Consider the following 144,179-nt stretch of genomic DNA (forward strand, 5'->3'; position numbering starts at 1 on the left):
TCGGGAGGGGACGGGGGCGCGGGTGCCTTGAGGTGCGGCCTCTCCTTTCTCCACTCCATCCTCCTTCCCCTGGGTGCGAGGAGATTGTTCTGGGACCTGGACGCTTTGCTTCAGGTTAAAACAGGTGAAGCTGGGAGAGGAGAAGGAGCACCCGCCTAAGAAGTCAGGGACCGCCGCAGCTCCAGCTCCGGGCTGAGCCTCGAGGGCAGGGTAGTCGCTGCCGGTGGCCTGGACCAGCAGCCTTCCTGGGCTAAGCATACGGGGGGCGGGCTGCCCACATCCAAGTCGCTTTTGGCCCGCACCTGCCGCCTCTGGGTTGCTCTGCCCGGGGTGGGGCCAATCCAGACAGCAGCAAGGCGTGAGCTGGGTATTGGAGAAATTAGGAAAGCCTTCCGGTGTCCACTGTGAAAAGTCACAAGCCCTGGGATAGAATTTGCCCGGAGCTACCTGTGGACTACTTGCCTCAGGGAAGAAGCGGTCGTGGACCCGCTCTCAGCCACAGAAACAGGTGTCTCCTGGGCTCAGGACAGGAAACGTCCATCCAACCTCCATCCAGGATTTTGTCTGTGTCCACCCCCAGCAATTCTGAAGATTGTTCAAAAGGCAGAACTGCTGGTCTCACGTATGCAACATAGTTAATATAAACCTCAATCTGAGAAAGAGATCATTAGCTTTCTAAGTAGATGTGTTCGCTCCTCCATAATTTGGTCATATTTAATGTTCAGTTTGCTATTCCCTACCAAGCCATTGTTCAGGTGCTGTGACAGCTACCCTTCTTCCAGCCCTCTAGCCCCCAGTGTCCCTACCCCCTCCCAAGGACCCTGCAGCCCAAGGATACCTTCTATCCCTTAAGCCCCTAAGAAACGTTTTGCCTGCCTTCAGACATGAGAAGTTCCCTTCCTTTGCCCACCCTCCTTCACTCCCCGAAAACCTCCCCATCCTCCTATTCCCGGTGCCCTGTGAGGGCTGCATCTGGAGCACACAGTAAAGAGGGGGGCTGCGCAGAGGCCAAGTCTAGCAAACAACTTAGGGCCAGGGCTGGTCTTCCTTGCTGGGAGCAAGCAGGAACCCTAATGAGCTCTATGTCATCCTGGAAAAATGCACTCACAGAGCCGCAGTGCAGTAGGCGGGCGGTCTGTGGGGTGGGGGTAACGGGTGCAGGTGTCTGGATAAACTTGCAGCACGTCCTCAAAAGGGCGATAAGGTGGCATGGAGGGAAAGGCAGTGTTAACTTGGCTCCCTTTCCTTCCATTGCTTAGGACTTTGCAGTCCCCTTTTGTTCCTCTTCCAAGGTAATGGGACTCCCACTCCGGCCTCAGAGCCCTCCCAGAGGCTCCCAAAAATGGTTGGAAAATATTGGAGGAGCTCATTCCTGATATACAAAAGCAAAATCATTAAATGATGGGCGGGGGGGGGGCAGCAGAGGTGGAGAAACGAGGAAGCTTGGCTCCCAGCAGCTACAAGTGGTTTGTCTGACTCTGTGCCTAAGCTGAGCCCAATAACCTACAAGGTCAGCATAAATCAGTAATAGGCTCTTGGGATAAGTGGTCTTTAATTACCTCCCTAAGGACACATCTCAATTTCTTTTCATCTCTCGGGCCTGCTAAGGGTGTTAAGTTTAAGGAGAAACCAAAGGAAATAAAACTGGCAGGAAGAAGGGATGTTTTCACTGCTGCTTAACTGACTGCTTCATTTTGGGTTTTGCCTTTAAAAAAAAAAAAACTGCCCGAGACCACCTCTGCATCACCTTTTCCCTTTCCTCTTTCCTGGGCTTCCCGGCACTTCCGTGTGTTTCCTGTAAAGATGATAACCGGTCAAAGCTGTCTTTTTGTAACATCCCCTGCCAACTTTCAAACACACACTTTTACTCTTTCTCAGCCTAGCTTTTGGCAAAGAAAGAGGTGGCGTTTGCGTTTGCTAACTCCTCCCTCCACATTTGAGTTAATCAGCCAGGGTATTCAATAAATCGAAACTTTAACATTCCATAAGTGCTTTAGCAGTCAACATTCCAGCAGGGTAAAGTAGGCCAGACTTAAGATATAAAATATTATAGATTTCTGCTTGGGGGGAGGAGGTAGTCTCCAAAGGCCATGTAAAGTAAATAGCTATTTGTTGTAATTGGAGAGCAGGGCCCCCAAGGATTACCCTGGAATCCATGTGTTCAGAACGAGTCGGGCTGAGCCCAAGAGCAGCCCCGACTCCAAATAATAACCTGTTGGCACAGCCTATCCTCCTCCTCCCCGCCCCCAACACCCCCATTCTGCAATCAGTAGCCAGGAGTGTTCCAAGCTCCGCCTGGCTGGTGGCATTTACAGGAGGTTCACAGGGATCCTGACATTCTTGAGGGGCACCTGTGGCCTGGCATAGTAGGGCCTGGGAGCCAGACCGGAGGAGAGGCCTCCCGCCAGGTGGGATGGAGCAAGCTCCTGCAGCTGCTTTGGGTTTTGAGCGATCTGGTTCTTATTTGGCAGGACGCCAGGGCAGCACTGTCTTGGCCATGAAGGTCTGAAAGGATGGCTGAGGGAGCTCAGGCAAGTTATGGAGCCAGATTAAATGACACGTTAGCCAGTCTTCTGGCTAGGTTCTGAGGCAGTGGGCCCCGGGAATTGTCAAGCAAAGTCCAGAGCTGAGGTGGGCAGGTCAAGATATGACAGAGCAGAGGGGGAGGTCCTGGGCTCTGGGGGTGGGGGTGGGGGGCAGGCGGTAAGAGGACTGAAGACAAACTCTGTCTACTTAATACGTTGCCTCCACACTTTGCTGTTAACACCCCTCTCCAGCTGTAGCTGGGAAAATGAGAAAATGGCTTGTTTTCTCTCTCCCTTCGCGCTGGCTGGAATTCAGGAGAAGGGTTAGGAATATCTGTTCCATCATCATGTGCCCCTGGGTTCCCACAGTTTGAATCCAGCTAATAGGAAAGTTGGCAGAGGAAGATGATGCCCAAAGACAGCTGGGCAGGGATGATCCCAGCTGTTGGAGACCCCTGTTACTGGACACAACCCAAGTGACTTCCGGTATGATCTGTCCTTTGGCATCATGTTAAGAGAGAATTGGAGAAAAACTGTGGTGACTCAAATGGCCACACCTCTTGGGTTTCATGATTTGTTCTCACACCAGGTCTTGGATGGTGAGATCACAAGCTGACCTCGGCTATTTAATGAGCTCAGGGTGCTTAGAGACATGAGGTTCTCAGGGAATGAGGGAGCTACAACTTGAAGCTCAGAAGTAATCTGCCTGAGCAGAGCAAAGACTGAAGGCCCCAGTGGGTTGGTATATCCCGCAAAGCTTAGTGCCCAGAACTGAATCCTGAGAAGCTGCTGGCTCCTCATTTCCTTGCCGCACTGGCTGTTCTTCTTTCAATCTATTCCTTTTTCTGTAGCCTTCTTCAAACGCAGTAGAACTGAAAACATGCCTATCAGTGTGGCCCAACTAAGGCGGAGCAGAGTGCGACAGTCCCCTCCCTTATGCCAGCTACGAGACTGGGATCGGTACAGCCCCAAATCACATGCGCTTTTTTCCTATGTTTTTTTTTTTTTTTGGAAGGATTTTTATTTATTTATTTTTTAATATAATTTTTATTTAATTCTTGTTCACGTACAGGTTTCTGTCTTATATTCCCAACCCTGCCCGCCCCCTACCCCATGCTCCCCGCCTCCCTCCCCTTTCCACCCCCCACCCCTAGTTATTGTCCATGTGTCCTTTATACTTGTTCATGTTTACACTAGCTTTTAAATCGTGTTTTGATTTGATGTGACTAGTGTTACCTCAGCTCCTTAATGACCTCCTGAATCACCTGTGCTAAGCTTACCATGTTCGGTCCAGTCCCCTAAGCCACTGTTCCAGTCCCCTAAGCCACTGTTCGTGTGTTTTTTTTGCTAAGCCACATCTCCCCTTTGCAAAGATGGGCAGACTGGCATTTGAAAAAAATGCATGAAAACGGAAAAGAACAGTGCATGTCTCTAAGGAAATACACAGGGCTGCCTGAAATGGGGAGCAGGATGGGAGCAGAGTATGGACATAAAAAGAAAGAAATGGATAAGTAAAAAGCCCCTGCACAGACCAATGATAATAGGCACAAAAGAGAGCAGTGTGATTTACTCAAGTGTCTGCACTTGAGGCTTACCCTCCCCCCACAAAACCCAGACACAAAACATCTCGGGTAATTGGTCTGGGGACCAAAGTGCAGGACTTTACATTTTATTCTAATTAAAGCTTATTTTGTTGGAGTCAGCCCATTTTTCCATTCTCTTGAAACCTCTTTGGATTTTGTTTGTGTCACCCTCTCAGCCGTATGTCTTCTGGAACCACGGGTAAGCATTCCCTCTATGTCCTCATACAAGTCATTTATTAAAATGTTAAACAGGGTGCCACCCAAATCAGAATGTCACACAGTACATCTAAAGGGTTTGGCCCTTTAAAATCGGTATCTGCTTAACCGCCACTTGGCACCCGAGTATTTTCCCTTCCCCTCCTACCATCTTCTGTCAACCTCTTTTCTCAGAACCCCTTTGTACTATAACAACCAGACTGAATAAAGGTTGGAGGGCTTCAATGCTGGGGGCCAAAGGCTACATTATGAGTGTTCTGCACAGTGGCAGCCAAAGAACTTGACATTCTCCAAATGGGCCATGGAAACGTGCCCTAGAGCTGCCACACCAGAACTCTCACCCGCCCGCCCACATCACTGAGGCTCTTCGGACTTCCCACTGGAGTTTTGAACCTGATTTCAAAGTTGACCGCTTGCACGTTAAAGTGATCCTGAAGAAATCAGTCTATTTCTATGTAGATTACGTAGACTATTGTTACCCTTAAAAATTGCATTTTGGGGTAAGAAAGACAGCCAGGTACCAGCTTACTTCATATCTTTGGGTACATATCTTTCAATGTACAGATAGGTCTGTACAGTGAAAAGCACCAGAGGAAACTAGTTGCCCACTATATTTGCATCCATATCACAGACGTGGTACCTTAGGAAGAAGAATAAAGTCTTCAGTGTCACCAGCATCTCAGGTTTTGGTCCTTTTTCCCTCAGCGGTTGATTTCTTTTTTTCCTCTTACTGCTTTTCAGTAAATGAAGGTCTGAAATTCTCACCTCTAACATTAGCAGCCAGAGGGACATTCTGAAGGTCTTCCCTTTTCCCTGAAAACGGCAACGTCTAAAATCAGTACCAAGTCTGATACTACCTGCCAACTCTTTGCCATGGATAAACTTGAACCGCTTAAGAGAGAAGGGGACAATGACAGGCTTGTCAGCCTGGGGCTGCAGTGGCTGAGCACTTTTCTGAGAAAGCCCTTACCAGGCCAAGTTTTGTGTCCTGCCTATAGCAGGAGAAACAAACTTCATGAGTGGCCTGTGTGGCCTTTGTTAGAGGCAGCTACAGGCAGTTGACAGCCTCATGTGGCTTTAAGGACATGGGAGCTAAGAGGGTACAAAACAAGTTCAGCCTAGAGGACAGCGAGGTAATGCTGTGTGCTTGGGGGAGGAGGGAAAGGGCTTTGGGAAGAGAGAGAAACCTGGCTCCATTCTCCCATTTACAGAGTTGCCCTTCCATTTCTTGAAATGGTGGTATTTAACAGTCATAGTGGCTTGGCATTAGAATCTTTTGTAGCCAAAGCCTTCTTCTGGATTGGCCTCTTCCTCATACTACGCCTAAGGGTGTCGAGCAGAGGCAGATGGGTTTCCCCCATTCCGCTTATGGAACACAGGTCCAGAGAGACTCAGTGTCTTCTCTGCAATTCCATTCCTGCTGCAAAAGATGGCTTACTCAGGTCATTCACGAAAGGCGCCCAAGGCCGGCCTCCAGTTGTGGGTGAATGACTGGTAGCTCATATTACATGCGCAGCTTCTTCTTGGCCTGATGATAGTGATGGAAACGGCACTCACTTTTTTGGCTCTAGGCATCCTGGAGTTTATCAGCCTGGCTGTGGGGCTGATCAGCATCCGTGGAGTGGACTCTGGCCTATACTTAGGAATGAACGAGCGAGGAGAGCTCTATGGGTCGGTAAGTTGAATGTTTTCTTTTCATTGGAGGCTATTAGCACCAGTATTTGGACAATGTAAGGCAAAAGTATAAGCCTTTTATCTGGCATTTGAAGGTACTTTTGTCTATGGTAAAAAGTAAGTGTCTTCTAGTCACGTGTGGCTTCCCGGGAAGTTGCTGCATAACACTTTCACTCATTCAGCCCCCATCAAAACATAAGCTTTAGCCTGGCTGGTGTAGCTCAGTGGACTGGGCACAGGCCTGTGAACCAAGGGGTCACTGGTTCGATTCCCAGTCAGGGCACACGCCTGGGTTGCAGGCCAGGTCCCCAGAGGGGGTCGCATAAGAGGTAACCACACATTGGTGTTTCTCTCCCTCTTTCTTTCTCCCTTCCTCTCTCTCTAAAAAATAAACAAAATCTTAAAAAAAAAAAAACAAGGTTTACTGTGGCATACTGTTTTCTCCTTTTCCATTCAAGGCCCAGCTGGTGCGATGATAATAGTAAGCTGTGCTGGTTTGTTAGTAGGTGGTAAGGGTTTGGGGCATTCACCCTCCTGAGGAGCACATCTGAATTTTACTGCATGCCCAGAGGAATGGCAGACTGGCCAGCACAAAACCAGGTGATGGAGTAGCTGGCCTTCAGGTTGGGGCTTCTGAGATAAATAACGCAGTCCCTGATTTCCAGATTGCTTCTTCTGAGTCCCAAAGGCCAAGTGACACAAATAAATGTGAGGGTTCCAGGGTGACAGCCCTCAGTCTCCAGCTAGGCCTGGGTTGGCTGCAGTGCATGTTCTCTATTCGGGAAGCTAGCCAAGAGCTGGGGACTGGGCGGTGACTTTGCTGACCTTAACCCCTTCAGGGGATCCCAACTCGTGGTGTTGGCTTTTGAGTCACAGAGCATGCTTTCTGGCTGCCTGCACCCCTTGAAATCAGAGCGCATTTTTCCCTGACACCTAAGCGATAGGCCTGTCCCCAGCACTCAGTATCGGCAACCTCAGCAAGTACCATGGCGGCTGGATCAAGTGTGAGAAGGGACAGAGGCAAGAGACTCGGGAGCTGCTAGCTTGAAGTAGCCAGATTGGAGGAACTGTGCAAGGAGATCTTTTCTAAGCTTGCCAACTGACAGGCCTGAGACCCTTCATTAGGAGCGATCACAGCTCACCTCTTGTGGGACTTTATATAGATCCAAGGCCTTTGCCTATCAGTTGGTGTGCTTGACTGGAATCTCTATGGATTTGAACATCCTCAGCCCTAAGTAGGGAGAAAACTCGGGTGCCAGCGGGGCTCTGGGCAGCCATAGCAGAAATTCTCAGGCTCAGAAAAATCTCAGGCTCTGTTGTGGAATTGTACCCCTAAAACCTATATAATTTTACTCACCACTGTCACCCCAATAGAGTCAAAAAAATGTTTAAAAAAGAAAAATCTCAGGCTAATCTCCCTGGCCCAGGAGATAGCCAGGTGAGGCTATCTCCTCCAGTGTCCTGCCTTCAGGAAAGATCTCACATAAAACATTTTTGTGTGGCTCATGAAAGAGGCTGAAGGTGATACAGATAGGACTATTTGGTGTTATTTGGAGAGAAGATACTTCAGTAATACCAGTAGACGGGACTGAAATTTTCGGATATCAATGTGCTATTGCTATTTCAGGGTTCTCCACCAGCGAGCTGGGATGGGAGAAATAGTCATATAATGGGCTCTGCTTTGTTTTCTCACCCTCACAGAAGAAACTCACGCGTGAATGTGTCTTCCGGGAACAGTTTGAAGAAAACTGGTACAACACCTATGCCTCCACCTTGTATAAACACTTGGACTCGGAGAGACAGTATTACGTGGCCCTGAATAAAGACGGCTCACCCCGGGAAGGATACAGGACTAAACGACACCAGAAATTCACTCACTTTTTACCCAGACCAGTAGATCCTTCTAAGTTACCCTCCATGTCCAGAGACCTCTTCCGCTATAGGTAACGGACTCTAGTGTGACCTCTGTAATCCGTGTACTCTGGGGCCACAGTTGTGTCTGCAAGCACTATATTCATAGCTTCTCAGTCCTGTTTCCTATCAATTTAGATAGCAGAGAAACACTTGCTGTTCAACTAGACCCAGCTATTCCCTTGTTGTTCAAAGTGTATATCAAGGTTGGGTTATTTTGGGGAGGGATATGGGGGGAGGGGCGGGCTAGAGGGAATCTTGTATATACTCTTTTTCTTTACTCACGTTCTTTCCCCTGAGGTGGCAAGAGAAAGAATGGGAGCCCCTGCCAGGGGCCAGGGGTATCCTGCCCCACAATCTACCCCAATGCCTTGACAAGAGGTAAACAAAAGACCAAACTATCTGCCACAGACGCTGCCTACAGAGCTTTGGAAAACTCTCATTCAGAAAATCCCCAGGGCTACAGCCCTGCTGCAAGCCCTGGCTGCATGGGCTCTGCGGGTTTCTCATCTGTCCTGACATGCAGTTTTCCTGCCATTGGAAGTGGGAGATGGGGTAGGTTGCAAGAAAATGCTATTAAAATGTCAGCATGGATACTGTGCGTAAGGACAAACTATTTATGAAATGTATATGCTATTTATTTTATATATTTATTTATTTCAGAATAATTTTATTTTTAATGAGAGATGCTATGACTGGATTTTCATCAGAAAGAATAAGGTCCTACTGAAATGGGATAAATGAGTTATTAAAGGCTTTTATTGGCAATAAAGTTGTCTTTATATTGTAACCACTGTCAAATTGTATTGATTTGTACTTTTAATAGGATTAGTTGGTTAGCTTCTTTTTCTCCAACTCCTTAGAATCTGATGTTAGCATCATACTGCCTAGGCTCTCGATGACCTATCATTCACAGTATTAGCATGAACTAGGGGACCTATCAGAAGTCCTTGCTCATCCCATGACATTAAACGCAGTGGTGAACCAAAGCTTCAGGAAAGCTTGGATCAACAGCTCTTTGGGAAGCTCCCACTTGAGCTTAGGACTGGGTGTAGGGAAACCCTCCTTTGGCATTTGTTTAGGGCAGAAAGCCCAGAGGTCAGAAACCCTAATGGGTGGCTTTGCACTTTATTTATTTTTACAAAAGAAAGTTGATTTCCAAAGTTATAGAGGTAGTAGAAGTTGCCATCTGGGCTATGTGGGCTCAGGAAACCAGTTACAGAAGCAAAAGAAGGGTCCTTGGGGCTTTGCAAAGAGAAAGGCAATGCTAGCATGCCTTGGGGAGGGGAAGGTGGCAACCTGGAGTTTGCTCCCATGCTCTCATGGCTTTAGATTCGAAGATGAAGGGATTCAAAATAAGCACAATCAACAGGGAGACTGATTTTTTTTTGAATCAGTCAACTTACCTTCCAGAGGTGTTGTCTTACTCCCTCTGCAACCCCAATGCCCACCCCTTGCCAGCGCTTTTCCTACAGAATTCTTGGAAGCTGTTAACACATTTGCCTAAAGCAATAGTTCTCCGAGTATATAATCTATTGACCAGCAGCATCTGGGAACTTGTTTGAAATGGAAGTTATCAGGCCCTACCCTAGACCTGCCAAATGGAAAACTCAGGGTGGCATGGGGGAAGTCCAGCAATTTGTATGTTAACCAGCCTCCCAGATGATTCCTGTGCACGTTAGAGTTTGAAGCCTACCAGCTATAAAGGGATAGTTTTCAAAAACAACTCTGTGTGCAGCCGGATGGCTTATAAATAAAAGTTTTGGGATAATTTCTGTCCATAAAAAAGTAAAGTGGCTCTAGGTAAATGGGGAGGGTGGTTTAAAATCCTTGGCATCTTTACTGATATTTACTGAAGCAGGAGCATATAGCTAGTAGCATTTCCAAAGTGAATACTGTCAGGAAATAACCAAAGCAATCAAAGTCTCACCGAGTACTCAGGCACCAAGAAGGGCTATGGGAAACAGTTTGCGCCTTAAGATAGTTCCTCCTGCCCTGGCTGGTGTGGCATGGTGGTTGAATGCTGACCTGTAAACCAAAGAGTCACTGGTTCAATCCCAAGAAGGGGAACAGGCTTGGGTTGTGGGCCAGGTCCCCAGTGAGGGCGTGTGAGAGGCAACCAGACATTGGTATTTGTCTCCCTCTCTTCCTCCCTTCTCCACTCTAAAAAATAAAATCTTTAAAAAAAAGTTCCTTCTGGTGTTCCTCCATCACATCATACAGGCATCTGCTATTTTTCCAACTGATTGAACGGGGGAAGCAAATAGCTTAGGTAGCAGCTCACTTAAAAATCCACACCAAAAAGTCTATAAAAAGCTCATCCAAATCTAAATACCCAACAGGAAAGCCACACACATGAGACTCTATACATGAGATAGCAAACAAGACTGCAGAATGAAGAATGCTAACTTGCATTGCATGTGTGATCGTACAGCACTCACCAATGGACTCAGCCAGGCAGTGAGTGCCCAGAGCTAGGGTGGGCAGGGAAAGTTTCCTGGGAGTGGTCATACCTGCCATGAAGAACTGACAGGATTTGGAGAGGCAGCGTGGCTGATGGACATGCATATGTTGGACTACAAGGAAGAGACATCGCCTCCAAAGATCTCTGGGGAAAGGACGAAAATCAGCTGTGTCACAGTTTAAGTCACATTTTAATGCACATCACACCCTTATTTGAAAACCAATTCCCTGGCTGGTGTAGCTCAGTGGATTGAGCGCGGGCCTGCGAACCAGATGATCGCGGTTCAATTCCCAGTCAGGGCACATGCCTGGGTTGCAGGCTGGTTCCTTGCAGGCTAACTACCAGCAGGGGATGCACAAAAGGCAACCATACATTACTGTTTCTCTCCCTCTCTCCTTCCCCTCTAAAGATAAATAAATAAATAATTAAAAAAAAGAAGCTACCTATTAACATTATGAGAATTAAAGGAAATAATAGAAGTAAGGTAATTCGTTAAAAAAAAAAAAAAGAAAACCAAAACTTTACATTATCTATGCTCAGCTATCTGCAAGTCTGATAAACAGCCACAACTTCCTTGTTTTTCTTTTTCAATAACGGTTGACATTCAGTATTATTTTATATCATCTTCACGTGTACATCAAAGTGGTTACACATTTACAGAAAAATGTATGAAGTGATGCCCCTGATAAGTCTAGTATCCATCTGGTACCATTGTATAGTTATTACAGTTTTAGTGACTGTATTTCCTATGCTGTATTTGCAGCCACAACTCCTGGGGGCTTGCGAGATAAATGAGAACTCTTTCAACCAATAGGAAGCTGGCACTTCCCCATGAGTAGGGTCAGTGTTACTCTAGGGAGGCACTCGACACGGGCATGACATGGCCTGACAAGGCCATAAGCACCACACTACGGGGCGGGATTTACAAAGAAAACACCACTGTAATGAAAAAGGGAAAGACTCCCAATCAGGCCATACATTTTTCCTCTGTGTGGAAGTAGAGGGAAAAGAATAGAAAAGGTGTGTAGGCTCCAAGGAGGCAGGAGGAGTTCACTAGGAGCGAGGGAGGCACTCTTTGGTATTGAATTATAGGAATAACAACGAAGGGGCATACAACCAGAAAATATCAATAGGCAGCTGTTTTCATTTTGGAAAAGAGGGGAAAGATAAGTTGTGGGGAAGGAAATGGAAAAGAGATGACCTAGTATTCCTACCTCAGTCGACACCTGATTGCCAACCTAAAGGGGATTTTAGAGCACAGGGGTCAAACAAGGCCCACAGGCCAAATCCAGCCCAGCGCCTTGTTTCTACCTGTGGCAGGGCTGAGCTCCTTGCCCCTAGTTAAGGAGTAGTTACATTTATACAGTCCTAAAATTACAGTTGACCCTTTGAAGGCAACCGCGAGGTTGATGTGGCCCCCTGGTGAAAATGAGGTTGACACCCTTGATCTAGAGCAATAAGTCTGGTTTTGAATGAAAACACACACAGACCATTTTTTACTCATTATTGCTTCCCTTCCAGTGTTTAGAGTGTTTCTGGAATGAAATGAACATGTAACAAATGTTTGTTAAATAAAGGATGGTTGGTTGAAAGAATGAGTGAGGAAGTGAATGAATGGAGAGAGACAGAGACACCTTTAGCAATTGTGTGTGATACAAATGCTGGTGAAAGAGAGTAACCGCATCATCTAACTGAATCATCTGAACTGTTATGCTAAGTCCTGAGTATTCTTTTAAAAACGTTTTATTGTCATTCAGTTATCGTTGTCCCACCTTTTCCCCCTTGCTCTCTCCTGCCCTGTCTGTGCCCCACTCCCACAGTCATCCCCCCCCATTGTCTGTGCCCATGAATCCTCTATTCATGTTCCTTGATGACCCTTCCCCTTCTTTTCCCCATTATCCCCTTCTCCCTCCCCTCTGGTCACTGTCAGTTTGTTCTTTATTTCAATATCTCTGGTTCTATTTTGTTTGTTTGTTTATTTTGTTCATTAGGTTCTGAGAATTCCTACATAGGCAAAACTGACAAACTAGACAGACAAGAGTGTGTCTCAGGAGACATAGTGAGTCCATGTCACTGGAAGTTTTTAAGCAGAGGCTAGACATCCTCTTGACAAGGATGTTGAATCATTGAGAGGGGACAGGGTGAATACTAGATAAGAATGGCACAATGTCACTTCTGGCAAAGATGGAGACATAGATGGAAATACTGTACCTCCACGCACAACCAAATTTAAGAACAACAAAGATTTAGAAACAAAAACACAACCAGAACAGACAGAACACTGAACTGTACCAAAGTCCGACAACAAGAAACCATTCATCCAGACCTGTAAGAGGGGTAGAGGCACTGGCTGGAAGAGAGGGGTCTCAGCAGGAAGAGGCAGTGGTAGGCAGAACCAGGTGTGGGGAGGACACGAGCAAACCCAGTGGGGCAAGCGAGGCAGTTGGCTGACCACGGACATATATTCACGTGCAGATAAACCAAGCAAAAAACGGGCAGTGAGACAGACCACACAACCCAGGGCTCTAGTGACAGGAAATAAAGCCTAAAAGCACTGATTGGAAAAGCTTTCAGGGGTTGAGGGGCAGGGAGAGGTTCCCAGCCTCTCAGGAGAGTTTGTTGGAGAGACCCACAGGGTCCTTGAACATACACAAGCCCACCCACCTGGGAACCAGCACTAGAAGGGCCCAATTTGCTTGCAGGAAGTGGCAGAGGGGAACAAAATTTGAGAGAGAGGAACAAGTGCCCCTGCTCCCTCTCTGACCCCACCCCTACATACAGCGTCACAACACAGCAACATGGGTTGCCTGCCCTGGTGAACACCTAAGGCTCCTCCTCTCATACATAACAGGTGTGAACAGACCAAAACATATGGCTCAAACAGAACAGCTCAAAGCCCCAGAGCCAATACTTCTAAGCAACCAAGAGATAGCCAACCTATCAGATACACAGTTCAAAATACTGATGATCAGGATGCTCACAGAACTGCTTGATTTTGGTCACAAATTAGATGAAAAAATGAAGGATACACTAAGTGAAATGAAGGAAAATGCAGAGGGAGCCAAAAGTGATGGAAACAAAACTGGGACTCAAATCAAGGGAGTGGACCAGAAGGAAGAAAGAAACACCCAACCAGAAAAAAATGAAGAAACAAGAATTCAAAAAAATGAGGAGAGGCTTAGGAACCTCCCGGACATCTTTAAACATTCCAACATCCAAATTATAGGGGTACCAGAAAGGGAAGAGGAAGAGAAGCAAGTGGAAAACTTACTTGAACAAATAATAAAAGAGAACTTCCCCAATCTGGCAAAGGAAATAGGCTTCCAGGAAGTCCAGGAAGCTCAGAGAGTCCCAAAGAAGTTGGACCCAAGAAGGAACACACCAAGGCACATCATAATACACTAGCCAAGATTAAAATGAAGGAGAGAATCCTAGAAGCAGCAAGAGATAAGGGGACAGTCACCTACAAAGGAGTGCCCATCAGCTGATTTCTCAAAAGAGACCTTACAGGCAAGAAGGGGCTGGAAAGAAGTATTCCAAGTCATGAAAGGCAAGGACCTACATCCAAGATTGCTCTATCCAACAAAGCTTTCATTTAGAATGGAAGGGCCGATAGGGTGCTTCTCAGATAAGGTCAACTTCAAGGAGTTCATCATCACCAAGCTCTTATTATATGAAATGTTAAAGGGACTTACCTAAGAAAAAGAAGATAAAAAATATGAACAGTAAAATGACAGCAAACTCACAATTACTAACACCCACACCTAAAATAAAAACAAAAGAAACAGCTAGAACAGGAATAGAACCACAGAGATGGAGATCACATGGAGGGTTAGCAACAGGGAAGTGGCGGGAGGAGAAGGGGGGAGAAGGTACAGAGAATAAGTAGTATAGATGGTAGGTAGAAAATAGACAGGGGGAGGGCAAGAATAGTATGGGAAATGTAGAAGCTAAAGAACTTAAGACACATGGACATGAACTAAAGGGGGGGAATGTGGGTGGGAGAGGGTGTGCAGGGTGGAGGGGAATGAAGGGGGAAAATGGGACAACTGTAATGGCATAATCAATAAAATATATTAAAAAATAAAAGAGAAAGAAAGAAAAATTTGAAAGTACTGTTTGATATACTAAAAAAAAGAATGGCAGAATGTGGCATTAATTTGAGGTTTACTCTGTGGGACCCCCACATTTCTTCTCAGTACCAATAGTGGTCTGAGAAGGCATATATAAGACCTAAGAGTGCTACTCAACTGCTATTCGAGGCTGTGGAAAACACCACAGGTTCCAAACTTGGGGTTCCTGAGGTCCATGGATAGCCCCCTGGGCCTGAACTCCCAAAATAGTATGTATATTTTTATGTGTATGTACATCTCACCTTTCATTGGTTCTCAAAATATCCCCTAAAATGGTAGGAACAACTAAGTACCTTATGACTTTCCACGACCTAAAAGCATCTGCTATAAGAACTGCTGGCCACAGTGATCCTCTGCGAAAAACTCGACAGAGTCTTTACTTTGGGATTTTTCCCTCAAAGATGTAGATTTTACATGTGAAACCTTTGAGTCCTGTCTTCTAGGACATAGCTTCAAGTGTGGCAACAGGGAGGAGGGAGGAGCTGGGACGGCTTCACTGCTCGGTGGTTCTGAACAAAGCTCAGCCCAGAGCCAACCCCAGTCACAGACCTGGTACAGCAACAAGACCCTGTCCCTCCATACACACTGCTCTCTTCACTCCCACTGCCACAGGCAAATGTCACTCCTATTCAAAGCACAATCGGAGACTGAACCCACCAGGGACAGACACAAGGAGCTTATCAGAGCCATCAAAGTCGAGTCCTTCCCAAAAGGAATTTCATCAGAGGCCTGAAATAATAAAAGAACCTGACTTTATCTTACCTTTCCTGTCACTGCAGCGCTCAGCCACTGACTCCCTGACTGAATAGTCAGAAATCCCCCAGTCTTTGGGCTCTAGTTGGGCCACAATTCATACAGCTTTGGTCCAAGTTGCCTGGAGAGCAGGTCTAGCTATTGTCCTCCTGAAAATGCTGGCCCTGGGGACTGCTTTTCCTTCCCTCCGGAGTAGTGGTACCTATATTGCCTTCACGAAAGGGATCTGTTGAGGATGTGACAGGTTAGGGAGAAAGGGACCAGAAAGGAAAAAACCTCTCTGGAAAAGACACATTGACTGTCAGGCATCTAACCACCTTGCCCAGTAAAAGGAACCAAACAGAATTTAGTTTGTCATTCCTAGACCTCCCTCTATTCTCAACAGAAAATGGAAGGCCTTTATAATAGGCCCACCCTACAGCGTGGTGGGGGTGATTGCAGAGATAGCTAGCTGTCTCCTTGACCTTGATAGTCTCCACTCCTGCACCCCAGCGTAGGCTGTTTTCCCTCTGCATCTCTTTCCAATTCCCAGACAAGGTCTGGAATCAGCCTTCTTCTTTATTGTTGGCAATGGAGCAAAAGACATGCACGTGACATGTTCTTCAGGTCCTGGAGTCAAACCAACCTCATTTACATTCAGATTCAGTGCATTGGGCATCAGTCTGCAAAGTGAAAGGTTGTGGGTTCAATTCCTGGTCACAGCACATGCCTGGTCTAGGAGAGAGGCAACCGATCAATGTTTCTCTCTCACATTGATGATTCTCTGCCTCTCTTTCTTCCCTCCTTCCCTCATAGTGGTGAATAGAACAGATGTAGTTCCTCTCCTCATGACATGGTGTAGGCAGACAGACATAAACAATCAAACTTACCCATTGTAATAAGCGCTGTAAAGAGTACAGGTGCTAGTGCTGTGAGAGTGTTTATCAGGGAGATATAACCTATTAAGGAGGTAAGACTTCCTTAAAAAGTGATGCTTAGGATGAGCCCTGGAGGATGAATTAGGCATTAGCTTTGTTGGGGGTAGAAATAGCTTCCATGCAGAGAACAGGAATACATAAAAGTCCAGAGGCAGGAAGGAATTGGGCATGATTTAAAAAAATTATAGGAAAGTAGTATGGCTGAATTGTAGTAAGCCACAGTATCTTTACCTATTAGATGGGGATGATCATACTACCTACCTCAATAGCTGTTGCTGTAAAGATTAAATAAGATAATATACAGAAAGTGTAAAATGCTTAACGCAGTACGTGGTGCATTGTAAGCACTCAATAAATGTTAGCTATTGCTATTACCTTGACTTCATTATTTATTATTAGTAGTATTAATTTGAAGACGTATCTCTGAATGAACATATGCATTGTTCCACCCCCCTCTTTTGCATGTATGCTTCTTCTGGGGTTTTACAAAGGACAGGTACCAGAAAGCAAGATGGCACATACCATACAATTGCTTATCTCTTACTAAGAACATATGAGAGCACCAACTTGGAAACTCCATCTACTAATGTACCTGGTGTGAAGCAAAGCAACAGAATCTCTCAGCCCTCACTGAACTTCTATTTTAGTTACATTTTAGCAGTGCATGCCAGTCCCAGAATCCTCCCTTGTCCAGGCTCCCATCACCCTATCAAGAACTGACAGTGTTGGCTTCCAGCCAAGATGGCAACATAGGCAGACATGACTCATCTCTTTGCAGAAACCATCAAAATTACAACTAAATTATAGAACAACCATCACTCAGGAACATCAAATGGAATAGAAGTCTGATAACTATGAAATCAAATTGAATGGAAGTCTGACCACTATGCATTTGAAGAAACCACATCCAGACTGGTAAGAGGGGCATGGACACAGAATAGGCTGGCCCCACACCCATGTGTGGTGGATAAAAATTTGGGAGGGATATCTAAGGAGCGAGGAGTCCCAGACCCACACCAGCCACCCCCAGCCCAGAGTTCCAGTGCCGGGAAGGTGAGTCCCCACAACTTCTGACTCCCAAAACCAGTGGGGATTGAGTCAGAGGAGGAGGCAGCTGGAGCCCTAAGCAGCTCCTCTTGGGGAACCCACACATGGACTCACTCCCTCTGAGCTCCAGCACCAGGTGGCAGGTTGGAGGGCATCAGTGGTGCACAGGGAGAGACTGAAGTGTCTGGCTAAGGGTGAACAGAGGCCATTGTCCCTTTGTTGACTGCTCCAAGCACGAAGCCAATAGGCTGCTGCCATATCTGAGACTCCATCAACCTGGCTAACACTGCATGACCCACAGTGAAGATCCACAGAGGCTCTTCCCCACCCAACTTACAGGCCCACCCAAGCTGATTTCCCACAAGAATCGCTGACCTTCAACTCCTAAATCCTATCAAACAAGCAACAGCTGGTTTCAGTGAGCCCCCGCAGTGGCAGCCAGATTAGAGTCACAGCTTGGCTTCACCTGGGAATCTCCAAGATCAGCACAAGTAGCATCCATCTCAGATTGCTTTACAGCTCAGGCAGGGTGCCCCAGGCAAAACACAGACGGGGGCTGACCTTGGCCCGCACCACCCAGGAAACCCCAGGACCAGAGCACCCAGTGGACAACTACAGACCATGTGAGAGCACCACCACTCTGCCCCTGCACAAATTCTCCTCCACAGAAGGTGGAGGTTGGCAGTCAGTGATCACAGCCAGTCCTTGCAGCTGATGGGTCTAGGTGACTCTTTCCCATTAATATGCCAACAGCAACTAAGACTGAACTACACGAGAAGAGTGTACTCAGTCCACAGAAAGGGTGCACCTTGAGCACCCAACTTGGGTGATACGGGAGGCTGTGCCACTGGACCCTACAGGACACCGACTACATTAGGCCACACTAGCAAGACACAGAGTCAAAGGAGCTCTACGTAGTACATAGAAACCAACACAGGGAGGCTGCCAAAATGAGGAGACAAAGAAACATGGCCCAGATGAAAAAGCAGATCAAAACTCCAGAAAAAGAGCTAAACAAAATGGATATAAGCAATCTGTCAAGTGCAGAATTCAAAACACTATTCATAAGGAAGCTCAAGGAACTTAGTGAGGACCTCAACGGCATAAAAATGATCCAGTCAGAAACAAAGGATACACTAACTGAAATAAAGAACAATCTATAGGGAAAAGAACAGTACAATAGGTGAAGATGAGAATCAAATCAATAATTTGGAACATAAAGAAGCAAAAAACAACCAATCAGAACAACAAGAAGAAAAGAGAATCCAAAAAATGAGGGTAGTATAAACAGCCTCGGACCACTTTAAGAGATCCAATATTTGCCTCATGGGGTGCCAGAAGGAGAAGAAAGAAAAGCAAGAAATTGGAAATCTATCTGAAAAAATAATGAAAGAAAACTTCCCTGATTTGGTGAAGGAAATAGAGATGCAAGTCCAGGAAGCAGAGAGTTGCAGTTATGATGAATGCAAAGAGGCCCATTCCAAGACACATTATAATTAAAATGCCAAAGGTTAAAGATAAAGAGAGAATCTTAAAAGCAAGAGAAGTTAGTTACTGGAATGTTGCTAGATGGAAGAGAGGAAGGGGAGAATGAGTGAAGAGGTGAAGGGATTAAGAAGTACCAATAGGTAGTTACAGAATAGCCCTGGGGGTGTAAAGTACAGTATAAGAAACGGAGTACCCTGGCTGGTGTAGTTCAGTGGATTGAGCTTGGGCCTGCGAACCACATGATCTTGGTTCGATTCCCAGTCAGGGCACATGCCTGGGTTGCAGGCCAGTTCCCAGCAGGGGACTCACGAGAGGCAACCATACATTGATATTTCTCTCCTTCTCTCCTTCCCTTCCTCTCTAAAGATAAATAAATAAAATCTTTAAAAAAAAGAAACGGAGTAGCCAAAGAACTTATACACAGGACCCATGGACATGAACAATGGTGGGGGAATTGCCTGAGGGAGTAGGGGGCGCTGGGTGGAGTGGGACAAAGAGGAAAAAATCAGGACAACTGTGATAGCATAATCAATATAATATAATTAAAAACTTTTTAAATAAATGCACAATAAAAAAGAGAATATATTGTCACGTGGGTGCCACATATCCAAAACGCTCCATTTTCATTTATCTTTCTTATAGTTGTGCCCTGTGGGCCCTATCCCAGTCCCCTTTAACATGCCACACACTAGACTCTTAGTAAACCCCTGCTGATGGATATACACTTATGCTGTCAGTTTCCGATTTCCCTGTGTCCCACCAGTTGTAAATATTTCAAGTTCCCAAGCCCATCTCACCTTGCCTATCACTGTATCCTATAGGTCTCCCCAGGCTTCACTATTGGGCTACTATACTTACACACAATAGGTCTTAAAACTTTCCTCCAGTAGAAATCCAGGACATTGCCTCCTTAACACACAATCTGAATGTCATGTATATATCTAGCACAGAGTAACTTAGAGAGACCCCACCCAAAGTTCCATCCAACTGTAAAGTACCCACATTCTCTGCTTCTGATGTTGATTGTCAACATTACCAGGTAAAGCTATGAAAAGTGGGTCATCAAATGGCTGCACTGCAAACAGTCTCATCAACCTCAAACGGACCAGCCCTTTTCCGCTTGACAGCCCTTTCATTCATTTGGTTTTGATTCTGTCTGGGACCCACCATAGCTCATCATAACAATGCCTAACATCTAAACAACTTCTCTCTGGTAGGCACCTTGTGTAATTGTCTAAAAATACAGACTCATCAGCTCTGTTGGGACTTCCTAAATCAGATTTTCCAATGGAGAGGTGTGGTTATCAATGGTTCTCACAATTTTTGACCTGAGGAACTCTTATGTAAAAATTACTGAGGACTCAAAGAGCTTTGGTTTATGTGAGTTATAGTTATTGGTTTTTACTACATTAGAAATTAAAAATCAGAATTTTTATTATCTAATCATTCACTTAAAATCACAATAAACCCATCAACATGACTATAAATCACATTTTTATGAAAAATAACTGTATTGCCAAATACTTAGTGAGTGGTATTCTTTTCTATTTTCCAAACCTCTTTGATATCTGCTTTAATAGAAGACAGCTGGATGCTTATTTTGGCTTCTGCATTCAATCTGTTGCTGTATGTTCTCTTGGTTGAGGGGTAGGAAGAAAAACTGGCCACTCCTAGATCCGTGATAGAAAAGGAAGGACCTCATGAACCCCACAAGTTTTGAAATGACACTTTGAGAATCGCTGATCTATTTCACAAGTCTCCAAGTAATTCTTGTCACGGGAATAGGCGGTAAGCACTGCGATCATTCATGTGAGATGTCACAAGTCTCCATGTTTCTGGCTCATACCTTCAGCCTGATCTAGATCAGGCACTCTCTGATCTCTCTCTGTAGATGAAACCTTACTTGCATTTCACTAAGACACAAGTCATCTAGTAGTGGCTTCCTATCAATCCTTTTTTGGCACTATTTAGTTTTGCTTTTTTCTCTTTTAAGAAAAATATTTTTACAAATTTCTATTATGGTACAATACATATGACAAGATTTGCCATTTTAATCATTTCTTTTTTAAAATATATTTTATTGATTATGCCATTACAGTTGTTCTATTCCCCCCTTTATTCCCCCCACCCTGCACACCCCCTCCCCCACCATTCCCCCCTTTAGTTTATGACCACGTGTCTCAAGTTCTTTAGATTCTATGTTTCCCATACTATTCTCGCCCTCCCCCCTATCTATTTTCTACCTACTGTCTATGCTACTTATTCTCTGTACCTTCTCCCCCCTTCTCCTCCTCCCACTCCCCTGTTGCTAACCCTCCATGTGATCTTCATTTCTTTTTTTTTTTAAGATTTTATTTATCTATCTTTTTAGAGAGGAAGGGAAGGAGAGAAGGAGAGAAATATCAATGTATGGTTGCTTCTTGTGAGTCCCCTGCTGGGAACTGGCCTGCAACCCAGGCATGTGCCCTGACTGGGAATCGAACCGTGATCATGTGGTTCACAGGCCCGAGCTCAATCCACTGAGCTACACCAGCCAGGGCTGATCTTCATTTCTATGGTTCCACTCCTGATCTAGCTGTCCTCTTGGTTTGCTTTTGTTTTAGGTATAGTTGTTAATAACTGTGAGTTTGCTGTCCTTTCACTGTTTATATTTTTTATCTTCTTTTTCTTAGATAAGTCTCTTTAACACTTCATATAATAAGGGCTTGGTGATGATGAACTCCTTGAACTTGACCTTATCTGAGAAGCACTTTATCTGCCCTTCCATTCTAAATGAAAGCTTTGCTGGATAGAGCAATCTTGAATGGAGGTCCTTGGATTTCATGACTTGGAATACTTCTTTCCAGCCCCTTCTTGCCTGTAAGGTCTCTTTTGAGAAATCCACTGGCAGTCTGATGGGCACTCCTTTGTAGGTGACTGTCGCCTTATCTCTTGCTGCTTCTAGGATTCTCTCCTTCATTTTAATCTTGGTGAATGTAATTATGATGTGCCTTGGTGTGTTCCTTCTTGGGTCCAACTTCTTTGGCACTCTCTGAGCTTCCTGGATTTCCTGGAAGTCTATTTCCTTTGCCAGAATGGGGAAGTTCTCCTTTATTATCTGTTCAAATAAGTTTTCCACTTGTGGCTGTTCCTCTTCCCCTTCTGGTACCCCTATAATTGGGATGTTGGAACGTTTAAAGATGTCCTGGAGGTTCCTAAGCCTCTCCTTATCTTTTTGAATTCTTGTTTCTTCAGATTTTTCTTTTTGGTCATTTTTTCTTCCTTCTGGTCCATTCCATTGATATGAGTCCCAGTTTCCTTTCCATCACTATTGGTTTCCTGTGCATTTCCCTTCATTTCATTTAGTTTAGCCTTCATTTGTTGCTCTAATTTGTGACTATAATCAACCAGTTCTGTGAGCATCCTGATCACTAGTATTTTGAACTGTGCATCTGATGGGTTGGCTATCTCTTGGTTGCTTAGGGTTATTGGCTCTGGGGCTTTGAGTTCTTGAGCCTTATTTTGGTCTGTTTGTGCCTGTTCTGTATGAGGAGCAAAGCCCTAGGTGTTCACCAGGGCGGAGCAACTGAGTCGCTGGATTGTGACGCTGTATATGGGGGCGGGGTCCAAGATGGGCAATGGCGGTCCCCTCTGCTACTTCCAGCTGCTGGAGCCTCTGTGGTCTGTCTCACTGCTCACTCCTTTGCTGGTTTATCTGCGTGCAAATGTGTGACCGTGGTCAGCCTGCCGCCCTGCGCCCTCACTGGATCCGCCCGATGCTACCCCACACCTGGGCTCCGTCCAGGGCTGCCTGGGCGCCTGGGGTCGGGGGGATCTTTCCTGCCTGACCCTGCTCTGCTGCTGGCTCCGCCCCTCTTACGGGTCTGGCTGAATGGTTCGTTGTTCTTGGACTTCTGTATAGTTCAATTTTCTGTGTTTTGGCTGCGTTTTTGTTTACTAAAACTTTGTTGTCTTTAAACTTGTTTGTGGGAGAAGGCACAGTGTTTCCACCTACACGTTCATCTTGGCGGAAGTAGCCATTTTAATCATTTCTAAGTGTACGACTCGGGCATTATAGTCACAATGTTATACAACCATTGCCACTATCTACTTCCAAAACTCTGTCATCACTCCAAAGAAAATTTCTAAAGCTATTTAACCGTAACTCCCCATTCCCTCCTCTTCCCAGTCTATAAGTGACCCATGATCTACTTTGTTTCTGCGGATTTCCTGTCCTGGACATTCTCTGTAATGGAATCATACAAGGTGGGGTCTTTTGTAACTGGCTTCTTTCTTGTAGCATCGCCTTTTGAAGGTTCACCTATATCATACCATGTGAAAGTACTGCATTTATTTTTATAGCCAAATAGTATTACATCGTATGGATATATCACATTTATTTATCCATTCATCAGTTGATGAGTATTCGAGTTGTTTCTAGTTTGGAGGTATTAAGAATAATGCTGCTATGTACATTTGTGTACAAATCTTTGTATGAACATGTTTTCATTTCTCTTGGGTATACACCTAGGAGTAGAACAGCTGGGGTGTATAGTATTTCTTTTTTTAAAATTTTATCTTATTTATTTATTTTTAGAGAGAGGGGATGGGAAGGAGATAGAGAGGGAGAGAAACATCAATGTGTGGTTGCCTTTCATGTGTCCCCCACTGGGGACCTGGCCTGCAACCCAGGCATGTGCCCTGACTGGTAATCGAACCAGCGACCCTTTGCTTCACAGGCCTGCGCTCAATCCACTGAGCTACACCAGCCAGGGCTGGGGTGTATAGTATTTCTGTTTGAGACACTGCCAAACACTTTTTTTCTTTTTCTCATAAATAGGTAGTATTTTATTATAGACTAGTGTTTGTTATATTTTCTTCATATTATTGAAGCATTATATATATTTTTTAATTTTTAATGTATTTGGCTTTAAATTGAGTTTATTGGGGTGACATTGGTTTGCAAAACTGTACAGGTTTCAAGTGTACAAATAAGTAAAACATCATCTGCACACTGCATCATGTGCCCATCACTGCCTTTTTGACCCATCAATCCCACCTCTGGAAATATAGCCTATGAATCCTGAAAAACGAATTGGAAAGAATATATACACCCCTATGTTCATTGCACCATTATTTACAAGAGCCAAGATTCGGAAACAGACCAAACACTGTTTCAAAGAGGCCGCAGCATTTTACATTCCCATCAACAATATGTGAGGGTTCTGATTTCTGCACACCCTCACTAACATTTGTTACTTCCCACTTTTTAAAATTCTAGCCCTCCAGGTGGGTGGGTGTGAAGGGGTATCTCACTGTAGTTTTGATTTAAATTTTCCAGGTGACTAATGGTGTTGACCATCTTTTCCAGTACTTCTTGGCCATTGTATACCTTCCTTGGAGAAATGTCTGTTTGGATTCTTTGTTCATTTTCCTTTTTAAAAAATTTTATTTTTAGACAGAGGATAAGGGAAGGAGAAAGACAAACATCAATGTGTGGTTGTCTCTCACAGGCCCCTCATTGGGGACCTGGCCTGCGACCCAGACATATGCCCTGACTGGGAATTGAACCGGCAACCCTTAGGTTTGCAGGATGGTGCCCAATCCACTGAGCCACAGCAGCCAGGGCTCTTTGTTCATTTTCAAATTGGATTATATATCTTTTTATTATTGAGTTAAGAGATTCGTTTATTATGGATACAAGAATAGAGTGTGAGTTAGAGATTCAACTTCATTTTTTGTATGTGTATGCTCAAGTATCTTGGCACCACTTGTGGAAAACTATTCTTTCCCCATCGAATAGTCTTGGCATTCTTATTGATAATTAATTGACCACTGCTATATGAGTTTACTTCTGCATTCTCAGTTCTACTTATTGGTCTATATGTCTATCCTTATGCTAGTACCACACAGTCATGATTACTGTAGACCGATTTGTAGTGAGTTTGGAAATCAGGATGTGAGAATCCTCCAGCTTTGTTCTTCCTTTTCAAGACTGTTTTAGCTATTCTGGGTTCATTGAAATTCCATATGAATTTTAGGACTAGTTTGTTAATTTATACAAACAACCAATCTTGGATTTTGATGGAGATTGTGTTGAATCTGTAGATCAATTTGTGGAGTATTTGCCATCTTAAGAGTATCAAGCCTTACAGTCCCTGAACATGGGATGGCTTTCCATTTATTTAGATCTCCTTTAATTACTTTCAAGCAAGCTTTGGACTCATTTTTCCTCACCTCCTCTCTCCAAGAGTGTTCCTCCCTCTCTGAAAGCTGTGTCCTTTCTCTGAACAGTTAATCCAAAAGTCTTCTACACAGCCTTATCCTTTCAACATTTTCAAATTTCTCTCATTCTTGAAGAACTTCCTAAACATACAAGTGAAGGATGAAGCCATTAAGAAAAATATCAAGAATTTTGTAAACTCTTTAAGAAAAAAAATAGCCCTGGCTGGGTTGCTCATTGGTTAGAGCATCATTCAGTTGCAATTGTCATGGGTTTGATTTCTGGTCAGGGCACATACCTAAGGTTGCAGGTTTAATCCTTGGTTGGGGCATGTCCTGGAGGCAACCAATCAACGTTTCTCTCTCACATCAATATCAATGTTTTTCTCTCTCTCAAATCAATAAACATATCCTCAAGTGAGGATTAAATATATATAAATTAGGAGGTAAAAAACTTGTGGAAACATCTGCTACAAAATTTAAAATGTTATCCTTAATATAGTGAATATAGTACCCACACAAATACACAATACCACCAAGCTTCCAAAAGAATATGGGCAAAGAACATAGACAATTCAATTCATAAAAGATATACAAAAGATAAAAAAAATGAGCAACCCACTTCAACCTCAAAAGTAATTAATGAAGTGCAAAACAATGAAATCTATTCTTCTTATTAAATTAACAAAATTTTAAAAATTTAATAACACTAAAAATGTAATAACACTCAATAATACTCAATAATTTGAGTATTGCTAATAATACTCAAATTGGTAATCCAATTTGAAAATGGTGCAGAGAACTAGGCTGAATCACACTGCTACTAGGAGAATACTGATGATGTAACTCGATAATATAAATTAACTAATTTAAAAATGTTTGCACTGCCTTGGCTGGTGCGGCTCAGTGGATTGAGCACCAGCCTGCAAACCAAAGGATCGTGTGTTCGATTCCCAGTCAAGGCACATGCCTAGGTTATGGGCCAAGTCCCCAATAGGGGGTGTGTGAGAGGCAACCACACACTGTTTCTGTCCTTCTTCTCCCTCCCTTCCCTTCTGTCTATAAATAAATAAATAAAATCTTCTAAAAAATAACATAAAATGTTTATGCTTTTTGACCCACTAAATCCACTTCTAATAATGCAAAGACTTGTAAACAAAAATGCAACATTATATATAAAATGAAAGGAAGGAAGGAAGGGAAGGGAAGGGAGGGAGCGAGGGAGGAAAAAATTAAGAAAGAAAGAAAGAAAGAAAGAAACGAAAGGGCTATTCAACAGAAGAATGGCTATAAAAGTTATGGTACATCACTATGATCAGTTGTTACGCAGTCCATTTAAAATGAGGTTGTTCAATATTTTAAATGGCATAGAGACATTCAGAATAATTTAAAAGGAAAAGCTGAACATAGAATTGTATTACATTGTGTTGTGATCTCAAATATGTAAATATACCATACATATGAATAGAAAAAAAACAATAGAGGTAAATGAGCCAAAATGTTGAGTGCTTTTTTCTGAGCAGTAGGTTTTTATCTTTAACTGCTATGTTTTTCTGTATTTTTCTACCTTTTCTACAGTGAGCATGTATACTTATCTATATAGTTGACTGCATTTATGCCATTACAATATTTAATCAATCTCCTGTCAATGGGCATTTAGGATGTTTCTAGTCTTCTGCTACTACAACCGACATTCATGTGAATATCCTTGTACATATGTTTTTGTGGATACATGTGAGTATATCTGCAGGATGAATTCCTAGAAGTGAAATGTTCTGGGACAAATGGAATGAGCATTTTCAATTTCAATATACAGTGCCAAGTTATGCCAATTTATTGTACTGCCAATAATTTATGAGGATGCCTGTTTCTCCATACTGTTGCCAACCAAAAAAAAGTTTTTATCTTTGCTAATGATAAAGATGTATTTATGCTAGCCTCATTTTCATTTTATGACTGAGATTAATCATCTTTCCATCTGTTTAAAAGTCATTTGCCTTGCTCCAACTTCCTTATTTTAACAATGGGGAGACTGACACCCAAAGGGGGTAAATATATTTAAGGATACATACCTAATTAGTGGCAGAATCAAAATCAGCTGCACCCTGGCCAGTGTGGCTCAATTGTTTGGAATGTTGTCTCATAAACCAAACAGTCGATGCGTTGATTCCCGGTCAGGGGATGATGGATATTTAAGGAAAGAGGACTTTGGCTCCATAGCACCGGTGGGGGAATTCACCTATTGCCAGGAGGGAAACTCTGATCCTGAAACACTAGAAAAGGAGAGGTAAGTTTGTGCAGTGGACTGGGTGGAAAGTAGATTGAGAGGTTCTGACTGGATGAGGCTCTCATCCTTCTCCGTGAATTAGGAGGTGGGGCATCTCCCGGATATAAAGAGGAGGGTAGTAGGCAGCTGACCGGGGACCCTGAGAAGGGTTTAAAGGCAGCAGGCTTTAGAGAGCGTGACTTGGCCGTGACTCCAGTTCACAGAGTTGTGAGATTTTCTTTCAGAAAAAAACGTTTTCATGATTAGGATATCATGGGTTCCTGTCAAAAAAGGATCTTCTGTGGAGAAGTAGGAGCAGAAGGCATATTGCTGAGCCTAAGGGGTGAAGAGCCAAGGTGAAGGAAACTGAAGACAGCAAGGATAGACCATAATTCTGAGGTTTAGCAGAAAAGAACAAGGGGAAGATAGGACCATGGCTTGAGGGAGAAGCAGAGAAAGGACAGTTTGCATTTGCTTTTAGGGTAGGAGAGACTTTGAAACCTAAAAAACATGCTCTCTACATAAGATTTCATTGGTATGTGGAATCTAAAACTGAAAGCAACAAATGAGCAAGCAAGACAAACAAAAGCTCACAGACACAGACAACAGTAGGGTGGTTGCCATAGGAAAAAGGGTGGGGGCAGTAAAGGGTAAAGGGGTCAAATATAAGGTGATGGAAGGAGATTTGACTCTGAGCGGTGGGCACACAACGCAATATACAGATGATGTACTGTAGAATTGTACACTTGAAACCTATATAACCAGGGAAGAGGGTGTGCAGGGTGGAAGGGAATGAAGAGGGGGAAATGGGACAACTGTAATGGCATGATCAATAAAATATATTAAAAAGAAAAAAAAAGAAACCTATATAACCTTATTAACCAGTCACGCCAATAAATATAATTTAAGAAACGACATAGGTACGGAAATCAGGAAAAGACAAGACAGAGTAAAGAAGGGGAGGGAGAAAGACAGAGATCCAAAGAAAAAGAGAAAGGCATCCATATACATTCAGAGAACAGATTTTGATGGTACTGACATCATCATAATGTTTTCTGGTAAAATATGATGGCCAAGACATTTACACATAAGTTCACCAAACATGTGTCACATTTTTTCTGTCACGTACTGAGGATACTAAAGTGAGCAGGACAGACAGGCTTCCACCCCTCAGGAGCTCACATATCTAGCAGGGGAGCAAGACATTAATCAAGTAATCACACAGCCAGTTGTATTAGTTTCCTATTGCCCGCTGAACAAATTACCGCTAATTAAGTGGCTTACAACAACACCCATTTATTATCTTACCATTCTATGTGTAGGACAGAAGTCTGACATGGGTCTCGCAGGGTTAAAATCAAGGAGTCGGCAGAGCTGTGTTCCTGTTTGGAGGCTCCAGGGGAGAATTATTCTCCTCAGCCTTTCCACCTTCCACAGGGACCCACATTCCCTGCCTCAGCACCCTCTGCCTCCACCTCTAAACCCAGCAGCTTGTGGCATCTCTCCGAGCCTTTCATTCCCAGTCACGTCCACCTGTGCCTCCCCCTGGGCCTCCCTCTGCCACATTTAAGCGCCCTGGGATTGCACCGGGCCCACCCTGTAAGGCAGGTGCCTCTCCCCATCTCTAGACTATCCATCCAGCCACCTTAACTCCTTTCATTCCTTCAGCCTTAATTCTTCACTGCCCTGAAACTGAACATATTCACAGGTACCGGGGTTATGATGTTGGGGGCCACTATTCTGCCTACCACAATTACAAATTACACATTGCAGACACTATGGCTTACAGAGGGCTCTGAGTTCTGTTCTTTGCCACCTCCATGTGTTGTGCTTGCAGTTTCCTCTGACATGCCCTCTTCCTTAGTCTCTGCCTGGCCACATTCTAGCTGTTTTAGGCATCGCCTACATGATACATAGACTTTATCAGGTGGAAAAAAAAAACTTAGTTCAGAATACTTCTTTTACCTTTAGGATTCTTAATTGGTGCCTAGCTGAACTAGCGAGGAAACCACTACATTAAAAAATGAGTGAGTTGTGCCCTGGCTGGTGTGGCTCAGTGGATTGAGTGCCAGCCTGTGAACAAAAGGGTTGCAGGTTCGATTCCCAATCTAGGACACAGGCTAGGATTGCAGGCCAGGTCCCCAGTAGGGGGCACAGGAGAGGCAACCGCACATTGATGTTTCTCTCCCTCTCTTTCTCCCTCCCTTCCCCTCTGTCTAAAAATAAATAAATTTTAAAAATATCTTTAAAATGAGTGGGTTTTGATGTCTTTAATTCTATTTGAAAGTATTCACACTGTATTTTTCAGACACTGCCATTTGGATCACAAAAGGAAATGAAAGGAGATAGCCAAGTACTCTCAGCCAGAAGGAGGTGCCTTGAAAACACCAAAGGGGAGGATTATGTTTCTTTCAGGCCTTAAAGTAAAAGCAGACAGGTGAGAGCTGATAAGCAGAAGAACAAAATAACAAGATACTGTAAATGATTTGTAAAGGGCTTGAATTAAGTCATGGTTCTAGGCACAGTGGCGAGCTTGTGGCAAAACATAGAATCAGATACATGCTTTTGAATCCTGCCTCTTCCAGCGAATCATGTGGCACTGGCAAATAATGTAATGATTTTAAACTTAGTTCCTCATCTGTAAAACAGGAATTAATAAAAGTGACTATTCATACTGCCCGACACATAACAGGTGTTCAATAAACATTGTGGGATGAGAGAAGATTCAGAGGTGAAGTAACTTGTCTGAGACTATATAGATAGGACCAGGCCCCAAAATTCTAAGAAATTAAAATTATTTTGCTGTTTTCTAGTTCTTTGGAAACATATTAACTATTCGTGGTCCTTGTGGCGTATCTCTGTAACTCAAGAATACTCGCCCCTATCTTGATGGAGGTCACTGCACTAATACAACTTGGTTTCCTTGTGAATATAGCAGCATTTCTAATTGGAAATAGAGGGTGTTGAAGTACTGGCTACAGCAGTCTGCCTTCTCCTAGGAAAGCTGAATGATTCTAATCTTGGCATTGAGAGACAGTGACATCCGGAAGGAGAAACATTGCTTCTAGATGTTGGTCTAAACTGGGCTGTGTGTGACGAAAGGAGAACCTTCTAAACAAACTAAATACCCCTCTGAAACAAAATCCTGAAGCTAATTCCCTGGATAGCAAATTAAAGTCTTACGGAATGTCAGAGGTCTTCCCATTTTAGTTGTCCCACAGAAATGTCCTCCCCTTCATTTTACTTCACACACTCCTCTAATTCCCACAGACAGTTCTCATTTTAAAGCTTAGTTCAGTTCCAATTCTGAGAATTTGCTTAATGTGGTCTGGCGGATTGAAATAATGAATTGGAATTAAGAGTAATAGGAGGAATCTTAATGGAGTGGAATGAGTAACCAGAAGACATGGGTGCTCTTGAGCGTCTCAGGGCATTTTTTTTCCTTGATTGTAAAGAGGGCTCTGCTACAGCGTGTCTAAGACCTCTCGCATCTCTAACGTTCTGTGATCCACCCCCCCCCCTCCCCGCACTGAGCTATTAGAATATAAAACTGGGGTATAGTTTGGATAGTAAAGGGAAAAAAATAAAAGTTGCAGGCAGGCACTTCATTTGAGCTTAGCACATCCGGTAGAGTATGCGAGATGCGGGAAGAGGGGGCAGGAAACCTTGCTAAAAGAATAAAATGTTTACTTTGCCAAGGCTAGGGTCCAAACAAGCCCGCATCATTAATACCTTTGAAGCCCAACCTCCATGCTGTATTGTTGAAAACCTACCAAGAGCTGGGAATGAACTAACAAGACCTCAGATGATTATATTAACCACGATTCCTTTAAGTTTGGTTTTGTTTTCATTGAAATGTATTCAGCAGGCTAGACACAGGCTCCTACCTGCTTTGCTACTGGCATGTGGGGACAAGAAGCTACAGACAAAAAAATTAGTATTTCAATCTTCTGTTCTGTTAGTTTTCATAGTTTTTGTCACAAGATTTGACTCTTTATAAAATCTGCAGTTCCAAAAAAAAAAATACGCCATATGTTGTTACATGAGTCAGTATAAACAAATGTAAACTCCTGCTTCATCCAGGAGCAGGAATTTTCACTAGAAACTTCATCCAGACCAGACAATTTAAATAGTGGCCTCAACAATGGAATGGGAAGTTAATCATATACTTAAAAGTTGACTTTACAAAAGGTGATTTATATCTACCCTGATGTTTTGTCATGTACATAACCCAGTCAGGCAACCAAGATATGAGTCAGATCCTTAAATATGTTTTTAACTTTCTGCAGAGCTCCAGAGGCAGTAAGGAACCAGCTCTGGGAGTGCCGCCGGGAAAAGATAAAGGAGGTTAGTTTGTGGAAGTGGTAATTAGAGCCAATTACAAGTTGACTTATCTGCATTGTCATTAAAATGCCTGTCAGACCTCTCATTTTCTAAACACTGGAAAAGAAAGGTATAGCTTAGGGGAGGGAGAGGGTTAGCCAAAGGGAAAGGATTCCTAATTGTTCACAAACTTCCCATGTAACATTAGAAAACACATTGCCTTTTGGCTTCTAACTGTGCTTTGCTCACGGTTAAGCCTAAGGCTTGGAGCTGTAAGAGACCTCAGGAAATCACCTGGTTCAATGTCTTGCCTTCAAGAAATTAAGGCGTTATTATAGTCCCATTTTCCAAATGAGACATGAAAGACCTAGATAGTTGACGTAACTACAATGTCTTGAGCCTCCTAAGCGCAATGGATTTGATTTTGGTCTTTTAGCTTAACTGTCATGAGGAGAATGTAATTATTCACCTCACTTTCCTCACAGATGTTGTACACACGTTAATACATAACCGCAAAGCACTTTGAAAATACCAAGGGAAGCTTATAAATATAACATTACCAAACATAGATACTAGCACTTGGAACAGATGGGTCTTGAGGGGATGGAACGGGAATGGATTTGGCCCTTTGAAGAACTACCTTGAGGAAAGAAATAGAATTATACTCAGCTTAGTTAAAAGGACCAAGCTCACTTTGTGCAAATGCGTAAGAGTGTAATTAGCAGTAATGAAAAATTAAGAACAGGAATGCCATTGATAGATTTATCATTAGGTTTGAGAGAGTAACCAAAAGAAGTGAAATTGTCCTTGTAAAATAAAAAATCCTGAACAAAGTGGGCTCCTTGGGCAAAGGGGAAAAGGAAATAACAGGTTTTTCTTACAATGTAAGAATCCTATATAACCTCTAATGGTTTGGGGCCTTTTGTCCTTAAAATGATCAGTAGTTTGGTCACTGAATGCCTGGACTTGTCATCTATCCTCCTGTCTCCAATCTTTCTTCACCTTGCGTTCTGAACCATTCAAATTACCCCTGCCCAAATCACCACCTTTACCAGCTACTTTGAACACATCAGCCACCTCACCTCACCAGCCCTCGTTATCCTCCCTACTGAATGACTCATTCATGATTTCAAGGCCCTCCATCAATCCACTCCAGTCTTGTCTCATTCCTGATCCTTTTCTGTGTTCCTTTTCTTTCAATACACTTTCTCCTCATATATGTGAAATAAATCCCATTCTTGCATCTGGCAAGTCATCGCTCTTCACTTTTCTTGAAAACCAACTCGTATTTGATATAAAGATTATACAGGGAGCCCTGGCTGGTGTAGCTCAGTGGATTGAGCACGGGCCTGTGAAGCAAGTGGTTGCCAGTTCGATTCCCAGTCAGGGCACATGCCTGGGTTTCAAGTCAGGTCCCCAGTAGGGGAAACAGAGAGGCAACCACATGTTGATGTTTCTTTCCCTCTCTTTCTCCTTTCCCATCCCCTCTGTCTAAAAATAAATAAAATATATTTTAAAAAAGGATTTATACAGGGAGAGGAGGCACAGGGGGGTGTCTTTTTAATAAGTAGAAGACTCTTGTTAGTGATTGGATATGATTAGCTAAAGGAGAATGGAGCCAAGCTTCCTCTTCCTTGTGTTTCACAGGGAGAAACCAGGACAGAATGGTCCGGAGCAGAGTGTGGAATAGTGCTGCTGACTAGACACTGCTGGGAATATGTGCTAGTTCAAAGTATTAAAGACGGTCTTCAGCCGTTTAGGGTTTGTCTAACGTTTTCATTCAATTAACACTTTAATAACAGAGTTGATTCCTATACTGTCTTCCTGTGTAAAGGTGTGCAGTGGTCACTACCAGAAAGATCCCTAGGTGGGGAAGAAGAGAAATTCCCTTAGTTAGCTCAACAGGCACCAATGGTGTCAGGAAAGTTATTGCAAAATGAGGCTGGCAGTGTCACACTGAACAGTATTTCTATGGCAGTTTACACTCTGGGGAGTAAAACTCCTACACGGGGGCCAGAGGGGCCATGGTGTTATTAGTCCAACATGAGTGATGTGGGCAGTCTGGTCACTTGGCAGATACTGAGCTTACGAACAGTATATATTTCGGATTTTTAAATTTTATTCACCTCAATATAACAGCATATAGAAAATGTTGCACAGACAAAAAGTATTTCTGAAACTCGGTCACTCCTTTGGGATTGGCACAGAATACAGAGATTGGGGGGGGGGAGTCAACGGTGGAAGAGTTTTCAATTTCTAAGGGCNGGATTGGGGGGGGGAGTCAACGGTGGAAGAGTTTTCAATTTCTAAGGGCAGATTTGATTTGGACATAGGCAAGTCACTTGAGGATCATTCTGGTCAAATAAAGTGGATAATAATCTGAACAGGAATTTTAGTGAAATAAGGATGTAAAAGGATGACCTATTTTACTGTCAGAGTAAGTATCTAGAAGCCTCACAGCATGCCACCCTCGAAAGAAACAATGGTTAACTGAGACAATTGTTTTTAAAGTTTTGCTTGGGGCCCAGAATATGTACCCGATTTTATGATACTAGAGGGAGAAGAGACATAGCTAAGGGATGACTACGAAATAGTCAGCTTCTAGGGAGGCCAAGGTAATAAGGTTTCCCATCAACCTCCTCCAGCCGCATTCGGGATGGTAAGCAGCTTCTGTACCCAGTGTGGCCCGGTGGCCCGGCTGGACTGCAATGAGTGCCACGGCTCCTGGGAAGCAGAGGGTGGAGCTGGATTACACAGAGACAACCAAAACTAACACAAACACACGTAGGTTTCCTGGTATGTAAATTATTTTTGAGGTTAAAGATCTCCTTTTACAGAATTTAGTATATAACAAATTAAAAAACCAAACTCCTTCACCTCCCAACATTAAATAACTAAATGTGCAAAAGAACCACCATTAAATAGGGCATCAAAAGCTATACATTTTTCTATGAAACAATATATGCACAGATTTTCAAAGCTGTGAAAATGCAATAAAGAGCACAACACATTTTGGTCACTTTATTAAATGACATTAAATAGTTTAAGTTTCAACTACTAAACAGCACTTTGAATGGTGAAAACACAGATAGTATTATTGTCATACTTGAATGCTTTTCTTTAAAAACACAATTCCAGTCCTTATATATATTACAAAACAGCCTTAAAGGAAGAAGTGACATCTTTTCTACAGTACTGAAGATACTCAATACAGAACTGAAAAGCAGTCTAACAGAAACCAAGGCAAGTCTTCACAGCTGTATGATTTCAGCAGCCAAAGCTGGATGACGGACTGAAACATTACTATACAACCGGGACAGAACATATACAGTATCACAATACTAAGCAAAAACGCTTTACACCCAAAGAAATAAAACAGGTTACAAAATGTGGAGAATTTAGCAGGCAAAACTGTATTACAAGCAACATTTTAAATCGTCATTTTTTAAGCCATTGCAACTATTTAAAACATCTAAAACAAATATAAAAATGAGCCTTTTAGTATCTTATTGACGTGATTTTTGTCTTTAAATATTTGTTAAAGCTTGATGTTATACTCAAAGTACATATTATGTAGCTAAAATGTCAAGTGAGAAGAGTGTATGCAAAGTGGTCCAAGTTTTATTTCAAACTCTCTTGTTTCCAAATAATCCTTCTACGTATTATGCTTTAAGTCATAGTTTCATCTATGGTAAAACAGTTTAGAAGGTTGCTAAAATTTTCATATCTATGTCTTTGAGCAAGTAATTAGACCCTGTCAAAAGTTCTCAGGTCTAATAAATCAGGTTTAAAGTATTCTGGACTTGTAGAAATACCAACTGATAACAGTTGGCCAGAGTGTACTGTCTTCAAATATTTATCACATAAATCTCGTCTTTTTCATTTCTCCTAAACACACATCTCCCCCACCCCCACTGATTAAACAGATTATATGGCTGGCATAATATTCAAATATATGGCATTTGTTAGTGATAACTCAGCGTGTGGAAGTGGGGGGTGAATCCACCAAAGCTCATGAATTTGGTTATCCCCAACTTAGTGCTCTTAGATGTTTTACCACTAGTTCTTTCAAGTGAAAAATGGAAATCTCTGAATCATCTAAACATCTCAAAACAGTTTTGGCTAATGTTAAACTTACTCTAATCCAGTGATATCTGGAGCAAATCAATCCTCCACCCAGCTTTCTTTTTTCTGGAATTCCTTAGCTGTTGCCACTACCTGTTACATCATCATCTCAGAAATGTTTTTGCCATGTTGAGTTGATTCCATAGTCTGAAGATGTTTTCCTTTAAGAAACTCAAGCAACCCAACTGTACATGAATAAACTTTATAGGTGATTTTTACAGGTCTGGATTAAGGAAAAAAAAACAAAATAAGGATTTTCTAGTAAAACCTCTTGAAAGGGTATTAGATGAGGTCATTTGGATCAGAAAATTGCCTCAGACACCTACTTTTTTAAACAATATCAAACTTTGAGACATAATTTAAGAAAACATAGTGGAGTTGGGGGGCAAGAACAAGATGAGAGAAAAGAAGGAGCATCAAAGCCAGTGATTCTTATCTTTAAAAAGAATTAACTCACAATACTGACAATCCTGGGAGTTGTTACAGCACAGTCGTGTGAACTTAAAGTCAGCAATGGTTCTGCCATCTTGATGCTGTTTATAAAATAGGGTGTGAACTTAACAACCACAGTGCCGTCCTTAACCTCCTAAAATACTAGAACCTGATTGTGTTAGTCCACATCCCACTGCCAGCAACAGGATGAGGCGCTAGCACTGGCACTGGCACCCAGCAGTTAGAGAGATGTGCTCTCTATTAGTGCCAGGAGGGAGGGAACCATGTGTGGAAGATAATCCACCATGCTGAAATTTTACTAGTGATTATTTCAGCACATAGAACTGAAAATAAAAAATGGCAGAAAGACTAAAGAAGAAAAAGGAATTCTCTTCTTAGGCTGTACTTAAGGCTGTTTATACAATGCCAAGATCACTGCGAGACTCCTCCAAGTTTCAGAGCAGTAGTATTTAAGAATATTGCACACAATTCTGTGTCAGAGATAACCCTTAGTTTTGAGCTTTCAGTCACAGGCATGACATAGCAGGAGCCCGGTTTCAGACTTCAGTCAAAAGAACATTAAAACCATTTCAATCACTTTAATCAAGAAATGGATTAAGTACAAAAGTATCTTATAACTTGAGGAATCAACTCTAAGAACTCAGCTGTGTTTTTCAATGTAAAGAATGAATATATAAATCTGTATTCTTTCCTAAATTCGTTAATTTTATGACAATTGTATGGTCGCTAAAAGCAGGCATAAAAATTTAGAGAGGAAATCTGTGGAGTTGTTACTATTATGGAACAACTTGTTTTCACTGAAAACAATTTGAAATATCTTCTGTACTCAATGTGTGTAAGAAGATTCTAGGCAACATCACTGACAAACGTCAGGAAGAAATGGTATGCCCTATTTAAAAAAATTTAAAACTAATATGGAAGATTGGCATTTAAGGGGACCAAACTATTTATACAGTTGAGTTCTGTTAAGTCATTGATTCCTAAAAAAATAAAAGATCTTTCTATGATTTTAACAATCCTTTAAGCTTTTAGTGCAAAATCACATTGATTTCCCTTGGGAAGGTCCTGGATTTTTGCTTCTCATTGGGGGTGGGGCTCGCTGTAACGGTGGTGGCTGCATACCGCCAGCCACGGACTGATACATTCCTCTCATATCAATCTGCTGGTAGTTAGAAGGATTCATGATTAAATTGGGAGGCTTTGGCATCATGAGGTGACTGAGTGCTGCTTGTTGATAAGTCATTTGTTGCTGCTGCTGTTGATTGTACTGCTGCTGGAGCCTTCGGTTCATAAGTATTCGCTGAACACAGCTGATTAACTAAGGAGAGAAAAGGGAGCTGTTACAAGTGCATGACCTGTCTCAAAGAGGCAAGTATCAAGTTTTTAGTTAAAATCAATTTGTTAGGGGGGTACCATACCAAAAGGAAAACACATTATTGTTGTCACCATTACTAATTTGATGGCATTCACAGGACCATTACTGTAGAAACCAGTTAGTAACACCATTTAGGGCTAAATTCTCCTAATGACTTGACTATTGTATTGCAAGGAGCATTTAGGTTAGTTGCCATAGTAACCTATCCTGCACTGTGATTAGTCGCAAGTATTAGTTACAGCACTTTCTGTCAGCTCTCCTTTCTTTGTCATTCTTCTGAATATTTCACATTATGACAGACAAATAAACATTTTTAGTGACAAACACCACAGGGAAAAGGCACTCACAAGTGGGAATAACTCCTACCTGGAATGCCTGAAATTTCCTACAATAATCGAAAACCACACAATTCTACAGCGCTTTCTAGGCAAAATTTACGCCACAGAAATTTGCTCCCTGATGTCAGGAGCTGAAATTTCCCAGCACAAGGCAGATGACTGGCAAAAGACTGCTGGGAAAGATGATCACAAATCCTGGGATATGCTGGCCTTCTTTCTTTCTTTGAATAAAGCAACATTGTACTTGTGCTGTGTAGTTGGGACCTGTGTCATGCCATCTAGAGTTCCACCCTCATATTAAATCCATTTAAAAAAGTATACTTATTTTCAGGAATTGTTTCAAAATGGTGTATATGGTTAAAAGAAAGGAGTTTCATAGGAATTCCTTTTTAAGAATGTTTTATCAGCATTTGTTTAAGTCAGATGTGTACATATATATGCATGTCCATTATATGGACAATGGATAGCTATGTCTAGCTATCAATTTTAATTTTAAAATTGTAATGGAAACAACTTGCAAAAAAAGAATGTCCCTTTTAGATGTCCAGGATGTATAAAAAATAAAATTATACGGGAGACAGCCTATATAAACTTCAAGAGAATCCATTTGGAAAGATATCGCTCCTTTGTAACAAAAGATACTGCCTTTTTTTGACATTATTAGGTTTTTGGACAAAATTTCTTTGAAAAATAACCAATGACCATCCATCCATCCATATAAGGGGTGGTTATCGACACAGACGTCATTATAACCCCATTATTATAAATTCAAGAAAAGTAAACAAAACCGAGAGATAGAATCCTTACCATCTGCTGTTTTGTCAATACGTCATTGTAGATGGCTTCTCTTCGTTTGACATCAAGCTCCTGGCTGGCTTGTCTACTCAATGCTAATGCCTGGACTTGGGCCTCTGAGAGATTCATGTTTTCCTTCCACTAAAAGAAAAAGTTTCTAGTTACTCCTATTGCAGTAGTCTTGAGGAAAAAGAATTAAACTACTTGAAGATATTTGGGATTTTTAAAATTTGTCTCCCTTTCCCTTTATTCTTTTTAAAAGAAAACAACCATGTAAAAGCAGGGCACTAAGTTTTCTACTGTGTGTACAAGGGTTGGCTACCTTTGGAATACAACTATTTGTACTTACTTTGTGCAGCTAGTCATTTAAATATGTTTATGTAAACAATTCACATATGTCTGATTGGTTTCCCAATTCTTAGATTTCACCCATTTCTTTCGTGTGCCAACAATCTGGGTGAAACTGTTGAATTACAGCTTGCCACCACTATACAGTTTACTAGTATTTTACTATTACAAATCAAGTTATAAGAATTATGCTTCCCCCTGCCCCCCAAAATAGTGAAGCAAATAATAATAAAAAATTAAAAATAGCCCTGGCTGATGTGGCTCAGTAGATTGAGCATGGACCTGCAAACCGAAGGGTTGCCAGTTCAATTCCCAGTCAGGGCACATGCCTGGGTTGCAGGCCAGGTCCCCAGAATGGGGCCCTTGAGAGGCAACCACAAATTGATGTTTTTCTTCCTCTTTCTCCCCCTCCCTTCTCCTCTCTGAAAATAAATACATCAAATCTTTTTTTTTAAAGATTTTATTTATTTATCTTTAGAGGGGAAGGGAAGGAGAGAAGGAGAGAAATATCAATGTATGGTTGCCTCTGCTGGGGACACACAATGTATCGTGTGTCCCCTGCTGGGAACTGGCCTGCAACCCAGGCATGTGCCCTCACTGGGAATCAAACTGCGATCCTCTGGTTCACAGGCCTGTGCTCAATCCACTGAGCTACACCAGCCAGGGCACATCAAATCTTTTTAAAAAATTTAAAACAGCCCTGGCTGGTGTGGCTCAGTTGGTTGGAGCGTCGTCCCATAACCAAAATGTTGCAGGTTTGATCCCTGGTCTGGGAGTGTATGTATGGCAGGCAACCAACTGATACTTCTCTCTCACATCACTATTTCTCTCTATCCCACTTCTTTCCCTTTCCCTCTTGCTTAAAAAAAATAGCAATGAAAAAGATGTCCTTGGCTGAGGATAAAAAAAGAATGAAAACAAATGGTGGGGAGAAGAACAAAAATTTCAAGTGGGAGTAAGACAATTGCCAATTAACTTACTACAGCTGAAATTATATCTTCAAGGGGCTGAATCCTCACTGCTGCCACACTGTTTGTTGCTTCCACAACTTTTTCTCTTCCTTGATTTATGAGGTCCTAGAAGAAATGTAAGAAATGAGCTATGTAGGATATATAACAGACAGTATAGTTTTAATATATAGGGGCTCTTCCCCTTGCTATTTTATAGAAGTAATTGAAAAGAAGCACAAACTTCAGCATCAATAAAGTGGAGTAAAACTCATCAGTGAAGGTCTTGTTAGGAAGATGAAAGTTTGGGTTTCATTGAATCAATAATTTAATAATTTCAATGACTCCATAAGCACAGTTTAAAAAGGAGACCACAGATTCAATTAAGTTATTAAATTATTGGAACAATAAAACCTAATCTTTCTCATTTACTTCATAATTGATCCTTGTTTGAAATCAATTATTTCATAATACTGGGCATTAACATATACTTAGTGCTGCATCTACATGGAATTAGAATGTAAATCGAGGTGTGCATTTATTCTGCTTTCAAACATTAAGCAAGTAATCTGTTTATTCAAAATATCTTATAACTGGACAAAGTGCTATTTCCCTACCCAGTCAGCTGCCCTACTGTTCCTTAACTAAAAGAATTTAAACTACATTAATTGAAGGCCTGATTCCCTTGTGCTGTGAACAAACCACATTGTACTACAGTGTGCTGGTTCAAAAAGGTCAACAAATAAAAGAAAATTTTCTTGGTCTATTCACAGGTAATCTTTTCGAGAATGTGATATTCCTGCATAGGGAACCCTGAACAACAGGGCACTTGAAATTGCCTTTAATTCAAGTTAAACTACTTTTGTACTTCACAACTTACCTCCAGCTGTTGATTACTCATTGCTGACAGGGCTCCCAAATTGAAAGGAATATAAGGAGTTTGAGAGTTGAAACTGACAGGGGGTAAATTGGTCCCAGTTGGTATGTTGAAACGCATGGTCAGTCCCTAAAAACAAAAAATTATGCACTTTCCACATTGTGATTTAAAACTTGAAATTCTACATCACCTACTGGTTTAGAAAAGAATCCATATTCTCAGATCTAGGAAATTATTAACACTCTTCCACACACAAACAAAACACCCTTTTTACCTGAAACCAAGATCTTATTACACAGAAAGCTTTAACCCCTAAAGGTATACTCTTTTTTGATAATTCCCACAGAATGGGGCAACTCATAATTCTGATGAGACTCCTAACATCACATTAACGTTAAAGAACTTTGGTACAATGAGGTAGGAGTTTAAAAAGGATTCATGTATTAGGATAAGGTTTCCCAAGCTCAGGCACAGTTTTGCTAAAGTGAGTTGGTGTCTGAAATAGACATGGAACTATTTTAAATGAAGTTTCTGCTGGAGATGGACATTAATGTCCAACAGTGAAATACTTCTGTGTTCTGATAGAGTCAGTCAAAATTTAGATTTCATGGCACACATGCTAAAACAAGATTCACTCTCCTACCTCCGAACTCTAAGCTCCTGTGTGTCTGTTACTACAGTGAGGGTGTTGATGGGAGTTAAGTGATGCTAAATATATACCTTTCCACTAATCTCTCAGTTCAACAAGTGCTAAGCAGAAGTGGGGTTGCTACTCTTTACGTGGAGAATATTTTCTACCCCCCCTCTCTTCCCACTCTGCCGCCAAAGGAGGCCAAAGCCTATAAACAGACTCTCACACCTTGGGACTCTGTTCGGGAAGATTCGCCTGTTCTAAAGGTAATCATTTTCTTCCTCACTCGCCTTTCAAATGATTAACATCCAAACCAAACCAAAAAACATTGCAAATAAACTACCTTCTTCTCTGCTTCATACTCTGCCCAGGCTGCTTTTCTTTCTTCTTCAGTCAACTCTTCTTCTTCTTTGTGGTCCAAAAGAGAATCATGTTCATGATATCCTACAATGTGTTCTTTATGTATTTGAAGAAGTTCTGCAAGTATGGTGTCCTGTTCAGAAGGGTTGAAATAACAAAGAATGATTTCCTCCCTCTGGATCATATTCAGCCTCCTGTTAAGACTAGAAACTGGCTGTTACACCTACTTCTGACATATATGATGAATTACCTAGAAAACAGTTGCTAAACATGCAACACCAGCCTCTTATGTAAGAAGCACACGTTTACATAGCATATTTTATGGATTAACTTTTTGATTACTACTTTTCAGCTTTCAAAGTATTTTCTCCAACTTCTATTTTTATAGATATTTTTGTTTTGTTCTACGTTGATAATAAATGTTAACGTAAGTCTTCTTACATCAGAAACTACATTGGATGCTTATGCTAAAAATCATGGCTACTCCTGTTTATAAAGGCTTAACCTGTTTATTTTCACAATCACTTTAGCTACCAACCACTATACTAACAAAAACCAAATGTAAATTAAACAGTCACAAGACAGTTTAACTGAAACATTTAGTGCTTATATTTCAATTGTAGGGAAGTCAAATATTAATTACATTTGTAAGGACCCATGGTCCAATTTAAACCGATGTTGTTTATCAATTTATTATCGTAATGCTTTTTTTAAAAGTCACAGTGTCTTACGTGAGTCTTTTAAAGTTAAAAAAAATAAAAGCTCAAAAACATTATGCTGAGTGAAATAAGCCAGGTGGTGAAAGACAAATACCATATGATCTCATCTTTAACAGGAATCTAAACAACAAAACAAGCAAGCAAAATATGACCAAAGACACTGAAATACAGAACAGGCTGACAAGGACCAGAGGGGAGAGTGGAGAGAATCACAGGGGAAAAGGGGAAGGATTCACATGAACAAGTATAAAGGACACATGGACAATAACTAAGGTGGGGGGTGGAAATGGGAGGGAGGTGGGGAGCACTGGGGGTGGGTGGGCAGGGCTGGGAATATAAGACAGAAAACTGTACTTGAACAAGAATTAAATAAAAAAATTGGGATTATTTATATATTCAGTTAAGAACACCAAACTCCTGCTCTGTGTAATTAAGACAGAGAGACACACACAAAGAGAGATTGGGAAAGGGGGATTAAAATGAATGGCAGACACGTTACTTGTTCATAAAAATTAAAATGTTTGCAAGTTTTTTTGATTAAGAATCACGGATGAAAACCTGAATATATAAAAGGCAAATTAATTCACTTCACAAAATGATTTTCCACAGCTTCGAACAGCAAGTCCCCTTAGAACGTGCTTTCTAAATTAAGTGTGAACTCAGTGAAGGAACATAAATAATTACTGGACAAAAGAAAGTACAGGGAGGAATACAGCACATGAAATTTAAATTCAATTTATATCCAGTAATTCTTTTTTTGGGGGGGTTGCCAACTTTTCATTTTGCAAGTTTATATATCTGTATATACACACACACATATATATAATCACATATATGTGTGTATATATACACATTTAGCATCCATTGTTACCATCATCTTTACATTTGAAGGCCAATAATTCCCAGGAAGTGTTTTGTCAGGAATTCTTAATGCCCCCATAAGTTTTGGCATAGAAAAAGCCCACACTTATAAAGAACTTTTGCTGATATCTTTAACCATACTTAAGAGTACAGGGTCCAACTCGTGGTAGGAACTCAAATGTCTGTTAAATAACTGCAGATGAAAAATTTAAATCATATGCAATAGCAAATGCTGACACTAACTCCAAATATTCTGATATATATCATGTAAATAACTTTTTATCTTGCTATCCCAATAAAAAACACCTGAAGTAATCACTTCATAATGTCATGAAAGAAAATGACTGATTTTCTTAATGAATACTGCTGTTGAGATTGTACAGTTCATTTTGACATGCATGTGTTATTTCTTTTGTTGAAAACAGAAAACATTCCAAGACCATACAAACGAGGGTGTTGCGTTCAAGAAAGTCTACTGGTGGAGCACACAGACGCTAATAGGTTCAGTTCTTTTGAAATGTTAAACTTTTCTCTCCTGTACCAGTGTAGAAATCTGCCATCAAAGCTGACTTCTCTGGCCCACAGCATACAGAGCAGGTTTATGATCACTAGATAGATCTCCAAAGTTCAGAGTTACTGACCAAGCAGGTGTGGAGACAGGCCAGTCTGAATTAAATTCTGTTCAAAATAATGCTTTTGTAGACATGTGTCTCTTGTGCGCACTCCCCAAGCATAACCCCAGAAAGAGGTATATGATAAAACCAGATAACACTGATTAATACTTTTAGCAAGTGATCATGCCGAATACAATTAGAAAATTCAGCTGTTCTACAAAATGTCAAATAAATTCAAGGTACAAATGCTCTATGGATATAGTCCCTAATTTTACTTCTGTCTGGCAATGTGATGTTCTTAAATATAGTTAAAAATCACTTCATTTCTCTAAGACAGCAACCTGAAGGAAAGACCAAGAGAACTGTAGGCTAGGAACTGAATTTAGTTTTGGCTATGCTACTGATTCTCTCCGTAATACTGGAAAATAACTTAGTCTACCTATGACTGTAAGTGAAACATGAAATACTCTCTGATCACCTGTATAACAGAATAACTGAGAGTAGCAAAAATAACTCATATATACTCTTTTAAAAAATATCTGAGAGCCCTGGCCAGGTGGCTCAGTTGGCTGGAGCACTGTCCTGTACACCAAAAGGTTGCGGGTTTGATTCCCGGTCGGGGCACATACCTAGGTTGCGGGTTGATCCCTGGTGAGGGTGCATACAGGAGACAACTGATCAATGTTTCTTTTTCTCTCCCCCTTCCTCTCTTTCTAAAAATTAATCAATATATCCTTGAGTGAGGATTTAAAAAAAGGAAAAGTAAAAAAAATGTCTGAGATGTTAGGGACCTTTATTAAGTCAGTCATTAGCATCCTATCATTTTAAAGTCCAAAATTATCATCTTGGAAATGGTAGAAACTGATTCAGTTTCAGAAAGGCAAAGTAACTTTTTTCTAATTACACAGCTAAGGAGTAGCTGAGACTAGAAGCTAAACTGCCTGACTCCTATTCCGTGATCATTCTATCACACTATATAGAATGACAGTTTTCTTGAGGTTCTTCCATTTCCTAAACCTATTCTCTTAGATAGAAAAGAATGCCCTGGAGGACTCTGGGTGAGGGAGAAACCAAAGTAGGTCTTTTTTCCTCCACTTTTAACACTTCTGTACTTTTTGAATTCTTATTTTTTAAAAGATTTTATTTATTTATCTTTAGAGGGGAAGGGAAGGAAAGAAGGAGAGAAATATCAATGTATGGTTGCCTCTCATGGGTCCCCTGCTGGGAACTGACCTGCAACCCAGGCGTGTGCCCTGACTGGGAATCAAACCATGATCCTTTGGTTCGCAGGCTCGTGCTCAATCCACTGAGCTACTTTTTGAATTTTTTAAAAAGAAGCATATGCTAACTTTTAAAGAAAATATAAAAACTGAAATTAACACAATTCTCAGATACAAACTTCTGAACATGCCAGTTCAGGCATAGCCTAAATCTGACATGAACTATTTCATCATTTTCATCTTTGGGACATTTTTTATCTTAGGAAATCCCATTTTTAAAAGCTTTTAATGACTTCTCCCAACCAATTCCAGTTTTAAGATGTATCTTGTCTTAAGGTCAGATTATAGTAGAGATTCAGCTTCTTCCCATGTAAACTTTCATTTTGACCAACATCACCTAAAATGTCAAAAGGTCAGAAGAAAAGTACACATGACTTCCCTCCTAACATGAAATTAAAAAAAAAAATTCATACTGCTTCTACTGGCTATGACACACTTCTTTTCAAAGAAATTTTAAAAAAATTAATGAAAACAATGCTACTATTCTATTACTATAAAGAGATAACTACTGGCAACATCTGTATATTCCTCTACACATTTATACTTAAAACACTTTTACATAAAAATGGGATTGTACTTTACAGTTCTGAAATCTTTTCTGCCTTAGTATCTTTCTATTGACATCATTTTACCTCAAATACAACCAGCATTTTTAAAAGCCGCAAGGCATATTACATAGATATACTTTATCATCTATTTATTTTTCTCCTAAGGGTTTACTAAGACATTTAAGTCACTTTTATAAATTACCAAATCTGCAATGAAACAGGTAATGGATGAATTTTAATATATTTCAGCCATTTGTTCGTACAATAATTATGCCGATAAAACTCAAGGACTTTAACAAGTATGTTTTCCCACAATCTTCATTTTAACAAAGGCAAGACATTACATGTAAGGTAACGAACTTTTACAAAAACACAATTCATTTACACAGTTCAGAGCAGAAGAGAAGAAAGTGTTCTTTCCTCCAGAGTACTGCATGAAGCACAAATAAGAAAGAGAAGATACAGGATTTCTGAAACAAACTCTTTCTACATCTTTTCCCTTTTAAATTAATTGCTGCATGCTGTCAATACAAGAAACAGATGATGTGATTAAGAGGGCAAAAACGTATTTGTAACAGGATCCTCTGAATATTTCTTTGGGAAAAACAGCTTTGCAAAGTCTAGGGCAAGTTACAAAAGTTAATAAAGAAAAATTTCATCCCAATATACAACACAATCGGTGGAGAGGGTTTTTTTTTTTTTTTTTCCCCTTGAAGCATGCATTTATATTAGTTGCTATAGTAACACTATTATTGAAAACAATACTGGAACAGAATCTATAATCACTAGGCCAACAGTCATCAAAATGAGGTTTAAATTACATCCAAATGTGTACCTTTACTTTTCTTTGTCTAAACTTTATTTTTCCCTTAAATAAGTGAGAAGGCTTACAAGCTGGGAAAAGCATGGGCTATATTCTAGCTAACAATGTAAATTAGTTTAAGCTTTAAAAATGACTAGTTCAATTAATAAAACAAAGTTAATGATAAATTAAAAGTTGAAGTTAATTTATGTAGAAGTTTAAAGTATTTGGCAAGCTGACAAAAATTCCCATCTAATTAATTCTGAAATTCAACCTTGAAAATAAAATTTTTAAAAAACAATCAAGGCTTTGCCTGGGGGTGGGGGTGGGGGTTTGCCATGTTTCAAAATATTTTGCTTGCCATCACTTTGAATTTCAGTTTTATAATATCTGGAAATAAAATGTCACTAGAATACTTAAGTGCCATAAGACCCACTCAAAAAGCTATGAAGAATTCCTTTTATTACCTAAATAAGTCTAGATTCTTAGTAAAAAAAAAAAAAAAACCAACTGAATATTACTGGTGAAAAAAGTTTCTACTTTCAAATTTGAAGCCTGTTTCTGCCCAGACTGCACTGGAAAAAACTTCAACATATTTGATAAGTAACCGGAGAGCTATTGAATGAAGTTCACATAGCAGCTCGCATCAGATTTTTCAGGTCAAGAGCACATAACCTTTGCCAAAGAACATTTATAAATATATCCAGATTCCCAAACTGTAGATATGAATAAGATAGTGACAACTATAGAACTTGTCACTTCCAAGGAAAGAAAAGGCAGGAATAACTTTGGTGAAGGGTAAAAGTCAGAGTCTCCTTTGATAGGAATGTTTTGTATTCAATTTAACATTTAAAGAAGTAGATACTATATTTAGCATTTAACCTTTAAAAATTAATTATCCATTATTACAACACATGCCACATACCAATCATTGTGAAGTAGAGTGTTGGTCTAGATTTTAAAGGAGTGTAACTTTCGAGAGGTTACAGCTTTTCAAGCAGAGCCTGAACTGGAATTCAACTCTCGGTTCATGTTATCTCTACATTTCCATAAACACTGTTATATCCTCTAACTCAACTATAAGTATGCTATAAACAGGAAATGGAAGATATACAAAATAGGCATGAATGCGGCTATGTGGCAGTCCAAATTACATCTTAAAGAAAACACAAAAAGATAAAGTGGTAAAAAATAACAAATAAGGCCATCTAGTGATTTGTACATTAACCAAATTTCTCTCACACTTTATTTTCCCTTAGGGCCAAACTATTAAACTTGATATAAAAAGCATGGGCATGGAAACATCAGTAAATGAAGAGACAAAAGTGAGACATTCTCCTACTTAATTCCCCTAAAAGTATGTCAGCTTCAATTTTCCACCACTCCTACTCCTGGAAATGTTACACAACATATTTGCGTAAGCCACCCTAACCAACTGAGCAACGCACTGTAGGAGGATATTAATAAACAGATATTGTGGCCCCCAAGTACCTGAATTATTTCAGGACTACTCATCATTCATACGTGTTAGTTATGTCCTTCTGAACTCCCCTAAATAAAACTGTAAAAAGTGAAAACACATAGAGCCTTGCTTCCTGGGTTTCTCTCTACAACAATTTCATCAAAACACTGCTTAAAATATAAACACTGATATAATTTTCCTGAAATCAACTAATTTTGTAATAAGACCTGTGTTGGCCTTCTGAATTTCAGAAAAAAGTTTAAGGGCAGGATTTAATTTAAATGACAAAAATATATAGGACTTCCACCAAGATGGAGGCATAGGTGGAAACACTGTGCCTTCTGCCACAACCAAGTTTGAATACAACAAAGGTTTGGAGAAACAAAGACACAACCAAAGGACAGAAAATTGAATTATACGGAAGTCCGACTACATCTAACCCTTCAACGGGGACGGTAAGAGGGGCGGAGCCAGCAGCGAGCAGGGTCGGGCAGGACAGGTCCCCCGACCCAGGCGCGCAGGCAGCCCAGAAACAGTTGGGGTGCGGGGCAGACTGACCGTGGGTGCACATTCACGCACAGTGAGACGGACCACGCAGGCCCCAGGGGGCGAGGGCTGGCGGCGGTGGCACACTCGCGAGCAGTGGAACAGAACGCGTGGGCCCGGTGACAGCAGCAACTGCGGCACCGGTGAGGGCCACGGCGGCAGGCGGCAGAAAGGACGCCATAGTCCCTCTTTGACCCCGCCCTCACATACAGCATCACAACCCAGCAACTTAGTTGCCCTGTTCTAGTGAACACTTTAGGGCTCTGATCCTGCTATGGAACAGGCACGGACAGCCCAAAAGATGGTGCAAGAAGAACTCGAAGTCCCAGAGCCAATAACTCTAAGCAACCAAGAAATTGCCAGCCTCTCAGAAGCACAATTCAGGACACTATTTATCAGGATGCTCACAGAACTGGTAGATTGTAGTCACAAATTAGAGGAACATAGTCACAAATTAGAGGAACATATGAAGGCTAAACTAATTGAAACGAAGGGAGATGCACAGGAAACCAATAGTGATGGAAAGGAAACTGGGACTCAAATCAATGGAATCGACCAGAAGGAAGAACAAAACATCCCACCAGAAAGGAATGAAGAAATGAGAATTCAAAAAAATGAGGAGAGGCTTAGGAACCTCCAGAACATCTTTAAACGTTCCAACATCCGAATTATAGGGGTACCAGAAGGGGGAAAGAAACAGCCACGAGTGGAAAACGTATTTCAACAAATAATAAAGGAGAACTTCCCCAGTCTGGCAAAGGAAATTGACTTCCAGGAAATCCAGGAAGCTCAGAGAGTCCCAAAGAAATTGGACCCAAGAAGGAACACACCAAGGCACATCCTAATTACATTAGCCAAGACCAAAATGAAGGAGAGAATCCTAGAAGCATCAAGGGATAAGGGGACAGTCACCTACAAAGGAGTACCCATCGGACTGTCAGCGGATTTCTCAAAAGAGACCTTACAGGCAAGAAGGGGCTGGAAAGAAGTATTCCAAGTCATGAAATCCAAAGACCTATAGCCAAGATTGCTTTATCCAGCAAAACTTTCATTTAGAATGGAAGGACAGATAAAGTGCTTCTCAGATAAGGTCAAGTTCAAGGAGTTCATCATCACCAAGCCCTTATTATATGAAATGCTAAAGGGACTTATCTAAGAAGAAGAAGATGAAAAACATTAACAGTGAAAGGACAGCAAACACACAGTTATTAACAACCACACCTAAAACAAAAGCAATCTTAAAGGACAGCTAGATCAGGAGTGGAACCATAGAAATGAAGAACACATGGAGGGTTAGAAACAGGGGGATGGGAGGGGGAGAAGGGGGGGGGAGAAGGCACAGAAAATAGCATAGATGGTAGGTAGAAAATAGATAGGGGGGAGGGCAAGAATAGTGGGGGAAATATAGAATCCAAAGAACTTGAGACATGTGGCTATAAACTAAGGGGGGGAGAATGGTGGGGCAGGGAGGGTGTAGGTGGAGGGGAATGAAGGCCTGTGCTTTCTAATTTAAGAGCCAGTTGATACACATGGCTAGCTACATTTTAATTACTTAATATTATAGTTCTTCAGTCATGCTAATCACATTTTCAAGTGCTCATTAGTCACTAGGTACCATACTGAACAGTGCAGATACAGCACTCAGGCTAGGGCCCCAGCAGCGAGAATTAGAGCCTGAAAGCACTAATTGGAAAGACTTTTGGAGTTGAGGTACCAGGAGAGGCTCCCAGGCTCAGAGAGTTTGTTGGAGAGACCCACAGGATCCTGGAGGGTGCACAGGCCCACACACCCGGGAGCTGACACCAGTGAGGCCCAATTTGCTTGCAGGAAGCAGCAAAAGGGACAGAAATCCAAGAGAGCCAGAACAAACCCCAATGTCCCTCTCTGGCCCTGCCCCCACATATAGCATCACAACCCAGCAACTGGGTCGCCCCGCCCTGGTGAACACCTAAGGCTCTGCCCCTCATACGAAACAGGCATGAATAGACCAAAACATTATGGCTCAAGAACAGCTCAAAGCCCCAGAGCCAATAATTTTAAGCAACCAAGAGATAGCCAATCAATCAGATGCACAGTTCAAAACACTGGTGATCAGGATGCTCACAGAATTGGTTGATTTTAGTCACAAATTAGAGGAACAAATGAAGGCTAAACTAATTGAAATGAAGGGAAATGCACAATAAACCAATAGTGATGGAAAGGAAACTGAGACTCAAATCAAGGGAGTGGACCAGAAGGAAGAAAGAAACAACCAAACAGAAAAGAATGAAGAAACAAGAATTCAAAAAAATGAGGAGAGGCTTAGGAACCTCCAGGATATCTTTAAACATTCCAACATCCGAATTATAGGGGTACCAGAAGGGGAAAAGGAACAGCCATGAGTGGAAACCTATTTGAACAAATAATAAAGGAGAAGTTCCCCAATTTCGTGAAGGAAATAGACTTCCAGGAAGTCCAGGAAGCTCAGAGAGTCCCAAAGAAGTTGGACCCAAGAAAGAACACACCAAGGCACATCATCATTACATTAGCCAAGATTCAAATGAAGGAGAGAACCCTAGAAGCAGCAAGAGATACGGGGACAGTTACCTACAAAGGACTTCCCATCAGACTGTCAGCTGAATTCTCAAAAGAGACCTTACAGGTAAGAATGGGCTGGAAAGAAGTATTCCAAGTCATGAAAGGCAAGGACCTCCACCCAAGATTGCTTTATCCAGCAAAACTTTCATTTAGAATGGAAGGGCAGATAAAGTGCTTCTCAGATAAGGTCAAATTCAAGGAGTGCATCATCACCAAGCCCTTATTATATAAAATGCTAAAGGGACTTATCTAAGAAAAAGAAGATGAAAAATATGAACAGTGAAAGGACAGCAAACTCACAGTTATTAACAACCACACCTAAACCAAAAGCAATCTTAAAGGACAGCTAGATCAGGAGTGGAACCATAGAAATGGAGATCACATGGAGGGTTAGCAACAGGGGAGTGGGAGGAGGAGAAGGGGGGGTGAAGGTACAGAGAATAAGTAGCACAGATGGTAGGTAGAAAATAGACGGGGGGAGGGCAAGAATAGTATGGGAAATATAGAATCTAAAAAACTTGTAACACATGGACATAAACGAAAAGGGCGGAATGGTGGGAGAGGTGGTTGCCTCTCGTGAGTCCCCTGCTGGGAACTGGCCCGCAACTCAAGCATGTGCCCCAACTGGGAATTGAACCGAGATCATGTGGTTCACAGGCCTGCGCTCAATCCACTGAGCTACACCAGCTAGGGCCTACCTTAATTTTCATAAGAACGTGAAGAAGTATATACTACTGTTAGGCTCATAGTACTGTTGAGATTTCTAAGACCATGAATCAGCATGGGCTGCTGGCTCCCTCCCCCACAACCAACCTACACGAACTACAGAAAGAAAACACATGAATTCTAGGAACTTACTAACACACACACACACATCCCTGGGGTGACAAGAAACTGGCACCACAAATAATCTGAAGCAGAGTTATTGAAAAAGATACAGTACCAAAACTTCAAAATAAGCATGACATGTATACTCAAGGAAACAAGGGAAGACATTTTCAATATAAAACAAAAAATTATCTAAAATGAGTCAAAATAAAATATTAGGGATGAACACAACCAGTGAAGTAAATAACTCAATGTACAGTATAAATAGTAGAGGTACAGCTGAAGAATAACTTAATGATCTAGGAGTTCAGACCAAGGCGCTCTTCCATAAGATGGCAGGAGAGGATAAAGAGCTAGGAAATGCAAAAGAGAAGCTAAAAGATGTGGAAGCTAAAAGCAGAAGGGCAGGCATTCAGTAATAACAGCCTCAAACGGAGATAAAAATAAGGAGGGTGAGATTTTAGAAGAGACATCAATTTTTCAGAATTATACATCAAAAAACCAAGGCATAGATAAGTCAAATAACTTGAATTAGGTCAATATTCAAACCCAGATGGCCTTGCCTAAAGGCCCCTGCTTTTAACCGCCATGGTATACTGACTCTGGGCTGAAGGACAGTAAGTTCAGCATCGAAGATCATTAAGGAGGACTAGGACCAGCTACACCATCATAAGATTTTGCAGGGACTAGATGATGAAATCTATAGTCTCCAATATTACATACTTTAGTAACATTAAAAATGCCTTTCCATGAACCCACAATATTAAGAAGAAAGTGTGAGGATGTGAAGAAAATGGAACCTTAGTGCACTGTTCATGGGACTGTAAACCAGTGTGCACCCACTATGGAAAAACAGTATGGAGGCTCCTCAAAAAATTAAGGCTAATCCCAGTAATGTACGGAGGGAAAGGGCTGTAGTCCCCTTGGCGTCATGTCTTCGGTGCCAACCGTTTCCAGTCCGCCGATTCTATCCTCAAGTGCCGGGACAGGGGTAAAAAATAATAATAATAATAAAAAATAAAATAAAATAAATTAAGGCTAGACCCACTTCTGAGTATTTACCCAAAATAAATGAAAACATTAACTTGAAAAGGTATCTGCACTCCCTTATCTACCACAGCATTATTTACAATAGCTGAGACATGGAAATAAGCTATGTGTCCACTGATGGATGAACGGATAAAGAAAATTACACACATACACACAGAAATATTATGCAGCCAACAACATAGACAGACCTGGAATGTATTGTGCTAAGTGAAGTAAGTCTGACTGAGAAAGACACCCTATCTTTTCACTTATATTTGGAATCTTGAAAAGATGAACTAATAGAAATTAGAGTTGTGATTATCAGGAGCTGGGAGTGTATCTGTGAAATGGAGAAATGTTTGTCAAAGAGTACTTTCTTCCAGTTATTAGATGAGTAAGTTCTGGCCCTGGCCAATGAGGCTCAGTTAATTGGAGCATCATCCTGTTAATGAAAAAGTTGCAGGTTTGATTCCCGATCAGGGCACACACCTACGTTGTGGGTTCTGTCCCTGGTCGGGACATGTATGAGAGGCAAGTAATCAATGTTTCTCCACTTCTGTCCCTCCCTTCCCTTCTCTCTAAACTCCATGAGCACGTCCTTGTGTGAGACTAATAATAAAAAAAGAAATGAGTAAGTTCCAGTGATGTAACATCGAGACGACACTACTCTGGATGTTAACTAGACTAACTGTGGTGATCACTTTGTAATATATACATATGTAGAATGATTATGTTGTACTCATATGTCAATTTTATCTCAACATAAAACCAGTGGAAACAGTTGGATATAAAAAAGTGTGAAGTCAAATCAAAGGAGAATGTCTCAATTTACTTCTTCCAAAGGTCTAATCGTATGACGTGTTAATGTCAGCACAGAGATCCAAGGCAGGTGCTACCACTTACCCATGCCATAATTTCATCATCTATAAATTACAAATAAACTGCACTGGCTTTGTAAGGTGGCTATAAAGATTAAGATTCAATGCAGTACCTGGCATAAAGAGCACCCAGTGTTAGCTACTGTTCGTTATTATGTTAAATTCAAACGTTTAACTGATAATGATTATAAAGGCAAGTCATGCCACTACATAGCATGTACCCACAACAGTGGTGAAATGTGTTACAAATAGATTCCTAGGGCCCACACCCAGATCCTGATGCAGTACATCATGGATAAGGTCAGGAATCAGCATTTTTACCAAGCTGCAGATTAGTCCAATGACTACACACAAGGAAAAAGGCTACTTAAAGGCATGTAAATCATTGGCTTAATGGTCAGCTTTCAATTTTAGGACATAAATTTCTTTTTTTCACATATTGCATTTTTAATTGAATACTTGCTATGGCTAGGTATTATTCTTGGTGCCAGGGATACAGTGATGAAGATGCACTGACACACTCCCTGCTCTCGTACACTGGTAGGAGGCTCATAATCTAAAGAGAACAGATAAATCTTTTCATTTGTCTAGTAAGCCAAAAAGTTCTCACCACTTCATTCATTTTATTGAGCATTTACTAAAGACAGACCTGGTATTTCAAATTTCAGAATTACCATGATCTTGAGTAGCAGATATTTCTAGTACTTCAAAAGGAGATACTTCCAGAAATGTTGGTGAAGTAGTTATACTCACCTTCTCCCAGGACCCAAGTGGAATTACAACTAAATTAGAGAAAATAACCAACTGAAATCTAGCTGAACAGAAGTCTTATAACCAAGGATTTACAGGAGAGGCCACATCGAGACTGGTAGGGAGGGCGGAGACATGAAAAAGGCTGCCAAGCTCACGGGCCACGACTAACATTCTAGAAGGACATTTCAGCTGTGGGGTTCCCCTGAGATGCTGGGGTCTCAACAGAAAGCTGGGCTCTGCAGTCCAGAGCATCAAAGTCTGGAAGAGGAGCCCAGGTAACTTCTGGCTATGAAAGCTGGGCTCCTGTCCACTGGGGAGAGATAGGAGTCTGCTAGAGACACAGGTGCATTCCTGAAGGGCCAACACACAAAATTTTTGTCTCTAGCCACTCACTCTGGGCCCCAACAGAGGGAGGGTGGAGTGGACTAGAGTTATGTGAGGAGCATCTGGGGTTTATGGCTCAGGGGAGAGAGCTGAAGGAACAGCCATTAGGATCCCTGTGCTGAGTCACTGTCCCACACCACAGATGCCACCTCCCTGGGATGAAGCACTCCCCTCTGGGTTACATCATATTGGGGAAAAATAAGAGCCCACCCTAAAGATTCCTTCTCACACACACACAGCAGAACTTACGCTCTGCTGAGGAATCAGCTTTCTTGGACAGGATGTAGAAGTCTCTGCTGACTTAGAGATTCTCAGTGATTGAGTTATGTGGCTTCTGGGCAGGGGCCATTACCCTGACTTTCCTGTGAACCTGAATGGAGCTTCCCCATCATGGGAGCTCTGCTAGTCCCACCCACCTGACTCCTAGTAGCTCCGCCCTGCCAAAGTCCACACAAAATCTGGGACAGACTGAGTTTTGTGGCTCTGGGAAGGGGGCCACAGCCCCCCAACATTCCAAGTTGTCTAACTAGCACCTCTCCATCACAGGAGATGTACTACCCTATCCTCTTGACTCGTGAAGGCCTGACCCTGCGGAGCTCCATCTCTTCCTGGTGCAACCTGGGACAAAACGACTTGTGTGGCTCTAAGACAGGGATCATTTTTCCCACACATGCCCCACCAGAGGAAAGCCCTGGCTTTAACACAACTAAATTTGGTCTTTGGGCCTGATAAACTCTGTTGGCTGAGCCCTGATGATTCACTGAAACCCCATTCCAAAACAAATGTGCAAGCAACCAGCAAGTGGCACAAAGACTTGGTATACCCAAGGACATTTACTGAGTGGCCTCAGACCAAGCACTGGCCCTGAGACTGAATCTGTATCATGCTGCAGAATATCACCTGCTCTAACCTGGTGACTGACAACACACCTCCTACAACTCCAGTACCACCAGAAGCTCTTTCAGTGACTCAGCATAACAGGCAGAGGCAGTTAGCAAGGTGATTGAGACTTTCACTGATGTGGCACCTGAGCCCGGTGCTGCTAAAAGCCAGCCCTGATGCACAGGATGGTCCTTCCCACAGGCACCCAGGCCCAGCAGAGGGAGCCACAAACTGTGGAACGCTTGTAGCTCCAAACAGGTTGCCCAGGGCCAGTCACAAGTAGCCTGTGGCATTATTCTGCATCACAGTCCCTCTGATGAGGCCACAAAACCAAAACACCCAGTGGCCAGTTACAAACATTATCAGAGCTGAATCCAATGAGCTTCACAGGTGGCAAATCCAAAGAGAGATGCCGGCACACACCAGAACCCGCTGAGGCGAATTCTGCTTTGTGTGGTCAGCATCTGCACAGCAGCTCACATGCTGTGGTCTGGGTTGAACCTCACAGTCTGCCAGCCTGAGGGCTGATTCCACTCATGAATGGTCCAAGAGCAATCAAGACTGAATTACAACAGAAGGGCCCACATAACCCACACACAAGGGACATTTCCGGAACACTCAACTCAGGTGACCAAGGAGACTGGACTACTGGACTCCACAGGATACATATAACATAAAGCCACCCCACCAAGACTAGGAGTCAAAGCAGATCTATCTAATACATAGTAATAAACATAGAGGCAGCCAAAACTGGGAGACAAACATGCCACAAATGAAAAAAAAAACAAGAGAAATCTTCAGTAAAAGAGCTAAAGGAAATGGAGGCAAGCAATTGATCAGAACCAGAGTTCAAAGTAATGGTTATAAGGATGCTGAACAGCATGAAAATAAAACACAGCAATCATAAAAAAAGGATGAATAGACATGAAAAAATGCTCAACATCACTAATCACCAGAGAAATGCAAGTGAAAACCACAATAAGATACCATCTCACACCTGTCAGAATAACTACCATCAATAAATCAATAAACAAGTGCTGGCGAGGATGTGAAGAAAAGGGAACCCTTGAGCACTATTGGTGGGAATGCAAACTGGTGTAGCCACAGTGAAAAATACTATGGAATTTCCTCAAAAAATAAAAAATGGAACTACATTATGACCCACCAATCCCACTTCTGGGAATATATCCGAAGAAACCTGAAATACTAATTTGAGAGAATGTATTCACTGCCGCCTTGGCTGGGTAGCTCAGCTGGTCAGAGTCATCCCAATACACCAAGCTTTGATACCTAGTCAGGGCACATGAAAGAACCAACCGACGAATGCAACACATCAATTTCTCTCTCTCGCTCTCCCTCCCCACCTCCGCCTGCCCATCTTTCTCTCTCTCTCCCTCTCTTACCGTCTCTCTAAAATCAACTTTAAAATTAAAAAACATAGCCCTGGCTGGTGTAGCTCAGTGGATTGAGCGCGGGCCTGCGAACCAAAGGATCGTGGTTCGGTTCCTAGTCAGGGCACATGCCTGGGTTGTAGGCTAGTTCCCAGCAGGGGACTCATGAGAGGTAACCATACATGGATATTTCTCTCCTTCTCTTCCCCTTTGAAGATAAAGAAATAAAATCTTTAAAAAATTTAAAAACATAAATAAAATATATGCACCCCTATGCTCATTGCAACATGATTACAACAGCCAAGATTTGGAAGCAGCCCAAGTGCCCATCAATGGATGAGTGGATAAAGAAGCTGTGGTACATTTACACAATGGAATACTACTTGGTTGTTAAAAGGAGGGAAATCTTACTGTTACTGACAACTACTTCGCTCAGCTACAAAGAAGGGAATCTTACTTACTCTTTGTGACAGCATGGATGGACCTGGAGAGCTTTAATGTAAGTGAAATAGGCCAGTCATAGAAAGCCAAATATCATAAGATCTCATTCATATGTGGAATCTAATGAACAAAATAAACTAACAAACAAAATAAAAACAGGCTCACAGAAAAAAGACTGAGAATTGTCAGAGGGGAGAGGGTATTGCAGGGCTGGGTGGAAAGATGAAGGCATTAAGCAAAGAAAAAAACACAACCAAAACTCAGACACATGCAAACAGTATGGTAATGACCAGAGGGAAAGAGTGAGGGAGGTAGAAGACGGCATAGTGGGGATAAATGGTGATGGGAGGGGGCTTGAGTTGAGGTAGTGAACACCTAGTACGATATACAGATGATGTGTTGTAGAATTATACACCTGAAACCTATATAATTTTATGAACCAATGTCACCCCAATAAATTCAATAAAAGTTAGAAGGAAATATTTCTTGAAGTCTACCCTAAATACTCCCTAATGAAATCTTGCATTCCACCCCCAACTCTGCCAGCAAGGAAGCTTCATGTATGTTGATGTTTCCATTAGCAGTGATTTGTAAGAACATGCCAGGGATTGGGAGACTGAAATTTAGGAGCATCACTTGCACAATGGTCTCTTTAATCCAAATGTTTTTCTTGTAATACTTGGTCACTTTCGCTCCTTGATAGTTTTTCTTAGTTTTGATACAATCAAAATAAGATACAGAGCAGCACTTTAAATAAAGCATGGCCAGTCTATTAACAAGTATTTATTTTGTAGTTTGGGGAGGTACCCTAGAAGCACTCCTTCACCTTTTTTTTTAAATCAATGTGTGGTTGCCTCTCATGCGTCCCCTGCTGGGACCTGGCCTACAACCCAGGCATGTGCCCTGACTGGGAACTGAACTGCGATCCTTTGGTTCGCAGGCCCATGCTCAATCAACTGAGCTACACCAGCCAGGGCTACTCCTTCACTTTTAAACATTACTATAGAGGTACCAACTGGCTATAAGATAGACAATTCTTCTAAAATTGTACATATTATTTAAAGAAAAAATTACCCTAAAGGCTAGAAAGGGTAACATTTGACAGTTAAATGCATGCTAACATCATTCAAAGTGACTTAACTATGTCTAGTAATTAAATATTATATTCCTTCTGATTATAATTGATCTCTAAAAGAATTTAAGCTTCAGCCCTGGCTGGTTTAGCTCAGTGGATTGAGTGCGGGCCTGCGAACCACACAATCGCGGTTTGATTCCCAGTCAGGGCACATGCCCGGGTTGCAGGCCAGTTCCCAGCAGGGGACTCACGAGAGGCAACCATACATGATATTTCTTTCCTTCTCTCCTTCCCTTCCTGTCTAAAGATAAATAAAATCTTTAAAAAAAAAGAATTTAAGCTTCAAATACCTCCCTCTTCTGTAACCTACCTGAGATTACTGCCTCTGCCCCTAAATGATTTTTAATCTTCTATTAATCTGTGATGCCAAGCTTAATCCTCTCCTAAGGATCAGGACCTCATATCACTCTTGTGAAATTTAAGTCTATACTGGTTTCAGAGAAATAAACCAAGTATAATGACAATTTTAATAATAACCATGGAAGGAAAATAACAGCAAACATATGAACCCTTACTATCCACTATCCACTATACTTTTACATGGATTATCTCCTGTGAGGTAGGTCCCATTCTCATCTTATTAAGAGAAGTGAGGCTTGGAAAGCTTACATGGTTTGCCTAAGATTATGCCCTAAAATAGGGTGGTTGGTAGGTTGCTTGGAAAAGTAGCACGACTTAAACTATTTGCTCTTTTTACTTGGCATCAACCACTCCAGCCAACACTGAATAGGAGACTTTTTGTTACCTACACAGAAATGGTAGAAGTGAAACAACTTCTCTAGAATTTACTATGATTTCTGGTGATCTATTCCTATTCACATAGTTATTTTTATGCCAGCGAATACAAACACAGAAATTTGTTTTAAGACACAGAGAAGCAGGAGACGATGACATTCAATCTCATACATACTTCAATTTTGAGCATGGCTCCTCAGAGGTACATTTCAACACCAACAAAAATTGGGTTCATATGCCACCATGTGGTTACTATGCTGTAGGTTACTAATACTTGTCCCACAATTAAATGGGTCCCTGTTGAATCTCTTTTTCTCCAAAGTAAATGTATGCAAGTTCTTGAAATAAGCTTGACTAGCTATTTTGTACTTCACACCAAATTATCTTAATGGAGTATATCTCTCTAATGTTCAACCTTGCACTACCATCTGCTGGCTAATAAAACTGAACAGTAACATCCCTGTTGAGTTATGCTTTGGGGTATTAAAACTTGAGTAAATGACTAAAGACAAAGGGAGAAAACTGTGCAGACACAACATCAGGGGGCAGGAAGCAAACCTAAAACCTCACTTTGGTTACTTTAGTTTAAATCTCCGTTTGTTCTTCTTGTAATTACCAACATAGAGTCCACGTTTAAAAAGACACACATAGTACAGGGCTACAAAAAAGAAGTGCAAAAATATTTCTATGTCATTTTATGGACTTTTGTTTTCTTAATAAAAGGGTACAAAGCTTAAGCAATATACCCATTTAATCATATTATGATGCATAACCTCGACCAAGATTTTCATCTGTAATATGTGTAATTCTTAAGTTTATTACTAGAAAAGGTACTTTCCCTAACATAATTTATATAAATGTTAAGAGGTTTGGTTAGATATTACCTTAATATTTAAAAAACAGTTAAGAGCCCTGGCTGGTGTAGCTCAGTGGATTGAGCGCGGGACTGCGAACCAGAGTATCGCGGTTCAATTCCCAGTCAGGGCACATGCCTGGGTTGCAGGCCAGGTCCCAGCAGGGGACTTCCGAGAGGCAACCATACATTGATATTTCTCTCCCTCTCTCCTTCCCTTCCCCTCTAAAAATAAATAAATAAAATCTTTAAAAAACAGTTAAGAATCACTCAGCAAATATGTATCATTATAAACCTGTGTCACACCTATTCATAAGTTTAGATCATGTTGAAGTTTCAAAACAGCTGAGGAACATTATTACCCTAAACAACTAAATACATGCTTAGACTCTTTGTAGACATGATCTGAGAGAGACCTTAAAACCAATACTAAGAAATAGGATTACAAGACTAGAAGACCATTGTATTTCTTTCTGATATCTTTAATTGAATGTACTGGGGTGACATTGGTTAATAGAATTATATGGTTTCAGCTGTACAATTCCATAAATCATGTGAACAGAACTGTGTGTTCACCACCCTAACTCATGTCTCCTTCCATCACCATTTATCCCCTTTACCTCCCCCCCAACCTCCTTTTCCTCTGGTAATCACCATAGTATTGTGTCTGTTTTATTTTTTGCTTAATTCCTTCGCCTTTTTCACTGAGCACCACATCCCCCCTCCCTTCTGACAGCTGTCAGTCTGTTCTCTACCTATGAATCTGTTTCTATTTTCTTCATTAGATTTCACATGTAAGTGAAATCATGATACTTGTCTTTCTCTGACCGGCTTATTTCACTTAGCATAATGGTTCCCAGGTCTATCCATGCTCTTGCAAAAGGCTAAGATATACTTCATTTTTATGGCTAAGCAGTATTCCACTGTGTACCATGTACCATGGCTTTCTTACCCATGCATCTACTGGTGGACACCTGGGCTGCTTCCAAATGTTGGCTATTGTTAATAACACTGCTGTGAACACAGAGGTGCATATATTCTTTTGAATAAGTGTTTTGCATTTCTTTGTGCATATTCCCAGAAGTGGAATTGCTGGGTCATAAGGCAATTTCATTTTTCACTTTTTGAGGTAACTCCATACTGCTTTCCACACTGGCTGCACCAGTCTGCATTCCCACCAACACTGCATTGGGTTCCCTTTTATCGGCATCCTCACCAACACTTGTTGATTTATTGATGGTAGCCATTCTGACTGGTGTAAGGTGATACCTCATTGTGGTTTTCATTTGTATCCCTCTGATGATTAGTGACATGGGGCATCTTTTCACATGTCTACTGGCCATCTCCATGTCCTCTTTGAAGAAGTATCTATTCAGGTCCTTTCCCTCCTTTTTAATTTTCTACTTTTTGGTGTTTAGTAATACAAGTTTTTAAATAAATTTTAGGTATTAACCCCTTATCAGATTTATCACTGGTGAATATATTCTCCCATTCAGTGGGCTGACTTTTCATTTTGACAATGACTTCCTTTGCTATGTAATAACTTTTTAGTTTGATGTAGTCCCACTTGCTTATTTTTTCCTTTGTTTCTCTTGCCCACAGTTATACCAGAAAAAGTATTTCTATAGGAAATGTCCAAGGTTTTGCTGCGTATGTTTTCTTCTGAGATGTTTGTTTCAAGTTTAACATTTAAATTTTAATCCACTTTGAGTTTATTATTGTGTGTGGTGTAATAAGATGGTCTAGTTTCATTTTTCTTACATCTACCTCTCCCAGTATTCCCAACACTATTTATTCAATAGACTATCTATACCCCATTGTATGCTTTTGCCTCCTTTGTCAAGTATTAAATAACCAGAGAGGTGTGAGTTCTCTATTCTATTCCACTGATATATGTATCTGTTTTTATACTAGTATCATGCAGTTTTTATTACTATGGTTTTGTAGTATAGTTTGATACCAGGAAGCGTGATTCATCCAATTTTTCTCTTTCTCAAGACTGCAGTGCCTATTTGGGATCTTTTGTGGTTCCATATAAAATTTTTGAATATTTGTCCTTGTGCTATGAAATATGTCATTGGTAACTTTATAGGAATTGGTAACTTTATAGATTGCTTTGTGTAATATGGACATTTAAATGATGTTAATTCTTCATATCCATGAACACAAGTATAGGCTTCTACTTATTTGTATCTTCTTCAGTGTCTTATAATTTCCCACGTACAGGTCTTTTACATGCTTGGTTAAATATATTCCTATGTATTTTTTGAAGGAATTACAAACGGGATGCTTTTCTTAGTTTTCCTTTCTCATAGCTAATTAGTGGTGTGTGAAAATGCAACTGATTTCTGGACATATATTTTGTATCCTGGTACTTTGCCAAATTCATTTACTAGGTTTAGTATTTGTTTATGTGGAATCTTTAGGGTTCCTTGTATACCATATTACGTCATCTGCAAGTAATGACAGTTTTACTGCTTCCTTTCCATTTCGGATGCCTTTTATTTCATCTTCTTGTCTAATTGCTGTAGCTAGGACTTATAGTACTATGTTGAATTAGAGTGGTGAAAGCAGACATCCCTTAGAGGACCATTAATTTCCAAAAAGGAAAAACTGCAGCACCAATAACAGTAAAAACAAACAAACAAACAAACAACAGGATTTAAAGTAATATAATTCATGGCTGGAATGGCAAATAGGGCCAAGATAGCTGGCTCAGTATATAGAACTGAGGACATGAATTAAAGCTCCAGTTTTTTAGCTTTCACACACCTTCTGTGACAGACAAGTCACTCTTCATTTCCATTTTACTGCTTGCAAATGTAAGTTTAAGTCTAACACCACTTTTCAATGATATATGGATCACTAAGAAACAATAAAGTCCAGTTAAATATCACTGTAAAGGTGACTAAATTTCAAGAAAGGTCATATAAAAGTGCTAGCACTGTATAATTCACTATGTATGAAAGAAAAGTAGCAAAGCATATCATTCTTGCCTTTAAAGAGCTGCAAAAATGAAAAGACAAGAAACGGGTGGTTAATAAATTGAGCTTGACATTATATTTAATTACAATGTGCAGAACTAGAAGAAAGTGAACAAGAGGAGAAATACAGGAAGAGGAATTATATAATAATGACTTGAACAGGAAGTGATAAGGCAGAAAGATATAATAATTGTATAGCAAGTACACTGAAAATAAACACTTTCAGAACTATCAAAGGAGAAAGAAGAATTAAGTAAAAAAGGCATGCAATTTAATCATTATTTAGATAATAGCAATTTGAGGGGGAAATGAAAATGTATCATTTTTAGCAGTCTTTCATCTTTAAAAATTATGTATAAAAAGGAAGGTGTTTGCAATGGTACCATAATAATAGGAAACAACTTTGAAATGTCTTTAATAAGAGCAAGCTCAAATACCAAGAAATCCCTCACTACGAATGTAAAAACACCCACTTTATACCCATTTTCAGAGAGGACCAATTTTCAAATTCTTGTTAAAGGCAATAAAAACCAAATAGTAGTGGGCACAGTTACATAATATTCTAAATATACGCCCAGGGAACAAAGTTAACATTAAAGTCCCTACACTGGGCCTGGAACTTCTCCATCCCCACTGCTACCACCTTACTTCAGGACTGCGTGACCTCTCTCAGGTGGATAATTGTAATAGCTTCCTAACAAGGATCTTAAAATCCATTTTCTTTTCTCTAATCCATCCTGCACACTAATACTGAAAGTGACTCTTCTAACATAAAAATTTAATGTTGGTCTTGAGCTTCAAATCATTAAATAGATCTTACAGCCTGTATGACACAATGTCCAAACTCTTTAATGTCCATGGTCAGCCTGTTTTCACCTCTTTCCATACTCACTGCTACTTTACTGCTATTTCTTTACACTGCATTATTTATTTTTAACTACTTTAGACTCCGACAACTTGCTATGCTGTGTTGTCACATATTTTTTCCTCTGTTTCTGTTCTTGAAGGGCCTTCACCGTCTGCCTCATAGAAATGCAAACAATCACCCGCTTCTATTTTCAGCATCAGTTCAAGCCCTCCCAATGTCAATTCCCCATCCTGAACTTCTCCAAGAAAGAGTCAAAATGGCTCTCCATAAGCTGACCCCACCATACCCACCTAATTTCAACTCATTATCTGTCCAATTTATTCACCCTACTTTCTCACCTCATTATTCCCTAATACAATGAAATCCTAACCATCCTTTATGGACCAGTTTGTCTGACTTTTTCAGTCAAAACAGAATGCCCATCCTCCCCCTTTTAAGCATATATAGTAGTCCCTCCTTATCTACAGGGAGGATGTTTCAAGAATCCCATGGATGGCTGAAACTGTGGATAGTATCAAACCCAATCTATACTGTGTTTTTCCTATACATTCATACCTATGATAAAGTATAAAAATTATAAGCTAGGCAAAGTAAGAGATTAACAAGAATAACTAATAATAAAATAGAAAAATTACAACAATTTACTGTAATAAAACTTATGTGAATATGGTTGATCTCTGTCAAAATATCTTTTTTTTTCAGATTTTATTTATTTATTTTAGACAGAGGGGAAGGAAAGGAGAGAAGGACAGAAACATCAGTGTGTGGTTGCCTCTCACATGCCCCCTTCCTGGGGACCTGGCCCACAACCCAAGTATGTGCCCTGACTAGAAATTGAACCAGTGACCCTTTGGTTCACAGGCTGGCACTCAATCCACTGAGCCACATCAGCCAGGGCTCTGTCAAAATATCTTATTGTACTGTAGTTACCCTCCTTCTTGTGTGGACGTGATACGATAAAGTGCCTATGTGATAAAGTAAAGTGAGGTGAATAGCACAGGCATTGTGATATAGCACTACGCTACTACTGACCTTCTGACAATACTTCAGGAGTATCATCTGCATTGGGTGACCCTGGAAAATTGAGCCATGATGATGTTGATGTCTGAGGAAATTTAATATTTTCAGACTGCAGCTGACCATGGGTAACAGAAATTGCAGAAAGCAAAACCGTGAATAAGGGGTGCTATTATACTACAGCAAAAACATTCCGTGCCTTAACTGTTTGATTTGTAATAGTTTATTTGTCTCTCCACAAGTGGATTATCACCTTCTTTAGGTAAATCTCCTAAGTACCTTATTGTATTCCCTTTGAGATCCCTGACAGGTTGTAGTTACTGTGACTATGATATACTACATGTTTTAAAAACATTTTTAAAAAGCAGTAGCAGCCCTCTTTAAACGAAATCTTATGGCCCTGGCTGGTATGGCTCACTCAACTGAGTGTGGGCCTGCGAGCCAAAGGATCACTGGTTCGATTCCCAGTCAGGGCACATACATGCCTGGGTTACGGCCCAGGTCTCCAGTGTAGAGTGCATGAGAGGAAGCTTCACATTGATGTCTCTGTCCCTCTCTCCCTCCCTTCCCCTCTCTAAAAATAAAATCTTAAAAAAAAAAGGAAGTCTTACCTTGCAGCCCAATATATAAAATATATAAAGAGAGATAAAAGGAGTAAGACTGAAATGGATGCAGGGCTTGCAATGCTGCCTGTCTGGCCTCTCTTTGCTTACTCAGCCACAGGGCAGCCCTGGAGCACCTCTGCAGATCTCCTGGGGAATCTTGGGAATACAATTTGAAAACTGCTGGGTTAAGTTCTAGCTCTAACACTTACTGGCCATGCGCCCTTGGGTAATCACAAACTGTCTAAGCTTCGGTTTCTTCAAATAATAAATATTGTATGAGAAAGACCTTTGTAAACTTTATAGCCATCTATAAATTTGAGGAATTTACAGCTTTAGAAGCCATGAGCTAAACTGGTTGTATTATACAATCTTAACAGTTATATCACACAATGCTATTGTCTGTGAAATCACTGTATATTTTAAAATCCAGCTTTATTTAAAATAAAAGAAAGTATTCTAAATGCCACTCAGTTCTAGGAATCCCAGGTCTTCTGCCTTGTTTCTGACACTTGGAATTAACTTTCTAATCTCCATTTAGGGGGCAATAAAGTATGATGATTAAGAGGACATGGTTTCCATTTAGGCAGACCTGGTTTGAAGGCCAGTTTCACCTCTAATTAAATGTATAAACTTAGGTGAATTACATAACCTCTCCAAGCCTTACTTTCCTCACCTCAGAAATGAAAACAGCACTATCAGTTTTACAGTTGCTGCTGGAGTATGGAAGATAATCTGAACAAAAGAATAAGAAGAAACCCAGTAAGAAATCTATAGATAACTATTGTTTTCCTTTGGGGAGGAGCTGTGGGAGAGTGGAAATACTTTGTGCTAATACAGTATTCCATAACCATTTTCCTTTTTGTTCTTGAGCAAAGACTAACAGCACCAAAGTCAAACCACAGTAAAGTCTATAAATACAAAAAGCATGACATCTATGACGACTCAGAGTGCCGTTATAAAGCACGCAGTTTCTTTCCAGATATTCTATAATGATTAAATAGCATTTCTTTCCCGCTGACTTTTAAAATCTTCTTCAAAGCACAGTCTTATTTTTCTTAGTGCACCCTCACAGAACACCTCAAATCAACAAATAACCAATAAGTATTTATCAGATTTCATACAATCAGAATTTAAGCATATAAACAAATAACTTCAAATCAATTACTCCTTTTCAAAGTGTAATGTTTGCTTCCCATTAGAAATATTACTAATCATGGACTGTTTCTCATAAAAGTTAAAGCTTAATAATAAGTGAAATTTTAGGAAATATGCTATTTAGATATAAGATCATTTTCAAATTGAAAAGGGATTTCACTATCCTTAAAATTATAAACATAAATATATTTGCAGGTCTGTAAAAGAGTAGTTTTTGCTAAACACAATTAAGTAACAGATAGAAAAGGTATTGGAGACACAAGAGCTAAACAAAACAAGGTAAATGAACACTATGCAGTATTTTTAAATAAGGTAGAGGTATACATATTAATATGGAAAGATGTTCAAGTAAAATCTAAGTGAAAAGAGCAAATTGCATAATAATATGTATGGTATGACTCCATTTGCGCTTGTGTTTTTAAAGGTATGTAAACAAATTTGTTTGCTTACAGAAAATTTTCTGAAGACTATCCAAGAATACTACTCACATTCTGTAATAGTATAATTAAGAAAGAAAGCCCAATCACTATCAATTTAATATTTCATATCATGGCAATTGGAACTGATTCTTTTTTAAAAAAGGATTTTAAATGTGATATAAAAATGGTAGATTTAAGTCCCCAGGTGCCTAAGCCACATGGACAATAGTGTGGTGATTGCTGGGGAAAGGAGGGTGTAAAAGGACTAAATGGCAATGGGAAAGTATTAAATAAAAAAAAATTAAATTAATTTTAAAAAAGTCAAAGGGATTTGACAGAGGTTGTCACAAAACTTCTTTCCTAAATGCTCTAACAGTGAACTTTAAATGAAGAAAAAAAAAAAGCTCAATGATAAAAAACAATTTGCTTACATAGATAAATGATTTTTAAAACTTCTGAACACTTAATGTTCATGTTACTTTAATTGACATGTACATTAAAATTAAAGAAATCAATTGATTTATCTTTAGCACTAGCAATTATTCCTATAAACTTTGATTTTAATTAAACATGTCCAACCATATGAAGAGTTTAATATACTTGAACTTTTTCACAAATGACTCAAATGACTTTGACAGAGTGACACCATGACCTAGGAGCTGCCTTCCCAATTCTCTTAGCAAATATGTGGAACATTAAGTGCTTGAATTTGAAACCAAGGCAACAGGAAAAGCATCTTCCCAAAATGGCTTTTTAGAGAACTAGAATAGGTTTAAATATATAAATTCCTTATTTAGCTCAGAGAACATATGGTTTTCTGTTATGTTCAAAGAGTCAAAGTGGTATCTACTGTCATACTAAATTTCTATATTAATATTAAAAATGTTTTCTTATCCAAGGACAACAAACCAGAAGACATGTAGAGACTAGTCCTGACTCTTGACTCTGTCCCTCATTAGCTAAAAACTGTAGGCAAGTTACTAAATGTCTCTGATCCTAAGTTTCCCTACTTACAGAATGAGAGGACTTGACTAAATTACCTTTAAGGTCCCTTTCCAAGTTTTACTTGCTTTATAACAGTAAAAAACATCAAATAAGAGACACTTTCATTTGCTGATTCTTAACTGTTATACAACAGCAAAGAATGTTAAGGAAGAGACAGCTAAATTTCACATATAATTTTAAAATTATGTACGCCCTCTACTGGAGGTTATTAAGAGAGATCCATACTACAAGGGTGGGCAAAAGTAGGTTTACAGTTGTGAGTACATGAAGTATAGTTTATTCTTTTACTATTATTTATTAAATTGTAGCCCTGGCTGGCGTAGCTCGGTGGATTGAGTGTGGGACTGCAAACCAAAGGATGACAGTTCAATTCCCAGTCAGGGCACATGCCTGGGTTGTGGGCCAGTTCCCTGCGGGGGACACACGGGAGGCAATCATACATTGATGTTTCTCTCCCTCTCCCCTTTCCTTCCCCTCTAAGGATAAATAAACAAAATCTTTAAAAACAATTGTACTCTTTTCCATACAAACTGTAAACCTACTTTTGCCCACCCCCATATTTTCTGTAAGGTTTCTACCCAGAAACCTTTCTGTAGGCGTTTTGTTTGGCCTAAGATATGTATTTCAAGTTATACTATGTTTTTGTGCTGTTCTGTGGAGAACTAACCAAGCACCACTTCATTTAAACAGTTTTATGCTCTTTGAAAATTTTGGAAATACAGCCTTAGTCAGATGACTGTTACAATAATAGTAAAATTTCCTTGGTCCATATGAATTTTTTTGAGCTAATAATCTAAAGATGTTTACCTTTGGCAGCATGGGGGTATCTCTTTTCTTCTTTTTTTCTGAATTAGGGTCATCTAATAAGTCTGGCTCAAAGGTATAAAGTTCAGTAAGCTCATTCATGGTAAAATGACGCTCAACCTGCTGCTGATCAACAACTCTAAAGGACAGTGACTGCTTAGTTACTTGCCGATCATAAATCTTATCTTCCATGGTTCCCTTTGTAAAAAGAAGCAAACATAAAATTTGTAAATATAAAACTTAATCAGTTGGAAATATAGTTACTGGTTAATATGAAATGGCAAAGCTTCAGAGTAATAACTCTCATAAAGTAAATTTTATTAGCCATGCTACTTAATTTATGAGACTTCATTTGTTCAGTGTAGTTCGCCTTGACAAAAATCATCCTCTATTATCTTACTAATATGATTCATGTGCTGCTTTATATATTTCTGAACTTGGCAGAAGTAGAAAAGCAGTCAGATACCAAGGTAAACAGAAATAAAAGAGTACATAAAATAAGATTTTAGGGGGTTGAGTAAGAATACAAGAAAGCAGCTTAATTACTTTTCAATGGACTAAAATAAGCTCCCAGCAGTCACTACAAATGGCCTTTATATCAAGTCTTTCTATAATTTCAGGAAAATTAACATGGCTAAAATGTCCTATCTATTTCATATTTAGCATTCTAAATTAGAATATAAAGGAGTTCTTCATTTAAATAGTAGGCTGGATTTTCCTGTGCAGGTTACCAATTACATCATGCACTCAAGATCAAATAAGCAAAGATTTACCAATAAAAAGCAGCCTCTGGTTGACAAACCCAGATTTGGAAGCAGGGGGAAAGGGTAGCATCTGCTCCCAAAGCAGATGCACCAGTTAAAAGTACAATGTGATTCTATAAACCTGCATTGCCCTGAACTGCATCCATCTCTTTGATTTACTCTTTTTCTTCAATTTCAGTCTCTGTATGTTTTTTAAATACCTGAGTTAATATTTAAAGGTAATCACTTTAATGGTCTTACCTAGACAGCATTTTATATTATTTGTCATTACAAGTTAAAGTTTTCTTACTTATTTTCTTATTTACCCACACTCTTTCAAATTCAGAGACTCTGGGGGCCACTGAAAACAACAACCATTTGACCTTTACGTCTATAAGCAAATTAGATTTAATTATTGGCTTTTCTATGGACACTCAGTTAAAGGACTATAAAAGTTTAACTTCCCTGAACCAGCAAGAAAACGCTGAATCTGTTTATGCATCAAACCCATCTCAGTCAGAGAATGTTGGCATTATAGATACGGATGAAGCACAAAACAGAAAATCATGACAGGCCCACACTGACTACTCTGCTTCATGTATAGGAAGGATGTTTTCAACTGTTTGCCTCCCTAAAGCATGTATATTCTGCACTGCACAAATATTACCAGTTTCCCCCAACATTTCAATATGAAAAAGGAATAGGAATATAAATTATAAACATACCTGAGCTAAGAACCTATATACATACACAGGTTTAGTTTGTCCAAAGCGATAAACTCTGAATATACTCTGGATGTCATATGACGGATTCCAAGAAGCATCAAATATAATCACTCGATTAGCAGCTACCAGGTTAATGCCAAGAGATCCTGCTTTGGTGGAAATGATAAACAATCGTCCTCTGAAAATGAAAATATAAAAGCTTGTAGTAATGAGTGTTTCAAATATATTTTAATTACGTTATAACTTTTTAATCCTAAAGCAGTTTCTTGAGCAATGAGGAGTTTAGAGAATTCATTTCTCACTTACTGAAGAAAACAAGACATATCTAAAGAGTCAGGTTGAAGATATACATGCCCAGGAATTGCACTGCTGGAAAATGAAATAGTTTGAATTAGAAATAAAGATAAAAATGGAGATCACATGTGTATAATATATTCAAGGTATTTACATATTTCTGAGTAAATGGAGGAAATTTGTGTGTACCTCAACAGGCAGTATTGTGTTCGATACTATGATGGGCACTAAGGACATGAGAATGAAGCACAGTGCTCCAGGAGCTGAGTGTACTGGGGGTGACTGATATGCAATTACAATACAGTGTAATGAATGTAAGGAAAGAAGTTAGATAGATTCAAGGTAAAACAGGATCAAGAAGACACAACTCTGGGTAGAACGTGTTCAATGGGAGAAAAACAAAATGAAAGTGGTTGGCTACCTGCTGTGTCAGAACACCAGAATTTATATTTCTGTAGAAGAATTTAAGAATGAGTGATAGGTTCACAGAAAACTAAGCAAACAGTAAAAACTATTACTTCAACAAAAACAAACAGATATACAAGAAAGTAAAAGTAATCACAGTACTTCAAATGGCTTCAGTGTAAATATTTACATAGTCACAATAACATAAATACTCTGATTTAGACAAATATTATGATAAAATATATTGAGAAAACAAATAGGAAAGGTGTATGTGTACATGTGGATAAATTCCCACTTTGGCTGGAAGAAAAGGTATATGTAAGTGAACACCAGATGAACTGCCAAGAATTGATACTGGTTACCTGCAAGAGTAGGAAAGGGTTGTTCAAGGAACTATGAGCATTTCCTCAAATTTCTTGGTAAATATCATTCTTGGTAGCTGCCTAATATTCCATTGAATAACTATGTAATTTGTTCACTGTTGGCAACTTAGAGTGAGAAAACCCCTGGAATATAACAAGCTCTCCACAACCTCCCTAAATGCCTTTATACACAAAGCCTTATAAGAACATAAGGTTGAAAACAAAAATCTGTATAACACGGAGGACTAAATTATACTCTGGCTCTTCAACTATTTACATTAAAATTAAAAATCTATGATATTATATGAAAAAACAGGCTATAGAATCTTACAAAGTATAACTGGACCTACATTAAAAAACAAACAAACATACATATAATGTTAATAATGGTTATCCCTGGTCACTATCATCACTATAATTATTTTCTTCTTTATACTTCTCTAACAAAACATACTCATTACAGAGAACAAATTGTGCTTTCTTTAATTGGTGAGCATTTGTAAGGATTTATGGGTAAATGCTGCTCCCAAATTCCATTTATTTACACCTATTCTGTACGAGCAAAAGGATCAAACATATACAACAGTATAAACTACGTAGGTTAAAATGACACACACACACACAAAGGAAACTTCATAGAGAACTTCACAACTCTTTGGTATCCATCCACTAATGAAAACTTGAATGGGTTTAATAAGAATGTTTATCAAACTGTTATGCATCCCAAATACTAAGCTAGATTGGGAATATAAAAGATGAAAAAATACCTGGTCACTGCACTAAAGAAGACTACTGACTATAAGACAATGGACACATAAACAATTGCAATGCAGTCTAATTTGCAATAGCTATTTTTTATAAGGTATACATGTGGCCAGTGACATATTTAGGTTTTAAAAGCATACCCATAGGAAGCAACATTGTTTGAGTCTGTCCTCAAAAAGAAAAAGACAAAGAAACAGACAGAAGTGACTGAACTATTATTAAGAATTATTTTCCAACTATGTACTGTATTTTTGGACTATAAGATGACCCCCCCCCCCATTCTGGAGGAATAATGGTTCTTTTTTTTTAAAACATTTTATTTATTTATCTTTAGAGGGGAAGGGAAGGAGAGAAGTATCAATGCATGATTGCCTCTCGTGAGTCCCCTGCTGGGAACTGGCCTGCAACCCAGGCATGTGCCCTGACTGGAAATCGAACCATGATTGTGTGGTTCGCAGGACTGTGCTCAATTCACTGAGGTACACCAGCCAGGGTGAGGAATAATGGTTCTTAATGCTGTTGTCGAGTTGTTTACATTTACATTGGTGAAATACTATGTTATTTATATTATTAAACATTTTACCACATTTTTTGCTTCAAAACTTTTTTTCCTATTTTCCTCCTCTAAAACCTAGATGCGTCTTATGGGTTGAAAAATACAGGTAACCTTTAATATTATTCAGGCTGGAATATATATAAGTCTATACTGAGATACACTAACCAGGATATTTTTAGATTTTTAAAAAATAATAACCATCACTATTAAAGGATACATACACTAAAAACAAAATAAAACATGAACCATTATTTGAATAGTGTTGCTTTACAGGTCTGTTGGTAAAGACATATGTTTTATTAGGTATATACCTAAAGGTAGAATTGCTGGGTCATACAGTATGTGTATGGTGCTGTTAAAGCTGAACAAATAGTTCTCCAAAGTGGCTATTCCAATTTACACCCCCACCAGCAGTGTATGAGAGTTCCAGTTGTTCCAGATCCCTGACAACTCATGGTATTGCCTTTCTGTATTATAACCTTTGAAAATAGTTCAAGGGTCACATGAGTGTCTCAAGAGTAGTACAGAGTTCCTATGTACCATCCATACAGCTTTCCCAGTGGTGATAACTTACATAACAGCAGCACATTGTCAAAACCAGGAAACTGACATTGGTATAATACTAGGCACAGAGCCCATTTAAATTTCACATTTTATATGTACTTGTTTGCTTGGTGTACAGTTCTGTGAAATTTTATCATGTATGTAGAATCATATAACCATGATCACAGCATGGTAAAGAATTTTCCATCACCATACACACACAACTCCTTTATGTTAACACCCTAGTATTTACAACCTACCCTTAACCCAAATTACATGACAACCACTAATCTGTTCTCTATCACTATAATTTTGTCACATCCAGAAGGCCATATAAATGGAATCATACTGTACGTAACCTCTAAACATTGGCATCTTTCACTTAGCATAAAGCCCCTTAGAGCTGTGCCAGGTGTTGACTGGATCAATATAAACAGCTCACTCCTTTTTATTGTTGAGCAGTATTCTATTATATGGCTATACCACCATTTGTTTATCCATTCTCATGTTAAAGGTTATCTGCCTTGTTCCCAGTTTTGGTGATTACAAATAAAGACGCTATGAACATCTATGAATAGGTTTCTATGTGAAAACACGTTTTTAATTCTCTGGCATAAATGTCAAACAGTGTGACTGCAGGGTTGCACAGTAAGCATTATGTTTAACTGTTCAGTTTTCTTTAAAAAAAAACACAACAAAGTACTAAACTGTTTTTCAGGACGAGTGGTTGAACCGTTTTATATTCTCACCAGCACTGAAGGACATACCAAGTTTCTCCGTATCCTTGCCAACATTTGGTATTGTCACTATTTTTCATTTCAAATATTCAGATGGATATAAAATGGTATCTCCTTGTGAGTAATTTTTATTTTCCCATTGCCTAATGATGGGACATCTTTTCATGTGGTCATCAACTTGCAACACACAGATCCTCCTTCAGTGAAATATCAGTTTAAGTCCTTGGCCTTTTCAAACTGAACAATGTTTTCTAACTGTTACATTTAGAGAATTCTTTATATGAGTCTTGTGTTAAATATGCAGTTTACAAATATTTTCTCTAAGTTTGTGGCTTTTCCCCCTCTTCTTACACTGTTTCTCACAGACAAAAATTTATAATTTTGATTGTCCAATTATTGATTTATTCTTTCATGAATTACATGTCTTTGGTATCGTGAATAAGAGCATTTTTAAAAAGATTTTATTTATTTATCTTTAGAGAGGAAGGGAAGGAGAGAAGGAGAGAAATATCAATGTATGGTTCCTTCTTGTGAGTCCCCTGCTGGGAACTGGCCTGCAACCCAGGCATGTGCCCTGACTGGGAATCGAAGCGCAATCCCTTGGTTCGCAGGCCCGTGTTCAATCCACTGAGCTACACCAGCCAGGGACAGTGACTAAGAGCATTTTGCCCAATCTTACTTCCTGAGGATTTTCTTCCATGTTTTCTTAACAAGTATAATGATTTACATTTATAATTCATTTTCACTTGATTTTAAAATAGGGTGAGACTTAGGGTAAAGGTTCATTTTCAGCCTATGAATAACGAATTGTTTCACTACTATTTTTAAAGGTTTACTTTCTATTTTTTAAATTTTTTATTATTTTATTTTATTTTAGATTTTATTTATTTATCTTTACAAGGGAGGGAAGGGAAGGAGAGAGGGAGATAAATATTAATGTATGGTTGCTTCTCGTGCATCCCCTGCTGGGAACTGGCCTGCAATCCAGGCATTTGCCCTGACTGGGAATCGAACTGCAATCCTTTGGTTCGCAGGCCCGTGCTCAATCTACTGAGCTACACCAGCCAGGGGTGTTTCACTATCATTTTATTTTATCTTTCAATTACACTTGACATTCAACATTATTTCATATTAGTTTCAGCTGTACAACATAGTGGTTAGACAATTATGTCATTACAAAATGACCCTCCCAATAATTCTAGTACCTACTTGACACCATCCATAGTTATTGTAAGATTATTGGCCATATTCCCTATGTTGTACTTTATATTCTTGTAACTATTTTTTAACTACCAATTTGTATTTTGTAAATCCTCACTCAAGAATATGTTTATTGATTTTAAAAGAGAGGAAGGGAGGGAAGGAGAGAGGAAGACGAAAGGAGAAAGGGAGGAGGGAGGAGGGAGGGGGGAGAGAGAGATCAATGTGAGAACCATCAATTGGCCTCTAGGAATCATCAACCTAGGTATCGCCCTCATAGGTATAAAACCCACACCTTTTTTGATGTATGAGACTGTGCTCCAAGCAACTGAGCCACCAGGCCAGGGCCAATTTGTATTTCTTAATCCCTTCACCATTTTCACCCAGCTCTCTAAATGATCCTCCACTGAAACGTTCTCTGTATCTATGAGCCTGTTTGTTGTATATGTTTATTTCTTTTGTTCTTTAGATCACATGTATTTTTCATTGAATTTATTTGGTTTATACTGGTTAACAAATACTACAGGTTTCAGGTTCACAGTTCTATAATACATCATCTGTACACTGTATTGTATTCACCAGCCCAAGTCAAGTCTCCATCCATCACCAGCTTTCCCCCTTCAGTTTCCTCTATCTCTTCACACCGCCCCCCCCACCCGCAATCACCCCAGTGTTGTCCATGTCCATGAGTTCTTTTGTCTTTTTTGTTCAACCATTCACCCCTCCCCCACAACAGCTGTCCACCTGCTTAATCTATGAGTCTACCTCTACTTTGCTTATTAGTTCATTTTGTTACACCAGATTCCACATATAAGTGAAATCATGTGGTATTTGTCTCTCTCTTAGCATAATACCCTCTAGGGCTACCCATCATGTAGCAAATAGTAAAATTTCATTGTTTTCTTATGGCCAAGTAGTATTCCACTGTATATTAGTACCATAGCTTTTTTATCCACTTGTCTAATGGTAGACACTTGGGCTGCTTCCGTATTTTGAATATTGTAAACAACACTGCAATGAACCTAGTGATACATATACATTCACAGATTAGTATTTTACAATTCTTCAGATATATACCCAAAAGCAGAATAGCTAGATCATAAGGTACCTTTATTTTTAATTTTTTGAGGAACAACTACACCACTTTCCACCAGTCTCACCACTCTGCATTCCCACCAACAGTGCATGAGGGTTCCACTTTCTCCACATCCTCAGCAGCACTTGTTCATTTACTGATGAGAGCCATTCTGACACGTGTGAGATGGTATCTCATTGTGATTTCAACTGGCATTTCTCTGATGATTAGTGATGTTGAGCATCTTTTATATGCCTATGGGCCATCTGTATGTCCTCTGTGCAGAAGTGTCTATTCAGGTTCTCTGCCCATTTTTTAATTGGCTTGCTTGGTTTTTCAGGTGTCCAGTTGAATGAGCTCTTCATAAAATTTGAATATTAAGAGGACTTCCGCCAAGATGGAGGCATAGGTGGAAACACTGTGCCTTCTCCCACAACCAAGTTTGAATACAACAAAGGTTTGGAGAACAAAGACACAGCCAAAGAACAGAAAAACTGAATTATACGGAAGTCCGACAAAAACTAACCGTTCAACAGGGACGGTAAGAGGGGCGGAGCCACCAGCGGAGCAGCGTCGGGCAGGAAAGATCCCCATATGGGGCAGACGGACCGAGGTTGCACATTTGCGCACAGTAAGACAGACCGCGCAGGCCCCAGGGGGCGAGAGCTGACGGCGGTGGCACACTTGCGTGCAGTGGGACGAAACGCGAGGGCCCCGGTGACGGTGCAGGTGCCCCACCTGTGGGGGCCAAGCTGGAAGGCGGCAGATGGGACGCCACTGCTCCTCTTTGACCCCGCCCCCACATACAGGGTCACAACCCAGCGACTTAGTTGCCCTGTTCTAGTGAACACTTTAGGGCTGTGATCCTGCTATGGAACAGACACGAACAGCCCAAAAGATGGTGCAAGAAGAACTCAAAGTCCCAGAGCCAATAACTCTAAGCAACCGAGAAATTGCCAGCCTCTCAGAAGCACAATTCAAGACACTGGTGATCAGGATGCTCACAGAACTGGTTGATATTAGTCACAAATTAGAGGAACATATGAAGGCTAAACTAATTGAAATGAAGGGAGATGTCCAGGAAACCAATAGTGATGGAAAGGAAACTGGGACTCAAATAAATGGAATGGACCAAAAGGAAGAACAAAACATCCCACCAGAAAGGAATGAAGAAATGAGAATTCAAAAAAATGAGGAGAGGCTTGGGAACCTCCAGGACATCTTTAAACGTTCCAACATCCGAATTATAGGGGTACCAGAAGGGGGAAAGAAACAGCCAGAAGGGGAAAACTTATTTGAAAAAATAATAAAGGAGAACTTCCCCAGTCTAGCAAAGGAAATAGACTTCCAGGAAATCCAGGAAACTCAGAGAGTCCCAAAGTAGGTGGACCCAAGAAGGAACACACCAAAGAACATCATAATTACATTAGCCAAGATTCAAATGAAGGAGAGAATCCTAGAAGCAGCAAGAGATAAGGGGACAGTTACCTACAGAGGAGTTCCCATGAGACTGTCAGCTGATTTTTTAAAAGAGACCTTACAGGTAAAAATGGGCTGGAAAGAAGTATTCCAAGTCATGAAAGGCAAGGACCTCCATCCAAGATTGCTCTATCCAGCAAAGCTTTCATTTAGAATGGAAGGACAGTTAAGGTGCTTCTCAGATAAGGTCAAGTTCAAGGAGTTCATCATCACCAAGCCCTTATTATATGAAATGCTAAAGGGACTTATATAAGAAAAAGATGAAAAATATCAACAGTGAAAGGACAGCAAACTCACAGGTATTAACAACCACACTTAAAACAAAAGCAAACCTAGAGGACAGCTAGATCAGGAGTGGAACCATAGAAATGAAGAACACATGGATGGTTAGCAACAGGGGAGTGGGAGGAGGAGAAGGGGAGAGAAGGTACAGAAAATAGCATAGACAGTAGGTAGAAAATGGATATGGGGGAGGGCAAGAATAGTGGGGTAAATATAGAATCTAAAGAACTTGACACACGTCATAAACTAAAGGGAGGGAATGGTGGGGGAGAGGGTGTGCAGGGTGGAGGAGAATGAAGGGGGAATAGAACAACTGTAGTGGTATAATCAATAAAATATATATTTTAAAAATTTTGAATATTAACCTCACATTGGGTATATCATTGCTGAATATATTCTCCCATTCTGCAGGCTTTTTGTTTTGTTGATGGTTTTCTTTGTTGTGCAAAACACTTTCAAATTTATGTAGCCCCATTTGTTTTTCTTTTGTTTCCCTTACTCGAGAAAACATACCAGAAAAAAAATACTGCTCAGAGATTTTACTATGTTCTCATCTAGGAGTTTTATTTAAGTCTTTAATCTATTTTGAGTTTATTCATGTATATAGTGTAAGGTGGTCGTTTCATATTCTAATGTATCTGTTCAATTTTCCCAACACTATTTATTGAATAGACTGTCTTTACTCCATTGTATGCTCTTACCTCCCTTGTCATATATTAACTGACCACAAAGGCATGGGTTTAACTTGGGGCTCTCTATTCCGTTCCATTGATCTATATGGGTTTTTATGCCAGTACCATATTGTTTTTATTGCTACAGCCTTGTAGTATAGTTTGATATCAGGTAGTATGATTTCTCCAACTTTGTTCTTTTCTAAGATTGCTATGGCTATTCAGGGTGTTTTGTGGCTCCAAGTAAATGTTAAAATTATTTGCTCTAACTTCTGTGAAAAATGCTATTGTTCATTTTTATAGGGATTTCATTTAAACTATAGACAGTTTTGGGTAATACAGACATTTTAAAAAATAATTTATTTACTTTTAGAGAGAGGGGAAGGGAGAGAGAAAAAGAGGGAGAGAAACACTGATGCGAGAAGGAAACATTGATCAGCTGCCTTCTATATGCTCCCCAACCAGGAACCAAACTCACCACCCAAGGAAGTGCCCTGGCCAGGAGTTGAACAAGTGACCTTTTGCTTTGCAAGACAATACCCAATCAACTGAGCCACACCTGTAAGGGTGATACTATGGACATTTTAACATGCTTTTATTTATTTGTATCTTCTTGGATTTCTTACTTTATCGTCTTGTAATTTTCCAAATACTGCTCTTTTATCTTATTGGTTAAATATATTCCTTGGTATTTTATTTTAGTTTTTGCTGCGATTGTAAATGGTACTGATTTCTTAATTTTTCGATCTTGTAGTTCATTATTGGTACAAAAATACAATAGATACCTGAATATTAATTTTTGTATCCTGCTATTTTACTAAATTAATTCATCAGTTCTAGTCATTTTTTGGTGGGATCTGTAGGGTTCTCTATATACAGTATCATGTCATCTGCAAATAATGAGTTTTACTTTTCCCTTTCCAATTTGGATGTCATTTATTTCTTCTTTTTGTCTGACTGTGGCTAGGATTTCCAATACATTGCACTAAGTAAAAGTAGACAACCCAATCCTTTTCCTGACCTTAAAGAAAACGCTTTTAGCTTTTCCCCATTTAGAATGATGTTAGCTGTGGGTATGTTATATATGGCCTTTATTATGTTGAAGTATGTTCCCACTTTGCTGAGAGTTTTTATCAGAAACAAGTGATGGAATTTTTCACATACTTTTTTTCATCTATTGATATATGATTCCTACTGTGTACACATACATATTCTTTATCCAGTCAATTAATGAAGGATACATCAACTGTTCACAAGTCTTGGCCACCATGAATAATGAATGCTGCAATGAACATATGGGTCCATATATCTTCCCAAATGTCTTCAAAATTGGGGGGTAGATAACAAAGAAGAGAGGTTGCTAGTTCACATGGTAACTCTATTCTTAATTTTTTGAGAAAAAGAATTAGAATATTAGAATTTTGGAGGAAAAAGAATAGAAAATTTTAAAATATATTTGAAATATATATAACATTGTGTAAAACTGAGGTGTACCACAGGTCAATTCAACATTTACATGTTACAATAGGATTGCCACTGTAACAACAATTAGCACCTTGATCGCATTCCATAATTATCATTTTTTAGTGGTTAGAATAATTAAGTTCTAGTCTCTGAGCATGTTTGATTATGATAATTAAATACTGTTTGTTACCTATATTCACTAACTGGTTCACACACTATGGAAAACAATATAGAGATTTCTCAAAAAAATTAAAACTAGACCTACTATGTAATCCAGCAATTCCACTTCTGGGTTTATACACAAGAGAAATAAAAAATGGGTGTCAGTGGGATGTATGCACTCCCATGTCTATTGCAATATCATTCACAATGGCCATAACAGGGAAATAACCCAAGTGCCCATCAATATATGAATGGAAAGAGAAGATATGGTGTATACACACTATATATATACATATTAAGCTGAGAAAGAGGAAAATTCTGCATATGAACCTTGAGTATATTATCCTGAGACAAGTCACTTACATGTGGAATCTAAAAAAGCTAAACTCATAAAAACAGCAGGTTTTTCATAAGAAGTCATGGAGGCCAGAAGAAAGTAGTACAATATGTTTCAAGGGCTAGAAAAAGAGCGGCCACACCAAAATTCTATATCCAGCTAAAACACCCTTCAAAACAAAGCAGTCATCAGGGAATTCTCAGATGAAGATACTCAGAGACTGTTGCCAGTAGCTCTGCCCTGAAAAAATGACTAAAAATGTTCTCAAAAAAGAAAGGAAATGATCAAAGGAATGCTGAAACATTAGGAAGGAAGAAACAACAATGAAAAGAATAAAACATATGAGTGGGTAAAATATTTTTCTTTATGTTTTCAAAATTAAGCTTGATGGTTAAGAAAAATTATTACACTCTCTGATGTGTCAATATATTTATGTAGATAAATATATTACATGATGTATAAGCCATACCTAATAAATATATTATGATTAATAAATCAAATCTAATAAATGTTAGATTATATTAGATATTAAATATGTAGATAGTTATAACTGAGGGAGACAAAGGGATTAAAGGAACAAAGTTTCTCTCAAATCAATAAATATATCCTCAGGTGAGGATTAAAAAATACCATATCATTTACAAATACTTAAAAAATGAAATATCTAGGTATAAATCTAACAAAATATATACAGGGCTTAAAAACTACACAACATTGACCAAAGAAATCAAAGATCTACATAGAGAGATACTATGTTCACGGAAGACTCATCAGAGCGAAGATATTAATTCTTCCCTAATTGGTAACAGGTTTTTAAAAAATTTTATTTATTTATTGTTAGAGGGGAAGGGAAGGAGAGAGGGACAGAAATATCAGTGTATGGTTGCCTCTGCCGGGGACACACAATACATTGTGTGTCCCCTGCCAGGAACTGGCCTGCAACCCAGGTATGTGCCCTGACTGGGAACTGAACTGCGATCCTCTGGTTCGGAGGCCCATGGTAACAGGTTTAATGCACTGTTGTTTAGATCCTTGCAAGATCTTTAAAGATACAGGTAAGAGGCTCTGGCTGGTGTAGCTCAGTTGATTGAGTGTGGGCCTGTAAAGTAAAGGGTCGCTGGTTCGATTCCCAGTCAGGGCATATGCCTGGGTTGTACACCAGGTCCCCAGTAGGGGACACATGAGAGGCAACCACACACTGATGTTTCTCTCCCACTTTCTCCTTCCCTTCCCCTCTCTCTAAAAATAAATGCATGCTTCCTCCCCTTAAAAAAAAGGTATAGATAAGAGTATTCCAAAATTTATATATAAAGGCAAAGATTAAAATTAGACTAGCTAAAAGAATTTGGGAAAGTTAGAATAAAGTAGGGGATATCACTTGACCTATTACTAAGACTTACTATATAGCTACAATAATTAAGACTGTGGTACTGGCAAAGGAAGGGTCATGGGGAATAGAAGAGCAAGTACAGTCAATTGGTTGGAGACAGCTTTTTCAACAAATGATGTTAGACCAAGTGGACATTAACAGTCAAAAGAAAAAAGAAGAGAAAAATAAACTCCAGCTAAAGTCTCACATCTTATGCAAAAATTAATTCAAAATGCAGCTCACAATTAAATGTAAAATGTAAAACTATAGCACTGCTGTTGTGATCCTTGCAAGATTTTTAAAGATATAGGTAAGAGGCCCTGGCTGGTGTGGCTCAGTGAGTTGAGCACAGGACTATGAAGGAAAATGGTCAACAGTTCAATTCCCAGTCAGGGCACAAGCCTGGGTTGCAAGCCAGGTCCCCATATGGGGGCGTGTGAGAGGCAGCTGATTGATGTTTCTCTTACACATTGATGTTCCATTACTCTTTCTCCCTCCCTTCTCCTCTGTCTAAAACTAAATAAATGAAATCTGTAAAATATGTAAAACTATAAAATGTTTAGAAGAAAATCTTTAAATTAGGATCTAGGGCTTTGGTAAGAGTTCTTAGACTTGACATAAAAAATAAAAACAAAAATATGGATAAACTAGACTTCATCAAAATTAAAAATGTTTGCTACGTTAAAGACCTTGGGAGAGAATCAGAAAACAGAGCATACGAGGGAGAACCAAAAAAATCCAGAATTATCTTCTGGAGGATGGTCCCCTTGTGGTATAGACTTTCCCCACTAGGTAGTACTCTAGGAATCCATCTGTATCAGTGTATCAGCTGGCATTGTCATGAGAGATTGTGTTCGGCTTCAGGAAATTTTTTGGAAGGCCTTTTCAATGTGTTTGCCCATTTCATGATGGGTGATTTACGAGTGTTGAGTTCTCAGCAGTTTTTGACCAAAAATGCCTTGACCCCCATGCTCCACCCTCTCTATTCACTGGATCTCACCCAAAGTGACCTTTTTGTTTCAGTTGAAGGGTTATCAGCTGAGGGGGGAAGAATGGGGAAAAGGTACAGGGATTTAGGAGCATAAATGGCAGGTACAGAATAGACAGGGGGATATTAGGAACAGTACAGGCAATGGAGAAACCAAAGAACTTACATGCACAACTCATGGACATGAACTATGGGAGGGTACTGCTGCAGAGAATGGGGGTACCAGGTGAAGCGGGGCAAAGGGGGAAATTGGTTTGTTTTTCACAACTATAATAGCATAATCAATAAAAAATATATATATAAATAAATAATATAAAGAATTTTTAAAACTCAACAATAAAAAAAGCAGGCAATCTACCCTGGCTGGGTGGTTCAGTTGGTTGGAACATAGTCCTGTAAAGGTTGTGGGTTCAAGGCCCGGTCAGGGTATGTATGAGAGACAACCAATAAGTGTTTCTCTCTCTGTCCCTTCCTCTTTCTCTAAAATCAACAGACATCTTAGGGTGAGGATTTTTCAAAAGAAAAAGAGCAAGCAATCCAATTGGAAAATGAACAAAGACATGAAGAAACATTTCACCAAAGAGGATAATACACATGTGGCAAATACACATCAGAAGACAGTTCAATATAACCAACCATAAGAGAAATGCCAAATACAACCATGATGATATACTACTTACTACATACCTATCAGAACATCTAAAATGAAAATCAGTGATAACATGAAATGCTGGTGAGGATGCAGAAACTTGATCTCTCAAACTTTCCTGGTGTGAATAAAAAATGGTACAGCCACTCTGAAATCTGTTTGGCAGTTTCTTTAAAAAACTAAATAGTCGCTTACTACGTAACCTATCAATTGCATTCCTGGGCATTTATCCTAGAGAAATGAAACCTTAGGTCCACACAAAATTAGTACATAATGTTCATAACAGGTTTATCAGTACTAGCCAGACCTGTAAACAACTAAAATGCCATGCAATAGATGTACAATTTGTATTAAATAAACTGGTATATCCCTACCATGGAATACGACTCTGTAATAAAAAGGAACAGACTATTGATATATGCAACCTGAATGGAACTAAAGGGCATTATGCTGAGTGAAAAACACCAATCTCCAAAAATCACACATAGGATAATATAATTTATACAACACTTTCAATTTGACAAAATTATAAAGATGGTGAACAAATTAGTTATTGCCAGGAGGATGGGATAATGGCCAGGTTGGTGATAAGAATGGGTGTGACTATAAGAGAACAATCTCTGCAGTGATGGAATATTTCTGTACCTTGACTGCAGTGGTGGTTATAGGAATCTTTACATATGTGATAAATATGTATATACACTGATATATTCAAGTATGTAAGACATTTGTTCTCAAAAATATTAGGTGATGGATTCACAGGCCCTCTCTATACTATCTTTGTAAGTCCTAGTGAATCTATAATTATTTATAAATAAACAGTTAAAAACCCTATGCAATATCATTATCAGTATTAAAATTCAGTATCAAGCTAAATAAGCACCCTTAGACTGTTGAAAACTATCTTCTGGGCACATAAGACAATATTAGAAATGGTCATTATCTCTAAGTTTTACCTTAATGTATTTTTCAACTGGAGTGCCATAAACAAATATTGTATTTATGTTTTATTTTCTGAAAATTATTGAGTTGTGAAAAAATAGAACACAGACAGCAGTCTTAATCTATAACATTTGTGAATATAATCCAGTCAGGTTTAGATACTCAAGAGTAACCCATCGAAGACATGATATGTATGTATATAAAATGAATTTGAATTAGAGACACTTTTTGGCTTATTATTTGTGAGGGGTGGGGGTTAATTTGCTAGCGAGTAACCCAAGCTGACAGCTCAGGATCCACATTTCAATGTCGTTCCTTACTGCTAATAAAATATGAAATGTTATGACAGAAATCATATGCTATTGTGGTACTTACAAATTTGGGAAACTGAGAAAGTCGATGGTTTAGTTTCAGTTTGACAAATTAAATTATGGTTACTCAGTTAATAAAATTACTCCTTCACACAAATAATAATTTTTAAAAACACAGTAAACAGAATATAATAGTGTACCTATTCTTTTTTTTAGAGAGAGAAGAGAAGGGAGGGAGAGAAACACTGATGTGAGAGAGAAACATAACATCTATTGGTTGCCTCTAGTATGCACCTGACCAGAGACCAAACCTGCAACCCAGGCATGTACCCTGACCAGGAATCAAACTGGTGACCTTTTGCTTTGTGGGACAACACCCAACCAACTGAGCCACACCAGCCAGGGCTGTACTATTCTTTAAATAGTCATTTAAACATATACTTTTATAACTTTACACTAAATGTATGAATTAAAAAAAAACATGGTACATTTACACAATGGAATACTACACAGCAGAGTGAAAGGAGTTCCTAACCTTCACACCAGCATGAATGGAACTAGAGAGCATTATGCTAAGTGAAATAAGCCAGGCGGTGAAAGACAAATACCATATGATCCTTATGATTTTCTTAGTAACATTTTTTCTCTAGCTTACTTCATTGTAAAAATACAGTACATTTACATACAAAAATATGTGTTAATTGACTTCTTGTGTTATCACTAAGGCTTCCAGTCAACAGTAGCCTATTAGCAGTTAATTTGGGGGGAATTCAAAACTTATAGGTGCATTTTCAACTGTTGGTGCCCCTAACTATCAGACTGCTCAAGAGTCAACTATATATGACTCAAACTTCTAAAATAAATATAAGAGATCAGGAATACTTTGTTAACATCAAACCCTGTTAACAAATTTGTCACCAAAGATCATAGAAATGGCAAATAAGCACATGAAAAGATACCCTACATTAATTGTCATCACGGAAATACAAATTAAAATCACATGAAATAGCATGTGATTGTGTACCCATTAGAATGGACAAAATAATTTTTAAAAAACACAGTAATACCAAGTGCTAACCAAGGATGAAGAGCAACTGGAATACACACTGCTGGTGAAAATGAAAAAATTGTACAAGCACTTCAAAAATTGCCAGTTTCTTACAGAGCTAAACATAAATGTACCATACAACCCAGGAATTGCACTCCAGGATTTTCATTTCACTTAGGTAAATATCTATGGATCACACAAACATTTACACATGAATGCTTAGAGCAACTTTAATTCCAAAACCTAGAAACAACTTAAATGTCTATCAAGTACAAATAAATTGTAATACATCTATAGAATGGAATATTACTCAACAATAAAAAGGAACAAACTACTGACATAGATAGCAGTACGGATGAATCTCAAATGTATTCTGCTTTGTGAACGCAGTGAGACTCAAAACGTTACAAACTGCATGATTCCATGAGAGAATTTTCTCAAGGGGTGATGAAATCATTTTATATCTTGAGTGTATCTTATAATTGTCAAAAAGTGTATAAGCATACACTAAAAAGAGTAATGATTACTGTATGTAGATTTAAAATTATTTTTAATAGCTCTACAAAAGGGAAAAGGTTTCCTACCTCACATTGGTCTCATCATTAAATTCTTCAGCCCATTTTTTCCTTGACTGTGCAGTAGTAGAACCATCTAAACGGTAATAGTCAATGTTTCTGAGCCACTTCCCTTCACCTGAAAATTTAATAAGAAAAAGAGATTTGATGCATCCTTTTCTTCCTTGCTTACCATTTGAAAGCTCGTCATATATATTCTATTTGCATAGCAAAACAATTTTTAATCAAATGGTAATTCATTGTATTGCAAATAAATTCACCACACACTTCCTTCTAACAGATACTGAAAAACAAGAATACTTTAAAAACTATCATCATTTACATGTGAATTTAATGTTTCCTTGATTAGAATTCTTTAAAACTGTCGAAATATGTTCAGTTGCATTATGTCCATAAAGTTTGGTTTCAATTAAATCTGTAAACATCCAGGTTTTCACCCTTCTTACTAACAAATTGATACTGATCAGATATAAAACAGAGACATATAATACAATTATTCACTCACTGAAAATATATTTACTGAATGTCTGTTATGTGCCAAAACTATTCTATAGACTACCAACAAATACCGGCACATGTTCCAATTTTATATCAATTGTGTGTGTGTGCGTGTGTGTGTGTAAGAAAGGAATACAACTTTATAAGTTAAACACTGTTCAGACACATTGCCTTTTGCACAGTGAGGTGAAATTTTACCCAATGCTTAGAATGGTACAAAATTATGAAAGGTTTAAATGCTTATGACATAATCTCAGACATAATTTTATTCTGATTCTTTAATTTTCAACATAATACTATTTAACACTCTAGAGTCTTAACATAAAAAAATTGGCAAAACTGAGATGTATATATTTCAGCAAACTCTTTTTACTTAAAGAATTAGTTCATTAGTTCAAAATGTGCTTTTTGACATGTTTATTACATACCTACATCTTCACCTATACATCGACATCCTAAAATTTCCTTGCTAAAAATTCAGTAATGGCTATGAAAGGCAATTTCTTTATTTAAGTTTATTTCTTTCAAGTGGATAAAAAGGCATACACAGCTAAGAAAAAAAGAATTTGACACAGATGGTTAGATAACAAGATAAGGGACTGAAGTCACATTTGCATTAACTGTTCAGTTAGCAGGATAATTATTAAAGTAAATATGCTAATCATAACTGAAAAGAGTATACAAATACTTTAATAAGCATTTCAAGATACTTTTTCATGATAATAAAAATGAACATTCTGTACTACTACTAATGCAAATCCAACATAAAAAACTATGATACAGTGGTATAGATTAGTAATCAAAAATAAACACTTTAGAATCAGACTCCCTGAGTTTAATCCCAATTTCATCATTTATTGGCATTTTCTCTTAAGGAATTACTTAAGGAAATAATTAAAGTCCTTGTGTCTCCCTGTTTTTATCTTTAAAAATGAGGGATAACCAAAGCACCTATTGCATAGGATTGCTGTTTATTAAATGAATACAAGAAGAAAAAACACTTAGAAAGTGTCTTTCACACAGTAACTAGATTACGGAGTACTTATTAATATTATCACTCACAAGTCCAGAGCGAACCATATCTGGCTCTACTATGGCACGTGTATGTGTTAGACCCTCTCTCTAACACGATTTCCTATAACACCTCTTGAACCTTACTTCAGCACAGCACTAGTAGTCATCACGGTAGTAGTAATAGTAGTAGTAGCAGCAGCAGAAGTAGTACTAGGTACTCAAAAAATAAACTGAATTAATTAGTGGTTAAAGCAAATATTTGCTGAAAACAATTTACATAATCAGATACGCACTAGCAAGCATATGGAAAAATATTCAACCTTATCAGTGGTCAGATAAATATAAATTAAACAAAAAGAACCATTCTTACCCATAAAAGATGAAGCAAATATAATTATAGTACTACAGGTATATAGTAAAATTGGCATTTCCCACTTTTTCACAGTGGTAGAGTTACTTGATATAACTTTTTTGGTAATACAGCCTTTAAGATAATGAAACACTGTCAGAACATAAAATCTAACTAACAAAACTAATGCATAGTAATAATAGAAAAATGTATTTACAGTTCTGATCAAGGTGGTAGAATAGGAAAAATGGTGTGCTTATCCCCTTCCACAACCACATCAATATTACAACTAAATTATAGAACAGCCACGTTGAAAACCACCAACAGACTTTTTGAACAGAACTCCTATAACTAAGGATATGAAGAAGGAGTCATGTCCAGACTGATAGAAGGGGCAGAGAGGCAAAACTGGCTGGATAAACTGGCTGTGGAGGTAATCCCTGGGATGCAAAAGGTGCCCGCTCCACACTAGACACCGCAGCCCAGAGCACCCATGCCAGTAAGAAGAGTCTCCACAACATCTGGGTGTGAAAATCAGGGAGAATTCCATCTGAATGAGACAGACAGCTGCTGTAGACCCATGTGTCCTCTTGAAGCACCACACAGAGAGCCACAAACACTTGCCCTAAGCTCCAATGAAGGGATGGCAGGTAGAAACGCACCAGGGACATTAAAAAAGGAACTCAATTGCTCTGGCTGGTGTAGCTCAGTGGATTGAGTACAGGCCTGTGAACCAGACAATCGCGGTTCGATTCCCAGTCAGGGCACATGCCTGGGTTGCAGGCCAGTTCCCAGCAGGGAATGCACAAGAGGCAACCATACATTTATATTTCTCTCCCTCTCTCTTTCCCTTCCCCTCTAAAGATAAATAAATAAAAATAAAAAAAGGAACTCAATTTTTTGGCTTCAGAGATGACTGCAGTGGCAGCTTGCCCTGGAGAGAAGTATGGGCAGTCACCATTGTTCCTCTGAAGCCTTCCCCGCTCACACCCTGCAGGTGTGGGCAAGTGCCAGATCTGAGTCTCCATTAACTTAACTCTAGTCACCACACCCCAAGATTCCCTGAAACCAGGTCACACCCAGCTAGCACACCTTCCAGAACCTCTTTCAGCAGCTGTTCACACAAGCAGCCCACCTCCAGCTATGCTAGACTTTCGTAAAATATCAAAACTCTATTAAGTTTGCAGCAAAGCCTCTTCTAGGCATATCCAACACAGCACAGGCAGCCAACAACCACAGATTATTTTGTAGCTCCTACCAGGTGGCCCCAGGCCAGGCACAGGCAGCAGATAAACCTGGCTTGCATCCAGGGCCCAACCCAACAGGCACCAGAACTAACACACTTGATGGCTAACTTTAGACAACACCAGAGCATCGCATAATTAGCTGCATAAATGACACCCAAATGGTGAACTCAGCAAGCACCAGAGCACAGATAAAGTTACTTACCCTCCCTGCAGTGAGCCCCAATACAACAGCTTGTTCACTGTAGTCACAGATGCTTTTCACAGCCAGTCAGCATGAAGAACAAGCCCAGGTACATGATGTGCCAACAGCAATCAAGGCTCAATAACAACGGCACACACAATCCACACAAGGAATATCTTCGGAGCATCCAGCTCAGGTGGCAAGAGAGACAGCAAGACTGGGCCTTATAAAACACCTACTATATAAGGCCACCATACCAAGCCTCAGAGACGTACCAGATCTACCTAACACATAGAAAGAATCACAGGGAGTCAGCCAAAATGATGGGACAAAAAAGGTGGCCCAAAGGAAAGAACAGGGTAAGAGGACAGAAACAAAAAACTAAACAAAAAGGAGGCAAGCAATCTACCAGATACGGAGTTCAAAACACTGCTTTATAACAATGATCAATGAACTTAGCAAACAAACAGACGAACTCAATGAGAACTTATACAAAGAGATTAAAACCATAAAAAATAAAGTCAGAAAGGAAGAATATATTACATGGAATCAACAGATCAGATGAAGCAGAAGAATGAACCAGCAATGTGTAAACAAGGTAGCAGAAAGCGTCCCATTGGAAACAGTAAAAACAAACAAAAAAAAGTTAATGAGGAGGTTTAAGGGACAGATGGGACAACATCAAGTGTAACAACATTCACATCAACTAAGGTATCAGAAGAAAAAAAGAGAGCAAGAGATTGAAAACCTATTTGAAAGAATAATTACTAAAGATTTCCCTGAACTGGAGAATGAAATAGATATATAAGTCCAAGAAACACAGGGAACACCATACAAAATAAATTCAAAGAAGCCCACACGAAGACACATCACAATTAAAACGCCAAAGGTTAAAGACAAAGAGAGAATCCTAAAAGCAGCATGAGAAAAGCAAGTAATTACCTACAAGGGAGCTCCCATAAAATTGTCAGTTGATTTCTCACAAGAAACTTTACAGGTCAGAAGGGATTGGCAAGAAATATTCCAAGTGATGAAAACCAGGGACCTACAGCCAAGATTATTCTTCCCAGCAAAGCTATCATTTAAAATTGATGGGCAGATAAAGAGCTTCCAAGACAACAAAAACCTAAAGGAGTTTAGCAACACCAAACTAATTTTATATAAAATGTTAAAGGGTTTTCTTTAAGGAGAAATAGAACATAAAAATATGAACAGTAAAATGGCAATAAATATGCATCTATCAACAAAAGGATCCAATAAAACAAAATAAATGAACAAGCACAGAAGGAACTGAATCACAGACACAGAGAACATTTTGATGATTGCCAGATGGGAGGAGATTTGAGGGAATGGGTGAAAAAGGTGAAGGGATTAAGAAATCCAAATTTGTTGTTACAGAATAGTCATGGATTGTCAAGTATGGCATAGGGATATAGTCAATAATAGTTTAATAACTACACATGGTGTCAGATGTGAGATTTATCAAGATGATCACTTACTTATTAAGTTATGTAATGTCTAATCACTGGGGTGTACACCTGAAACTGATATAATAATGTATGTCAACTATAATTGAAAATAAAAAACAATTTAAATAATTAAAGGAGAAATAAAAAGGTTCCGAAACAAGAAAAAACTAAAGAAGTTCATTAGAAACAAACAAGTATTAAATTTTACAGGGACTTCTTTAAGAAGAAAGAAAAGCCAGGAATACAATTATAAAGAAAAAAATGGCAATAAATATGTACCTATCAATAATCCCTTTAAATGTTATTGATTTAAAGGCTTTAATCAAAAGACAGAATGGATAAGAAAACCAAACACAAATATATGCTCTCTACAGAGACGCACCTCAGAATGAAAGACACAAACAGACTGAAAGTGAAGGGATGATAAAAGATGTCTCATGCAAATGAAAATTTTAAAAAGCTGGGGAGTAATATTTATATCAAACAAAACAGACTTTGAAGCAAAGGTTATAATAAGAGACAAAGAAGGATATTATATAATGTTAAAGGGATCAATCCAACAAAAGAATATAACCCTGGTAAACATTTACACATCTAATACATAAGCACCTAAATATATAAAACAAATATTAACACCTATAAAAGGAGAGACTGACTAATACAGTCATAGTACTGGACTTCAACATCCCATTGACATCAATGGATAAAGCATCCAGACAGAAAACAATGGGGAAAACAGCTACCTTATAAGACACATAAGACCAAATTGAGTTCATTGAGGTTTTCAGAGAATTTCATCCTAAAGCAGCAAAATACACATTCTTTTCAAGTGCACATGGAATACTTCCCAGGACACACCATATGTTAGGCCACAAAATAAGTCTCAATAAATTTCAGGAGACTGAAATACTAACAAGCATCTCTGATTGTGTGGTTTGAGATTAGAAATCAACTATGTGAAGAAAACTGAAAAAACACCACATATACACTTGGAGGGTAAACAAGATGCAACTAAATATTGAATGGCTTAACAACAGGATCAAGGAAGAAATCAACAATCACTTTGAGACAAATGAAGATGAAAACACAATACCCTATTTTATGGGGCACAGGCAAAGCAATTCTGAGAGAAGTTCATAGAAATATAGGCCTGCCTCAAGAAAAAAAGAAATTTCAAATAAACAACCTAACCTTACACTTACAAGAAACAGAAGGAACAAAAGCAAAGCCCTAAGTGAGTAGATGCAAGGAATACACATCAGAGCTGAAATAAATGAAAAAAGAGACAAAAAATAATACAAAAGATCAATGAAACAAGAGATGATTCTTCGAAAAGATAAATAAGATTGCTAAAGCTTTAGCCAGACTCATCAATAGAAAGAGGATCCAAATAAATAAAATCAGAAATGAAAGAGGAGAAATAACAACCGACACCAAAGAAATATAGTACATTGTAAGAATATACTATAAATAATTATATGCAAACAAATTGGCCAATCTGGAAGAAATGTATGAATTCCTAGAATCATATAATCTTCCAAGACTGAATCAAGAAGAAACAGAAAATATGAACAAATAGATAACTACTAACAAAATCAAATGAGCACTGAAAAAACTCCTGACAAACTTAAGTCCTGGACCAGATGGCTTCACAGGTGAATTTTATCATTTAATCAAAGATGATTTAACACCTACTCTCCAACTATTCCGTAAAATTGAAGAGGAGAAAAGGCTCCCAAGCTCATTTCACAAGGCCAGCATTAACCTAATTCCAAAACCAACAAAGATATCCCAATAATGGAAAAGTATAGGCCAATATCCCTGATGAACATAGATGCAAAACATCTCAATAAAATGGTAGCAAAGCAGATCCAACAATACATTAAAACCATCATACACCATGATCAAGTGTGATTTATTCCTGGAATGCAAGTTTGGTTCAATATCCACAAATTAATTAATGTGATATATACCACATAAACAAAATAAAAGATAAAAATTGTATGAACAGATCCAGAAAAAGCATTTGACAAAAACAGCCCCCATTTATGATAAAAACTTTCAGCACCATACGAATAGAGAGAAATACCTCAACATAATAAAGGTGATATGTGAAAACAAACACGTAACATCATACTCAACAAGAAAAAATTAAAAGCATTTCCTTTAACATCAACAGAAACAAAACGTGGATGTCCACTTTCACCACTCTTCTTTAACATAGTGCTAAAAGCCACAGCAATTAGATAAGAAAACAATAGCTTCCGGCCAAGATGGAGGCATAGGTGAAAACACTGTGCCTCCTTGCACAACCAAGTTTAAAGACAACAAAGTTTTAGTAACAAAAATGCAACCAAAACACAGAAAATTGAACTGTACAGAAGTCCGACAACAACGAACCATTCAGCCAGAACAGTGGGAGGGGCGGAGTCAGTGGCGGAGCCGGGTCAAGCAGGAAAGACAGTTGGGTCCGACCGACCCAGGAGTGGAGGCAGAGGCGGTTGGCGATCCCAGACAAGGGGTGGTGACGGGCGGACCCAGTGAGGGTGCAGGGCAGCTGGCTGACTGCAGTGACACATTCGCGCGCAGATAAACCAAGCAAAGGAGCAAACAGTGACACAGACCGCTCAGGCTAGGGCCCCAGTGACAGGAATTAGAGCCTGAAAGCATCAACTGGAAAGACTTTCGGGGTCAAGGGGCCAGGAGAGTTCGTTGGAGAGACCCACAGGGTACTGGAGGGTACACAGTCCCACACACCTGGGAAGCAGCACCAAAAGGGCCCAATTTGCTTGTGGGAAGCCGCAGAAGGGACAGAAATCAGAGAGAGAGGGAAACAAACGCCACTGCCCCTCTCTGACCTCGCCCCCACATACAGCGTCATAACCCAGCGACTTGGGTCGCCCCACCCTCGTGAAGAACTAAGCCTCCGCGCCTCAGACGCATAACAGGTGCAAACAGACCGAAACATTACGGTTTGTGAAGAACAGCCCAAAGCCCCAGACCCAATAATTCTAAGCAACCAAGAGATAGGCAACCTATCAGATGCACAGTTCAAAACACTGGTGATCAGGATGCTCACAGAACTGGTTGATTTTAGTCACAAATTAGAGGAACAAATGAAGGCTAAACTAATTGAAATGAAGGGAAATGCACAGGAAACCAATAGTGATGGAAAGGAAACTGGGACTCAAATCAATGGAGTGGACCAGAAGGAAGAGAGAAACAACCAAACAGAAAAAAATGAAGAAACAAGAATTCAAAAAAAAAAATGAGGAGAGGCTTAGGAACCTCAAAGACATCGTTAAACGGTACAACATCCGAATTATAGGGGTACCAGAAGGGGAAGAGGAACAGCCACGAGTGGAACACTTATTTGAAAAAATAATAAAGGAGAACTTCCCCAATCTGGCAAAAGCAATAGACTTCACGGAAATCCAGGAAGCTCAGAGTCCCAAAGAAGTTGGACCCAAGAAGGAACACACCAAGGCACATCATAATTACATTAGCCAAGATTCAAATGAAGGAGAGAATCCTAGAAGCAGCAAGAGATAAGGCGACAGTCACCTACAAAGGAGTTCCCATCAGACTGTCAGGGGATTTCTCAAAAGAGACCTTACAGGCAAGAAGGGGCTGGAAAGAAGTATTCCAAGTCATGAAATCCAAAGACCTACATCCAAGATTGCTTTATCTAGCAAAGCTTTCATTTAGAATGGAAGGGCAGATAAAGTGCTTCTCAGATAAAATCAAATTCAAGGAGTTCATCATCACCAAGTCNAAGAAGATGAAAAATATTAACAGTGAAAGGACAGCAAACACACAGTTATTAACAACCACACCTAAAACAAAAGCAAACTAAGAGGACAGCTAGATCGGGAGCCGAACCATAGAAATAGAGATCACATGGAGGGTTAGCAACAGGGGATTGAGAGGAGGAGAAGGGGGAGAAGGTACAGAGAATAATTAGCATAGATGGTAGGTAGAAAATAGACAGGGGAGGGCAAGAATACTATGGGAAATACAGAATCTAAAGAACTTGTGACACATGGACATAAACTAAAGGCGGGGAATGATGAGGGAGGGGTGTGCAGGGTGGAGGGGAATGAAGGGGGGAATAGGACAACTCTAATGGCATAATCAATAAAATATATTTAAAAAAAGAATATTGGCCTTGCTGAGTTTTGTAGTGAGACAGCAATGCCCATGCTCATGCTGCTGTATTAGAGCCAATTTATCATTTGTACAAGGAAGTCCTTTTCCCTGTACACTCTCCCTCAGTTAATGGCCCTGTTTCCCCCTCCCTTGTTTGTGTTCTGGTGAAACTCAACCATATTCTTTCTTTACAAATTAGGAGTAGGAGGAAACTTCTCTGACTTGCTATATACCGAAGCTGACAACAAATAAAATAATCAATGGAAAAATCTATAGATGCCATCCTATTAACAAAAAAAACATTTTCCAGCCCTGGCTGGTGTACCTCAGTGGATAGAGTGTGGGCCTGTGAACCGAACAACCATGGTTTGATTCCCAGTCAGGGCACATGTCTGGGTTGCAGGCCAGTTCCCAGCAGGGGTTGAACAAGAGGCAACCATACATTGATATTTCTCTCCCTCTCTCCTTTCCTCTCCCTCTAAAGATAAATAAATAAAATCTTAAAAAAAACATTTTCTATCATCACTATAATTTAACATAGTATTGGAAGTTGTGACCAATATTATGTAAGATCAACATAAAGAAAGGATAGGAAATGTATTCAATATGAATTTTAGAAAGATATATAAATTCCATTACTTGTAGAGAATATAATCATTAACAGATAAACCTAAAAGACTATACAGTCCCATTTTAAAAATTATTAAGACAGTTCAGAAAGCTTTCTATTACTTATGATTAACGATAACACAAAGAACTCAAAACTTATGGTACTCTTGCTATACCTAACTAGAAAATTAAATAGGGGTAAAATATATCCCTTAAAATAATAAAATCAAAAAGTTTCTAGAAAACACAAAATTGTACAGAGAATATTTAAAAACTATTTAAAATACAAGGGATATTTTGACTACATGAAGATATACCATGTCCATACTTGGGGTGATTTAACATGATAATTGTACCATCCACCTCACATTAACTTGCAAATTCAGTGCAGTGCAAAATCAAATTCCAGCAAGACTTCAGGGGAAAGCTGGTAGACTGAATTGTATTTAGATATTGGGAGATATATCCATATCTAAATTATGAAAGATATTTCATGAATTGCTTATTACTCTAAAAATCAACTTGAGAGAGAAGGGCAAAGACAAAGGATTCATCCTATTAGATATTAAGATATACACCCTGGCTGGTGTGGCTCAGTGGATTGAGTACCAGCCTGTGATCCAAAAGGTCTCCTGTTCGATTCCCAGTCAGGGCACATGCCTGGTTTGCAGACCAGGTCCCCATTAGGGGGCACAAGGGAGGCAACTGCATACTGATGTTTCCCTCTCTTTCTTCCACCTTTCCCCACTGTCTAAAAATAAATGAATAAAATCTTAAAAATAAGATATTAAGATATATTTTCTTTTGTTACCTTTATGTTAATTTATTCTTTTTTAAAAATTGCGTTATTGCTGTTCAATTACAGTTGTCTGCATTTTTCCCATATTAAGATATACTTTAAAGCCATAGTAATAAAATGGCCTGGCACCCTTGTAGGAAATAATTAGTAAACAAAGGAACAGAAAAGAGTTCAGGACGGGCCTGTGAGCCAGAGGATCATGGTTCGATTCCCAGTCAGAGCACGTGCTTGGATTGCAGGCCAGTTCCCAGCAGGGGATGCATGAGAGGCAACCATACATTGATATTTCTCTCCCTCTCTCTTTCCCTTCCCCTCTAAAGGTAAATAAATAAAATCTTTAAAAAAAGAAGCCACATGCAAAATCATAAAGGAAAAAAAGGCTTTTTATCACATCGTGATGACAAATTTCTAGTCAACAAAGAATATCATAGACAATGTTAAGTGATGGAAGATCTTTAAATCATCAAACCACAAAGGGATTAATATACCAGAAACCCCATTGGTAAATGGAAAAAGAATATACCTAGCAGGTCACTGAAGGAAAACTCCAAATGGCTACCAAATATATGGAAAGACTCTTAAAATCTCAAATATTCAGAAATATGTCAATCAGCCCTGGCTGGTATAGCTCAGTGGATTGAGCGTGGGCTGTGAACCAAAGAGTCGCTGGTTCGATTCCCAGTCAGGGCACATATCTGGGTTGCAGGCCAGGTCCCCAGTGAGGGCCACATGAGAGGCAACCACACATTGATGTTTCTCTCCCTCTCTTTCTACCCTCCCTTCCCCTCTGTCTAAAAATAAATAAATAAAATCTTTTTAAAAATAAAAATAAATTTAAAAATTTTAAAAAGAAATGGATTTGTTTCGGGAGTTAACTTGGCGAGAATTTTTGTTTCATCTTCTTGAAGGAGCGAGGAGATATTGACAGAGAAATTTAAACAAAATGACTCTCTCTCTTTTCTTTGCAGCAGAGTCACATGGAAGGATCATTTCTTCAAAAATGAGCATCAGTCACGGAAGGCGTATTCTTTCTAACAGTAACTCTGACGTCTGGGGCTGACAAGATGGGCTTGGAGAACCCCTTGCCTCCTCAGCAGCTCTGCCTCATTGCCATTGGATTTTCTCTGCTGTCTTTGGCAGAGACATACGGATTCAGTAAATGTGCACAGTATGAATTGGACATTCACCATGTTTTCTGTATTCGGAAGAAGATCGCCAACCTGACAGAGGCCATTTCTGACATCCCGGGATACACTACTCACCTCAACCTGACACAAAACCAAATTCAAACCCTTCCTCCTTACGGCTTTACTAATCTGTCCGCTCTGGTAGACTTGCGACTGGAGTGGAACTCCATTTGGAAGATTGAGAAGAGGGCTTTTTGGGGACTTGAAAATCTGACCCTTTTGAACTTGGTAGAAAATAATATTCGCAGTGTGAATGACTCCTTTGAGGGCCTGTCCAACTTGGAGACTTTGCTCCTGAGCCATAATCAAATTACCAATATTCACAAAAATGCCTTTGTCCCTCTTTTCAAATTGAAACACTTAAACTTGTCTAGAAACCATATTACCAATTTTTCAAATGTTCTCGAAGCCATCCAGCATCTCCCATGCCTGGCATACCTTGATCTCACTCGCAACAACATCAGCACCTTGGACCACAGCCCCAGGTCATTGGTCTCCCTGACCCAGCTGAGCCTGCAGAGGAACCAGCTAATGGAATTAAATTTCTCTGCTTTGTCACTGCCTAATGTGACCACTCTGGATGTCTCTCAGAACAGCCTGGCAGACATCCAGCATGTGGCTCTGGAAACTCTGCCCCAGCTGAGGAGCTTGAATCTGAGTGGGACATCGGTGAGACTGGAGATGCTTCCAGCCAAACACCTACAGAATCTAAGCGAAATAGACCTTAGCGACCAGGAGTTTAGAGGCAGTCATTTAGTAAACGTCAGCAGTGTGTGTCATTTCCTCAGAAACTTGCCCATGTTAGAGGCCTTGGTCTTTAGGAAAAAGACCACTAGGGCAGGGGACATAAAGCATCTTGCCAACTGTACCAGGCTTTTGTCCCTTGACCTGAAACAAAACATTAATCTGGTTCACCTCAATGACAGTGAGTTCAATGGCTTACCCAGCCTCCAAAGGCTGCAACTGGACAGGTGCCAACTTTCCTTTGTCACCAACCAGACCTGGAGTGTCCTCCAGAACTTGACGACCCTAGATCTGAGTCACAACAAGTTTCAAAGATTTCCAGATTTTGCATTTTCACCCCTGAGGTCCCTACAGTTTCTTTTCCTCTCTAAAAATCCCATCACAGAACTCAGTGCTCTGGCCTTCTACGGGCTGTATTCTTTGAAGGAGCTCAACGTGGCTGGATGCTGGATAGTGCAAATCGACAAATATTTCTTTGCTCAGTTTCCAAATTTAGAGATTTTAGACCTCGGATACAATAATCTTCGAACCCTAAAATCCAAAACCTTTCATTTTCTGAAGAAACTCCAAGTTCTGATTCTCTCCCAGAACCGCCTGAATAGTATAGAGAAGAATGCATTTTCTGGCCTTACTTACCTTACTAAACTTGACCTGGCATACAATATCTTGTCAAGCTTCAGTGAAAATATTTTCTTGGGCCTTGAAAATCTAGAAGTTTTGAATCTCAGTTTTAACAAAATTACATATGAAACCACCAGGACCTTAAGCTTTCCCCCATTTATGAACCTCAAGTCTTTGAAACAACTCAACCTTGAAGGACAAATGCATGGGATTCAGGTTGTTCCGACCAACTTCTTCCATGGGCTAAAAGCCTTGCAGGAGCTACTCCTAGGCCAAAATTCCATGGTATTCTTGGACCATCTCCAATTTGACTGCCTGACTAATCTCACGAAGCTGGATATCTCAGGAACAAAATCTGGAGACCGGAGTCTCTATTTAAATGTTTCCTTGTTCCAAAAACTCAAAAGACTACAAATGCTGCGCCTGGAAAACAACAACATTGAGTCACTGATTCCCGGCATGTTCTCTGGCTTAGAAAGCCTTCAGGTCTTCTCTTTAAGATTCAACAATCTACAAGTCATTAATCAAAGTCATCTGGAGAACTTGAAGTCCCTGAGATACTTTGATCTCTATGGGAACAAACTTCGGTGCAACTGTGACAATGTGTGGCTCAAGAACTGGTCCATAAACACGGCAAACGTCCATATCCCTTACCTCCGGAGCTACCCTTGTCAGCAGCCTAATACCCAGAGTTTGTTGGTAGATTTCGATGATGCTTTGTGCAATTTTGACCTGGCGAAGGTTTACTTCTTCTGCTCCTTCAGTCTGGTCCTCATGACAATGGTCTTCTCTTGGTTTGGTGCCAAAATAACCTCATCTCTATGGTATGGGCTCTACATATTTCGAGCCTGGTACCTGGCCAAGTGGCATAGGACAGAGAAAGAGTTCCTCTATGATGCCTTCGTCTCTTTCACTGCCACTGATGAGCAGTGGGTATATGAAGAGCTTGTTCCAGCCCTTGAAAAAGATGGCCAGCCCACCTTTAAGCTCTGTCTTCACCACCGGGACTTTGAACCTGGGATGGACATCTTTGAGAACATTCAGAACGCCATCAACACCAGCAGGAAGACTCTGTGTGTGGTCAGTAACCACTACCTGCACAGCGAATGGTGCCGCCTCGAAGTGCAGCTGGCCAGCATCAAGATGTTCTACGAGCACCAGGACGTCATCATCCTGATCTTCCTGGAAGAGATCCCAAACTATAAGTTATCCAGCTACCACCGACTCAGGAAACTTGTGAACAGGCAGACGTTTATCACCTGGCCAGACAGTGTCCATGAGAGGCCACTCTTCTGGGCTCGTATTAGAAATGCTCTGGGCAACAAATCTGTGGAGAAGGACAATGCACAGCTAATTGTGGTTGAGTGACTGGAAGTCTTGGTGATCTCAAGTGCAATGTTGTCCAAGGTGTGCAGAGGCTAAGGGTGTGACTGAGTGTTCATGTTCTGCAGGGAAAAGGATGTGAGCTCCTTATGGCCATCAGACCCAAGATCGTGTGGTTAATGTCTTTTGGGCAGTTGGAAGAGTGAAGGGGCTGCTTGAGGAATGGTGTCTGCACTCTACGGGATTAGTTATCTGGAGAGCATATCTGTTTCATTAAGGAGACTTGGAAGACATGTCACCTGACATTCTAGTGATCAGGAGAGCCCTCATAGGTGCTTGAGAACATTGTCCACCTAGTTTCTCCAAATCAGTTCCTATCAAGATAGAAGAAATTGTACTTCTTTTAAGAATCCGTAACAATAGAAAGACTGCATACAGACCTCAATAAAAGCAAAAAGAGAGAGAGAGAGACAATGAGATTTTGGTATATTCTTCTTTGGAGCATGAGATTCCAATGGTCAGCTTCTTCCTCTGTTTAAGTCAGAGCCCAAGAGTTAAGAGAGGCCTAGTTTGGGCCCGTCATCTTACTTCATGGAAAGCAGCCTTGACGAACTAGCAGTGCAATGATGGCTGCAGAAATGATCACCTGGCTGTGATAAAACAGCCTTCATAGAGCATTTTCCAGCAGGGGCGTGTTCTCTATTGACTTCCTGCTTCAGACACCAGACACAAACCAGTGTTCCAGTAGCAGGTGATGCCTGGCAGAAGCAACACCCAGCTTAGGGGCTGTGGCTGTTGTATTATGCAAAAGTGCTTCAAATTTCTGTACGCAGGACTTTCCTTCAGGAAAAGTGCTACAGATTCCTGGAGCAAGAGGGACCATAGGGACCCAAAGGATGTTAGCCTGTAGCGCAAGTGGTAGTGCACCAACACTTTCGTGATTGTCTCTCTGCAAGGACCTGGTCTTTAGTTGCTGGCTTCCTCCTTCTGTCTTCCCCTGATCCCTAAGGCTTTGGGAAGAGTTTGTTGAGGAAATGGCCCCGAAGGGCAAAATGTTTAGTGGCAGGGATAACCGAATGATTACTTCAGTGGATCCCATCCAGGCCTCTTTGTAACATAAATGAAGACAGGTGAGCATGTTTTGGACAAGACCTTTGTTAAACTGATAGCAAACAATCCAGGGCATGGAGACTGCGTTGTGTCAGACTTGATGAGTGCTTATCCAGTTGGCTGCCATCCTCTCACCATCCTCCTGTGGGAAGTTCTGTGAGAGCTGGAGAACTGACTCAAAAATAAAATTGCCCTGGCTGGTGTAGCTCAGTGGATTGAGTGCGGGCCTGCGAACCAGACGATCTTGGTTCGATTCCCAGTCAGGGAACATGCCTGGGTTGCAGGCCAGTTCCTGGCGGGGGACCCCCGAGAGGCGGCCATGCATTGATGTTTCTCTCCCTCTCTCCTTCCCTTTCCCTCTGAAGATAAATAAATAAAAATCTAAAAAATAAAATAAAATAAAATAAAATAAAATAAAATAAAACTACATATCCAAGCCCTACATTAATACTGCATTGTGCCATGTATAATGTGCGTCTATGCTTTTGTGCGCATTAATAGAATATTATACATTATTATGCCCATTATCATGTCCATGGTATATAATCATCATGCCCATGTATGATGCACACCCTTATTTTTCCCTAAAAAATTTGGGCACAAAAATGCACATTGGACACAGCAAAATACAGTAAATATCACTTCAGTCTTCCCTGCATCCAAATGACTGATATCCTATATTTTGATCTTATTCATCCTTCAAGGTGCACTCGAACATTTTCCAGTCTCCTGAACTGCATAGAAATGGATAAACATTTTTAAAAATGTAAACAATAATGCAAGGCGATTTGTGTGGCAGATGATGTCATCAGCCAGATGCGTATGGGGTAAATATTACATTGTAGCAGGACATAACTTACAACTGCCATATGGGCCATGCAAGAAAGATCATATTACTTAATTTTCTTCAAATCGAAATGATACCTGATTTTGAGGTCCTGTTCTGCAAGACTGGTGGAAAACTCAAGCTCGAATCAATGTGGGCTCCTCACCCTTACACACCAACCCGTCATGTTCTTGCATAAAGAAAAAAAGTGCAGAGCTTCTGCAGAAAAGCGGTCAGGGGTTTTAAAAAACTAAAACTGACCTTTTGTTCTTTTGCATCCTTCAAAAAACAAAAAACTTGGGGCAGTTTCTCCAGTCTTGGGTCCGCACTAATTACCACTTGCATGCCCACTGTCCAAGCCAGATCTCGGGAATCTGAGGGCTCTTCTGCCCCCAGGCTATGCTTCGCGTGGCATCTTTGCTGACACTGGACACAGCCGTTCCTTCCTGAAATGCTATCACCTCCCTGGAGATGGAGTGTGTCTTGGATCCCACCACTCAAGGAAGCAGCACACCTGTGTTCCTTTCCTGGCCTTGTAACTGGGCCTTGACCCTGAAAGGTAGAAGCCAGATAGCACTAAGTATGGCAATTAATATCAGCTGACTAAGGTTTGCAGTTTGACTCAACCACTTAGGAACTGTAATCCTGTTACCCAACCTCTCTAAACCTGTTTTTAATTCTGTAAAATCAGAATAATTATAATAGCTTTTTCTAGGCTGCTTTGAGGATCGAATGGAATAAGGTATAGGCGGGTTTAGCAGGATGCCTGGCCGGCCCATAGATGTTAGCTATGAAATTCTACTTCCTCATGATCGGAGGACCTGGGGCAGAAAGAGCAATGGGTGCCAGAGGATGGGCTTACTGAAGAGAAGCAAGTAGAAATATAAAGGCCAGCAGCTTTGTCCACCTCACCATCTGCTAAAGGCCATTCCTGAAGGGAATCCTAGGTTGTTTGTTTCCGAAGGTTACAATGTTGACAGTGCTTAAAACTGTAGAGTACTAAAAGACAGATTTTTCCTTTCATTGCTTACCAATCCCTGGCATGGTCAACCTAACATCTATCATCTAACCTGTGGACGTCCAAGGCCCAGGTGTGCAGTTTTTAGGGCCAGAAAGAAGTTTTGGGTTGGAATGATGAAAGTTGATTTCTGAGGGAAGAGGGAGAAGGTAACTTTGGAACAGGTTTTTACGTGCTCCCTTGCACAGCACTGCCACCTGGTGCTTATTTGAGAAATCACACTATTTCCCCTCTTCCTCTGACCCACATCTGCCCTCTCCCATGGTCCAGTCCTAATGTGTTAACTGAGAGAAAAGCGTGATGATGCATTGTATTCGGTTCCTGTGGCTTCTGTAACAAATTACTATAAGGATGGTGGCTTTAAAACAACAGGGATTTACTCTCTCACTGTTCTGGAGGCCAGAAGTCCAAAATCAAGGTGTGGGCAGCACCATAATCCCTGAAGAAGCTCTAGAGGACAATGTTTGTACCCTGAGTTTTCCAGCTTCTGGTGGCTGTTGCCTGCCATTCCTGCCTCATTGCTGCATCACTCCAATCTCTGTCTCTTTCTTTTTTATTGTATTTTATTGTTTATGCTATTACAATTGTCCCTGCTTTTTCTCCCTTTGCCCACTTGCACTCAGCTTCCTCTCCCCTTCCTCAGGCCATCCCCATATCATTGTCCAAGTCCTTGGGTCATACACACGTGTTCTTAGGCTGATTCCTTCACCTTCTTTCATTCAGTCTCCCCTCCCCTCTCTCCCCTCTGACAGCTGTCGGTCTGTTTCATGCACCCATGCCTCTGCCTCTCTTCTGATTGCTAGTCTGTTCCATTCATTAGATACCATGTATAAGCGAGATCATATGGTACTTGTCTTTCTTTGACTGGCTTATTTCACTTAGCATAATGTTCTCCAGGCCCAACCATGCTGTCATAAAAAGTAAGAGTTCTTTCTTTTTTACATCCACATAGCATTACTTTGTGTAAATGTACCACAGCTTTCTGATCCGCTCATCTACTGATGGGCACTTGGGTTGTTTCCACATCTTGGCTATTGTACATAACGCTGCTATGAACATAGGGGTGCATGTATTTGTTTGAACTGGTGTTTGGGAGGTGTTACTTAGGGGGAAATGGTGATGGTGCTCTATAATGTCAAGGGTGGGTGAGGGAGATAGAGTGGGGTGGCTGGAGAGCACTTCCATACCTTTTCATAGCATGCAAAAGATCATGGGGGTCCAGGGTAAAACACTGAGTCCCCAAAGCCATTATATGTTTCAGTAAAATGTAACAGAATAAGAGCAGAAACAGGTCAAACATTAATAGGGAAAAATCTAAAAACCTGTCTCTAGGTTTAGAAATTATTTGTATAAATGAAGGAGAGCATGTCTAAATAGCAGTTCATGGCCTGCTGCTGCGGCTCAGTGGATTGAGCGCTAGCCTGCAAACTAAATGGTCACCAGTTCGATTCCCAGTCAGGGCACATGCCTGGGTTGTGGGCCAGGTCCCTGGTAGGGAGTGTGTGAGAGGCAATTGCATGTTGATGTTTCTCTCCCTCTCTTTTCCCCTCCCTTCCTGTCTCTAAAAATAAATAACTTCGTAAAAAAATAAATAGCAGTTTATGTGAAAAATGATTTAATTTACCAGAAGGTTTAGTTGTATGACATAACTGAGGAAAATGGTAATGCAACCGCAACCTTAAGCTGAGTCAATAGATGTCTAGGTTGTTGAAAAGAACAGTTGTACTGTATGCTGTGCAAACCAGAGCTCATCTGTTTCCAGTTCAAGGCACGATATTTATAGCATGCATACAGGAAAGTGCATGAATCATAAATATATAACAGAATAAATTTTAACAAAGTGAACACACTCATATAACTGCTAGGGTGGCCTGGTGTTCCAGTTTTCCCAGGACTCTCCTGGTTTTAGCACTGAAAATCTTGCTTCCTGGGAAACCCCTTGGTCCTGGGCAAACCAAAAAGCTGGTTAACCTAACCCATTCGGATTAAGAAATAGAACATTGCCAGTACCCTAGAAGCCCTCATATAGCTCATCAGTTACTACCCACTCCTCTTGTCCTACAGAAACTGTTATCCTGACTTCTAACACTATAGATTATTCTGAGATGCTGTATTTTAATGCTTGCACTACAAACTAAAGAGCAGAATTTACAACCTCATGGCTCATGGGGTGAATCCAGTTGCTACACATGTTCTGTCTGAGTCATGCAATGCTAGCCTGTAAAGGTTTTTCTTTTTTCCACTTATTTATTTGGGGACAGTTCTATCAGTTTTAACACGTGCAACCCGTACCACACTCAGGACACAGAATAGTTTCATTACCACAGAAATCTTCATCATGCATTTCTTTGTAGTCACACATTCCCCCCACTCCTAGTTCTTGGCAAACAACGATCTGATCTCCATCTACTTTTGCCTTTTCCATAATATCACACATTTGGAATCTTATACACTATGTTAACTCTTGGAATATGCCTTCTTTTATTAAAAATGATTGCCATGGCAATTGTTGCTTATATCAATGGTCCATTACTTTGTATTACTGAGCAGTAAGATGTGTCTTAGTTTGTGTATCCATTCAAGGACACCTGGATTGTTTCCAGTTTTCACCAATTATGAATACAGATGCTATAAACACGTGGGATTGCTGGGTCATATTGTAAGTGTAGGTTTAGTTTTATAGGAAAACGCCCAGCTGTTTTCCACGTAGGCTGAACTATTTTGGGGAACCAGGAAATCAGAAATTTTCCAAAGGGAGGTGCCATTAGCATGGATCCCGGTATGCCTGCCCGGAATTCCATGGGCTTGGGGGTGGCGCTTTCACCCAGAATGTAGGTTTTCGGGGAGCTGCAACTGCTCCGGGTGAGGCGGCAGCCTGTCGCCTTCCACTCTTTTCACGTGGCGCCACCGTGCTCCTTTCTCCTTCTACAGGGGCCCTGTGGCGCCACCTCCCGGTGGTGCCCTTCTTCAGAAAGGTTCCCAGGAAAGTTCCGGGTCGTTGCGTGCGGTACGTGACAAACGGTAGCCACACGTCCGACCACCTCCCTCACAAACTGACAGAGAGTTGAGCCAATGGAAGCGCGCCGGCGCTTTCCCGCTGCGTCCAATAGCAGCAGCTCTAAGTGGAGCGCTGCGCGCTGCTGCCGAGAATAGGCGGGGCTAGGGCGGGGTTGGGGGCGGGGTGGTGAGGCCCGCGAGCATCACAGCGGGTCGGCACGCGTTCCCCAGCGCGCATTTGCTACTGTCTCCCTCGCTGTGCGGTCTCTCGCCCACTCGCCGCTGCTGTATTGCCAAGATGTCGCTTTCTAACAAGCTGACTTTGGACAAGCTGGACGTGAAGGGGAAGCGGGTCGTCATGAGGTAATTCATACACCTGCCCGCGCGCCCTCGGGGCTCTCCCGAAGCCCTCAGGCCACGGCCGACTTGCTTCTCCGCCTGCCCAAAGTTGCTTTAAGCCCTGGACTCGGTCTTATGGGTTCTAGTCATGCGGAGCGAGGCTACTGACCATGGTGACTGAGACTTTCCCCGGGTTGGGCGGCTTCTAACCTCGTTTCTTCCAATCCACTAAGTAAGCTGTAGTTGCCCTTTTGGGGTGGATCCACGGAGGCACAGCTCAGATTGCCGGGGCTCACTTTAATCTCTTGCCTATTCCTTTACTATTTCCGTCTCCTCCAGTTCCCAGTCGGCGAGTTGGCACCTAAGGCTTAGTCTGGAAAATCCTAGGCCCCAAGGCAGGGACCTTGAAAGGTCATTTGGTTACTTTCCTTTCCTGCTGCCCTAGACCATCCCAAGCAAATGAGGAACGGCCCATATTTCAAAAGTCCATGGGTTAAAGGAAGTATATCCTAGAGGGCTTTGATTTATATGTTCAGGAGTAGAACTCCCTAAAGCATCGGGGGTAGGAGGGCGGAGAGGGGTGGGGTACACCAAAGGCAGCCCTTCCCAGTTTATGTAACAGGCCTCTGTGCCCTACCTGGTCGTTGGACTCCAGACAGTGGGGTTTGCATCAGCAGCGTGACACATGCTGCGTAAAAGGAGACAGGGTGTGGCTACTCATTCTTACTGTTCTCCAACCTCACCCCACAGGTGGCTAGAGAAGCAGGATATTAGAAATGCGGAGAGCTCCCCATGCCCTTTGGGGGTCTCTTAGTCTGCACATGTGGATCCCCGGTCACTTAATGAATATAGCTTCTCCCTTATTTGCCTCCATTACTAGTATGGTGTATGGAGCTTTTACATTTCTTCTTGTAATGCATGGCACAAATGTATATGCCGGGGCAAAGTGCATGAGGAGTTAGGTACGTGATTGATGCACTTGACTGTTACATAATTTCAGAGGATGCAAGTGTGGTGCTTTGGGGGGATCATAAGGATCTGCTATGGTAGCTTGTGCAGTCTTGCCCTTTTTGGGAAATGATTGATGGGCAGCCATGTAAATGGTGTGATTGAGCCCCTTTCCCAACTTCGATTGGTTCAAGTGAAGGCATCTTTTGGACATTAACAGACACATAAATAATAGGGGATCTCCCTTTACCCTCAGCATTATGAATTAGGAAACTGTATGGGTACCCTAAAATTCATGTAGCTCTTCCTTCCCTCTAATTTCTGTATAACCACTATGAGTTTGTAAGTGACCTTCTGTGCCTTGCTGTGGAAATAATAATAAAAAAAAACTCAATACCTTATGGCCATGAAAACGACCTGGTGTCCACATTTTCCCAAATGATCAAGGTTTTTGCAATCGGGACAAAATAGGAATTACAGTCACCTTGATAATAGACAAGGACCCTTTCTACCCTTAAGAGGATGTTAAGGAAAGGGGACAGATCCTTTGAAAAACAGGTGGACACGGGCAACTAGATCTTAGGTTTTAATTATTCCTCTGTGCTCAAGCCTGACTTTTCCAGATGCATGCCGGGGCATCATACTGGTTACTTTCCTAACAATTTCAGTTTGGGGGTATACCTCCTCTCCCACCTGGGAAACTGGCTTGAGGGATTCACTGGGTTGACTGGGAGTGGGACTAGAGAAGGTGCTTATCTTTTTCTCACTCTGGATCTAATATGAAATCTCTTCCTGCCCAAGGATTCAGTTTCATTCGACAGAGATTAATCCTGAGCCTTGAAATGATTGGCTGGTCCTGCGCGGTTGAAAATGACCTGTCCAAGGTCACTGAACTAGCACGTTGGTGGCAGAGCCAGGACCGGAACTGGGTCTCCTTGGCAGCCGACCACACCTTCTGAATACTGGGACATAGTGAACAAAGACAGTTAAAACAGACCTTTTGTCTCCTGCGGTTGCAATCTATAATTTTTCCCCCATGGAATTTGGATACACTGTGCTTATTTGGTCCAAGGGCAGGAAGTCGCTTTGTTCCCTGATTATTAACGCCTCTTTTGAACACAGTCACATTGTAGCATTACTCTTTGGAGGAGCAGAGGTGGCCATGCCTTGGGAGCTCAAATTTCTTTTTGTTTCAATGCCCTTAGGTGGTGGTTGCTGGCTGTATTTTGGAAATGGGCTCTCCTGAGTAATGGCCGCTTTGCTTAACTCTTCTTTGTCTTGCAAATGAGAACTGTTTATTAGGTCTTCTGGCTCCTACTTTAATTGCCAGGGGAACTTTTTTGTTGAGGAAACTTTAGATAGCCAGAAACCTGACGGAATAGTTACCAGCTTCCACCTCATTTCTTTAGGACATCAGCTGACTTTACCTTTGAAGAAACTTCTGCTTATTTTTGCGATGTCATTTTCTTCCTCTCATAGGATGCCAGTCACACCCCTTTGCTGTCTGTAAAATGCTTCCCTTTGGCTTGCCCCTCCCCCCATTTTTTAGAAAAAGAAGCCTCAGTGTTTTGCTCTGACCTGTTGTAACTTGTTAAGGAACAGCCTTGATGTAGTAGAAAAAGAAACAGGGAAAAAGGAGAGCAGATTTTAAAAAGTGTTTAAGACAGACATAATATCCCAATTTTCCAGTCAGGGGCAGTGAAGCAAGGGTGGTCATGGTTCCTTTGAGACCTTTTAATGGAACTGGGCCTGGACACCCGAGATTTCAGGAGATAAAGATTTGATATTTCTACTAAGTCAATATTATTAACATTTTATTTTGAAATCATAGATTCACAGGAGATTGCAAAGATAGTAGAGAGGGCCTGTGTTTACCCAATTTCCCCCTTTGTATACATGATACATAATTATAGTACAATAGTAAAAGTAGAAAGTTGACTTTAGAATGAAGTGTATAGTTCTATGCTATTTTAGTGCATGTGCAGATGTGTGTAACTCCCACCACAGTCGTTTCCTTTGATCACCACTAAGGTTTCCCTCATGCCACCCTGTTAGAGTCATGGTCCCTCTTCCTCATTCCTGACCTCTGCTAATGACTATTCTGCCATTGGCTTTTAAAAATATATATATTATTTAATATATATATTTTATTTATTTATCTTTAGATAGAGGGAAGGGAAGGAGAAAGAGAGGGAGAGAAACATCGATGTTTGGTTGCTTCTCACATGCCCCCAAGTGGGGACCCGGCCCGCAACCCAGGCATGTGCCCAGACTGGGAATGAACCCATAACCCATTGGTTCACAGGCTGCCACTCAATCCACTGAGCCACACCAACCAGGGCTGCCTTTGGCTTTTTTCATTCAATACAGTGCCCTCGAGATTTCTCCAAGTTGTTGCGTGCATCAGTAGTTCAGTTAGTCCTTGTATTGCTGAATAGAATTCTGTAGTATGGATGTTCTACCGGTTTAGCCCGTTAAAGGATATCTGGGTTGTTTCCAGTTTGGGGCTACTACACATAAAGCTGTGTGAGCCTTGAACATTCATTCATGCACAAGTCTTGATATGGACATAGGCTGTCATTTCTGTTGGGTAATGTACCTAGGAGTGGAATTGCTGGATCCTACGCTTCACCTTCTGAGGAATTTCCACACTTTTCCAAAGCAGCCCCACCATTTTACATTCCCACCAGCAGCGTGCAAGTGGTCCGTCTCAGGCTCCTCACCAGCATTGGGTGTTGTCATTTATTTTTTTATTTCAGCCATTCTGATAGGTGTGTAGTGATATCTGATTTCATGCCCTAGTGTTCAGGGAAGTGGAAAAGGAAGAGGTGCGGAATGTACATAGGATGTACATAGGTGGAAGGGGTAGGCAAGAGCAGATTCTGTGGCGAGGTCCACAGGGAGGAGGGGCTAAAAGGAGAGCTGTTGCTGAGAGTCTAGGAGATGGTGAGAGGAGGGAATCTTCGTGCAGGGAGAAGAGAGAAGTCCGGTTCTCATCAGTACGCTGTGTCAGCTTGGATAGATAAGACAGAATCTTGAGTGTTTCTGCCCAAAGAATCTCCTCCTTCAAAGGGCTTGGGTTAGGGAGTAAGCGCCATGAGGGGTGGCTGGTGCTCTGCCTCTTGCTCTCTTAGCCCTTTTAGCCACAGGCTTCCTGGGAGGCTTCAGAGGGAGAATATGACCCGTGGTAATGGGATCCTCTCTCCTCTTCGGAATGCACTTTCTGGCTGGCAAGATATTTAAAGAAGATGCTTCAAATCAGAATCAAGTACCTTGAAGCTAAGGAGAGTGTAGTTCTTTTTTTTTTTTTTCAGAGGCATACAGATACTGCTGTCATTTCTGAAGACTTTTCTTTCATTAAAATGTTTGAATACCAAATTATCCCCTCAACCCACCTTTGGAAAGACTGCCCTCCGGTTAGGTAGGCTGGGCTCCAGGCAGACCTTGTTTTATTGCGCTTTGTCTTACTACACTTAACAGACGCTGTTCTCATTGCATACGGAAGGTTTGTGCAATTGGCATTGAGCAAGCACACCCTGTGTGCCATGTGCCAACAGCATTTGGTCACTTTGTGTCTCTCACATGTTGGCAATACTAGCAATATTTCAAGCTTTTTCGTTATTATATTTGTTACGGTGATATTACCACTGTGATTGATTTGGGGTGCCACATACTCCCGATATTAATACAGTGAACTGAATAAATAGTATGTGTGCTTTCACTGCTCCACCAGTTGGCTGTTTCCCTTTCTCTCTCCCTCTCCTTGAGCTTCCCTCTTCCCTGAGACACAGCAATATTGAAATTAGGCCCATCGATAACCCTGCAGTGGCTTCTAAGTGTTCAAGTGAAAGGAAGAGTCACACACCTGTCACTTTAAATCCAAAGCTAGAAATGATTAAGCTCAGTGAGGAAGGCATTCTGAAAACTGAGATAGGGCAAAAGCTAGGCTTTGGTGCCAAACAGCCAGCCAAGTTGTAAATGCAAGGCAAAGTTCTTGAAGGAAATTGTGAGTGTCATGCCAGTGAACACGTGGATGATAGGAAAGCAAAACTGGTTTATTGCCTGTATGGAGAAAGTTGTAGTGGCCTAGAGAGACCAGATCAGTCACAGCACGACATTGCCTTAAGCCAGATCCTAATCCACAGCAGTGTCCTAACTGTCTTCCATTCTGGGAAGGCTGAGAGAGGGGAGGAAGGAAAGTTGGAAGCTGGCAGAGGTTGGTTCGTGAGTTCTAAGAACCAGCCTCCATAACATACAAGTGCAAGGGGAGGCAGCAAGTGCTGATGTAGAAGTTGCAGCAGGTTCTCCAGAACACCTAGCTAAGATAGTTAAAGGTGTCTACGCTAAATAACAGATTTGCAATGCAGATGCAATGGCCTTACATTGGAAGCAGATGCCATCTAGGACTTCCATAGTTAGGAGAGGACAGTGCCTGGCTTCAAAGCATCAATGGACAGGCTGACTCTTGTTAGGGACTAAGGCACCTGTTGGCTTTAAGCTAAAGCCAGTGCTCATTTACCATTTGGGAAATCCTAGGGCCCTTGAGAATCAGGCTAAATCTACTGTGCCTCTGCTCGATACATGACATAAAAAGCCTGAATGACAGCACATCTGTTTATGACATGGTTCACTGAATATTTGAAACCCACTGTTGAGAACTACTTCTCAGAAAAAAGAAACCCTTTCAAAACAGTGCTGCTCGGTGACAATACACCTGGTGGACCAAGCTCTCTAACAGGGATGTACAGTGAGGTTAGTGTTGTTTTCATGCCTGCCCACACAGTGTCCACTCTGCAGCCTATGGATCAAGGAGTAATTTCAACTCTCAATTCTCATTATTTAAGAAATATATTTTGCAAGGCTTTGGCTGCCATAACTAGCGATTCCTCTGATGGACCTGGGCAAAGATCATTGAAAACCTGGAAAGCATTCACTATTCTAAATGTCTTTAAGAACATGCATGATTCGCAGGAAGAGGTCAAAATATCAACATCAATGGGATTTTGGGAGAAATTGATTCCACCCATCCTAGATGACTGAGGGCCTCAGGACTTAAGTGGAGGAACTAACTGTAGATGGAAACTTTAGTGGAAATGGCAAGAGAACTAGAATTATAAGTCAGAGGCTGAAGATGGGACTGAATTGCTGCAATCTCACGTTAAAACTTTAATGAATGAGTCCGGGCTGGTGTAGCTCAGTGGATTGAGCGCAGGCCTGCAAACCACATGATGGAGGTTCGATTCCCAGTCAGGGCACACGCCTGGGTTGCAGGCCAGTTCCCAGCAGGGGGCTCACGAGAGGCAACCATACATTGATACTTTTCTCCTCTCCTTCTCTTCCCCTCTAAAAGGTAAATAAATAAAATCTTTTTTTTAAAAGATTTTATTTATTTATTTATCTTTAGAGGGGAAGGAGAGAGGGAGAGAAACATCAATGTATGGTTGCCTTTTGTGCGTCCCCTGCTGGGAGTTGGCCTGCAGGGAACCCGCCTGCAACCCAGGCATGTGCCCTGACTGGGAATCGAACTGCGATCCTCTGGTTCACAGGCCCGCGCTCAATCCACTGAGCTACACCAGCCAGGGCTTAAATAAAATCTTTAAAAAATACTTTAATGAATGAGGAGTTGCTTCTTTTTGATGAGCAAAGAAACTGATTTATTTCTTAAATCCTCACCTGAGTATATGTTTATTGATTTTTAGAGAGAGAAAAATCAGTGTGAGAGAGAAACATTAATTGGTTGCTCCCCTGTTGTCCCCAACCAGGGATCAAACGCGCAATGTAAAAAATATTTTATTTATTTGTTTTTAGAGAGAGGGGAAGGGGGGAGAAAGAAAGGGAGAGAAACAACCATGTGTGGTTGCCTCTCACATGCCCCATACCGGAGAACCTGGGCTGCAACCCAGGCATGAGCTCTGACTGGGATACGAACCAGAGACCCTTTCATTTGAAGGCTGGTGCTCAATCCACACCTGCCAGGGCCCTGTGATGATTATTGAAATGACAACAAAGCACTTAGAATATTACACAAACTTTGTTGATAAAGCAGGCTAGGGTTTGAGAGGATCGACTCCAATTTTAAAAGAAGCTCTGTTACGATAAAGCTGCTGTCCAGCAGCACTGCATGCTACAGAGGAATTTTCATGAATGGAAGAGTCAATGTGGCTGACTTCGTTGCTGTCTTATTTTAAGAACTGCCACAGCCATCCCAGCCTTCAGCAAACACCATCTGGTCAGTTAGCGCTATCAACATCCAGGCGAGACCCTCCACCAGCAAAAACAGTATGACTTTGCTGAAAGCTCAGATGATGGTTAGCATTTTTTAGCAGTAATGTATACCTGAATTAAGGTTTGCACATTGTTTTTTAAGGTGTAATGCTATTGACCCCGGCTGATGTGGCTTAGTGCATTGAGCACCAGCCTGCGAATTAAAGGGTTGCCAGTTCAATTCCCAGTCAAGGCGCATGCCTGGGTTGCAGGGTGGCCCCCCAGTGTGGGGCACATGAGAAGCACTTACACATGAGTGTTTGTTTCCCTCTCTTTCTCCCTCCCTTCCCCCTCTCTGAAAATAAATAAATAGAATCTTAAAAAATAAAATATTCCTATTAAAAAAGATGTAATGCTATTGTACTCTTAATAGTTAACAGTATAGTATAAACGTACTTTTTATATTCAGTGGGAAATCAACAAAAATTGTGAGACTCGTTTGATTGTGATACTCGCTCAGTTGTGAGGGTCCAGAACGGACCTTGCAGTACCTCTGAGGTGTGCTTGTACAGGACCAGGGAGAAGGATGTCGGTGGGCATCTTACTGGGTCTAGGATCTCATAATCATGTACCAGGCCTCGGTCTTTGAGAGGAAGGACTAGGAAAGGAGCTTTATGGCCACGCATGGCAGCAAGCAGGGGTGTCTAACCTTTTGGCGTCTCCGAGCCACAGTGGAAGAAGAGTTGTCTTGGGCCACACATTAAATACATTGTGACACATAATCACACAAAATAAATCTCATGAAGTAACTTTCCGATTTTGTGTTGGGCCACATTCACAGTCATCCTGAGCTGCATGTGGCCCATGGGACACAGGTTGGACACCCCTGGTAGGTCCTACTTTCCCTGGAGCCCCTCAGCGTGTGATGCTGAGTGATAGACCAGGGCTCAGTAACCTTTAGGCTGCGCCTAGAACAACATTTTGTTCCCCAAAACTGTTTGCAGTGATAACAAGAAGTCAATTATTGTCACTGGGGGCTGATGACTACTGCACTGAAAATTCAAAACATTGTTTAGGATGTCCATCACTATGTTGTATTATGTGCACCAAGAGAGATGCATTCCTTCTGTTGATGTAATTGTTCCCCTTTTGTTTCTTATAAATCACCCATTGCCTCTGTCTCCTAATCGAAACACTGGGCTTCTGCCTTAGCGAGTGAGTCCTGAATAGCATTCCTAATGATCTCTGTGAATGTTTGTTGCCTCTCACTTTGAAATATTTCTTATTTTTAGATTAACACTAGTAATGGTTGGTCTGCCTTTTAAACCGTAGAATTATCTTTGGGAGAAGCATCAACATATATGATAGTTACCATTTGAAATATTTTATTTATTTATCTTTAGAGGGGAAGGAAAGGAGAGAGGAAGAGAAACATCAATGTATGGTTGCTTCTCCTGCATCCCCTGCTGGGAACTGGCCCCTGCCGGGAACTAACCTGCAACCCAGGCATGTGCCCTGACTGGGATCGAACCACGATTGTCTGGTTCGCAGGCCCGTGCTCAATCCACTGAGCTATGCCAGCCAGGGCTGATAGTTACCATTTGAATGGTACTTACTGTACACCAGGCCTCTTCTAAGCCCTTTACGAATCACCAATTCATTTACTCTCACAGTAACTGTGAGGCAGATAATATCATCCACATTCTGCAGACAGAGAAAGAAATCCCCTAAAAAGGATCTTAACAGGCAAAACTTTACAAAGACCTGCCACACCTTGTTGGTTTTAGTCAGACTGAAGTATGAAGTAGACCGAGGTTTCCAGGAGTTCAGAAGAAGGGGGAAGGAGTCGCTGGCTCTTAAAAATGGTAAAGCAGTATTCTGTCACTTGGGTGAGAAAGGAGGCACTGTAGTAAATTTCTGCTTGTACCATCCTGCTCACTCCCTTTGTCATTGCCCACTTGTCTGGTGGGCAGAGTCATGTGCTCCAGTCACTCCTCTTGGGCTTTTTGAAGGAGCCTGTCTGATTTTTATTGTCTGTGTTTTGCTTGAAGGGTACTGTGTAAACTTGGTCTTGAACACAGGGTTTCTTCTGGTCTTGAGGCTCCAGGCTTTCTCCAAAAAATAGGATGTTTGCTATCCCTTACATCTCCAGCTGCCACTGTTATTCGATACTCGCATGTGAGGCCCACACGAAATTTTTAGATAGAACAGGTGTTTAGCTGGATATCTGGTGTCTTCAGGGCCAGTTCCTGTGATTTAGGTTAGGTGTTATTTTGAAACTTTTAATGATTTCTTCTAAAGTATGAGATACATACTGAAAAGGGCACAAATCATAACCTCAAAGAATTCTCTCAAAGTGAGCATATTTATGCAATCACCCAGGTCAAGAAGTAAAACATCTGAACCCCATACATTCACTCGGAGGTCCTAATTCAGTCGCTGTCTTGACTTCTAATACCGCTAATTATTTTTAAGGTGATTTTGAACTTTCAACTTACCTGGTTTACAAAAACTGCCTCTCTTATTTTTGAGGGAATAATACATTGAGCATGGCTCTGAACCTGAAACTTTCTTTCTTTTTTAGAGTGGACTTCAATGTTCCTATGAAGAACAACCAGATAACTAACAACCAGAGGTAAGGTACCTGCTGAGCATCAAGTTAGGTTTAAGGTGTACATTGGTATGGCTCTATGGGATGAAATGCTTTTCCTTTCTTATTGTGGAACTGTGGTAACTTAAGCTTATATCGTCTTGGATTTTTACCAACCTATCCTCTAGTCTGCTTTTTTATTTTTTTGAGATTAAAAAAATTATTTTTAGAGAGAGGGAAAAGGAGGGACACAGAGGGAAAGAAACATCAATGTGGTTGCCTCTCACATGCCCCCTACTGGGGGGACCAGGCCTGCATCTCAGGCATGTGCCCTGACTGGGAATCGAACCAGCTACCCTTTGGTACACAGGCTGGTGGTCAATCTACTGAACCACACCAGCCAGAGCTGAGATTTTTTTTTATTTTTATTTTTTATTTTTTAAATAAATTTATTTTTATTTTAATTTATTTATCTTAGAGGGCAAGGGAGGAGAGAGAGAGAGAGAGAAATGTCAATGTATGGTTGCCTCTTGTGTGTCCCCTGCCGGGAGCCGGGAACCGGGAACTGGCCTGCAACCCAGGCATGTGCCCTGACTGGGAATCGAACCGCGATCGTGTGGTTCGCAGGCCTGTGCTCAATCCACTGAGCTATACCAGCCCTGGCTGGTAAGAGTTTAAAACTCTTAAATAAGAGTTTATTCGAGCCAAACTGATGACATATTCCGGGGAGCTAGATCTCAATAGCTCCCCTGGTCTACTTTCTTACAAAAATGTAGAAATTGAAAAAAGCATCTTAAGAAAGTGATTTTTTTTATGCCTCCATTTTTTTAAAATCTGAAGAATTTGGGGGGGTTATACATTTTTTTAAAATATTTTTTTAATTTATTTATCTGGAGAGAGGAAGAGAAACATCAATGTATGGTTGCTTCGGGTGCATCCCCTGCTGGGAACTGACCCCTGCCGGGAACTGGCGTGCAACCCAGGCATGTGCCCTGACTGGGAATCGAACTGCGATCATATGGTTCGCAGGCCCGCGCTCAATCCACTGAGCTACATCAGCCAGGGCCTACATTTTTATTTTTATGTATTTTTGTGTATTTGTTTAATCTTCACCTGAGGACATGCTGATTTTTAGAGAGGGGGAGGGGAAGGGGGCAAGAGGGAGGAAACATTGGTTGCCTCTCGCACGCCCCCGACTTGGGATCTAACCTGCAACCTAGGTATGTACACTGACTGGGAATTGAATTTGCAATCTTTCAATTTACAGAATGATGCTCCAACTGAGCCACACTAGCAAGGGCTAGCAAGTATTTTTAAAGAATGAAACTTTCAGGGTACTCTGGCTTCATTTGCGAAATGAAGAACTGCAACAGAAGGATTTTTTTTAACTATGGGTAATTATTAAGCTTACATGTAGTTTTACATGTTCCCATTCCAGATGGTCCAGATAAAAATGAGTTTATGAGAATTTTGACTTGAGGGAAAAGACTTCAGAAGTAATATCTTCTTTGGTCTGTTGAAGCTGCCTCAAATGTTTGCAGCTCCTAGATTCAGAAGGAGAAATTTTAAATGATAGTTCTGTTCTTGCTTTTGACTAGATTATAAAAAAGAATGTTTTATTTAAAATTTTAAATGAAAGGTTTGAGCTGGAAGGGCACTTTCTAATCATTAGGCCACTGTTGTCTAATGTGGGCCACATGTAATTTAAAATTTTCTAGATGCCACCGGAAAAAAGTAAAAAGAAATGGGTGAACTTAATTTTAATAATATATTGTATTTAATCCAGTAAGTCCAAAATAATCATTTCCATGTGTAATCGATAAAATAATCAAATGGACATTTAAGGGGGTTTTTTGTTTTTGTTTTTTTTGGGGGGAGGTTATTAAATCTTTGAGAACCTGCATGTGTTTTTACTATAGCACATCTCAGTGTGGGCCGGTCACATCTGTAGTATTTAAGAGGCACATGTGGCTGAGAGGAACCATATTGGACAGTGCAGGTCTAGACCCAGAACATTTTTGAACGTTGGCCCCAGAGTAGAGCCTGCCAAGCACATTCCTGCTGCACCAACGTGGAAGGTCTTTGTACAGGTAGTGCTGACCCTTCGTGATTCACATTGTTTTCTGTAGAACACAGAAAAGATTGGAAATGTGCCTGCCTATGAAGGTCTTTTATGAATAAACCACAGAGAAACATGTCTGAGTAGGTCTCTTCATTTTTGGCAACCCATGGAGTCGATTAACAATGAAGCATTAGAAATAATAGAACTGCACAATGCTAACAAAATAGAACCAGAGACATTGAAATTAAGAACAAACTGACAGTAACCAGAGGGGAGGTGGGAGGGAATAATGGGGGATGGGAAGGGTTTTCAGGAACAACTATAAAGGAGACATGGACAAAACCAAGGGGGGTGGAATCAGGGAAAGGGAGGTGTGGGGATGGCTGGGATGGAGGGGAGAGGTGGGGAAGTAGAGACAACTGTATTTGAACAACAGTGTAAAAAAAAAAAAAAAAAAGGAAAAGGCCCTGGCTGGTATAGCTCAGTGGATTGAGTGCGGGCCTGCGAACCACACGATCGTGGTTCGATTCCCAGTCAGGGCGCATGCCTGGGTTGCAGACCAGTTCCCAGCAGGGGACACATAAGAGGCAACTATACATTGATATTTCTCTCCCTCTCTCCTTCCCTTCCCCTCTAAAGATAAATACATAAAATCTTTTTTAAAAAAGAAAAAAAAGAAATAACAGAACTTGCCAATAAAGGATAGCTGTGCAGATTAATTTGGTTTCATTGGGCACACTTTATACCTGGTAAAGGTTTCCTCTTTATTTGGCAAAAATTAGTTTTTATATCTGCTAAGTAGGTTAAGTTATTTTTGAAACATAACTTGGTTTTTCATTGCTCCATACACTGCTGAAATATCAGCTTGTCAGAGAGACTTTCCCTGGCCACTCACATACCCTCCACCTCCATTCCCAATCATTCCCCCTCCCCCACTTACCTTGCTTTATTTCTCTCCACAGCTTTTATCACCATCTGTGATATACCTTGTTTGTTTATTGCCTATTATACCTCCCATCAATAGAATTTCACTTCTGTGAGAGCAGAAACTTTTATTTTCTGTTGTATTCTCAGAATCTGGAACACGACCTGACATAAAAGAAGTATTCAGTAGTATTTGTTGACGAGATGAGTAGTTTTGTTAATTATCAGTTTTAATTTCTTAAAGACTGGCAAAACTGGAAAGTTAGTATCAGCTTTGTAACAAAAATTGGAAATGTTTAAAAGAAGTTTAATAATATTTTAGTTAAACTGTAATATAGTAAATGTGATGTTATATAAGCATTCTGTATAATGCATTTATTTTTTTTCCTAAATAAAGTGTTTTAGGATCTGTAGTGGGTACAGAAAAGTTACTACAGTTCTCCTTACACTTCCTTTAATGGTTTCAAGATTTAGGAATTTTATATGTCTTCCAAAGTCATATAAGAGTAGTGTTTTGGACCAGGCACATATTTGGTGATTTGCTGGGACTCACAGGACACAGCACATCGTCTCACTGCTGAAGTTTATTACATTGAAAGGATACACAGCAGGGTCAGCAGCGGGAAGAGACAGGTAGACTCTGGAGAAATCTATTCATGGGCTTCTGATGCTTTCTCCCTCCCATGGGGGGGCCACACCGAGTGTGTTCCTTTCTCCAGCAGTGAAAAAAATGCAGTAATTGTGTAATGTTTATGCCCAGAAATGCCCATTAGAGACCTAGCCTCCAAGGTTTTTATTGGAAGCTGCTAATGTAGGTACCTTCTGCCTAGTTATTAAAATTCCGGACCCCTAGAGGGAAGCAGGTGTCCAGCATAAATCACCGTTTTTTAGGCAGTCTAGGAAGAGTGAACAGCCCTTGTCGTTTAAAGAACCGAGGGACCGCTTGGAAAGCCAAGTTCTGGACAGTAACCAAAGGTCAACCTTGCAGGCAGGTCCTTCTGAAGATCGCAGCTTCAGGCCTGCTAGTGGTGTCTGCATCAGGGGCAAAGCATGACGAGAATGTATAATCCTAGGTGGACGGTTGGCGTGACAATTAACTGCTTCCCCTGAGCACGTACCTGAGGACCATTGTTGAGTTGCCGAAAGGGGATTCGAAGGAATTGGCCGAAGAAAAGGGGGTTTTTATGTTTTATGAAGCCTTGAATAAACTATTTCCCACTAATTCCTAGGAGTGACTTTGCTCTACCTGCTGTCTCTTTTTGGTTGCAGGATCAAGGCTGCCGTCCCAAGCATCAAATTCTGCTTGGACAATGGAGCCAAGTCCGTTGTTCTCATGAGCCACCTGGGTCGGCCTGACGGCGTCCCCATGCCTGACAAGTACTCCTTGGGGCCAGTTGCTGTAGAGCTGAAATCCCTGCTGGGCAAGTACGTGGTGGCTCCGGCGCAGGCGGGCTCCGTCACGGGAGTTGGCATCAAGCGCGTTGTGACTGGTTCTTCCCTTTCACACTACTCATGTCTGTCCATCCCATGCTTTCCCCAGGGATGTCTTGTTCTTGAAGGACTGCGTGGGCCCGGAAGTGGAGAAAGCTTGTGCCGACCCAGCTGCCGGGTCTGTCATCCTTCTGGAGAACCTTCGCTTTCATGTGGAGGAAGAAGGGAAGGGAAAAGATGCTTCTGGGAACAAGGTAAGACCTGTGATGTCTGACGTTAGTGATGTGGGAACGCTGAGTCTGTAAGAGACTGTGATTGAAGCATAGAGGAAGCTTGTGTTTGTTTTTCCTTTGACATCTTTTATTGAAGTGGAACACATAGAAAATGCACAAATACACAACTTTGCAGGTTGACAAATTATCAAAAAGTAAAGTAACTCCTGGGTAACTGCCGCCTAGGTCGAGGAATGGAATATTGCTAGCATCTTAGAAGCCTTCCATATGCTCAGGTGGTTTTAAAATACCTCTGAGCCCTGCCTGGGTTCCGTAGCTCAGTTGGTCAGAGCATCATCCTGTAAACTGAAGGGTTGCAGGTTCAATCCCTAGTCAGAGCACATACCGAAGTTGCAGGTTTGGTCCCTGGTTGGGGCACATATAGGAGGCAACAGATCAATCTCTCTCTCTCCCCTTCCCTCCTCTCTAAAATCAATAAGCATGTCCTTGGGTAAGGATAAAAAATACCTTTGAAATATATGTAAACATGATTTGGCTGTAAGAGCATTCAGTGAACATGCTGCTTCTAATTGTCCATTTGTTTCACGCCTTGTTACTGACTTGTTTCTGACAGTATGTGACAAACCTATTGAAGTGTAGGCTGTGATCCCCAGGTGCTTTGAGCAGACACTCACAGACGATTGTAGGGGGAAGTGTCGATTGTAGGGGGAAGTGTCGTTCTACCTCGGGGGTTCCACCAGAGAGTCCATTTTTCATCTGTGTTTGTCAAGGCTAGAACAGCTTTTCTATTGAATAGGCCCTAGTGTGTTATGGAAGGACAGTTTGTTCTTACTTAGAAGGGGAATAAACCTAAAGCTTGACTTGGAATTTTTTTCTTCTATGTCATTTTTTAAAATGATTCTATTAATTTAGTTTGAGAGAGAGACAAACATCAATGTGTAGTTACTTCTCACACGCCCCCTACTGGGGACCTGGCCTGCTACCCAGGCATGTGCCCTGAATGGGAATCAAACCTGTGACCCCTTGGTTCGCAGGCTGGCCCTCAATCCACTGAGCCACACCAGCCAGGGCATAAGTTGGATTTTTTTTTAATGTAGTTTATTGATTATACCATTACAGTTGTTCTATTCCCCCCTTCATTCCCCTCCACCCGCACACTCCCTCCCCCACCATTCTCCCCCTTAGTTTATAACCACATGTCTCAACTTCTTTAGATTCTATATTTCCCCCACTATTCTCGCCCTCCCTACTATCTATTTTCTACCTACCATCCATGCTATTTTCTGTGCCTTCTCCCCCCTTCTCCTCCTCCCACCCCCCTGTTTCTAACCCTCCATGTGTTCTTCATTTCTATGGTTCCACTCCTGATCTAGCTGTCCTCTTGGTTTGCTTTTGTTTTAGGTGTGGTTGTTAATAACTGTGTGTTTGCTGTCCTTTCACTGCTGATATTTTTCATCATCTCTCTCTTATATAAGTCCCTTTAGCATTTCATATAATAAGGGCTTGGTGATGATGAACTCCTTGAACTTGACCTTATGTGAGAAGCACTTTATCTGTCCTTCCATTCTAAATGAAAGTTTTGCTGGATAAAGCAATCTTGGCTGTAGGTCTTTGGATTTCATGACTTGGAATACTTCTTTCCAGCCCCTTCTTGCCTGTAAGGTCTCTTTTGAGAAATCCGCTGACAGTCTGATGGGTACTCCTTTGTAGGTGACTGTCCCCTTATCCCTTGCTGCTTCTAGGATTCTCTCCTTCATTTTAGTCTTGGCTAATGTAATTATGATGTGCCTTGGTGTGTTCCTTCTTGGGTCCAACTTCTTTGGGACTCTCTGAGCTTCCTGGATTTCCTGGAAGTCTATTTCCTTTGCCAGACTGGGGAAGTTCTCCTTTATTATTTGTTCAAATACGTTTTCCACTCGTGGCTGTTTCTTTCCCCCTTCTGGTACCCCTATAATTTGGATGTTGGAACGTTTAAAGATGTCCTGGAGGTTCTTAAGCCTCTCCTCATTGTTTTGAATTCTCATTTCTTCATTCCTTTCTAGTGGGATGTTTCATTCTTCCTTCTGGTCCATTCCATTGATTTGAGTGCCAGTTTCCTTTCCATCGCTATTGGTTTTCTGGACATCTCCCTTCATTTCAATTAGTTTAGCCTTTATATGTTCCTCTAATTTGTGACTAAGTTCCTCTAATTTGTGACTGTACTCTACCAATTCTTTGAGCATCCTGATAAATAGTGTTTTAAATTGGGCTTCTGAGAGGCTGGCAATCTGTTGGTCGCTTAGAGTTATTGGCTCTTGGACTTTGAGTTCTTGCACCATCTTTTGGGCTGTTCGTGCCGTCCCCGTTGAATGGTTCGTAGCTGTCGGACTTCCATATAATTCGGTTTTCTGGTCTCTGGGTGTGTCTTAGTTCTCCAAAACTTTTGTTGTATCCAAACTTGGTTGTGGGAGAAGGCACAGTGTTTCCACCTATGCCTCCATCTTGGCGGAAGTCCCCAAGTTGGATTTTTTTAAAAAGATTTATTTATTTATCTTTAGAGGGGAAGAGAATGAGAGAGGGGGAGAAATATCAATGTATGGTTGTCTGTCATGGGTCCCTTGCTGGGAACTGGCCTGCAACCCAGGCACGTGCCCTGACTGGGAATCGAACTGCGTTCATCTGTTTCACAGGCCCGTGCTCAGTCCGCTGAGCTACGCCAGCCAGGGTGGATTTTTTAATAAAAGAATTGTGCGTAGGAAAAGGTACTTTCCCAAGTCAAGTAGAAAGGGACAATTGATTGTACTTTGGTAAGTGATAGTGCCTTGGATTTAAGGCATTTTTCCTAAGAAGTACAAAGCATTTTTCTTTGAATTTCTCAAGATAAGGGAGTACAAGTATCATTTCATAAACAAACTAAGCCTCAGAACGGCACTCACTGGACTAAAATTAGAGTCTGTGGTTCTGTTCTGGAGTTTGTGTGTAGCTCGGTCCATTAGAGAAGCAAACATTTTCTGTAGAAGGGCAGACAGTAAATGTTTTAGGCTTTGTGGGTCATACACTCAATAATGACCATATATGATCTCTGTTGGAATTACTCAACCTGACTGTTGCCACACAAAAACAACCATGGATGGGGGGGAAACAAATAAAAATAAAAATGGAACAAAAACAATCCAAAAGCTACCCTGGCTGGTGTGGCTCAGTGGATTGATCTCCAGCTTACGAACCAAAGGGTCACCAGTTCAATTCCCAGTCAGGGCACACGCCCGGTTTGTGGGCCAGGTCCCCAGTAGGGGGCACATGAGAGGCAACCACACATTGATGGCTGTCTCCCACTCTTCCTCCCTTCCCCCTCTCTAAAAATAAAATGTTTAAAACAAAGAAAAATTCGAAAACAACCATAGGTAACTCACAAAATAGATTCTTCTGGCCAGACAGTTGGAATCCAGCTATTAAATGATACAGCTGGCTCTTTGAGGATGATTGGAATTCTCCGTATTGGTAGAAGGGAAGCTGGAGGCACCCTCCGAGTAATTTGCACTGTTGAGGTCCTCAGTATCTTGGGGAACAAGCTGTCCTGAGGCCAGTGTCTCCATCCCTGTGGTACTCCTGACATTGCTTAAGATCATCAGAGCGCCTGCTTTCAAGCAGTTTCTTTTCTTAGTACTGTGGGCCTCGGGCCTACCTTAGCCTGCCTTTCGCATGCTCTTGCTATAATTGTCGCAGTCAAATGCTGACTGAAAAGTTGGTGCCCTTTTAGACTGAAACTCAAGCTGCATAGCTTCCAGGGCTTAGACATGGCAGGAGGCGGCTGGCAAATTGAGGTCAAACCTTAAGTTGTCCGGTGGCTTTCAATGGGTGAAGTTCCAGGAGCCAGCCACAGGTTTAAAATGGATTAAAAAAAAAACAAAGTGAGGACATAAAACATTTTATTTTTTTTAAAGATTTTATTTATTTATCTTTGGAGGGGAAGGGAAGGAGAGAGGGAGAGAAATATCAATGTATGGTTGCCTCTCATGCATCCCTTGCTGGGACCTGGTCTGCAACCCAGGCATGTGCCCTGACCGAGAATTGAACCGTGACCCTTTGGTTCACAGGCCTGTGCTCAATCCACTGAGCTACACCAGCCAGGGCTAAAACATTTTCTTTATCCAGTGTCCCTGCATTGGTCTTTTAGGAGCATTCTCTCCTAGTTATTGGCAGGTGAAAACTGAGAAAGGTATACTGAGCCATGAACACAGACAACAATGAGGGGGTGGCCTGGGGAGCGGTGGCTGGGTGGAGGTAAGCAAAGGGGGACAAAGCAGGGACAACTGTGATAGCATAAAAATAAAATACAATAGAAAATGAGAAATAGGTTTTAATTATTATTATCATTATTAATTTCTATATCATGTTTTTCACGAGAGCTTTCAATTTGCCATTTTTTCCTCAAACAGTCTGAGTAGGGGAATTACGCCTTTTTGGTATATGGGCAGGTTTCAGGGAAAGAGAGTAACTTGCCAACAGTTACACTAGGAATTAATGTTAGAGCTGAATCTAGGACCCAGATTGCTTGCCATTTGGGCAGGGGTTTTTGTTGTTGTTGTTGTTGTTTTTATTTTTGCTTTTGCTTTTGTCTTTGTTTTAGATTTTATTTAGTTTTAGAGAGTAAGAGAGGGAGAGAGACATCAATGTGTGGTTGCCTCTCACACACCACACCCCCAACTGGGCACCTGGCTGGCAACCCAGGCATGTGCCCTGCCTGGGAATTGAAGCAGCGACCTTTTGGTTCAGAGGCCAATGTTCAGTTCACTGAGCCACACCACTCAGGGCTTTAATTTAAACTTTTATTGTATTTTTCCATTACCATTTACTTCCCTTATACCTCCTCCCTGCCCCCCCCAGAAATCACCACACCATTGTTCATGTCCATGAGTCTTTTTTCCTTTTTGCTCAATCCCTCCACCCTCTATCCTCCCCTCTTCCCATCTGTCATTCTGCTCTCCATCTGTAAGTCTGTCCCCATTGTCCTTGTTAGTTCAGTTCATTAGATTCCACATATGAATGAACTCATAGGGTATAAAATGCCTCCTTGTAATCAACATAAACTGTTTCTGGGGCCCTTTCTCGTGTCCTGTTTCTGTCTGCCTCCCCTGTTGCTTTCATGAGGAATATCTGTGAGGGCTCCCTTTGCAGAAAGGCCATGGTGGCCAGTATTCTTCCACCTCTTTTATGAGGACAATATGTTAAAAATGAGGAAATGAATCAAGATAAGGAGAGGGACGAATAATCACAATTTTGTTGTAGGAGTTTCAGAGAGGCCAGTGAAAAATGGGCTGTGCCCTGGGTGGGTGGCTCAGTTGGTTGGAGCACCGTCCTGTACACCGAAAGGGTATGGGTTCGATTCCCGGTCAGGCCACATCTGGGTTGTGGGTTCTATATCTGGTCCATGTGCATGTGATCCCTGGTCTGGGTGCGTACAGGAGGCAACCAGTTGACATTTCTCTCTCACATCAGTGTCTCTGTCTCTAATTCTGTGTCTCCCTCTCCTTCCCACCCCCCTCTTCAAAAACAATGAAAAAAATGTCCTCCAGTGTTGTCGTAAGAAAGAAAGGATGTGGTTAGCTTTATGTGATTCAAGGTTAAGTCACGGTTCAGGAATTTTTGCTTTGCAATGTGAGGGAAGGCAAAGAGAGCAGAAACATGCAGAAATGACCACAAGACCTGGGTCATTTAAAACTTATTTATTTGTTTGTTTGTTTATTTTTAGGGAGAGGGGAAGAGAAGGAGAAAGAGTAGGAGAGAAACATCAATGTGTGGTTGCCTCTCATGTGTCCCCTACTGGGGACCTGGCCTATAACCCAAGCACGTGTCCTGACTGGGAATTGAACCTGCGACCCTTTGGTTCACAGGCACGTGCTCAATGCACTGAGCAACACCAGCCAGGGCAAGACCTGGGATATTTTGTGGGTTTTTTTTAAGATTTTATTTTTTATTTATTTATCTTTAGAGGGGAAGGGAAGGAGAGAAGGAGAGAAGTATCAATGTATGGTTGCCTCTCGTGAGTCCCCCACTGGAAACTGGCCTGCAACCCAGGCATGTGCCCTGACTGGGAATTGAACCACGATCATGTGGTTCGCAGGTCCGCGCTCAATCCACTGAGCTACACCAGCCAAGGCTAGACCTGGGATATTTTAAAGAAAGAACAGGCCCCGTTGCTAGTTGTAAAAATTGATGTCCCACCAACTCACGGTCCTTAGAGATGTTCAAGAGGACTCTTGATATGACACGCTTTTATAGTTGTCTTTGCAGCCATCAAAATTCACTGCTGTTGGTTTTTCCATTTTTTGTTTTTCCCTGCAGGTTAAAGCTGAGCCAGCTAAAATAGAAGCTTTCCGAGCCTCACTTTCCAAACTAGGGGATGTGTATGTCAACGATGCGTTTGGCACTGCCCACCGGGCCCACAGGTACCAAGAGTCTTGTTTGATATTGAGCTGGGAGCAGAAGGCTTCTATTTATCAAGCAGCCCAAGCTTTGGGTTGCTTTTGGAAATCTGTATTACAGCTTGGGCCTCGTGACCTCTACCTCTAGTTGGAGATACCAGTTCATTCAACTGTGGCTGTTGTTGAGTGTCTCTGATCCAAAGAGGAAATAAATAAAAGTAAAACTTGAGAATTGTGCAGCTTTTGGTTGAGCTTCTGTAAGCAGTCGCTCTTTCTCACTTGGGATATTGCATGTATAGCTCATCCTCTGTGAACGCTGTGCAATCAGTCTAACTCTGTCAGTAGGAAGCAGATCGAAGACTCCTCTCCTGTCATCAACTGGCTGATTATTCATTGGAGTTAAACCCTTGGCCTGAGACTACAAATAATTGGGCCCGTTAATATCTATGTGAGGTCATTGCTTTTCATTAGCTCCCCTGGACACGGCACTGGTGGTCAAAATGTTTACCTTGTGCCTAAGTATTTTTGTGGCCGTTTCGGGATGAAGATCATGCTCTCTAAAGATAGACCGTGAAGATATTTCAGTGCTAAGTAGACGGTCTGTAGGACCAGGAGAACTAGTACTCAATTGGAATGTCTCTGGTTTTTTCTAGCTCCATGGTGGGAGTCAGTCTGCCACAGAAAGCTGGAGGATTTTTGATGAAGAAGGAGCTGAACTACTTTGCGAAGGCCTTGGAAAGCCCGGAGCGACCCTTCCTGGCCATCCTGGGCGGGTAGGAAGAACTCTTCACAGTTTTGCTTTCTGTAGTGTGTTGGCTGGTAGGAGGCCGTAATGTGGGTGGTTCGTTGTCACACAGCACCATTACACCAGGTAACAGGAGAATTTAGTGAAGGGGCTACCTCCAAAGGTGTAGGTTGCCTTTAGGGGGAAACTCAGAAGGGACAGTACAGTAATCTGGCATTGGCAACAGGCGTCACCATCCCCAGGCCTGCAGGGGCAGAGGGAGGAGGGCATGGTTACAAGAATCTAGAGAGGGTGGGAGTGTGGAGACGGCTCTCTGATAGGAACTGTAGCCTTTGCTCAAGGGACATTGGATTGGCCATCTGGCAAGAAGGGAGCAGGAGGGCCATATTCTGATGTCCCTTCAGTTTCCTCCTGATGTATTCCCCCTACCCCCAGTTGGCTGCGACCCAGCCGGAAGCCAGAGGCCGAGGGAGTCCCTTGATGATGTCCATGCAGGTCAACTTCCTGGGACAGAACAGGGCCGAGAAGGGATAAAAGGTGGTTCTGCGGGGAACAATGGAAAACTCGGGCCATAGGTGCTTGTCCAACAGTGTTTGAAGCATTTGAGGCTTTCACATACATTGTCTGACAAGGGGTAACTAGAAGAATTCTCATTTGTGTTTATTTAATTTTTTAAAGATTTTATTTATTTACTTTTAAAGGAGATGGGAATTGAGAAAGAGGGAGAAACATCAATGTGGGGGAGAGGCATCGATTCGTTGCCTCTTGTGCGCCCCCCACTGGGGACCTGGCCCACAACCCAGGCATGTGCCCTGACTGGGAATTGAACTGATGACCCTCCTTTTCACAGGCTGGCACTCAATCCACTGAGCCATACCAGCCAGGGCTCATTTGTGCTTAATATATCATTTAGAACTCATTTCTTCAGATCATGTACCATTTTATATCTTCTCCTATTTTAAAGGTATCACATGGATAATTATATTGCGGTGGCTTAGTTAAAAATAGAAATTTCAGAATTGTGGGTCAAGAGGCTAGCAGGAGACATTTTGGGCGATAGAGTAGGGACAGGGAGCTGGTACTGCTTGGAAAAGACAACTTCCTGTCACTTGGTTTGGCTCTGTAGGTAGCTGCCTCTTTGTGACTGGATGCCTCGGACCCTTCTGTGAGCAGGGCTTTCCCCCCATGGGAATGAACACACGCAGCATTCCCCTCTGAAAGCTGACTCTGGACTTGGGTGTCAATTTCCCAGAGCATAGTTCCTCTCCAGGCTTCGTGAGCCCAGTTTCAGGGTCCTAAAAATAATTCAGTTGGGGACAGGTTATCTGTGTCCTGGGAGCATTGCCCCTCTTATGCACTGGGTTGGTTATAAAGGTCAGATTTATCTTTGCTTCCCTGGAGATGAGGATTTAAGCCCTCTTAATTTTTGTTCTCCAGCCTTCTGTAGACCTGGAATATGGGAGTGAGTGCCACCTAGTGGTCATGAGTAGGTTTTAGACTCAGCCTGAAATAGCTGTTTTGGGGAAGTTTGCCACCTTTCTTGCAGTGTAGTCTTCTTAGACCATTAACGATTTGGGGAAAATTTTTGCATTTTTATTAAAGAATGTCATTGTGGAAGCACTCAGACATGCACAGAAGTTGAGAGAATAGTATAATAAACCCCTGGTACCTGTCACCCTGCTTCAATAATTTTTGACATTTTTGCCAATCTGGTTTCATCTACCATCTAATACTTTTTATCAGGAGTTACTTTAAGCCTTAGATAGCATGTAATACTTATATGTGCATCTTATAACTGATAAGACAATTTCTTTTAAATACAATTTAATAATTTCATCTAATTATATGTTATAACTAATGTATTCAGAAGTTACTGATCGTCTCAGAAATGTCTCTTTATAGTTTGTTTGAATAAGGGTCCAAAAAAAGTCCATGCATTGCATTTGGTTGTTTGGTATCTTCTATTCTGTAATAGTCTCCTGTCCTATAGCACTTTCATGCCATTGATTTGTTGAAGCAGGAAGTTTGAGCCATAGACTATCCCACATTGTTTAGAAGAGGTTGAGTCTCTTTTCTCTTTCTCAGTTGTTTTCTCCTGCTCCGTCACTCTCCTTCCCCTCCCCGTATAGTAGTCCCTCCATTCTTCCCCTTCATGATGACCAGTCTTTACAAACCAGGCAAACAGTCTCGTCATCCATTCCCCCACATCACTGGTTCTGAATCCCCATCTCACAGATCCTAGCACAGCGCCTGTCTCAGGGGAGCCATCATCTTGTTTTTTGAATGAAGAGGAAATGGGCCCAAGGTGATTTGTTTATTTAAGTGGGATTTAGATATTATATAAGAATGTGTATGGAAAGCAAGCTCTTAAGTGCAGGATTTTAAAGGTTGGGCTTCAAGTGAATTTGTTTCTCCTTAGTTTTGATCTTTTAGTCTTTGACAGGGAGCTGAAGGGAGGTCTGTATTAACCTCTATTGGAATATAAGCTCCAAAGCATAGGGATGTCTGGTTTCGTCAACTGGTGGTTCTTCCCCCCCCCATCAATGCGTGGTTGCCTCTCACGTGCCCCCCACTGGGGACCTGGCCCTGAACCCAGGCATGTGCCCTGACTGGGAATCAAACCAGCGACCCTCTGCTTTCACTGACCGGGCTCAGTCCACTGAGCTACACCAGCCAGGGCTCAGCTGGTTGTTCTCAGAGACCTAGAACAGTGCTTGGCATGCAGTAGAATACATTGAATCATGTGGTCCAATAGAATAATGAATGTTATAAAGTGAATGTCCCACTCAGTGAGAATAGACTTGAGAGTGTGAATATCTTTCTATTTTTGCTCAGTATGTATTTATTTGGTATATGAGGTCTGTACAGAATGTGTCCAGCCATGTACTATGAAAAATAGAGACATTTATTGAAGAAAATACAAGATACAAGAAACACTGTCCATAGGACAGTGACACCTCAGTAGTCCCTTTCAAAGTAGGCACCTTGGGACCTCACACAGTTCTCCTAGTTGCTATCAGCTGCCCCGTCATATTTTCCTGAATCTCATCAATGGTCTGAAATCTCTTCCCCTTCAAAGGTGATTTTAGTTTTGGGAAAAGCCAGGTGTCACAGGGTGCCAAATCTAGGCTGTATGAGGGCTGAGTCACCTGAGTGATTTGATGCTTCACCAAAAAACTGCATGAGACATGATGCATGAGTGTGTATATTGTCATGATGAAGCTGCCAATCACCAGTTGCCTATAGTGATGGCCTTCTGAATCATCTGAGTAGTTTCTGCAGAGGTATGTTCAAGCTTAACGCAAAATCTGATGCAGATTCATGGCTATACTCGCTTGGTCATTTTGAACGTGGTGGCCACCCAGTGCACATGCTCACTAAGCAGCATCTACCGACTAGTACAATGAGGTCGTCACTGTTCAGGCATGCACATTCCAGTCCACTCTCCTTGCCTGCCCGGTTATATCAATGCTGTGCAAAACCGTTCTCATTATATTAATGGTGGCTGGACTTTTTCTGTACATACCTCGCATAATCTGATCCTTGCTTTAGGGTTAACATATTTGTGAGTGGGCTTTGTGAATCCCACAATTAGCGGTCTTGCTCAGTCATAATCATTCTTGACCGTTTGATTTTGAGGGGAGAAGAGGCAAAATAGACTCATTTGTAAATCATGGTTCCTTTAGATGACAGTAGGTCTTCTTAGCCCTTCGTGATCTAACAGAATTTCTTAGTAATTAGTTGGCCTTTTGGGTTAGAGAAACATAGGGAGATTTAGCCAATGCTTTTGTCACTTTGTGGGACATTTTGCTGTTCTTGTGGTGATGATGCTTGCTTTCTCTTCTAGAGCTAAAGTTGCAGACAAGATCCAGCTGATCAATAACATGTTGGACAAAGTCAACGAGATGATTATTGGTGGCGGAATGGCTTTTACCTTCCTTAAGGTGCTCAACAACATGGAGGTAGGAACACCGTGCCACGTGGATGTAAGATGGCTCTTGATGGGAGAAATTGATTTAGATTTAAAAAGAAAACCAGCTTTTGGCATGAACCATAAAAACTCCCATTTTTTATTCATTTTGGCAAGTTGTTTGCCTTTTGCCTTGGAGTTATTCCTTCATGTCGTATTGTCGTGAGGTAATCACAGTCTTAGTATAGAGGCTGATCTCCATCATCCTGGTCCCCTGTGTAGATTGGCACTTCTCTGTTTGATGAAGAGGGAGCCAAGATCGTCAAAGATCTGATGTCCAAAGCTGAGAAGAACGGTGTGAAGATTACCTTGCCGGTTGACTTCGTCACTGCTGACAAGTTTGATGAGAATGCCAAGACTGGCCAAGCCACTGTGGCCTCTGGCATACCTGCTGGCTGGATGGTGAGTCACTTGGATGCATGGGAGTGTGAATGAACCAAAATACTGGGTATCATTCATTTGACCCACCAACAAGCATTTTAAAAGAATCTCTACAGGCTGGGGAAAAAAAGCAGTGGTATCAGATCGCTGTTGCCTTCGTAAGTAATGTGGGTACAGCACCATTTTTGGGGGGGTTCTTCATCTATTGTTTATTACGTATTTAACTATGTGCTGGGGAGGTGCTGTGTACATTCTTGGTTTGGGCTGTTCTGAATTATGTTGATACCTGGAAAACTGTATAAGAAATGTTTCTTCTGCCCTGGCTGATAAAGCTCAGTGGACTACATGCTGGACTGCAAACCCAAGGGTCGATGGTTCGATTCCCCATCAGGGCACATGCCTGGGTTGCGGGCCAGTTCCCAGCAGGAGATGTAGGAGAGGCAACCATACATTGGTATTTCTCTCCCTCTTCCCTTCCCTTCCCTTCCCCTCTAAAGATAAATAAATAAAATCTTGAAGAAAAAAGAAAAAGAAAATGAATTTTAAAAAAAGACTGAAAGTTATCTTGGTTTTAGAAGACACTCTGGTGTTCAGCCTTGAGTTTTGGTCGTGGTGGAGGTGGCGTTTGCTCCTCTAAGTAGCTTTTCTTGGTGGCTCATCCTCTCTCCTGTGTGCCACAGGGCCTGGACTGTGGGCCTGAGAGCAGCAAGAAGTACGCTGAGGCTGTCGCTAGGGCCAAGCAGATTGTGTGGAACGGACCTGTGGGCGTATTTGAATGGGAAGCTTTTGCCCGAGGGACCAAAGCCCTCATGGATGAGGTGGTGAAAGCCACTTCCAGAGGCTGCATCACCATCATAGGTAAGTGGTCCTTTATGAGCCTAATACATGTGAGCCGGCAGAGTTCTGGTCAGAGGAAAGTAGGAGGGAGATGGGCACATCTTCCTAGGTTTATTGGCACTGGGTGTATCTTGAGAGGTGAACAGCTATGTAATTCATGGGGGAGGTTCTTAATGGGATGGAGTTGGGGTTTCATTAGGTTCTGTTTGGGCTTGAGAGGGCACTGCCCTGAAGTTTTGGTGCTGATCCTATTTTCCCCTCCTTCCCCATTTTTACTTGGCTTTCATTTGACAGGTGGTGGAGACACTGCCACTTGCTGTGCCAAATGGAACACGGAGGACAAAGTCAGCCATGTCAGCACTGGGGGTGGTGCCAGTTTGGAGCTCCTGGAAGGTGAGGTTCTTCCCTCTGTTTGGGGGGAGGATGGGGGATTATGTGGCGAGAGGAGGGTAGAGTGGACTGGAGGTAATAGTAGTAGGTAGTATTGTCATTACCAGTCATTTTTAGCTGGGGCCCATAGGATGACTTATTCTCAGAGAGGTTATGCTCCAATAGACCTGGGACCCAAAATGTAAAAGGGACCCAACTCCTGGCCATATATGCTGAAGAAGAACTGACCTGTTATTGGGGAAAATAGAAAGTGGCAGATGTGACTCTGGTGGACCCTGTAGTAACACTGTCTGTGTGTGTGTGTCTCTCAAAACAGGTAAAGTCCTTCCTGGGGTGGATGCTCTCAGCAATGTTTAGTACTTCTCCCGCCTTATGGTTCCTGCGCGCATCCTCTAACTCCACTCAGTGCTTTCCACATCTCTACTTGGTATTGGCTACAGTCTTCCCCCCTGGCAAGACCCAGCTAGTGGCCAAGAGATGCAGCCCAGGAACACGTAACACAGCTGCACAGCAGCACACCCTCACTGCATCCTGGATCTGACCACATTCTTCAGGATCCCATTTGCATTTCCTAGTGGCTAAACCGTTGTGCATGCTAGAGTGCATATATTTATATTTTGCCAGTTAACCTGTTAGCTTAATCCTCTTGGAGTAGCTTACTCTGATTAGCATTGTCATTGTTTTGCTACGTGAGAACAAGATAAAATTCCAGTTATAGGGAGGGAGGGAGATGAACTTGGAGGTCTATTAAATCAATAATAAAAGTATTTGAAACTGGGATTTTTTTTGTCCTTGTACTTTCTTAGGGTGGGAACAGACTCTTAAAAGGATCAAATCAACTGCATTTCCAAATGGGAGAAATGGCACAGCAGTGACAGGGAGGTAGGGGGATTAGATCAACGTCTTACACTTATTGAGGTCCTTACTTTATGGCAGACATTGTGGTAGATACTTTAAATTTTAGTATCTTTTACACATGAATATAATTTAAAAAGTTAAGGCTTATAACAAAAAATAGGCCTTGTCCCATTCTTCCCATTTAAGATTCCCATCCCCCACAGGGGACCACTTTTAACTTTGCCTTTTTCTGGCATTTTCCTCCCCCATGTTATTAAGAAATGTGGTTATGCTGTTAAATTCTTGATTTTTAAAAAGTTATCTATTTCTTACATGGGATGATTTAGCTCTTATCGTCTCTATTCCACACTGCTGCCCGTTCTTCATTCTCCCAGCACAGTTTTGTCATAATTCCAGATTAGATTTCATTGTGATTGTGAACACTGTTCACAGCTGATCTATGTCATAAGCTATGATTACATACACTTAAGTACTTTTTCGTAAAATTGAATTTGGGCTGGCATTGGTTCATAAGATTGTATCAGTTCCAGCTGTACATTTTTGTAATACATCATCAGTGTATTGTCCGTGTGCCCAGCAACAAAAGTCAAATCATCTTCTGTCAACCAAATATTTGACCCCGTTAACTACCCCATCCCTGCTTCCCTCTGGCAACCACCCTACTCTTGTCTGTGGCCATGAGTTTGAGTTATATGTCCCACATGAGTGAAATCATATGGTTCCTGGTTGTTTCTGTCTGACTTCGTTTAGCATGATATTTTCAAGGTCCATCCATGTGGTCACAAATGACAGTATTTCATCTTATGGCTGAGTACTATTCCATTGTGCACCTGTGTAACATCTTGTAGCCAATCATCTATGGAAGGACACTTTGGTTGTCTCCATGTCTTAGCCACTGTGAATAGTGCTTCACTGAACACAGGTGCATATATCTTTGCAAATAATTTTTAAATTTTGGGGTAGATACCCAGAATTGCTGGGTTATGTGGTAACTATTCTTAATTTTTTGAGGAACCTCTGTACTGTTTCCATAGTGGTTGTACCAGTTGACATTCCCACCAGCAGCGAATGAGGGTTCCTTTTTCGCTCCAACACTTATTACTTGCCTTGTTCAGAATAGCCATTTTTTTTTAAAGATTTTATTCATCTCAGTGGATTGAGCACGGGCCTGCGAACCAGAGTATCGCGGTTCGATTCCCAGTCAGGGCACATGCCTGGGTTGCAGGCCGGTTCCTTGCAGGCTAACTACCAGTGGGGGACACACGAGAGGCAACCATACATTGATATTTCTCTCCTTCCCTTCCCCTCTAAGGATAAATAAATAAAATAAAAAAAAAGATTTTATTCATCTTTAGAGGGGAAGGGAAGGAGAAAGGGAGAAAAATATCAATGTATGGTTGTCTTTTGCGGGTCCCCTGCTGGGAACTGGCCTGCAACCCAGGTATGTGCCCTGACTAGGAATCGAACCATAATCCTTTGGTTCACAGGCCCACACTCAATCCACTGAGCTACAGCCAGGGCGAGAGAATAGCCATTCTTACAGGTGTGGTATCTCATTGTGGTTTCGATTTGCATTTCCCTAATAGCTAGTGAAGCTGTGAATATCTTTTCATGTATCTGTTGGCCATTTATGTGTCTTGGGAGAGGCGTCTATTCAGGTCCTCTGTCCATTTTTTAATTGGATTGTTTGTTTGGTGTTGAGTTCGTTATATATTTTGGATATGAAGCCCTTGTAGGAGCTGTTTGCAAATACCATCTTCCATCCGGTTGGTTGCTTTTTTTTTTGTTTTGTTGACTTTTTGTTGTTGTTGTTGTGCATGAGTTTTTTGGATTGAAATAGTCCCATTCATTTATTTCTATCTATCCTTCCCTTGCCTTTGGTGGCAAATTCATAAAATGTTCTCAAAGCCCACAGTCCATAATTTAGTATCCATTTTTCTATATCATATTTTGTTTCAAATCTTATATTTTGATCTTTGACCCATTTTGAATTAATTTTTGTATATGGGGACAAACTATAATCTAGTTTCATTCTTTTGCACGTGGCTTTCCAATTCTCTCAGTACCATTTCACTTGCTTTTACTGTTGATACTATCACAGATACCCCCATTGCACCCCTTTGGTCCCCCTTCACTCAGTACCTTCCTCCTGAACCACAACCTTTCCCACGTTGTTGTCTGTGTCCATGGGCCATGCATTTGTGCATGTATGTTCTTTAATCTCTTCCAATCTCCTCACCCCCACCCCTCTGAGATCTATCAGTAAGTTCCGTGTGTCCATGCTTCTGGTTTTGTTTTGTTCATTAGATTCCACATATGTGTGAGGTCATTGGTATTTATTTGTCTTTCTCTGAGTGGCTCATTACACTTAGCCTAATGTACTCCAGGCCCACCATCCATGTTGTTGCCAAGAGTAAGATTTCCTTCTTTATTATGGCTGAATGGTAATCTATTATGTAAATGTACCACATCTTTTTAATTCTCATCTACTGATAGGCACTTGCCAAGATCTGGAAACATCCCTGCACCATTTATTAAAGAGGCTTTTCTCCATTGTGTTTTTGGCTCCTTTGTCAAAAACAATTGGTCTGTCTACATTTAGTTTTATTTATGGGCTTTCAACTCTGTTTAATTGGTCTGTGTGTGTTTGTCTGCCAATACCGTGCTATTTTGATTATTGGAGCTCTGTTATAATTTGAAGTCAGTGTGATACCTCTGGCTTGGTTATTTTTTTTCCTTAGGATTGCTCTGGCTCTTTGGGGTCTTTTGTGGTTCAATACAAGTATGATGACTTTTTGTTCTATTTAAAAAAGATGACATTGGGCCCTGGCTGGTGTGGCTCAGTGGGTTGAGTGCCAGCCTGTGAACCAAAGGGTTGCTGGTTGGATTCCCAGTCTAGGGCACATGCCTGGGTTGTGGGCCAAGTCTCCTATCCCCAGTAGGGGGCGCATGAGAGGCAACTACACATTGATGTTTCCCTCTCTCCCTGCTCTTTCTAAAAATAAATCTTTTAAAAAAGGTAGCATTTATGTTCTGAAGTACAACCTGTTGAGGAGGATAACTTATGAGCATTTTAAATAGAATAGTGCAAGGATGTGCTTCCTGATTTAATGTAGAATTATGAATTACTGATACGTGACAAACGTTTAGGCTTAACTGTAGCAAGTTTACATTTAACCCCTGGATAACATGACCATGCCTGCACACAAAAGATTATAATCTTCATGTCCTAAACTAATTCAGTCTCTTCTTTGGCTCAGTGTTTTCGGCATCTCTTCTTTTTCTTATGCCCAAACCTTCCCTGTGGCACATAAGAAAGTTAGAAAGTGGTACAGAATAAGAAGACTCCTTCGTCACTCAGTCCCCTTGCTGTGTGTTTCCGGCCTTAGAAACAATCAAAGACTAGTTTCCTTCAAGCTGGAGCTACTTAATGCACATAAAAAGCATATGCATGTGTGTACTTTGTATAAATATATTTAAAACTATATTATAGGGAACCATTCCACGTAGTATGGTGAATGTAGCCCAGCCCTTGATTCAAAAACCGACAGGGAGTGAGTTGACACGCAAGAACTGAGTCCACGTCCGCGGATCGGTTTTCCATGGGGAATCAGGCCTGTGTTGTATCTAGGCTGTTTGAGGCTTCCTCTTCACCAGTAGCTCCAAAGGTCCTTCTGGAGAGTAAACACAAGCATATCCTCTTCCCCAATTTAATGGGCCTTTTCCTTCCCCTAACGGGTGTTTGTATAAGACCAAAGGGTAAGGAATGCAGGCCTGTTTTGCACAAGGTGTTTGTCTTGTCTATGGGTGACTTTAAATTATCATCACAATTCAAAAAATTGTAGGTATATATTGCCAGCATGGTAAATTCCTGGGGGATGTTTCCTGACTCCCCCCTTTTTATTTAATAATGTTTTAAAGGTTTGGCGAGCTCTTTCAATAATTGCTTGACCTGTAGGATTATAGTGGATACCTGTTTTATTACGAATTCCCCATCTTTCTAAGAAAGCCTGAATGGTTTGTGCAGTATATCCCGGGCCATTATTAGTCTTGATTTCGTATGGACGGCCTAAGTGGCTGAAGGCCTCCAGCTCTAACATTCTCTGCTCATTCCCCAGTGAGGGGAGGGGCCTGTGGAGCACCTGAGTAAGTGTCTGCTTGGAAAGACAGCCCCGCTGCTGTTTCTGTAAGGTGCAATGAGTTTGAGCAAGGAGTTAATTACCTAATTGTTCTCGGATCCTGGTAGTTCCTAGGTCTAGAATTTGCAGTGTTTCAAAGACTTAGATGCTTACTATTCCTCTTATTTCCTTTCCACTTTCACTTCCCCTGCCTCACTTGGATGTGGTATCTTTTTCCTTTATTCCTTCTCCTTCACAATATTACACTTTCCTTCACTTTCTTAGTTCCTTCCTTATAGACCATCTATGACTTACTTAAACTTTCTACAACATACATAATCCACATGACATTCCAAAATAAGCATAATGCCTTTTAAAACTTAAGCCTGATTAGATTGCCAAACTTTTGACTTAAGGAGTATATTATGAAATGAATAGGGGGACAGTGAGTAACATCTGTTTGTCACATTATTGGAGGTTGCAACCCTCTAGGGTTAACGCCTAGAAGTAGGGTGATTTGCATTCCCTAGAGTGAAGAGGTCCCTGCCCAGATACTAAGTGGGGCGAGAAGGATGTAAGGCTGAATTCATCCAACTTGCCTATTTGGACCAAAACATTTAAGAGACCACACAGCTTTATGGGTTGAGAGATGCCCCCTATTCCAGTTATAGAAATGTAAACAAAATAGAAATCCCTTTTTCAAAACTAAGCACATTGGCAGCCTCCAAAAGCATAAGGACTGCTGTCCCTTATCTCAGGGATGACCTGGCTGGAATGCCCCTCGTGACGTGCTGTCTGCGTCAATTCTAAATCTGCTGCTAGGCGCTTTGTGCAACCATGGCCCCGGGGATGGACCCGGTGGGTCAGGACTGCCTCGCACTGGGTGTGGAAAATGGTTGCTACCATGTGCAGGGGGAGGTGAGGGAGATTAACTCCCCCTCTGCCGCTGACCGTCCTTGGCAGAGAGACCCGGCCCACCACACTGCAAGTGTGCGCTGGATGGCACCCCAGCTGTGTGCACCAGGCGTGGCCTTGACTCCCACCACAGCTGGGGCAACCTACAGGAAGGGCCTGGCTGGTGCCCATAGGTCCCTCCTCGGTCTGTCTAAGCTTTCCTGATTATGAGGGCTTCTCTGCCCTGTTTTTTCCCCATATTTCCAAATCTATAGATCCTTTATCTGGGAGACATCCAGCAGCCTTAAAAAGCTGCTGAACTAGCTGAAAATATTGTCCCTGTTATTTAGACAGCCTGTTCCCCATGGTAGAGGATTCATAGAAACCTTTAAAGAAAAATTTTTAACAAATAAAAGAACCTTTTCTGAAATTCCTCCTGCCTCAAGCATGGCAATTACAAAACCCGTTTGTTTTGCTTTCATTCTGTCTGCATCTTTAAATGGTAACTTCTTGCTAGCAAGGAGAATGTAGTGGGTCGAAATGTGCTGTTGGTGAAAGACGGGGAGAGGGGTACCACACTTTCCGAGTACCCTAACCCTGCTTATGGGTTTTGGGTCCTCCCCAAGCATTTAGGACTGCGAGGCTGGGTTCCAAGTGCTAGGTGACCAATCTTTATTTTGCGCATCCTGAACGAGCCAGAAATTAGATTAAGTAGTTTGGAGGTCCCTATAAGGCCCCTGCATATCTTGGGGAATTGATCCTAGACACCCTTGCAAGGTTCTGACTCATGTGGGAACACCCGATTTCTTGGGCCCAGGGGAGGAAGTACCTCTTGTCTCTAGAGCTTGGCGAATGCCAAACACTCATACAAAACCTGTGATTAACACGAAATTCTTCTGAAAAGCAATCTTTGGAGTCTGGTCAAAACCGAAACACTTGTTCACTATCTGCTTTTCCTTAGGCAGGTGGATGGAGGGAAAAGGCTAAATTGACAGGACTGCAAGAGGCAGCCTGAAAGAATCTTCTGAGGTGCTTGTAAATAGCCCTGTAACTAGTTGCTGTTTTTTAAAGCTAGTTAAAGGGAAAGTCTTTGCTCTTTCTTCCAACCCCAGACCTAGTTGAGGGTTGTGCTGCGGGGATGGACTTCTGAGTGTTTTTACGGTGTGCCTCTTGTTGTGTGGACTTTTGCTTGTGGCTGGCCGGACACCTGGTGTTCTGACACGGTCCACGTTCCAGCTTATCCTCTCACAGGTGTCTTTATTGTGGCAAGTGCCCTTTGGCTCTTAATTCCTCGACCCATTCCTGTGAGATTGCAGCAGACGCTTGGGAGAGAGTGCAAGGCTCCTTCCTGCTTACTAAAGAGGGTGCAGATGTAAAGCAGCCACAAGAGAGGGCAACTTGGAAGAAATCACTTTTCCTCTGAAATCCAACACACCCTGTCACCTTGCCGAAAAGCACTTGGTGTCCTTTGCCTGGGCTGATGCGTGCGCACTCCAACCAAGTTGGTGCGTTTTCCACAACTGTGGCTCATAACCCAGTGTCCCTGTTCCTGGGTGCCAGATGATGTGGACCCTGGCCTGTGGGGTCCATGTGTTGTGGATGTGACAAACAGATTCACAGGGACTACATAAGTCCTGTGGAGGAAAGGGGATGGCATGGCTGCAACCCCTGCCTGGACAGGCTTTTATTGCTTTTCCCGGTAGATGACATCAGGATGGTCCTCATTTATTATGCACAGGTTCGCTGTAGGTGACTACCTTTTACAGATAACAAAGAATGTTGCTAAATTACTTCAAAGAGAGGCATGTTGCACATCAAAGGGGAAGTGGTTGAACTGGTCACACTCCATACTTGGGAGGTTTAGCAGACTTTAGGAAGCCATTTTAAAGATATGCTGCCTCAATCCAGGGTGAGGGAGTTTTAGCAAAAAAAAAAAAGCAAACCTCGCGGTTCGATTCCCAATCAGGGCACATGCCTGGGTTGCAAACCGGTTCCTTGCAGGCTAACTACTAACTACCAGCAGGGGATGCACAAAAGGCAACCATACATTGATGTTTCTCTCCCTCTCTCCTTCCCCTCTAAAAATAAATAAATAAATAAAATCAAAAAAAAAAAAAAGCAAACCTCAAAGCAGCCCAGGTACAATGTAGGCCTGATTCCCCATGGGGAAACAGATCCGTGGGTTCCGCTCCTGTGTGCTAACTTGCTTCCTGTCAGTTTTCCGAACCAGGGGCTCGGCTACATTTGCCATGCCATGTGGAACAGTTCCCTGCATTATATGACACATGACTTTGTGCTATTCTGACTCGTGTTTTCTTCCTCTACTGTTGAGTACTTCCCTTCACTCTGGACTCCTTAGACCAGTGTGAATTATAGCTTCCATTCTCCAGCATGCTGGCAGCATTCCTATATTCAGATCAAAGGTGCTTGTCTCCTACTTGTAGAAGAAATGTCCTCACCACAATTACCATCAGTACATTTTTTAAAAAGTTCCACCTGGAAGCTGGAGGACATGTAATTAGGGGAGATCTGCAAGATAAAGCAGCCTTCATCTGAAAGAGCAAGCCACCCACTGGCTGGCTGATGCAGTAAGTGAATAAATGCTCAGTTACATGTACGAATTCCCAGGAAAGATAGAGCATGCTATGTTTTTAACAGATTTAAACCTATATCCTTTCCTTTTTATTTTGCTTCTCTAGGAGTCCTGTGTTGATTCTAAATAAAAGCAAGCACTTCCCTGATTTATAATTAATTCATCCATGTAACATATGTTAATTGATTTTTGGACCTCAGGATTACTGAGTCTTGTTCATCTTCCTTGAGTCTCTTAAATCAGAAAGGAAAGATAAGTGATAAACATCAATTTTTATTAATAATCTTGGAACATACATTAATAATTCCTTCGTTATACAGCATTTTACAGTTTTGGAAGAACTTCCACATACACCAGTTCAGCCCTCACAACATCCCTGTGAGGTAGGCAGGGTCACTGTTACCTTCCTATTATATTAGCAAGGAGAACAAGGCTCAAAGGTGAAGTAATAAGGTCACACAGTTGGTAGATGATGGATCCAGGGCTAGAACCTAGGCCTTGTGACGTGCTGCCTCCCTGAGAACATTCAAGTAATGACATCCTGTGCTATAAATAATGAACATTTCTCTCCTACGATGCCGCTCAGATCTGTTTGTGTAAGTATACCATCTTTTCCTAACATCCCCAAACACGCAAACTAGGATGAGACATTTCTTCCCTGTTACTGGATTGGTTTTCTCAGATGTATGAAGCACCATCCTAAGATGAAACTAACTTGTTTTAAATTTTGAGGAATTTCAAATATGAAAATTAATCTTAGAAAATTCTGCAAAAGTACGCTTGATGTTGAGTATGTCCAAGTTAAACAAAAACTGCACAAACCTGCTTATAGTTTTGAAAGCTTTGAAATCGCTCCCAATACGGTATCCCAATATGGTGTTTATAGATGGGTTTCTACTGGGGGCCCTACGTAGAGTGCACCTACTAAGTGCAATTCATGTCACACTACTGAGTTTTCATGGTAGGCCTTCTAGAGGAAGGAAAACCAGTAGGAAACTTTCATGTATGATCCCATCTTAAGTGTGACATCCTCAGAAATCAGCTAGAAAACTGATCTGAATTATACCAATAGGAGGAGGGTTCAAGCAGTAGTGATCAAAGCGTATCTAT

General features: G+C 41.0%; 5 protein-coding genes, 1 long non-coding RNA gene and 1 pseudogene across 6 annotated transcripts in view; 5 read left to right on the plus strand and 2 right to left on the minus strand.

Moving 5' to 3' along the window:
- Nucleotides 1-8,110, plus strand: part of FGF16 (fibroblast growth factor 16) — an 8,890-nt gene extending 780 nt beyond the window's left edge. Inside the window, exons 2-3 of the mRNA XM_037060295.1 lie at nucleotides 5,896-5,999; nucleotides 7,700-8,110. Of these exons, the coding sequence (XP_036916190.1) occupies nucleotides 5,896-5,999; nucleotides 7,700-7,945 (350 nt within the window). The 3' untranslated portion in view covers nucleotides 7,946-8,110. The remainder of the gene's footprint in view (nucleotides 1-5,895; nucleotides 6,000-7,699) is intronic.
- Nucleotides 8,111-11,792: 3,682 nt separating this feature from the next.
- Nucleotides 11,793-12,876, plus strand: LOC118996742 (uncharacterized). The gene is made up of 3 exons (XR_005068547.1): nucleotides 11,793-11,806; nucleotides 12,092-12,097; nucleotides 12,744-12,876. It is a non-coding gene; the product is annotated as an uncharacterized LOC118996742 (long non-coding RNA).
- A 21,614-nt stretch (nucleotides 12,877-34,490) lies between these two features.
- LOC118996745 (transcriptional regulator ATRX) lies at nucleotides 34,491-87,194 on the minus strand. Its single transcript, XM_037060298.1, has 8 exons — nucleotides 87,017-87,194; nucleotides 70,794-70,971; nucleotides 69,329-69,523; nucleotides 41,734-41,883; nucleotides 40,763-40,888; nucleotides 39,916-40,011; nucleotides 38,600-38,728; nucleotides 34,491-37,397 (listed from the first exon to the last, which is right to left on the minus strand). The coding sequence occupies exons 3-8, from the start codon at nucleotides 69,515-69,517 to the stop codon at nucleotides 37,119-37,121; spliced, it is 969 nt and encodes a 322-aa protein (XP_036916193.1). The 5' UTR covers nucleotides 69,518-69,523; nucleotides 70,794-70,971; nucleotides 87,017-87,194; the 3' UTR covers nucleotides 34,491-37,118.
- On the plus strand, nucleotides 52,854-52,978 carry LOC118996762 (uncharacterized; annotated as a pseudogene).
- Nucleotides 87,195-98,317: 11,123 nt separating the features above from the next.
- Nucleotides 98,318-101,654, plus strand: LOC118996746 (toll-like receptor 13). Its single transcript, XM_037060299.1, has one exon. It carries the CDS (start codon nucleotides 98,387-98,389, stop codon nucleotides 101,240-101,242), a length of 2,856 nt encoding a protein of 951 aa, XP_036916194.1. The 5' UTR covers nucleotides 98,318-98,386; the 3' UTR covers nucleotides 101,243-101,654.
- A 5,674-nt stretch (nucleotides 101,655-107,328) lies between these two features.
- Nucleotides 107,329-135,386, plus strand: PGK1 (phosphoglycerate kinase 1). The gene is made up of 11 exons (XM_037060300.1): nucleotides 107,329-107,511; nucleotides 117,224-117,274; nucleotides 121,485-121,640; nucleotides 121,756-121,900; nucleotides 128,204-128,307; nucleotides 128,937-129,056; nucleotides 132,876-132,990; nucleotides 133,221-133,400; nucleotides 134,060-134,237; nucleotides 134,511-134,609; nucleotides 134,923-135,386. The coding sequence occupies exons 1-11, from the start codon at nucleotides 107,447-107,449 to the stop codon at nucleotides 134,961-134,963; spliced, it is 1,254 nt and encodes a 417-aa protein (XP_036916195.1). The 5' UTR covers nucleotides 107,329-107,446; the 3' UTR covers nucleotides 134,964-135,386.
- Nucleotides 135,387-143,326: 7,940 nt separating this feature from the next.
- Nucleotides 143,327-144,179, minus strand: part of TAF9B (TATA-box binding protein associated factor 9b) — an 8,795-nt gene continuing 7,942 nt past the window's right edge. Inside the window, exon 7 of the mRNA XM_037060301.1 lies at nucleotides 143,327-144,179. This exon is cut by the window's right edge and continues 1,160 nt beyond it. The gene's annotated coding sequence lies outside the window, so the exon portion shown is untranslated.

This window comes from Sturnira hondurensis, unplaced genomic scaffold, assembly GCF_014824575.4.
Source record: "Sturnira hondurensis isolate 20B ecotype Veracruz unplaced genomic scaffold, ASM1482457v3 Scaffold0011576, whole genome shotgun sequence".
NCBI classification, from domain to species: Eukaryota; Metazoa; Chordata; class Mammalia; order Chiroptera; family Phyllostomidae; genus Sturnira; species Sturnira hondurensis.

Bases quoted from the DNA above. Each gene is read 5' to 3' on its own strand.
- LOC118996745 (XM_037060298.1), bottom strand. From the start codon at position 69,517: ATGGAAGATAAGATTTATGATCGGCAAGTAACTAAGCAGTCACTGTCC. The intron at 41,884-69,328 runs GTAAACATCTTT...CCTTCTGAACAG, and splicing joins ATACCCCCATGCTGCCAAAG to GACACCATACTTGCAGAACT. The intron at 37,398-38,599 runs GTAAGGATTCTA...TTCTCTCCTTAG, and splicing joins TATTGACAAAACAGCAGATG to TTAATCAGCTGTGTTCAGCG.
- LOC118996746 (XM_037060299.1), top strand. From the start codon at position 98,387: ATGGGCTTGGAGAACCCCTTGCCTCCTCAGCAGCTCTGCCTCATTGCC.
- PGK1 (XM_037060300.1), top strand. From the start codon at position 107,447: ATGTCGCTTTCTAACAAGCTGACTTTGGACAAGCTGGACGTGAAGGGG. The intron at 121,641-121,755 runs GTACGTGGTGGC...TGCTTTCCCCAG, and splicing joins CTGAAATCCCTGCTGGGCAA to GGATGTCTTGTTCTTGAAGG. The intron at 132,991-133,220 runs GTAGGAACACCG...TCCCCTGTGTAG, and splicing joins AGGTGCTCAACAACATGGAG to ATTGGCACTTCTCTGTTTGA.